Here is a 117,500-nt window from a genome sequence, read left to right as displayed (position 1 = left end):
GTGAGAACTTTAAACTTCTTCGCAACAGCTATCGTTCTAAAATTTCTTATTATCGTTAATCGCATTCTTTTTAATGCGTTTCTTTTCTAAAAAAAGAAAAAACGACAGTTTGAAAAACCCAAAGTATACTGCCTTTTTAATAAAAGATTAACTTTTATAAGGGGTCAAAACTTTTGATTTTGTACAAAAAAATCTCAAGTTGTAAATGTTCCAAAAACATAAATACCTATCTTTTATTTTTTTTTTTTTTTTTTTTTTTACATTTTTTGTATTCTTAAAATTTTAGTTTACAAATTTTTGGTTTCATCAATAAAAAAACCCCAAGACTTTTGAGTTTTTTATAAAATTACAAAATTTTCCCCGAAAGTTAGAAAAAAGTGTCAAACATTTGGTCTGACATACCATGAAAATCTGTCAGACTGAAACGAAATCTGTCAGACCATATGAAATTAAACAAAATCAAAGGAAAACTTGTGTTTTATTTCTAAGACACTTTTTGGTTTTAATTTTTACACCGTAAAGTTTTCACCACAGTTCGTACAGCGCATTTTCATCTCCTCCCTGTCATACACCAACCATTCATGGTCCTGCTTCCATTTTTAATTAAATTTTGTCTCAAGTCTATTCTTTTCATACTTTTATTGCTGTTCTGTGCGCTCCTTTGACGTAGTTTTTTTGTTTTTTTACCAGGTTATGAAAAAGATTTCAGAGGAAAATTACATTTATCACTGCCAGCTCGCAAAGCTCAATCGGTTAGAGCGCCCGACTTGTAATCCTGGCATTGTGGGTTCGATTCCCGGGCTGGCCAACTAAAATTACTAATCAGTCTTTCCGATAGACTTTAAATGGAGTTTCCGTGTATGAGTGCTTAAACACTTGGAACGCTTAAGAACAAGGAGAAGTTTCTGGCTGTATCTTGCACTATCCTCCAAAATCTAAAATCACTAATACTCTTCTCGAGGACTCGCCCATATTGGCACCCCGTTTAGAGTATACATAAACTCAAATACACTCACAATAAATTTATCAAAATCTTGCCCTGCTAAATTTATGTAATGGAACTATGCATTGTTAATATGAATGTTTACAATTTAATAGTTATAAAGTTTTACCTGGAGGCAGTGAATAGTTGGTTTGATTTGGAAATAACATCATTCCATGTATCTGGCTGTACTTATCAGTTCCACAATCTCCAGCATCAAAACCACACTCTATTACATTACATGCCTAAAATTATAAATCCTTAATTCAGTGAAAAATAAATAAATCAGTGAACAGACAACAATCTGTTACATTACATGCCTAAAATTATACATCTTTAAACAGACCAAACTCAATTACATTACATGCAATCCGTGAACAGAACAAACACAATTACTTTACATGTCTAAAATCTATAAATCAATGAATAGACCAAATTTAATTACATTACATGCCTAACTTTATTACTTTGAAAAATTACATGCCCATAATCAGATACTAGTATGCAATGCCAGTTATTGTATCCACTTAACTTAGCAAGTTTAAAGGTTTTAATTTCAAATGTGCAAATAATTTATTATAATAATAAGAAGAATACTAACAAAAACAGGCACAACAATAGTAAATGCATTTAAAAATATGTATTATTCTATAATAATGACCTGTCAAAATTATGAATTTTACATTATGACAAGGAAAATATGCATATTTTAACAAATCCCAACCCTTTCATTCAAGGAACTGTAAAGGCCATATGTTAATATTTCTTTCAAATTATTGGCCTCTTTGGCACAAACAGACTCCTGAGAAGGGCAATCAACCTCCCATAAGCTGTTTTACTCACATGAAAGAATCAAAAAGGTCTGGTGGGATTCAACCCACAATGGTGAGGTCCAAGTGATTAAAACACTGCAACACTCAGCCACAGAGTAAAAAAGGTTTTTATATAAATGACTGTCTTAAATGAAATAATAGGCCTACCGTATCACAATATCTGTCAGCTACCCAGTTATTGGCACAACCACTGTGACAGTAAGCTGTTAAAAATACAGAAAACTTATAATTCTGATCATTTAAACCCTTGTGTTGAAAACGTTTGACAAAAATATCAATTTATAACAGTCATAATCTGCAAACCTATATCAAGCTACTCATATTCTATTATTGCAAAAAGGCAGGTCTCTAATTTGCAAAAAATCTTTATCCAATTTCTAGACAATTATTCATAGATAAACTTACTTTATCTAATTTTTAGACAATTATTTAATGATTGACTTTACTTTATCTAATTTCTAGACAATTATTCAATGATAAACTTTACTTTATCTAATTTCTAGACAATTATTCAATAATAAACTTTACTTTATCTAATTTCAAGACAATTATTCAATAATTAACTTTACTTTATCTAATTTCTAGACAATTATTCAATAATTAACTTTACTTTAGCTAATTTCTAGACAATTATTCAATAATAAACTTTACTTTACCTAATTTCTAGACAATTATTCAATGATAAACTTTTCTTTTTACACTCTTTCATCATGTAACTAGTGCTAAGATTATCATTTTGAAACCATGTTCTGCTGTGTAAAACTGCAGAAAAATGTAACATTCCAGACCACATTCCAGGATCAAAACTTTCTCATCCATCAACCACTGGAAATCATAGAATATCAACTGAATTAAATGTTGAAAATCTTGTGACATAAGAAAATTTGAAGCTTACCTGAGGTATCAGACCCCCAACTTCCAGCCCAGCCACCCTGGCTCTGTAGAGCATTTTTACCTGCATTACACAATTTATACATTTTAGTCAAATATAGATGGAAATATAATACAAGAGGGCAATGACTGCCCTTATATTGCTCACCTGAGTGTGTCAAATTGAGTCTTGCTCACCTGAGTGAGTATTGGTTTTATATAGAAAACAAGAGGGCCCTGAAATCGCTCACCTGTATATAGGCCTCTGGGCCAAGGCCAATTTTAAACCAGGGGCTTTTATTTGAACAAACTTGGTAGACACCCATTAGAAGATATTTCATGATAAATATCTAAGCTCTAGCTCTTTGGGTTTTTATGTGAAGATTTTTTACTATACACATATAAGGAAAATCAATGACCCCCGGGGGAGGGAAATTTCAACCCAAAGGCCCTTATTTGAAAAAACTTGGTAGACACACATAAGAAGATGTTTTATGCTAAATATCTTAGCTCTAGCTCTTTGGGGTTTTTAAACGAAGATTTTTTAAAGTTTTTACTACATACATAAAGGGGAAAAAATTACCCCCTGGGGCAGGGCCAATTTTTACCCCAGGCTTTTTATTTTTTAACAAACTTGGTAAACACCCACTAGAGGATGTTTCATGCTTAATATCTAAGCTCTAGATATTTGGGTCTTTTAAAAGAGGATTTTTTAAGTTTTTACTATATACAAATAAGAAAATCAATCACCCCCTGGGGCGGGGCAAATTTTGACCCCAGTGCATTTATTTGAATAAACTTGGTAGACACTGACTAGATGATGTTTCATGCCAAATATTTAAGCTCTAGCTCTTTCAGTTTTCTAAAAGAAGATATTTTAAGTTTTTTCTTTTGGTTGCCATGGCAAACAGATTTCTGCTTGGAGTTAAATTCTTTGATGACTACCAAAGTAACATTCCTGTGAAGTTTCGATGAATTGGCTTAGCGTTTATGAGGAGATGTCATTTAAAGTAAAAGTTTACGGACGGGCAACAGACGCCAGAAGAAAAGTGATCACAAAAGCTCACCATGTCACTTTGTGACAGGTGAGCTAATAAGTGTTTGCAGGAGTATAAAAAATCTGAACTTCAGGCAAATCCCTGAAAACCTGTACCCATGCTCTTGTACAACATTTTATAACCCTAGTCACATGACTTAAAACTTTTGTTTTAAGCCCAAAATGCCAAATCTGAAAGCTCCCGGACATGTACAACGAAGTAGTCAGTATAGAAGAATTAAATTTGTGGTTTTTTTTGTGTTTTTTTTTAGGAGAAATTTTATCAAGATTTTATTTTCAGTCTATATTTAGCTTGTGTGACCTGCTTGTGCATTCAACCAGAACCAATAAGATAACTCTCATTGAGGGCCAGCTGTTAAGTTTGGTCAAAATTCAACTATGATTCTCTGTAATCATGCAAAGTTTAAAGGAAATTCTCTTCGTTCGTTTTAATTTTCTTTCTTTGCCTTTGTAGAAAATTGCTGAGCTCCCAAAAACGTTATTACTGTGTTTATATATATATGTGTTATAATAGCATAGCTAATAATCAAAGAAACTACTCCGTCTTGCAGAACAAACAATTTTTTACCATCACAGTCTCCAGCATCCCACTCACACTCAGATACGTTACACGCCTTGTCACAGTAGCCGTCCTTTATCCAACTTGATGGGCAGCCTTCATTACAATTAGGTACTGGCCAAGTCAGATAAACCTGTATAATTTCATTAAGCAATAACATGACATATGATTTGAAATAGTTGTAAGGTCATTTCAGGCTAAGTAAAAAAAAAAATTCTTGCCTCTGACAAAAGGTAAATAGATAATTTTCTAAAATCTTTTTCTATTGACAGGATAACGTATAATGACACATGTACACCTTGATCTAATCTCTCTTAAACAAATTAAAAAAACTTTCAAACATCAAAAACAGACAAAACTCTTGTGAACAGAGTGAAAGTAAAAATGTTTGACAAAACTGTTAAAAGTTATGGATCAAGTCTGTCAAAACTTATCAGCAATTTTACTTGTTGATCTTACAAAAGAAAATATTATTTTTATTATTCACTTTCACAACCATTTTCAAAATATACGAATATTATTATGTATACCACACCTTCTGTCCGGAGCTGTGGGTGTAGAAATCATCAGGCCACACCTCCTTACCAAACATGACATCATCATTCATGTATATAAATTTGTCAGACAGACCAGGTATACGATGTAGATTACTCTCTATAGCTGGTGAACCAAACGATGGCAGGTGACTTGCATTCATAAATATTTCCTGTAAACATTGCACACATTTCCTTGAAATTAAACAATTTTAATAATTTATGAGCTGCGTCATGACAAAACCAACGTAATGTAATCCGTACAGTCTGATCAGGATCCATGCTGTTCGCTTACCAACCCTATTACAAGTAGAGAAACTGATAGCGAACAGCATGGATCCAAATCAGACTGCGCAGATGCGCAGGCTGGTCTGGATCCATGCTGGTCGCAAACCCATTATGTTGGTTTTGTCGTGACGCGGCTCATATTATGTTTTGAATGTGTTATAAATCATACATGCACTGTAAAGATCATACGACAATTTTGTAGCCACAAGAGAAAAACCACCACTCTTCCCTAAGTTAACTGAATAACTCATTCCATAAGTTAAGTGGATAACTAAATATATTAAGTCTGGTGGACATTTAACCTACAGTGGTGAAGGCCAAGTGATTTGAAGAAAATGTCATTGAGTTCACAGAAAGCTTTTTAAGAGCATATTAAGACTTACATTACTGATGTCAGACCTCAATATAATACTTAAGCCAATCAACTTGCTTATGTCTTTGGCCATTTTTAAAGACTGAACAGAAGAGTTTGAAGATAGAAATCAATTATCAATTGTGCCCACTTTCTTTTCTTAATAACAATTAGTTATTTTAAGTGCTTTAAACACTCCTTAATCTCCCATTCATGAATGAGGTCACGAGAAAACCGGCAATAAATTAATTTACATACTTAAACCAAGTAAAATCATTTTAACCTCATGTGTCACAATGGAAACTCTTGGATTCTCTAGGTTAAGCCAATATGGAAGTTGACCATTTGTCACAATATAAATATGTCTGATCCAGGGGGCAAATCTCTCCAGTGACCGTAGAGAATATCTCAATTCTTCATTGTCCTCAAACCTACTGGCTGATATGTCCTCATCTCTAGACAACTGAAATAATGTGACAAATAGCTTGAATAATGTGACCGATAGCTTGAATAATGTGACAGATTACTGAAATAATGTGACAGATAGCTTGAATAATGTGACCAATAGCTTGAATAATGTGACAGATTACTAAAATAATGTGACAGATAGCTTGAATAATGTGACCGATAGCTTGAATAATGTGACAGATTACTGAAATAATGTGTCAGATAGCTTTAATAATGTGACCAATAGCTTGCATAATGTGACAAATAAGTGAAATAATGTTAAAGCTTGAATAATGTGACAAATCAGTGAAATAATGTTACACATAGCTTTAGTAATGTAAAATATATGTGGGATAATGTGACAGATATTTTAAATAATGTGACAGATTAGTGAAATAATGTGACAGATCAGTGAAATAATGTGACTGATCAGTGAAACACTATAACAGATAGCTTATATAATTTGACATATAGCTGAAATAATGTGACAAATCAGTGAAATAATGTGACAGATTAGTGAAATAATGTGAAAGATAAGTGAAATATGTGGCAGATAGCTTAAGTAATGAGACAGATTATTGAAATAATGTGACAGATAGTTGAATATTATGACAGATCAGTGAAATAATGTTGCACATAGCTTAAATAATGTCACAAACCGGTGAAATAATGTGACATAGCTTAAATAATGTCACAAACCGGTGAAATAATGTGAAAGACAGCATAAACTATCAAAATCATTGTGTGATCATATACATGTATAGCATTTTCATGTAAAAACATTAACAATAACAATTGTTTAAGCATGATAAATATTTGGATTAAGGCATAGGAAATAGACGTCAGACGTTCAACTGCTACGTGTAGCACTGCGTAAAACAAAATAAGTTACAGCTTATAGTTATCATTGCGGTGAAATTTTTTTTATTACTTTAGCGCAGTTATTGTCTTTGAATCAAGAAATATCTTCAAAGAACAAGATACACAATAAATTTTTAGGACATTTACGGAATCATAAAAAATAATATGTTGGCTACAAAAAAGGTCGACAAAGCTTTGTTCACAACGCCATGAGTGATCTTTTCTGAGTGATATGAGTTTTATCAACCAGACTTTCACTTATTAGCATAAAATATTACAACGGCTAGACAGAGTACATTTAAGATAAAACACAAAATATTGACAAAATAAAATATCACCATGTCAGCGGGACTAATACAGTAGGGGTTATTTTGCGTATTTTGACATCTGTTGGTAATTTACGTACAATGTATGCAATGTGTAAATAACTTCCTTTGTAAATTTCGCAATGTTTTACTTTAAAATATATTTTCCTAATTGTCATGAAAATAAGTATGGATCTTGAGGCATGCTACTTACATTATGCTTAATAATGTAATTTCAAGGAAATTTTTGTTTTCCCCCTAATTTTTTTATAAAGCAGAACAGGATTTCAACAACTTCAAGCGTCTTACGCACACATCCACTACACTTAACAATTGTCTCTCAATTATAAACTCTTGTTTAAAGTTTCTGTTATATAAAACAATGATGTCCATGTGATGTGATAGTTACTTCCTTGTTCTATATACATTGAAGCTATATTACATAAATTAAAATATGTAAAAATATTTTGCCATTGGCCTAAAAACCAAGCATTCTACAGTTTCATTAACCTTTCTATAGTTGTAAATCTCATCAAAAATTGTTCATAAATTAGGATTTTATAAGGAAAACCCCACGGTAACACTAAAGTTCGTATCAGAATTTAAACATGCCAATGAAGACTATTATCAGCTTGTGTATGCGCTATGTCACAGTTTTATAGTTGCTATCCGGAGCATAGCAGATATGATATTTTCTTGTGCAAACACAATTTAACTGTTTTAGCTTCACCATGCACTAAGCCTTAAGTAATCATCATATTAAAAAGATAAAATTTGTATGAAAACATCTGTTACAATGCGGAAATATACCGTTAAATTAGGACTGCTTCTTATAGTCATGTTTGTTGATTTAATATTGATGCCTGGATGTTCCTAAGGCGGAGTTTCTCATGCAAACAGAAATTGTACTTCCGGTTTCGTCACAATAAGGTTGCCCACTTTAATGCTTATAAAACTCATTTTGGTTGTCTGGACACCAAAATAAGATATGGAGTCGATATGAAACACAATTTATTTATGAAATGACGCTATTTCTGTATTTATGAAAATTATTAAATGTAGCTTTAAAGTGTTTATTCCAATTTATATACATATCAGCCACAACTTGTTACAATAAAGAGAAATACTTGGAAAACATCTTGACACTCAGGAAATAAAATCACTATCAAAAGATATCATGTAATTGTTGTTAAATTATCTTAAGTAAGTAAGCCCTGAAAAGGTTTCCTGTTGAAAGGACAATATGTCAAGTGTCGTTTAAATAGATGAAATTAGATTTGAGCCACGTCAAGACAAAACAAACATAATGGGTTTGTGACCAGCATGGATCCAGACCAGCCTGCGCATCCGCACAGTCTGATCAGGATCCATGCTGTTGGCTTACAAAACCTAGCAAGTAGAGAAACTGATAGCGAACAGCATGGATCCTGATCAGACTGCGCGCATGCGCAGGCTGGTCTGGATCCATGCTGCTCGCAAACCCATTATGTTGTTTTTGTCGTGACGCGGCTAATTTGTCAACTCATATTTTCTCCTTGAAATTTTCTTTCTTGGTATTTAAGAAATGATTCAGCGAGTGTTTTGTCAGAGGTTCAAGGTTACCGGAACTAGTTTATCAGCACAGTTTGTACTTACCCTTTAAGCTGTAAAAAAAAAAGAGTCATTTCTACCCATATCTTTAAACTGCGGAAAACCGTCATCATTATGGTGAATAATTTTATCATTTTAGTGCAGCAACAATTTTTTTTTTACATACAACTATGTGTGCACTGTTTAAACAAGAGCCCGGTTGATGCTCCCCGAATAGGTTTTGGACACAGAAAGTACACCTCTTGTAGTTTCAGAGTTATGTCCCTGGAAAAAGTTCAAAGTGCAATAATTCCAAAATTAGGCAAGGCAGAGTTACTGTTCTTTGCACTGCATTTCTAATCAATGTGATCTATCAACCTACAAAGTTTCTTGATGATATCTCTTATGATTTCCGAGCTATGTCCCGGACAATTTCAAAAAGTAAAAATAAACAAAGGGCAATAACTCCAGAATTAGGCCAGGCAGAGTTATGATTCTTGTGCACTGCACATCTACCCATTGAGATATATCTACCTAAAAAGATTTTTCTATTTTTAGTTTCTGTGACCTAGTTTTTGACTGGAGATGACCCATCTTCGAACTTGACCTAGAAATTATCAAAACAACCTTCCTGACAAATTTCCAGAATATCTGGATCAAAACTGCAGCAACTAGAGTGTTAACAAGCTTTTTCTATTTTTTGCTCCTGTGACATAGTTTTTGATCGGAGATGACCCATCTTCAAACTTGACCTAGAAATCACCAAAACAACCTTCCTGACAATTTTTCAGAATATTTGGATCAAAACTGCAGCCACTAGAGTGTTAAAAAGCTTTTTCTAATTTTAGCTCCCGTGACCTAGTTTTTGACCGGAGATAACACATCTTCGAAGTCGATCTGTATTTCATTGAGACAACATTCTGACAAAGTTTGACAATGATCCAATCAAAACTGTGACTGCTAAACTGTTAACAACCCAATTGTTGATAACGAACAACGCACGACGACAGATGACGGACACAGCCCCATCACTATAACTCACTTTGACCACTTCGTGGTCAGGTGAGCTAAAACTAGAAATGTGTCCATAGGACACGGATGCCCCCACACGCCACTGTTCTGTCAATCTTATGACTCTAGGTCAAATATTTTTTGTACTACATGTGCTACAAGTTGAAAACTAAAAATCAACAAAGGGCCATAATTCTGTTAAATTTAGTCGCAGCAAAAATTCCTTCCTTTACTACCATCTACACATTAAGGTTGTTCATCCCTGGAAGTTTAAGCAAAATCTGCCATCCGGTTTAAGAGGAGTTGCTTTCACAAAATTTCTACATAGTATATAATAAAAAAATCAACAAAGGGCCATAATTCGGTTAAATTTGGTTGCAGCAAAAATTCCTTCCTTTACTGCCATCTACACATTAAGGTTGTTCATCCCTGGAAGTTTAAGCAAAATCTGCCATCCGGTTTAAGAGGAGTTGCATTCACAAAATTTCTACATAGTATATAATAAAAAAAATCAACAAAGGGCCATAATTCGGTTAAATTTGGTTGCAGCAAAAATTCCTTCCTTTACTGCCATCTACACATTAAGGTTGTTCATCCCTGGAAGTTTAAGCAAAATCTGCCATCCGGTTTAAGAGGAGTTGCATTCACAAAATTTCTACATAGTATATAGTGAAAAAATCAACAATGGGCCATAATTCTGTTAAATTTGGTCACAGCAAAAATTCCTTCCTTTACTACCATCTACACATTAAGGTTGTTCATCCCTGTAAGTTTAAGCAAAATCTGCCATCCGGTTTAAGAGGAGTTGCTTTCACAAGATTTCGGGACGTACGGACATACCAACTTTTGACATTTATGAGGCAAATCAGCTCATAAACACCACCTGGACCAACGTCCATAAGCAAAATTAGCTCATAACAACAAAAAAATAGCTCTTAATTTGAATTTTATGAGTTTTTGTTCTTAATTTAAGTACGGAATGAAGCTCATAAATATCAAATGTTTGCTCGGACGGACTGACGGACGGACAAGTGCAACGCTATATGCTCCCACATTGTGGGGGCATAAAAATTGGTGACAACTTTGGAGATGTGGAGATATAATTATAATAAAATGTAGTTATAATCAAAATAAAATAAGTCAACCATCTTACATCCCGTAAATCCCAGACGAGGTTTGCTGCAGTAAGAGTTGGTTCTTTTCCATCTATGGTAAAGTTTGAACCCTGAAAACATTACACGAAGACAAGATAAAACCACATTTAAAACAGATTTTTAGTAATCTTAAAGGAGCTCCACTGAGGTTGAAAAGTCTAAAAACAATAAAATTTGAATTTCTTTCAAAGTTCATACTCAAAATTAAATTGTAAATCAATATTACTGGTATCTACATTTCTTAGCCTAATTGAGTATTAGCGTTGCAAGTCTTTTGATTGGTGGTAAATTTGCAAAATAAAAATGACAATTGTGAAGGAATGATCTGAAAATTTGCACACATTAGTTATTGGTTCAGACCTACAACAAATGGTATGCATATCTCGGGGAAAAAATCCCAGTTCCCTTGTGTGAGAAACCTCATTTGAGTCCTTTTAGAGAAACAAGCAATTATCATAGTATTGCAAACAATCCATAAGTCCCCTACCGGTTAGAACCCCAGCAACATTCTGATGGGCCATTGGCCATTCAATTTTACCAGTGAATGAATGACATGAATGAACTTAAATCTTTTGAGTTCTAAGTTTGTCTATATCACAGTAATGTGTTAAGTTTCCCTGCCTAGTAAGGAAATTATGTTTATACAACAGATAATCAAAAGGTCCAATTTTCTCAGGATGAATAAGAATAACTAATGTTTCAACTTTTCTCTATTTTAAGTAAATTTGTTGGAAAAAATCTTTAAAAGTGATCTCAGGAAACAGTTTTTATGAACAGACAGACAGACATACATACAGACAGACTGAAGGAGACTCTAAAGTTATTTTTTCAAACATCCCTGTTACCAAAATATAACATATTTTAATGCAAAATTCTTAAAGAGAAGATAACTCTTGAAATAAAGATGCTAGATTTATGAACATTGTCATATATGATGTGAGTTTTACTTTAAGTTTAAAGATACCATTTATAGTCACAAAGAAGATAAGTAAAAAAAATAACAATTTTCAAATATAGCATTAACTATAATGTATAGTAAGTAACAGTAAATATAATGTAGGTGTTAATAATGAATATTTATTTTGAATTTGAAGAAAATCCATGGAGAAAAAATTAGAAAGTTAAAGAATGAATAAGAAAAGTTCAAAGTTTAAGGAGGAGATAATTCTGGAAAAGTGGATTCTACATTTATAAACTTTGTCATATTATTACGATGTGGGATTTTAAAGTAAATCCTATAAGGAATGAAGAAGTTGGAGTAAAAAATACCAATTTCTCGAAAAAAAATCTAAGTTCAAGGGGGACATAATTCTGGAAATAGTCTTGCTAGAGTATTTAACCTTCTCAAAATGTTAATTGATAATAAGAAACATATATATGAAGTTTGAAGTAGATACATTAGGAAATAAAGAAGTTATTTAAAAAAGACAACATTTTTTTTTCATAAAAATTCTAAGTTCGAGGGAGGTAATACTGATACTTTTTGTGCTAGAGTTGTAAACCTTGTCACATATGATGTGGTTGATGACCAGAAACTTATATTTTAAGTTTGAAGTAAACACCTTAAGAAATAAAGAACTTATAGTGAAAAAGCTGAAAAATTTAAATCAGAAATCTTGAAATTCAGTCTATTTGTTGCCATAGCAACCAGAATTTTCAACATAGGAAGAAAAGAAAAAGATGTGCATAATCTCCAGACTGCCATCTACCCATATTTCAAGTTTCATAAAAATATTTTCAGTACTTTTTGAGTTATCACTGGATCCAGTTTAAGTATTAAATCTGCCATATTTTCAGACTATTTGTTGCCATAGCAACCAAAATTTTCAACAAAGGAAGAAAAAAATAAGTACTTTTTGCGTTATCGCGGGATCCAATTTTGTGGACAGACGGACTGACGGTCTGACAGACAGACGGACGGAGGGTTAACCTAAAGTCCCCTCTGGTTAAACCGGTAGGGGACTTAACATTTTTGTATCAAAAATGTTTTTTAAAAAAAACACCACACAATAGATTCTCTTATTATTATTCTCCAAAATAGATGAAAGTTTCTCTCAGACTAAACAATTCCAAAAAACCAATAATAAAAATAATACAATGTCTGAGGCATATTTTGCCTATAAAAAATTTCATAAAAATAATTTCACATCACATTAACATTATACACTTTATAATTTGATTGATTTGGCAAGTAGAAAATACCTCCAAGCCAAAATGCAGTGGTTAAATACTTACAGCTAAAATAGCATCAAAGTCTTCTTTTACTGGCACATAAAGAACAGCTATTCCCTTGTCAGAATTTACTTCAATCTGAAACAGTTTCATGAAAATAGACTTATATTTAAAAACAGCAGAAAAGTTTTATGAAAATTAACTGACATTTAGACACAGAAGAAACGCTTTGTTAAATATTCTTTTAAAAATTTTGTCTCTTGAAAATTGACAACTGTTTTGTGAAAATTAAAAGACTTCTATTAAATACAATAGAAAATGGTTCGAGAAATTGACTTATATTTAATATTAAATCGATAAAAAAATGTTTCATGAAATTGACTTATATTCAAATAGAGAAGAAAAGGTTTCTTTAAAACTGACTTAAAGTTATGCTCTGGGCAAAAATAAAATCTGTTCATTCCTGTGAGGAAACTATCCAGCATCAGTGACTCTACTCAGGACAATGTCTAGTCGTGCCTGAAATAATGCATGGAGGGGTACCTGAGGGCGGCCTCCACCATTAAAGCTGGAAAGTTGTCATATGACCTCTACTGTGTTGGTGTGACTCGATAAGCTCGATAAAAATATATTGGAAAGAGTCAAAACTCAACATGTATACACAAGATAATTATGGTTCTGAAGCAATAAACTTATCATCTGCATGGGTAAAAGTGAAAAAAGTAAAAAATCTTAAAAACTTTACATTTCTACTATCAGGTTTACATTTGAAGTAATGGTAATTATAAATACTTTGACTCATGTTATGTAAAGTTTTGGGGAATGTCTGTGCCCTATGTAAACTACAATGGACCTTTCTGTTTTTTGTATTGGAATATTTAGCTACACCTTTTCCATTTATTGCTAGGTCAACTGCTCACAAACAGTATTACAAGCATAACCACATGTTCTTTTGTGCAAACCAGGTCAACCAGTGACTATGTATTATCTCAGTGTAGCAATTGGATAAAAAGTTAGACAATTTACATAAAACTGTAAACACTTCATAAGCATATACATGTTTTTACTGAACACAACACTTCCTTATCAAAAATTTAAACAAGAGAGCCCAGATGGCCCTAGATTGCTCACCTGACCCATCAAACTCATCTAAGTAATTACTAAAACAAGCACCCTGACAAAGTTTGATGATGATCGAGGCAAAAATGTGACTACTAGAGTGTTAAGGAACAAATGTGGCTGGATGACAGATGATGGGCATTCAACGATCATAAAAGCTCACCCTGAGCTAGCTTAGATAAGCTAAAAAACCAGTGTAAACCTGTAAGGTTTCACAATTTATTAAAACAGGACGTTTATAAAATCTATTTTTTGAAGTGTTTACTTAAATATTAATTTTGAGAGATTCTCAGAATATATGACAGTCTTTCCCTCTTTGTTATTACATTTATCACTGTAACTTAATTTATTAACATTGAATTCATGGTGAATGTTTTTATTCATAAAAGTAGAAGAAAAAAGTTTATTGTTGAAAAAGCAGTGACACTTCTAAAGTGACTGTAGGAATTAAAATCTTTGTTTAAAATGATCATGAAAAGAAATTCAAACAATTTTTATCTACCTTTAGGGGTTGTATAGATCAACTAAGTCAACCGGTTTCAACAAGATATTCTACAAAATGGCTACAGGTGGAGAAATAGATACGGATATTCTTTCTGATGAAATATTTGATGTATTATGCTCAATGTGTAAAAATCGAGGTATAAACACAGAAGGTGAAAATTTCTGCATAGACTGCCATGATTATTTCTGTATAAATTGTGTTAAAGTTCACAATCAAGTGCCTGTATTAGCTAGTCACAAGGTGTTGGATAAATCTCAAGTTAAGTTAGGAACCAGTAAAGCTCTACCGAGGGCACCAGCAGAGAGATGTGACAGACACAGTCATAAACACATTGATATGTACTGTCAGAATCATGATAATGTTGGCTGTACTACATGTATGGCAATTGATCACAGGTAACTTTTAGCATAATGAAAGTATTTATCCCTGTAAAGCTTAAGGGCCCCATCCTATTTGTCCCTGAAAGTGAGCTTTTTTTAATTACCCAATTACTTCATTTTCAAGAGCAGAAAACTCGAAAGTGTGGTAACCCAAAAAGGATGATGTCTCCTAATTCTTTCTTTCCATTAATTTACATCATTAAAAAAATTGTTTTTAATCAAGAACATTTTAAAGAAAATCTCTGTATTAAGTTTTTCTTCCTTGCCTATGTAAAAATTCAGTATAGTAGGAAATGTCTTTAACTGATTAATTCAACCAGTTTACAACCAGACAAGCCATCTAACACTGATTATTTTCAAACTGATCAAGCATTTATAGCAACACAATATTAATCATTTGGCTAAATATCACCTAATATTATTTTCGGACTGTTTTGTATTGAAAATTAATCTTTTTTTCCTGTTAAGAGCAAATTAATAAATCACTGTAATAAATCAATCATTTTGCCAGGTGAGAGCTAATAAATTAATCAATCTGCAAGATAATCAGATTAATTTTCTTTCCTCTCCGATGCCTAAACAGACTTAATTCCTTTTTTTCCAGATCATGTAAGGATATATTCTATATACCAGAATTCATCCAAAACAAATTTTACCAAGTGGCCTCAAGAGAAATTCAAACAAAGCTGAAGTCATTAGCCAAGATCCTTGCTGTACAAGCTAACAAACTTCAACAGGATAAACAAAGTCTTCTTAAAAGAAAGGCTGAGTTACTGGATGATATCAGAAAATTCCGACAAGAAATTAATGACCAACTTGACAAGCTGGAGAAATGTTCTGTAGATGAGATAGAAAATAAATTCAAACTTCTTGAAGACAAGATTGAAGAAGGTCTCCAAAATCTGCAAGCACACAAATCAATGGTTACATCAGCTAATGATAAATTAGCATCTCCAAACCCAAATCAAGTTGAATTGTTTGTTCATGTAAAAATGGGGGAAGATGCTGAAAATGTTGCCAACAAATTTATAAAAGATACCAAAAAGAAGATTACAGTAAGTGACATAGAGTTTCAACCTGACAGAAAACTCCTTCAATGCCTGAAGCAAAACAAAACAATTGGCATGCTAACAGAGAAAACTATAGAGACAGCTGACAATTTACTTAAGATAACAGGAGGACAATCATACTTTATCAAAGTTAAATCTAATGAAAATACATGTTCTATCACCAATGCCTGCTATATGGAAAATGACACAATAATCCTAGCTGACTTCACCAACAACAAGCTTAAACGGTTAGATAGTCACAATTATACCATCTCAGATTGCTATAATCTACCTGGATATCCATGGCAAATATGTAAAATTAATGAAACAGAAGTAGCAGTAACATTATACACCAAACAGGAAATTCATTTTATTTCTGTAGACAGAAAAATGAGAACAACAGACAAGATTAAAACTGATTTTGACTGTCTTGGTCTTGCATATGCAAACAATGATTTATATATTTCAGATGACACATCGGTCTATATCTACACAATGACTGGTAGGAAACTTAAACAGTTTAGTACTGACCAGTCAGGACATGAACTGTTCTCTGACATAGTCAGTCTAGCTGTCAGTAAGGATGCTACACGGATTTATGTTGCTGATGGTGATAAAGGACTGATAGTACTGGACAACAATGGTCAGATTGTTACAACATTTAATGGTAAACAATTACAGGGGGCTATTTATTGTCATCTCACTGAAGCAGGAAGTGTGCTGGTATCTGGAAATAGTTTAAATAATGTATTACAGTTTACATCTGATGGTGAGCTGATAGGAGAAATCATCAAAGCTGACAGTGGAAAACAAGGAATAAACTCAGTTTGTTGTAATCAACAAATGTCTAAGATGTGTATAAGTAGAGAAGATGAAGACAATATTGAGGTGTATGATATCTGATCAGTTAAAGGGTATAAAGCTACTATATCTTATGAAATATTTCTATAAAATTCATCAACAGCAAAATTATATTGTTTCCACTTTCTTATGATCGATTCTTGACATAATATAAAATGTCTCTGTTATCTAAAACACATGAATATTGTATGAATATTCTTTAAAAATTCAAACAAATGTTTCGCAGCAGATATATAGCTTTATACACTTTAAGCAAATGAATACAAACAACCATAATTTATAATCATGGTATGAATCAAAGGTTATTGTAATATAAATGGTAAACAAAGTGTGACTGATGTTGAAATTGTTATTGAATTGGGACTGGTAATTGTCATAAAATATTAGAATGAAGCTACCACATTAAACAGGACAATCATGAAAAAATAGTAACATGGATATATACAATGTAAGTGTAAGTGAAGTGCAAAATATTTGTTATTTTGCTCAAACATTCTTTATATACAACTATGTACAAGTTACCAAGGTGATTTGAGAGTGTGACTTTATATTATAAAATGGACATACATTTATAAGTGAATAACATTTTTATATTGTATATATTATACATGAACATAATTCATAACATAAACATAAAGTGAATTACAGTTTTTTTCATATTTTCAAAGATACTTTGTTTATCCTATACAAGTTACCCAAGTACATTATAGGAATATGCTTTAGATGATGTAATGAAGCATTTTGATAGAATTCTATAATATGTATCCACATACATGTATTTCATTGTTCAAAGTTTTATATTATGCATCGTAAATATTATATATATGTACTAACAATATACTATTATGTACTTTACATGGAACCACATTTGTATAATGGCAAATCAATTTTCAACATGTATTTATTTTTATACACAATTTCTTGATTTTTAATGCTTTGTATGAAATTAATTAAATGGTATACATACTGCTTGTATGTAAATCATGTTGCAAGACAAAAATCTGTATAGTAGTAGATGTTTATCTTTTTTGCACAAAAAAATTTACTCAATAAACATATTGTCTGAAACAATCTTAATTACTTTGTTGTTGTTATACGGTTTAATTTATATGGGTACTTTCTAACTTTAATGATGGAGAAAGTATTAAGATAACGTTCTTAGCATTTTTTAACATGTGAAGGTACTTATTGTAAAACTCCGCTGACCATAAAGAATTAGGTAGATCCTGAACAGAACCCACCCTTCTGAAAGCTCACACATATACTCATCCACAATGAAAACTTTACACACTAAACATCTTAATTATATGAATATAGATAATCTTACATAAACCTACACTACACTGGCTGATAAGCCAAGCGACACATTCTTTAAATGGAGACATGAGCTAAAAACAAGGGGGCCATTGGCCCCAATGCGCTCACCTGAGTACTAAATGCAATTGATATACAAAAGTGAAGTTACCAGGTCTTAAATTCAATTTTGACCCTAGGGCTATAATTTGAACAATCTTGGTACAGTTCCACAACACAATGCTTCATATCTTACCTCTAGCCTTTGTCAATTTAAAGGTTAAGATTTTTTAAGTTTTTACTATATACATATAAGTAAAACCTATGACCCCCAGGACAGGGCCAATTTTGACCCTAAGGGCTATAATTTGAACAACTTTGGTAGAGGACCTATAGATAATATTATACACCAAATATCTAAGCTCTAAGTCTTGTACCTTCAAACAAGAAGAATTTTTAAGTTTTTACTATACACATATAAGGAAAACCTATGACCCCTGGGGCGGGGCCAATTTTTACCCAGGCGCTATAATTTGAACAACTTTGATACAGGACCTAAAGAATATATTATATACCAAATATCTAAGCTCTAAGCCTTGTACCTTTAATAAAGAAGAATTTTTAAGTTTAACTATATACATATAAGGAAAATCTATGACCCCCTGGGGCGGGCCAAATTTGACCCCAGGGCTATAATTTTAACAACTTTGGTAGAGGACCTATAGGTGATATCATATTCTAAATATCAAAGCGCTAGGCCTTGTACTTTCAGACAAGAAGATTTTTAATTTTGCATTTTTTAAACTCCTTTTCTGGCCCTGTGACCTATTTATGCAACAGACCGGAACCATTTGAACATCTTTGGCAGGGGACCACCCAAGGATCATTCCTGTAAAGTTTGGTTGCTGTGCTGTCATTGGTTTCTGAGGAGATGTCGTTTAAAGAAATTGTTGAGGACGCACAACACACGACGGACGGTGGAGGATCACAATAGCTCACCATGAGCATGTTGTGCTCAGGTGAGCTAAAAACCAGTGTAAATCTTTAAGGTTTCACAATTTATTGAAACAGGACGTTTATAGAATCTATTTTTTGAAGTGTTTACTTGAATATTAATTGTGAGAGACTCTCAGAATATAAGACAGTCTTTCCCTCTTTGTTATTACATTCATCACTGTAACTTAATTCATAAACATTGAATTCAAGGTGAATGTTATTCATAAAAGTAGAAGAAAAAACTTTATTGTTGAAAAAGCAGTACGACTGACCCTTCTAAAGTGACAGTAGGAATAAAAATCTTTGTTTAAAATGATCATGAAAAGAAATTGGGACAATTTTTATCTGCCTTTATACCCCGGTCTCATATTCACGGAATACGCCCACGGAAGAGCCACGGATTAATTCCGGCATCGTCCGTAGCTACTCGTACTGGTCAGTAGCTCTCCGTAATGTAACCGTAATGAATCGTAGAAGTCCTTGTATATCCGTAGCGATCCTTGACAACTTTTGAACATGCACAAAAATTTGCTACGGAAAAATCAACCGTAGCGTATCCCTACTAGTCCGTATTAATCCGTATTGATACGTACTAGTCCGTACGAAAACCGTAATAGTCCGTACTGATTCGTAGTCCACCTACTCGTCAAGGATTTCCACGGTTTGGTACGGAGAACTACGTATTTGTACGGTTACCCTACGTTTAAGCTACGGTTTTAATACGGAAGATTACGGCATTGTCACGGAAAGCCACGATCAAAATACGTTGTACTAGGGAGAGGCAAGGATTAGCACGGTCTTATACGGTTCATTGCGTTGCAACACGGAACGGTACGGAATGGTACGACCCACCACTGTTTAGTACGGATGAATAAAGTATCATGTACTTTTTCAAGGGTATAAATACTACCTTCTTGTTAAAAACAGACATATACATGTATATTTGCAGGAACATCTATAAATGATAATTGCCATTTACCGGCTGCAACTTTATATTGAAATGGCTCAGAATGCGGAGGCAGTGGTCGAGCTGTTTGATGACATGCTTAGAAGTAAATTTATATTAATATCGTACTACAATTCATTAGAAATAAAATAACATTTAATGTTACATAATTTTTTTTATGTTACAAACATTGGATCGTGAAAATGGAGTTTCATAAGCCTCGGACACTTTCCCTTGAGTGATAATAAGATTAATTAACAAGTTTTTTACATTTTTTTAAAACATAAACATCACAATAATAAATGTAATTGTAAGATGAACAGCAAATCTTAAAATTAAAAGAGAAGCAGTAGTGATCAACATTTTTCATTAATGATCACTAGTCCATATCTAATCAGGTAAGAGAAGACATACGAAATTGTGGAATAGAGATGGGCTTTTACGAAGAGTATGAGGCTCTCATGGCCGAACTTGTTGAGGATCCAACGTTCTTCAAGAAATTCACTTTAATTGGACCTGATGTGTCTCGGGGTTCGGACGCGTTTAGGCTGAATCCTCTCCGCCAAAATCATTGAACGCTGCAATTCGTTTTCTAGGTGTTCTTTTCTTTTGAAGCATTTTGAAAATGAGCAAGCAAGAGGTTGTGGACGGATGTATTAGGTCCGTATAGATCCGTGGCAATTCGTTCTTCTCCGTATCAATACGTTCTTCTCCGTATCAGTCCGTACTTATTCGTACTTACCCGTGCTTATAACGTAGCAGCCCGTCGTGTATCCGTAGTGCGTCCGTCCTGATTCGTGTCGCTCCGTATCAAACCGTGTCGGTCCGGATCAATCCGTGTCTCTCCGGGGGCTTTTAGTGGTAAATCCGTCGGACTCCGTACTCATACCGTTGTGTGTCCGTACTGGAACCGTAGCGGACTACGGAAATTCACATTTCCGTAGTAATCCGTGAACGATTAGACCGTAGCTCTTCCGTGGCATTATCCGTGAATATGTGACCGGGGCATTAGATGTTGTATAGATCAACTAAGTAAACCGGTTTCCACAAAATATTCTATGAAATGGCTACAGGTGGAGAAATAGATACTGATATTCTTTCTGATGAAATATTTGATGTACTTTGTTCAATGTGTAAAAATGGAGGTAAAAATTCCGAAGGTGAAAAATTCTGTGTAGACTGTCATGATTATTTCTGTATAAATTGTGTAAAAGTTCACAATCAAGTGCCTGTATTAGCTAGTCACAAGGTGTTGGATAAATCTCAAGTTAAGTCAGGAACCAGTAAAGGTCTGGCGAGGGCACCAGCAGAGAGATGTGACAGACATAGTCATAAACACATTGATATGTACTGTCAGAATCATGATAATGTTGGCTGTTCTACATGTATGGCAATTGATCACATGTAGGTAACTTTTAGCATAATGAAAGTATTTATCCCTGTAAAGCTTTAGACCCCCATCCTATTTGCCCCTGAAAGTGAGCTTTTTTAATTATCCATTACTTCATTTTCAAGAGCAGATAACTCGAAAGTGTGGTAACACAAAAAGGATGATGTCTCCTAATTCTTTCTTTCCATTAATTTACATCAGTTAAAATTGTTTTTAATCACAAACATTTTAAAGAAAATCACTGTATCAAGTTTTTCTTCCTTGCCTATGTAAAAATTCAGTATAGTAGGAAATGTCTTTAACTGATTAATTCAACCAGTTTACAACCAGACAAGCCATCTAACACTGATTATTTTCAAACTGATCAAGCATTTATAGCAACACAATATTAATCATTTGTCTAAATATCACCTAATATTATTTTCGGACTGTTTTGTATTGAAAATTAATCTCTTTTTTTCGCGTTAACAGCAAATTAATAAATTACTGTAATAAATTAATCATTTTGCCAGGTGAGGGCTAAAATATTAATCAACCTGCAAGATAATAAAACAGATTAATTTTTCTGTCCTCTTTAATGTCTAAACAGACTTAATTCCTTTTTCAGATCATGTAAGGATATATTCTATATACCAGAATTCATCCTAAACAAATCATACCAAGTGGCTTCAAGAGAAATTCAAACAAAGCTGAAGGCATTAACCAAGATCCTTGCTGTACAAGCTAACAAATTTCAACAGGATAAACAGAACCTTCTGAAAAGAAAGGCTGAGTTACTGGACGATATCAGACAATTACGACAAGAAATTAATGACCAACTTGACAAGCTGGAGGAAAGTTCTGTAGTTGAGATAGAAAATAAATTCAAACTTCTTGAAGACAAGATTGAAGAAGGTCTCAAACAGCTACAAGCACACAAAGCAAAGGTTACTTCAGCTAATGATAAATTAGCATCTCCAAACCCAAATCAAGCTGAATTGTTTGTTCATATAAAAATGGGGGAAGATGCTGAAAATGTTGCCAACAAATTTATAAAAGATACCAAAAAGAAGATTACAGTAAGTGGCATAGAGTTTCAACCTGACAGAAAACTCCTTCAACAGCTGAAAGAAAACAAAACGCTTGGCATGCTTACAGAGAAAACTATAAAGACTGACAACAACTTACTTCAGATTACAGGAGGACAATCATATTGTGTCAAAGATAAGTCTGATGAAAAAATATGTGACATCTACGGTGCCTGCTATATGGAAGATGGTAAAATAATCCTAGTTGACCACAACAACAAGAAGCTTAAACGATTAGATAGTCACAATTATACCATCACAGATTGCTATAGTCTTCCTGGTTATCCATATCAAATATGTAAAATTAATGAAACACAAGTAGCAGTAACATTAAGAACCAAACAGGAAATTCATTTCATTTCTGTAGACAGAAAAATGAAAACAACAAACAAGATTAAAACTGATTTTATTTGTTATAGTCTTGCATATGCAAACAATCATTTATATATTTCAGATGACATATCTGTCTATATCTACACAATGTCTGGCAGGAAACTTAAACAGTTTAGTACTGACCAGTCAGGACAGAAACTGTTCTCTGGCACAAACAGTCTAGCTGTCAGTAAGGATGCTACACAGATTTATGTTGCTGATAGTGATAAAGGACTGATAGTACTGGACAACAATGGTCAGATTGTTACAACATTTAATGGTAAACAATTACAGATAGCTACTTATTGTCATCTCACTGAAGCAGGTAGTGTGCTGGTATCTGGATATAACTCCAATAATGTTTTACAGTTTACATCTGAGGGTGAGCTGATAGTAGAAATCATCAAAGCTGACAGTGGAAAACAAGGAATAAACTCAGTTTGTTGTAATGAACAAATGTCTAAGATGTGTATAAGTAGAGAAGATGAAGACAATATTGAGGTGTATGATATCTGATCAGTTAAAGGGTATAAAGCTACTATATCTTATGAAATATTTCTATAGAATTCATCAACAGCAAAATTATATTGTTTCTACTTTCTTATGATCGATTCTTGACATAATATAAAAAGTCTCTGTTATCTAAAACACATGAATATTGTATGAATATTCTTTAAAAATTCAAACAAATGTTTCGCAGCAGATATATAGCTTTATACACTTTAAGCAAATGAATATTATAATCATGGTATGAATCAAAGGTTATTGTAATATAAATGGTAAACAAAGTGTGACTGATGTTGAAATTGTTATTGAATTGGGACTGGTAATTGTCATGAAATATTAGAATGAAGCTACCACATTAAACAGGACAATCATGAAAAAATAGTGACATGAACATATACAATGTAAGTGTAAATGAAGTGCAAAATATTTGTTATTTTGCTCAAACATTCTTGATATACAACTATGTACAGAGTTACCAAGGATGATTTGAGAGTATGACTTTATATTATAAAATGGACATACATTTATAAGTGAATAACATTTGTATATTGTATATATTATACATGAACATAATAACATTATAACATAAACATAAAGTGTATGACATTTTTTTATATTCTCAAAGATTCTTTGTTTATCCTATACAAGTTTACCCAAGTACATTATAGGAAATATGCTTTAGATGTTGTAATGAAAGCATTTTTGATAGAATTCTATAATATGTATCCACATACATGTATTTCATTGTTTCAAAGTTTTTATATTATGCATCGTAAATATTATATATATGTACTAACAATATACTAATATGTACTTTACATGGAACCACATTTGTATAATGGCAAATCAATTTTCAACATGTATTTATTTTTATACACAATTCTTGATTTTTAATGCTTTGTATGAAATTAATTAAATGGTATACATACTGCTTGTATGTAAATCATGTTGCAAGACAAAAATCTGTATAGTAGTAGATGTTTATCTTTTTTGCACAAAAAAAATTTACTCAATAAACATATTGTCTGAAACAATCTTAATTACTTTGTTGTTGTTATACGGTTTAATTTATATGGGTACTTTCTAACTTTAATGATAGAGAAAGTATTAAGATAACGTTCTCAACATTTTTTAACATGTGAAGGTACTTATTGTAAAACTCCGCTGACCATATGGAATTAGGTAAGATCCTGAACAGAACCCCCCTTTTGAAAGCTCACACATATACTCTTTCCAAAAATTTGAAAATTTTAAAACAACTAAACATTTTAAATTTTAAAAATGAAATTATAGATAATCTTTACTTTAAACCCTTACCACTACCGGGGCTGTTTAAAAGCCAAGCCAAAACATTTTTTTAAATGGGGATTTTGGAGCTAAAAAAACCGGGGAAAACCCTTTTAAATGGTTTCAAAATTTATTGTTTAAGGAATTTTTTAAAATAAATTTTTTTCAAAGGTGTTTTTTTTAAAATTTTAAATTTCTTTGAAAAGAATAAAAAGACGGTTTTTTGTTATTAAAATTTATCACTGTAATTTAAATTTTCATAAAACATTAAATTTCAAGGTGAATGTTTTTTCATAAAAAGTAAAATGGGGGAAAAATTTTATTGTTGAAAAACCCCGAAATCAAAGTCAACCCCCTTCTAAAAGTGACTGTAGGAATAAAAATCTTTGTTTAAAATGAAGTGAAAAGAAATTGATAAAGTTTAATCTATCTTTAGGCGTTGTATAGATCAACAAAGTAAACAGGTTTCAACAAGATATTCAATAAAATGGCTACAGGTGGAGAAATAAATATTGATATTCTTTCTGATGAAATATTTGATGTATTATGTTCCATGTGTAAAAATGGAGGTAAAAATTCCGAAGGTGAAGAATTTCTGTGTAGACTGTCACGATTATTTCTGTAAAAATTGTTAAGAAGTTCACAATCAAAGTTCCTCTGTGTAGTCCTGTCCCACAGAGTGTTGGATAATTCCTGTTTAAAGTCAGGAAACCCCAGTTAAAGCTTACTGACAGGCACACAGGATGAGATTGAACAAAACACGTCATTTAAAAACACATTTGGGGGAATTCTTGTACTGGTCAGAATCATGATAATGTTGGCTGTTCTACATGTATGGCAATTGATCACAGGTAACTTTTAGTATAACGATCATTTAACTTTAAAAAAAAAAACTATTAGAGGTGTACTTTGTCCCTTTAGCGCAGAGAGCCCCATCCTATTTGCCCCCGCATGAGTTTTTTTTTTTAAATATATTAATTCATTTTCAAGAGCAAATAACTCAAAAATGTGTTTACCCAGAAAGAAGGATAGTGTCTCCTTATTTTCATTCCATTTATTTATATGAGTAATTATGATAAGTTTAAGAAATTTCTATGCATTAGTAAAAATGTTTTAACCTTGCCTATGTAAAAATTCAGTATAGAAGGAAATGTCTTTAACTGACTAATGCAACCATTTTACAGCCAGACAAGCCAGAAATTACATTCAAATAAACCAAGCATTGATAGCTACACAATAAAATCTTTTGAAAAACTACTATTATTAGTTTCAGACTGTTCCAAATTGAAAGTTAATCATCACTTTTTCCCATGTAAGAGCAAATTAATTAATCAACTGTTAAAACTTAACACTTTACCTATTATTAGTTTCAAACTGTTCCAAATTGAAAGTTTATCATATTTTTTTCCTAGGTGAAACAAATTAATTAATCAGCGTAATAAATTCATGAGGGCTGATAAATTAATCAATTTGCAAGACAATCATATTAATTTTTTTCTCTTAGATGCCTAAACAGACTTCATTCCTTTTCTTCCAGATCATGTAAGAATACATTCTACATACCAGAATACATCCAAAACAAATCTTACCAAGTGGCTTCAAGAGAAATTCAAACAAAGCTGAAGGCATTAGCCAGGACCCTTGCTGTACAAGCTAACAAATTTCAACAGGATAAACAGAACCTTCTGAAAAGAAAGGCTGAGTTACTGGACGATATCAGAAAATTCCGACAAGAAATTAATGACCAACTTGACAAGCTGGAGAAAAGTTCTATAGTTGAGATAGAAAATAAATTGAAACTTCTTGAAGACAAGATTGCAGAAGGTCTCAAACAGCTACAAAAACACAAAGCAAAGGTTACTTCAGCTAATGATAGATTAGCATCTCCAAACCCAAATCAAGCTGAATTGTTTGTTCATGTGAAAATGGGAGAAGATGTTGAAAATGTTGCCAACAAAGTTTTAGAGGATACCAAAATGAAGAAAACAGTAAGTGACATAGTGTTCCATCCTGACAGAAATCTCCTTCAACAGCTGAAACAAAACAAAACAATTGGCATGGTTACAGAAAAAACTGCTGACAAGTTGCTTCAGATTACAGAAGGACAATCATACTGTGTCAAAGTTACGTCTGATGAAATAAATTGTGGTATCACAAGTGCCTGCTATATGGAAGATGGTAAAATAATCCTAGCTGACTTCAACAACAACAAGCTTAAACGGTTAGATAGTCACAATTATACCATCACAGATTGCTATAATCTACCTGGACAGCCATGGCAAATATGTAAAATTAATGAAACACAAGTAGCAGTAACATTGCCCTACAAACAAGAAGTTCACTTCATATCTGTAGATAGACAAATGAAAAAAACAAACAAGATTAAAACTGATATAAGCTGTTTTGGTCTTGCATATGCAAACAATGATTTATATATTTCAGAAAACACATCAGTCTATATCTACACAATGACTGGTAGGAAACTTAAACAGTTTAGTACTGACCAGTCAAGCTCTTCCACAAACAGTCTAGCTGTCAGTAAGGATGCTACAAGGGTTTATGTTGCTGATGGTAATAAAGGACTGATAGTACTGGACAACAATGGTCAGATTGTTACAACATATAATGGTAAGGGAGCTACTTGTTGTCATCTCACTAAAACAGGTAGTGTGCTGGTATCTGGAATAAGATCAAATAATGTTTCACAGTTTACATCTGATGGTGAGCTGATAGGAGAGGTCACAACAGAAGACAGTGGAAAACCAGGAATTCAATCAGTTTGTTGTTATCAGCAAATGTCTAAGATGTGTATAAGCAGATATGGTGAAGACAATATGAGGTGCACGAAAATTTGTCATTTTAAAGGGGAAAAGGGAAATTAAGGGGCTAAAAAGATAATATTTCTTAAAATTTCCCCAAACACAAAATTAAAAGGGTTTCCTTTTTTCATTGATGGCTTTTGACAAAGTTTTTTATAAAAAATGTTTTTGTTTTTTAAAACACGAATAAATTTTTGGACATAAATAGAACAAAATGTTCCGAAACAAAATATGATGCTACTATTTAAGTACGATTTTAACTTTTAAACAATGTTTAATTACTAAGGCCATTCATTTAAAAAGGGCAATATACTACCATAATTTTTTGGGATACAACTTTTTGGGGATGAATTCCCTTTTTTTCTTAAAATTTAAAACAAAATTTTGGGAAAGGGGGAAATATATGGGCTTTATAAAACAAAAAAGAAAATTTGAAAAAAAAAGAACATAATTTATAATCATGGTACCAATCAAGAGTTTCTGTAAAATAACAGTGTGCGACCAATGTCAATGATAAATTGTTATTAAGGGTGCTGCTAATTGTCATCAAATATTAGAATGAATCTACAACAAGACAAGAGGAAAACATGAAAGTAGTTTGACATGAACATACATGTACAAGTGAACTACGAATTGCTGTATACTCAAACATTCTTTACATATTATACAATGTATTCAACTATATACAAGTTACCAAGTTGATTTGAGAGTGTGACTTTAAATTATATATGATCATACATATATAAGTGAATAACATTTTTATATTGTATATATTGTACATGAACATAATTCATAACATAAACATAATGTGATTCTTTATATTTTCAAAGATACTTTGTTTATCCTATACAAGTTACCCAAGTAGATTCTAAAAGCATGCTTGAGATATTGTAATGAAGCATTTTTATATAATTCTATAATATGTATCCATACCAATTCATTGTTCAAAGTTTTATAGTGTGCATTGTAAATATTATATTCATATACTAACAATACACTTTTATCTACTTTACTTGGAACCACATTTGTATATTGCAAATCAATTTTCAACATATACTTATTTTCATACACAATCTCTTGATTTTTAATGCTTTGTATGACGTTAAAATGGTATCATGTTGCTTGTATGTAAATAATGTTGCTGTCAAAAAGAAAGTAATCTGTAAATTAGTAGATGTTTATCAAACAAGAAAATTAAAATGTTGCACAGAATATTACCAAATAAACAAATTGTCTGAAAAAATTACTCTGTTGTTTTGGGGTTTCAAAATATATGGCTACTTTTGAGTTTTACTAATGGAGAAATAACTTATATATCCTTCTCTGTATTTTTTCAAGTATGTGTAATGTACTTCAGTTAAACACCGCTGACCTTAAGGAATGAGGTAGATCGCGAGTAAAACCCCTCCTTCTGTAAGCCATATAGGTAATTTCCTTATATGAAAGAATCCAATGTCCCCAAAAAAGGTAGATACCGAGTAAATCCCACCATTCTGTAGGGCACATAGGTAATTTTCTAACATAAAAAAATCCAATGTCCCCAGAAAACTCTTATAAACAAGAGTCAATTGTTTTTGTTTCTGTTATTTTTGGTTGGATTTTACATATCACCAACAGAGTATATGTCATATAGCAACTTTCCAGCTTTACTGGCATACAAAGACCTCACTAGCTAGATAGCTTTCTCACATTTAGAATCCAAACCTATATCAAAAAGAGGGAAGTGGTTTGGGATTGGGGGTGGAGGTTTGGTTTTTACGCAGCACCAACACTTTAAAGGTTATATGGCGACTTTCCAGCTTAAGTGGTAGAGAAAGACCTCAAGAGAGCCTCTGACGTTGTATAAGCTACCTTGATAGCTTCCTCACAAGAAAGATTCCAATGTCCTAATCAGGATTCAAGCCCACAGCGGTGAGGGGCAAGTGGTTTGATGTCAAGGTGTGCATGATGAAAAACTATGTGTACTTATCTTATACTAGTATGTAAAATTTTGGCGTCATATAACAGGATTTAAGTTTGTTACATTCAAATAAAGTAGACACTTTAACAAGATATCAGAAGAAACCTTTTCAAGGAACTGGTATTTGGCTACAATGACTGAGATAGACATTTATCATGCAACTGCTATGGTAACTGCCCGATAACACTTGCCTGATAATTATTTTTGATATCACGTCAGTAGCCTGATATCAAAAATTAGCCCCGCCCATTTTAACGGACTTTTTTCAATTGCTTACATTCGAGCATTTTCATCAGCATGTGAATTCTACAATGTAATCTTATACCCTTACAAGTCTTGAATCAATATGCGAAATTTATTTATTTATTTATTATTTGGATTTCAATTACGAATAAATTAGATAGCGAATAGTTTTAGCACCAACTAAATGAAGTGACGTCATAATTTATATTGCAAATGACATCATCGATGTTCACTATACATGTAATCATAACAAACAGGCTGACGATTTTTTTTTGAGAACGTCTTGTAAATGTTTACTTTATTCTCGCCGGATTATTATTTAATAAGTGAACACATTGTTTCGTTTAAAAAATAAGACGCATGTTTGTGTAGCTTGTGTTTGATTGCCGATTTGACTTTTCTTTGATTGAAATTATCGTGAACTTTTGAATTTGACAATTCAAGACAAAAATTGCAGTAAAGTTTAGTTTATGTGATTCTAAGCGGATTTTTGGATCGATGTTTAAATTAAAGGTAAGAATGTTATCGTATTAGGCCTACATTCTGTTGTATCTTTTATCCGAGTCGAAAGAAAAAATGGCCGCCAATTACAAATTCTAAGTGTAAGGGGCGGATGAATTTGTTTTCAAGAATAATTTCTTTGAACAAAAATTCCCCTTTTTAACGAAATTCGCTATTTAAAAGTAGATTATTTTGTTATTTTGACAGTTATTATGTGTTACATGATAAATAGAAAAACATGCTACTGTCTTTTGATATCAATTTTATCAGGCTCGGCTGATATGGGCAGAAAGGGCTCGGCAAGCCTCGCCCTTTCTAGCCCATATCAGCCTCGCCTGATAAAATTGATATCAAAAGACAGTAGCATGTTATTCTCTATGAAGAGTGACAGCAGGCTAAAACATGGTGAGTGAATGTGTAATTCACTGTGTACATACTGTGATGAAAGCTGACCATAGGTTCATTTAGCAGCTTTTTATCTCAGATTTTCAGGAATAGTCTATATAAGTGTATGGGTAAGGTTAAAAGTAGTCACACCAAAACTGAAATCTCATATGATGACTCCAAAGCTTTGCTGATGAAGGCAGACCTCAAAAATTAGAATCCAAACTTCCTGGCAGGATTCAACTTAGAAAGCATGTGATTATAAGTCAGCAACCATTACCACTTGGTCCAATTTTCTAAAATACATACATGAACAATATTTGTGATCTTGCTTCTTTCAAATGATAAATCTGTGATGTTTCAAACAAACCTTATCAACTTTGTTTTGGTATTTCTCCGGCAGTTTTAACTTTAGTTCATCACTATTTAATGTATGTGGAAATCCCGTCATAAAAATCTGGTCTGTAAGTAACACGCCATTTTGTACTGTAGCATCAGGTGTCTGTAAAATATATCACATATTACATGCATGTTTGTATATATATCTGAATGTTTTCTGTTGCTTCACTAATGTTTATTAATGCTTAAATTTTTGAATTATCAATTTTAACAAATTTAAATGTTTTGAGACTATAATCCACCAAGGCGTAAGTATGTTTTGCTTTGCATTCTTTCTTGCTTTTGACTTTTCTCACCTTATAATAATAATACATGCATTATTAATTTTGGTATTTGAAATATTCCAAGACCTCTTTTCAACAAAAACTTTAAAGCCAGATATTTTTGTAATTATAAATAGTAATATTATCATGTTATAGTTATAAATCACATTATCATTGAAAAAATTTATCATGGTGACTACCTTGCTTTGACTGGTGCATTAAATATGGCATGAGCTGGTTAAATATTTGGCTTAACATTATTAATACATGTCACAACTAACAATTTGAAAACCTGTAAAGCAAGAATATCCTTTTTTTCAGCTTCAGTGACCTTGACCTATTATCATGAAATTTTAAATGATGGCGGAAGCTTATAGACAGTATACACAAAATATGTTTTCAAAGTTAGAAGCCAATTAATAAATGTGCAAAAGGAAACAGAACATAAGTTTGGCCAGGGAAAACATAGGACAAATAGTTAAAATATGTGCTTGAACAAATAGTTAAAATATGTGCTGTACAAACAAAAAGTTTTCTTATATACCAGAAGCATGCCAATCAAAAAATTTTATTATTAATTAAAATTACTGCAATATAAATAATAAAATATAGTTAAAACAAATATCAAGGGAGGTAATAAACATAAATTGCAATAACTTACAATGTAACAACGTATAGCAGTTGTGTTCTGTCCATCTATCATATAAGTCTTGTTTACTAACATTGAAGCTGTAATTAAAAATGGCATTAAAATAATAAATGTAAAGTTTGAATATGAATAGAAAAATAAATTTTGATATGAATAAGAATGTGGAAATTTTTGTTTGGTTTTATTTTGCACTAAACTGAAAAAGTCACATGGCGACTAAAAAGACGCATGGCGACTATTGCGTTTTACCCAGGGAGGCTGACCTTAGGTAGACCTCTATAATTTTTTTTAAGTAGATTGTACCCATAAAAAATGCACTTTACACTACAATAATTATTATCCCCACAATTTCTATGACACAGGAATTTTTGAAAGCGAAAAATTTGTGCCAATTTATGGGGTACTGGATTTAAAGAGCAGACACAAATTCCGTCATTTGCCCTTCAAGGATGACTGACCTCTGCACATTGCCTTGTTGAGTTGAACTTTTACCTTGAGCTGGCATGTTGGCAGCATAAATTATGGACATCAACTTGATGAGGTGAACATTTAAGCCAAGTTTGAAGAATATTCTTACAATGGGTTAACAAGAGGGCCATGATGGCCATGAAATCGCTCACCTGTATATTGGCCCCCTGGGCGGGGCCAATTTTAACCCAGGGGCTTTTATTTGAACACATTTAGTAGACACCCATTTCAAGTTGTTTCATGTTAAATATCTAAGCTCTAGCTCTAAGAAGATTTTTCAAGTTTTTACTTAACATATATAGGGAAAAACAATGACCCCTCCCCCCTCTGGGCAGAACCAATTTAGTCCACAGGGTTTTCATTTGAACAAACTTGGTAGACACACACTAGAAGATAATTCATGCTTAATATCTAAAACCCTAGCTCTTTGGGTTTTTTAACAGAAGATTTTTAAGTTTTTACTATATACATAAAAGGAAATCAATGATTCCCGGGGCGGGGCCAATTTTAACCCCAGGGCCCTTATTTGAACAAAAATGGTAGACACCTATTAGAAGATGTTTCATGCTAAATATCTTAGCTCTATCTTTAAAGGTTTTTTAAAAGAAGATTTTTTAAGTTTTTACTATATACATAAAGGGAAAAACAATGACCCACTGGGGCAGGGCCAATTTTGACCCCAGGGCGTTTATTTAAACAAACTTGGTAGACATCCACTAGAACATGTTTCATGGTTAATAGCTAAGCTCTAGCTATTTGGGTTTTTTAAAAAGAAGATTTTTTAAGTTTTTACTATATACAAATAAGGAAAATTAATGACCCCCCCCCCCCCCCCCCCCCCCCTATTTTGACCCCTTGCATTTATTTGAACAAACTTTGTAGACACTGACTAGATGATGTTTCATGCCAAATATTTAAGCTCTAGCTCTTACGGTTTTCTAAAAGAAGAAGTTTTTTCTTTCTGTTGCCATGGCAACCAGAGTTCTGCTTTGAACAATTTTTAAAGTTGACTACCAAAGGAACATTCCTGTGAAGTTTGGATGAAATTGGCTTATTGGTTTATGAGGAGATGTCGTTTAAAGTAAAATTTTATGGACTGACGACGATGGACGGACAGACGCAGGACAAAAAGCGATCACAAAAGCTCACCATGTCACTTTGTGACAGGTGAGCTAAAAAGCGGACACATGTCAAATATCTCAACATACCTTGCTCTTTGTCAGAGAATCCTATAACTGTGTAGTTCTTGTAATCCACTGGTGATGTCACAGTAAACATTTTAGTGGCAGAAGTGAATTCTGGGTAAGTTGTCTTCAGTAAGGCCAAGGTCATATTGCCTGACAACAAAGGGTCAAGGGCAATACTGTTGCTAGGTATACAGTTACTGAAGACACACTGAGCAACCCTGGAAAGGAAAAAAGTGTAAAATACCTCATTACCACCATTAACAAATGCTTTTTAATCAGTCATTTTCTCTTAAGCCTTAAAATGCCCTGAAATAGCAGACTTCATGAAAGTTTGAAAAGAGTCAGATAAATTTGGTCTGACAAACCCTTGACTTTTGACAGACCAACAAAAAATCTGTCAGACCGACATATTTACAGCAATTTGAATCTTTTTACAAATCAATGCCATTGTTACACTTCAAGCACACCATGTTTACTGTGTACTGTAAACTAGATTTTCAAGGAAGAGTAATCTCACTAGCAAACAAGGAATTTGTCAATATTAGTCTCCCTTGCCCCTGAAAAAACTGTCCCCCACAGTCGGACGGACTTAAGCTTAAAAATCGTTTGACTGCGTTTAGATATGTTGGTCATGTTAATTGGTCTAACAGTTTTCAGTAAGGTCTGAAATAGTAAATAGTCTGAGATCACAATGTGTATAGGGGTCAACCAAACATATTTCATGATGTTACAAAATGCTTTATTGTATAACTTTTAACTTCAAGCCATTAAGGTGAAGAATTATGGTAATTATAATGACATTCTCCAGTGCATTATAGACTGCCTCAGAATTAGAAAACACTTTGTTGTATTTGATTATGCAGCAAATTCAAAACAGACTGTTTCAATGATAACCCTGATTGATCACTTTAAATCTGTGACATTTTACTAGCCATTATACTAATGGTAGTTAAATCAAAATTTTGATGTCAAAACCCCTTACAATTGACAATGAACTATTTCAGATTCAAAGCAGCACATGTCCTTAGAATGAAAAGATACATGTAAAGCAGGATAAGTTGTATATATAATGTCCAATTTCCATTTTTTTACTCTAGCAGCAACAAACAAACCAATACAAACAATTATTTCACTGAAATCTTTTTTCTTACATATTTACAAAAATGTACATGCTAAAAAGCCTATTGGTAACAGATTAATATGTCCTGCACCAGAATTATTCATGCATATCTCTTACTTTGATAATAACAATAAAAACAGACCCTTGCTTCCATTATTGACCCAGATCCTGCATTTCTGTACAGTCTGGCTTTAAACAGTATTTTACATTTGTTTTCCCTTTGACTTCTTATGGACAGTTCAAAATTTAAAGCAAAGCAGACCATAGATATATATTTATCAAAGCACATATAATTATGTATAATTTAGTAAAATCATTAAGAAATTCTTGATATCAGATTCATAATATTAAATATAAAAGATTATCACATTATAAATGCTAGTTAAACTGAAGGGTGACATCATTTTAAATTAGTTATTACATAATAAGATTTAGTGGTTTACATTGACTTCTAATCACTTTTCCCTCACTGCTTTTAGTTTGAATCCAGGACTTTGGCTTCTTTTTTGTGAGGAAGCTATTGAGTTAGCTTGTTTAATATGAGTCTATATTTAAGGGAAACTTGTGTTGGATTATATATCAATAACAATAATAATACTCAATATCTTCATATGCGTTATGTCTAGGCTCTTCTTTAATTTGCAAAATAAAAACTGCTTCCTACAATGAATCTGTTACTTCAAGTTTACATGAACCTTTAAGCTATAAGAAGATACACAAGTATATCATTAATTAGTAATAGCCCTATTCCACATACAAGTAATCATAAAAATTTAAGCTACCATAAACCAGTTAAAGCTGGCATGAATTAAGGGAACTCCACTGATGTCCTAATCCTAATAACACAGATTTTGATCATCTGGGGCACTTAAAACATAATAAAATGAAAATACCCCCCAAAAAAATAAGTTGAATATTATATTTTCCTGCTATTCTTAGCCCTTTTATGGAAGTTGCTACAATTTTGGGTTATTTTTCACAATCAGAAAAATCATTCTGGAAAAAAGGAATGATCTGAACTTTTAAATACAAATTAATGGTGTAGACCTACAATAAATGAGACCTTATCTCGAGAAATATCTTCTAGTGCTGTTATGTCAAAAAACCTCAGTGGAGTACCTGGAATCCTTAATCTAGATTTGTCTCAATACCATGGTCATAACCTCACTATAAATAAATATTTTCAAAGTGCCTAAATATGCTAGCATTGCATGAAATGGAGAAATGGATAACTTACCCTTCCTTGTTGCTATGCAATCTATTTTATCAAAAGCCAACACAGCATGAAAACCCATATTACGAGTAAAGAACAAATTTCATGAGAAACATGTACTGATTATAAAAACCACAACTAAATGAAAGCATGTTACACCTGTGTTGATTGAAAAATAAACAACCTTAACCGCTACATAAAGGGCAAATTACATTTACTTTTATGCTTCAGTCATAAGATTAAGACAGTATGAAGTTCAATGTTAATACTTAAACAAAGGGGGATAATTCAGTCAAAATAAATGCAAAACTTCTTGGTCTTGGACAGTGACCTACAATTCCAGTCCAAAAGTAGTGAAGCAAACACCTTATGAAGTTGTCAAGATAGGATGTTATTTTTTACTTGCATACAATAATAATAGTTCATAATCTAGGTCCTGGACTGGCGAGTGACCGACAATTATAATCCTTAATGAATATTTGTAGTTTGAAGTAGATACCTTTAGTGCTTAATGGGATTGAAAGCTCAGAGAAGGTGCAAAATAAGATTGTTTTAATACCTTACATGTGCTACAAGAAATTATCAGATTGCAAAATGTACAAAAAAGAATGTGTTATAAAATATTTCAGTCTAGTGCACAGCATTATCACATAACAATATTTTCATAACACAACATCAGCCAGTGGATATTAATCTGATATAAAAAGATATCATTTCCACTCACTTAGATGTATTTAGCTGGTCTTGCATTTCCAGCTTGACACGTTGAAGGTTTCGTATCAGGTCTGGGTCGGTGCCGTTCACCCAGGTGTAAACTACATCAATAGGTACTGGTAAGCACAATCTAGAACAAATTTAAAAATCTCATTTACATATTATGTTTGATTACCTTTGTTTTAATACTTCTACAGCTTAAAATGAAATATTAATTGACTGAAACTCTTTTACACAAAAGAACAAAACAGAAATATAAAGTGGTATGTGTATTAGGAAAAAAATTTCAATTCAATTCTTAAGTAATTTTTTCTTTTTTTTTATTATGGTTATTTTGAATGATCTTTCAATACTCAGAAATCTGAAAGCATAGTTTCAGAAAACCTTTTTGTATTCATTTAACCGATTCACAGATTTTTACAGAATCTTTGAAGTTATGAAATACCTTTCTCTGTAAGATTTACCAGCAAGGTTGTCACTAAATGAATTGAAAACTGCTGCATACTTCTCCGTACTCCATTCCATAACACTCTGTAAATAAAATGTTAGGCATGGTAAATTACCAAATATGTTTGCAGTGCCATTTTACATTTTGACTCTGAATGTATTCACTTAACAAGGACAGGGGATGAGAGAGCAGGATCTTTCAAATAGAATGGTCTAGAGTCAGACCAATTTTACAAAAAAAGATGTCTCGTTTGACATTCATGATTAGGTTATCTACTAACCCGGATCTGGCATAGTACATGATACTACATCACCATTCAATAATCAAATTATAAGATTATGTTTTGTTAAATCAATAATAAAATTGCTGAAAACTAATCTTGGCTACATAACATTATTAGTTTTTAATTTTAAAAAGTAATAATTATATAGATTTGCAATGAAATTAGGAAATTTTCATTCCCGGTGTGACGTGTCAAGGTAAAAATTTACTGCTCATAAAGTCATATTTGAAAATAGGTCCGATTTTTATAAGCTTTTTTAATTTATGCATTGTTCAATGGGAAAATTGAAATTGAATTTACAGAGAAAATGTTATTGAATAGTATCATGTGAAAAGTTTATATAATATTTCACAATGTTATTAAATAACATTAAATAATTTACAAATATTTGATGTTTAATACACCCATTGACAGTTTAAACATACCATAAGTCAGACTTTTTACTTTCGGTTTTAATTAAATGTTGATTTTCATATTTAAAAGAGATGTATTAATGTTTAGTCTGATTGCATCTAGGAGATAATTCTATTTTCTATTGATCTTACTTTTTGGAGTCTGCAATCATTACTTTATTGAGACGTAATGGTATAAGGTTTTTTTCATATATATAAAAATTGTTTGAAAGCCATTTTATATCCTTGTAATAGATGTGTTTAAATATTAAAATAGTTTTGATAGAGCGTTTACTGGGGCGTATCACGTTGGGAGGCAGGATCTGACCCTCAAGCGTCTGTGAACGCTCCGAGGATAGGTTGAACACCACAAATTTATTTGCTTTGTTTACGTACAAAATACCTGCAAGAAAGATCTGGTTTACATGTACACTAAACATGTTATGCTAAAATCATAATATGGGGAAGTCAAAGACCAGGCCCGCGAAGCGGGTCCGGGCTTTGGCTTGCCCGGCTATAGACTACACGTGTACATTTAAAAGAAAATCAAATAAAAAACAATTGAAAAATATATAGAATTCTATACCTTTCAATGAAAATTTCAGTGTCAGTTCTAGTCGGGCGCCGCCATTTACAATGTAACTCAATGATAATAGGCGGGGTATTCCGATAACGGAACAAATCTCAACTTTTCGGATAAATGATTAATGATAATCGTCGAGTGTTCCAAGTGAAAACGGAAGCGGTGCATGTAATACCGAATGACACCTTTAAAACAGAAAGAATGAAAGGAATTTTTAACGACTTCCCCGTTCATAGGCATTGCCTCATTTCATATTATAAGAGCTTTCCGCGCCAATAGGTTACTAGGTAGCACCTAATTTCATATTATCCTGTTTTATCATTGGATTTATTTAGACTAAACCTTTGTTTTTTTTTCTCCCACATTAATACAGATATGTAGGATATCATATTCTTGTTTTTCTAGACGATTTTGAGAAATTATATTTTAACCTACCTCTCCAAAATGAAACGCCGACACAACGATAAGAACAGCACCTCCAAGAACAATCAACAGCCCATATTTGTGAGACAGAATATCATACACTTGCTTCTGCAGAACTTTCCGCCAGTTTGCATTGTCCATTTCTGATGCTTGGTCATCAATAGACACAAATAGAGAAAATTATTGTTTATTTGCAAACGTGTCTATGGGGGCTGACATCTTTACACTGAATCACGGGACTGCCACGTGAATAAATCTCCGTTCCTAGCCGTACCGTACCGTGCTAAATTGAATATTGGCGCGATTTACAAAAACATCAAACCAAAATTGTTTTTGTTTACGCACTATTAATTTACCTATCAAATTTACTGCCACTATTCCAAAGTTAACTATCAATGAATGAGTATTGATAATTCACTAATATTACGTTTGTAACGCTGCATTATATGTAACATATATGTTTAGTTACCAAAAGCTGCAAAGTTAGCAATACCCACAAATTACACTGAAATTTTTGCAAGTTATATCTATTAATATGATTAACTCATCAAAATTGAGCACTCAAATGAGTTACTTGTCACCTAAAGTAAGGAATCCATGATAAGTTACTTCAAATTCGTTTAATTACTAACAAGTAAACATTAATTACATGTAAATAATGTTTTCATACAGCAGATATCTATATTTACTTATTTAGTACCATGCATAAAGTGAGTATTAGCCAACTCAAGGACTAATATACACCACATTTGAGCTCTCCACATCGAGAAATGTTATCCAAAGCAGGCACCACTCATTCAGCCATGGTTTCTTACAGCAGGGTCTTTCAATTTGAAAGACCCTGCTTATAGTGAATTGTACTCAATCTATATTCTACAATGTGAGCTGTTCTCAATTCGTAATATTCACCAAAAAATAGTATTAACTATTTGATAATTGTTTACCAAAAGTAGATCTATCCTGTCAGTTTTCACTCAAAATGAACACTTTTAAGTAAGCAATATTCACGTAAACGGAACACAACTGTGTTAACTCACGATAAATGTTCAATATTCATCGAGTAATGTTCAGCACCAGAGGCACTATACTTACATACTAAATATTTTTCACTAAAAGTAAGTAATTCTCTTTGAATCATGTAGATTTGAAGCGGGTTCCTTCTCGCTTATTTATTGTTAGTTTTAAACAATATTTTATTTGTTATCTTTTCATTTACACAATGGATTACATGAAGATAAATTACGGATTGCCTAGAAAGCTGAAAACGCTTTTTAAAAAAATCTCTCCACATGGACTCTTTTCTGTCATTATTGTTCACTTTAAGTTAACACTCTGCAGGAAGTAATAACATGCAAGCGTAAACTACTCACTGGGTTATGTTTACGTTTACTGATTATCATTTTTAGAGAGTAATCATAAAAAGTAACCCATTATGTTATAAAAACTTGACATTGATCGCCCAGTTCAGAACACGGAGCTAAGGTTGCATTTACCATCCCGCATCTCCCATCTGCAAAATACTGATCCCAAAGGATGTCCTTAAACCATATATTCTCGTTTTAATTAAAAAAATATTATGTTTCATAAGAAGCCGCTCTACAGTGTGCTTCATCTCATCAAGTTTTGTTCTGAAACAGAAATGAAAGAAGAACTTTCAATGGGAGGGTGTTCCTACAAAAAAATCTCTAAATGTAAAATGATTTGGCTACATTGTTTTCCAAAAACAATTTTTTTATATAAAGAAATTGCATTTGTTAAGTGCATAAGTTCTTTTGTAGCTGCTTTCCTTTTCCTTCCAGTCAGTATATAACACAAAACTAAACATTATGACCTTGTTTTCTAACCAGGTAGGTATCTCAGTAAAAATTGTGTAATATTTTGTTATAATCTCAGAAAGTCTAAATGCATAGGCTCACATCTTTTTTTAGAAACAACAATATAATTTTTATAATTGTACCTTTAAAATATAAAAAGGTTAATTATACATGTATGTATTTTAGACATTATATATATTTTAGACACAGACGATGTGTTTCAGGGAGCTAATATCTTAGAGTGGAGTTAAATGTAACTTATTGAATCTCAAAGAAGTTTTAACAATAATAAATATGAAACACCTCACACTTTTTCTTGCTTGTTTTAAGTTTATTTATACCGGGTGTCGGCTATGCCATATGTCCCAAACTATCGGCCTCTGTTACGTCGCTGGCCGTAGAGCCGCTACGCAGGACTTCTCAAGAGTCTATCGCCATAGAGATCTTTTTCCCAGGGCCAAACTTCGTATTGGCACCTTTTCCGGGAGGCGGCAGCATATTTTTAGAGCCACAACCTGCGCTGCTAGTTAGGTCACACAAGCAAAAAAAGTGACATAACTAGGTCACCTGTCTTGTGTGACCTATGCACTCTGAGCGACGTGCATGCCGCGAAGGGATGTCGGAGTCACTTAAAAAATCTGAGTGCAACTCATATCGATATATTTGAAAACGTTCGCACTTTCATAAGGCGGTTTATGTTATTATTTATAAGTTTATTTTCAAGATCGATTCACGACTGTTTATTATTATATATGATGTAGAGGTGATTGTAGCACAATTAATTTCGAGTGAGCAGCTTCAGTTAACTATGGAAGGGGAGCGGTGGCCTAGTGGTTAAGGTGTCTGCCTCTCAACCCAGAGATCATGGGTTCGAGCTCTACTCGGGTCACGACCATGTTTCTTCATATGACACCAGTACTGATTGGTTCCAGGAAGCGGACTCGAAAGTGATTAATATAAGTTGCAAGAACTTGTTTCGCAATCGAGCTTAAATAAATATGTTTAAACCAACAATGGACTGTCAATTTATTACTGGGAAAGTTTTGTAAATCTTTCTGAACATGTTCTTGACAGGACTAATGAATAAGAGTTGTGGTATGTCGCCTAGCTATGTCTTAGTAATGCAATCATTATAGCCCATTTTACAAATGCATTCTTAGTAGAAATAATAATGTTTATTTCTTTCATGAAAGTGGGAAAACGCAAGATATTCCAACTTCAGCAGAGTTTATTTTGTTTAATTTGATGGTGCGATTACCGTGCACCAACAAGTTTGGTCATTTGGCGCCGAAACAGGAACGACGATTTTGTTTTACATCGGGTGTTACTAACTTAACACCAGGGGTCCAAACGGCCTCACCTGCTTGAGCAAAGAGATGCAAAGACTCCAGTAATTCGAACCCATTTAGTCGCCTTTTACGATTACACAAGGATAAACGGTAGCTGCAATTTTGATTCCTCCTCCACTCTGCCACAAGGGAGACAAGTTTCAGCAGAATATTTGAAAATTGATACTCGATTAGGATTTGAACGTCTTTCACAAGCATTTTCTTCTCAATACTATTACAGAGAACTTCAAATAATTCAAAGTATTGAAAAGAGTGTATGTAACACATTCTGAAATCACAGATTGTCCATCATTTCAAAAGATTGGAATTTGAAACCTTATCCAATTAACAATTGCTTTTAGCAATGGTTTGCTTTAGGCACGAATATAACTGGGTGAGTTTGCACGTCGACAATCTGTATAATCAAACTTTTTACAATTGGCTTCATATTTTTTGTAGATCGGTATCCTAATAATGAACCAGTAGGCAAGTCCTTAACACAAAATCTATATGGTACAAGTTGATAATAATATATATATATATATTTTTTAAAACTAAGGATGGAGCACAGCTAAGCAGCACAGAAGCTACATTTCAAGAATTACTTTAAAATCTACTTGATGAAAAGCCATTGTTCTATGAGAAATCAGGCACGAATAAGGCGCTTGTTCACAACCATGAACATTTTCCTTACACATGGGTATTCAAAGACAAAATTCAGACAAGTTTTCATTATAAAAATACTTTATTTATTATTTTTTTTATTCTTGCATTTAATTTTAACAAATGTAAATTGTATGAAGCAATAACTACATTATACTTAATAAAACTTGTGACCTCTTAACTAAATCATGAATACTACACTAGATCTACCCTAATGATGTAATGAAATAAAATACATTAAAAATATTATTGAAAAAATACATTATGTGACAAAAATGTCACAGCAGTTTGAACCTATAATTATTACTTTGATGTAAATGTTTAAACTGATTAATAAGAAATCACCTTCACAAATATACATGCATTATGGGTATAACATCTTCATAAACAATACATTTATGATTACTGAGATATTTTCTTTTCATGATCAGGAAAGAATCTTTCAAAAGTGTTGCAGATGATAATAAAACTATCTTATAGCCGTGTCATATTATGTATCGTCTTGGCAACTTTAAGATGTTTATTTTTCAAACTCATCATCTCTCCACTTAACCCAAGACAAAAGCTAACATATAATTCTAGAAGTAAAATATTCTATAAATTAATAAACCAAAATTTCATAAATATATAAAGGAAAAAAACAATAAAAATCACAAGGTTTTTGAACATAATTTCTTGAAAATTTAAAATCTTATCACACATTACCAGATGATTCTTCCATAAACTTGAATTCTTATAAAAAAGCAATTTTATAATGAACTTTGTTGATGCATGTTTGCTAATTTGTAAACATTGTGAGATGGAACATATATCAACCTTTGAACATTGTGAAATATACAATAGTGTTTAAAGGCATGCTATGTTAGCTAATTCTGAATCTGAGAACATTGAAGTCAACTTCAATTACAAATCAAACCAAAGATTTAATGTTGACAAGCATGGAATGGAATTAATCATGCAAAATTATGTTGAGAAATCGGAGGTAAAAAAGCAAAAGATGATGATGACAACAATAATGCAAAATGACATAGATCTACAGTTATACATTATCATAAGATAATGGCCTAAAGTAAACTTTCACAACCAAATGGCACAAATTTTTACACTGGATTATACAAACCTTTTTTCAAAACATATTGATTATTGTGACACTCTTTGTTCAATAAAAAATGAAAAACAGATTTTTCAGAAAATAAATTTTCAATCTACAAGTGAAAATATTCAATATTTAAGATTTGCTTGCATACAAAAATGCTATTATTTTCTTTTCTTAAAAAACTTTTCCTTCTTGGTGTCAGACAAAAGTACTTATTAGCATGATAAATATGAACTGTCATTTACTTAGTAAATGTAATTAAGTTATTCTGTATTGAAGTCAAAGTATTGCTACCTTTATTACACATTTAGCATTACTTATTTATGATCTAAAACATCTTATATAAATGTACTTAAATTCCAATATAATTTAGATATTACTAAACACATGTTTGTCCCTTCTTATGAAGAAAACCATTCATTTCTGAGGCATTATGTTCCATTTAATAACAGGGACAGTCTGTTACTGTTGATAAGTTTTATAAAATATTTCATTACATATATAGTGTAATACACTTTAACCTTTTCCCTTATATAAGCGTGTTTCGACGGCTTTTTGCCCCCCCCCCCCTTTTTTGAGGCCTCAAACTGTGAAAAAATGCCCTATTTAGGCCCCAAACACCGTTTGAGAAATGTTGTTAAAAAAGTGACCACTTTTTCGGCGCCGTCCCCCATCCAAATATTACATGAGGGGGTTGCCAGAAGGGGGATGTGCCCCCTTCTGTTTGGGGGGGGGTCTGAAGGGGGGCGGAGTCCCCCTCATCTCCAAGAAAATTTTGGACATGTGACAGGCTAAAAATGGCCTCAGGTCGATCTTAGGGTAACTAGTAACCGATGCTGAAAAGCCTTTTACTCTATCTCAATTCAGTGAGAAGTTGCAGCACTTTGAAATCAGTTTTGATGGAAAAAAACAATGCAAAATAGTGATTTTTGGCAATTTTGAGACGTCTACCCGTTGCCAAGGTTACAGGAAATTTACCATTGAGCATGCTGTTACAGAGGCTATGGTGTAGTCAACATTTGTGCCAAGTTTCATTAGTATTGAAGCATTTTTCACAGTTTCATAGCAGTTTGAACTTGTTACAGGACGCTTTTCAATGAAAACGGCCATTTTTCGCAATATGCTCATGGGGTGAAAGGTAAAACATGTAAGTGCATATATTAAATACATATCTTTCTATTGCATTTAACTATAAGACATTTAAACAAGTATTTACAATCTTTGTATTCATAGATATAATAACATAAAAAGATTACTAGTAAAACAATATTATCATTTTCCTAAATACATGTAAACAATTGCCTAATACATATTGTTTTATGGACCAAATCATATTCATTGAGAAAATTTTATCAAAACTATAACAAATAAAAAAAGTTATAATAAAATTATTCATTATTTTAAAGACATTTATAATGACTTTAAATAGGCATTTTACAAAACAAAACAAAATCAGGAAAAATAGTATAAAATATAATAACAAAATAACATAAAGAGGAAAGAAAGAATATTCATACTTTAAACTTAGTGTAAATTATACTTACTCTTGGGTTACAAGTAAAGTCAATAAATGTAAATATTTTACAGTTCTCTAAGGCATATTAATATTTTCTTTCCCCATTACATTATCATCTAGATTATACAACCACTACTGGAGGCCCACACCTTTCTTTATACATTAAATATTGTATGTACATGTATAGATCTTATTTACATATTTTTGGCATATATTTCCTCCCTTTCCCATTTAAAGATAAATAGAACTGTACAAGTATCAAATATATACTTTTTTCTTATCATGGATCAAGACAAAAGTCCTATGCCTCACATCCATTTTTTAATAATTTTTTCTATAAAAATTTACTACCCTGAACCCTCAAAATTTTGTCCGTTGTTGACATTCAGCAAAAACGTTTAAAATGTCTACATGTTTATATCTGATTAACCAAACCCTTCTGCAGTTTTTTAATGACCATGCATTCCCTTAAAAGTTATTTGATAAGTCTTTATTAAATTAAATGTACTACACATCCCACCAAGAGTGAATAGAAATAAGAAATAGAAACAAATACGTCATAACATTGATTATCACCTGACTACGGAATTCGAAACTTTGAATCCATTTAAATTAGTAAGCTGGACAATGTTAGATTTTTTTTACACCTTAACTCACTAACTTAAACCATGCAATTTCCTTTGTAGGAATACAGTGCATTCTACACTGATGACTGTCCATACATGTGACAAATGAAATGGGCCAAATCTGGATTTTCAGCTGGATTTTGAGGCTCAAAACTGGATTTTTTTATCGACTTGAATTTCTAAGCGTGTTTGGCACATTTGGTTCAAAGAATCTATATTACACTCAAAATCATTAAATGGTTATACTTTTTATGATTTTTTGTGGATCACTATTAATTTATTTCACCAAAAAATAAATGAATAGATAAATAAATAAGTGTAGTCATACAGGCTATTTCAAAACAGTCACATTTTCACATTTCAGTTTGAAGAATTATATCTGTCTTTTCAGTCATTCAAAAATTGTCTACAAGCTATTTGAAAACGTACAACAACTATTCATGAACATAAGACTCTGACAGTTAAATAACGTAACATAAGTAGAAGACTCAAAATGAATACAAGAATCGTTCCGTTAATTAAATCCACATTTTTGTCTCGATGATAGTGTAATTCCTAAACAAAACAAAAAAATTACCCACTCACTAAAAATAGGTTAATTAGACATCTCGAACAGGTTTTTGAATGATCCACTTTGAATGATTCTGCTCACCTTTTATCTTTATTAGCGCGGCACTAATCAAAGAAAATCAAAGGTTGAGCCGAATTCATACATGTAAATTTACAGGGTAGTTTTGATGACGTAGCGTGTAATACCTACTGCCAAATTACAAAAGAGGTCAATTGATTGACACACGACACGTGATAAGTTAAACATGTGAGAATAACTTTGGGTATAGGATTGTTTATTATGTCACCTTGCTGTCAATTAGTGACTCAACATTTAATCCGATATAATTTAGGATATGGACAGATAAAAATCAATGCCCGGAGGCACGGTTTACATTTTAGATACAGGTGCTGTGTTTGATTTTTTTTTTTTTTTTTGTTTTTTTTAAATATCGGGAATTCAAGCTGTAATATCGGGAATCGGGATCAGTGTTGAAATATCGGGATTTTTTTAAATCCCGCCGGGATGTCACATGTATGAATTGACTGTGTCACTGATGACCAACATAATGGGGACAATAATCCCCTGCAAACAGACTTGATAGGATGGCTAATCTTTAAAACAAAAGTAAAGAAAATAAAAAAAAAGTATTGTACATTATGGCAAATTTTTGCAAGAATTTCAACTTCTATTCTTTAAGCAAGCATGGCAATTTGAGGATTCAAAATGTTCATGATGATAATTCTAAACAAGCAATGTACCCCCAAATAATGATTTAGCAAATACACATACTTTAATGTCTGTACTGTTTCTAGCTTAAAATATTTAGCAAATTAAGTTCTGTAAATTTTCTGCAATGCTTCAATTGAAAATAATGCTTGAAATATGTACTTTTCTTATATGCATTTTTTTACTAAATTTTTGCTGATGACTTTCAGTGACCATGACATATTAAGTTTATGTGTCATTCCAGATCAAATTAAATTTAAAAAAAAATTAATAAAAATTTCAGTCTTGCAAACTTAATTTTAGAACATAAAGTTGAAATATTGAAAATCAGTGACAAAAATCTTTAAGTCTTATAAACATTAAATAAAATAAAATTAAGGATAAAAATCTTTTAAACAGCATTATTATTATCACAACTTTATCATCATTCATAATTATTATTCACTAATTCAATTTTAGAAATATATATTTATATCTATATAATATCAATATACATTGTATTTATAATATATGATTATTTACTTATTTTATAAAAATGGATGAAATTATCTTAATCAGTTTCCCTCACTTTGTATCTTCCTTTTATTTTTTTCAGTGCTTATCTTGTAAACAATACTGAAAATTAATTTCGGACACAAGTTTTTTTTTACATTTTTTTTTCTAAATAACTTCCGATCAAGGGAAATCTCAATATTATCAATTGTCGCTGTTTTGTTTTTCTTTGTTCAAGTCTTGATCAGGGAAAATCTCAGGCTTATCGCAAGTTATCTCAATATCTCAGCTGTTTTCTGCCAATATCTGCTTGGTTAAGAACAGGGGTAATCTCAAGGTTGGCAAGAATTTTTCTTGCCTAGTGGAGACATGGGTGTGGCCCTCCAGGCCTGTAAATGCGTCGGCTGTGGTGGTAGATCCTCAACTTTAACATGTACAAACACTAAAGCCTGTTCGTATTGGTCCCCAATCTTATCAAACAGCGGGAAATGTCTGTATCCTAGAAATGAAACAATAGATTGAATAGCTAATGCAAAAAAGAAATTATTTAAATGTTCAAAGCTAAAAGCTTCTCACAATGTTTGTTGGAGTGATTTATAACAGATATAATATGAATTCAACTATAACAAAATAAGAAAAGTAACGGCTATTTCAATTTTGTTTCATACAGTAATGATTCACCACCACAAACTAATCTGGGAACTTGTACCAAGAGAGTGTAAAAAGTCAATTTTTAGGATATTGCCAGTGATGCAGACATTACTTCAATTGTTTGGTTTTAATACTGATTTAAACCCATTTTTGGACATATCTGATTCTGCTGACTGGTACCTTGTACAACTTGTTTTTTGTTTTCTTTTGTTTTGGGTTTTACGTCACATCGACACAGTATAGGTCATATCACGACATTCCAGCTTTACTGGTGGAGAAAGACCTCAGGTGCCCCTCTGTGCATTATTTCAGGCACGAACGGGCATCTGAGTAGAACCACCGACGTTCCGTAAGCTAGCTGGATAGCTTCCTCACATGAAAGAATCCAAAGTGTCTGTCGGGATTCGAACCCACAGCGGTGAGGGGCAAGTGGTTTGAAGTCAACGACCTTAACCACTCGGCCACGGACGCCCCTTCCATGGGCTTGTACAACTTGTAACCAATGAAATCGTCCACATATCTATTATACATTATATGTCTAACCAGCGCAATTTTGCGACTTCAATTTCAAATAGTATCTCTCATTCCATATACAGGCTTGAAACCTAAATATAAGAGACTATAAAATTATAATAAAAGTTATAATATATATAGAGGATAATGAATGAATGTAAGTTCAAAACTGAATTTATTGAACGAGTTGAATTAAATCATATTATGAGAGCCTCAAACAAAATATTATTTTATTCAATAAATTCAGTAATAATGAACCTTCAAGAATATGATATTCTATTTATCACATACATAAAATTAAGACTGTATAAAGTGAAAAAGAATATATTTTCCATTGACGCACCCATAGTGTATCGCTAACATTTAGCACGTCTTCACACTATATTTGTATAAAGAAAATGACGTCACATCAAATAATATGTAAAACCATGCAATACTTTTTTATGGAGTCGCAAAAGCGACACTGGTACATGTATGTGATCGCTCATCTGACCCGTCAAACTCATCCGAGCAATTACCTAGACAAGCATCCTGACCAAGTTTCATGACAGGTGAGTCAAAAATGTGAGTGCTAGAGTGTTAAAGCTGCATGCCTCCAGATGAGTCAAAATATTTCAATAAAATCAAACTTGAGAAATATGTACTAAGATTTTAGGAAAAGTAAAATGATTCAAGATTCAAGTAATATTTTACATGTTATTTGTGGTTAGTGACAGATTTTTTGGTATTTACAAGTATATTTCTACTGCGTTACTAACGCAGTAAGGGCTATTTATGCATATTTTGAACACTTTTTGGTAATTTACGTTGGTTGTAAGTGCCATTGATAAAAAAAATGTGTAAATTGCTTCATTTTGGTTATTTCACAATATAATACATTCAAATACATTTTCAAAATTTTCATGAAAATAAGCATGAATCTGGAGGCGTGCTGCTTTAACAAAGATTTTCCATATTTGAACAGTGTGACCTAGTTTTTGACCCCAGGTGGCCCATATTCAAACTTTGATCTAGAAATCATCAAAACAAATTTTCAGACCAATTTCCAGGATATTTGGACCAAAACAGTAGCCACTAGAGTGTTATCAAGATTTTTTTTATTTTAAGCTCCTGTGACCTTGTTTTTCACCCGAGATGTCCCATGTTTGAACTCATCCGAGCAATTACTTAGACAAGCATCCTGACAAAATTTGATGATGATTGAGGCAAAAATGTGACCGCTAGACTGGTAATGTAAAAATGTGGACAGAAGACGGACATTCAACGATCCTAAAAGCTCATCCTGAGTTAGCTCAGGTGAGCTAAAACTATTAAGGAAAAAATTAGTTTTACCTTTCTTTAAAGTTTGAATAGGTAGGTCTATTAACAGTTGTTTCGTCTACTTCTTAATCATTTCTGTTATGTTCAATGTTCAGTTTCACATCTTAAGTTTCACATCTGAAATTGTACACATGCTTCAAATTATACAGCTGTACAACAAAGGACTAGAAAGTAGGTCACTTCATAAAATTATCTAGGTCAGCTGATATCAAAGTTCAATTTTTCATTTAACACTATGCACATATTTAAAATTTAAAAGCTATATATCACAGACAAAAAGGTGGGTTATCTGATATCAAATTTCAATTTTACATCTAAAACTGTGCACATGGTCTAAATTTTATAGATGTACATTAAAGGACAAATTATCTAAGTCTGCTGATATCAAAATTCAATATTAAATCTTGAATTGAGCATAGCTGTACATCAATGGGCAAGAAAGTAGGCCATTTAAACAAAATCTAGGTCAGCTGATATCAAAGTTCAATTTTACATCTAAAACTGTGCTGATGGTCTAAATTCTTTTGCTCATACTTCTATCAAATACAGTAGAAAAATGTTTCTCGAAATTGTCTTATATCTAAAACTAGAGGATGCTTTTGTAAAAAAGCGCATGTCTCCCCCACTGCTGAGAATAACTGTGAATGGAAACAGGAATGGAAATGGAGATAAGATAATGTAAATACCCGGTAGTCACTTCAATGAAGGCTGTCTATGGATGGTTTCTATTGTTAAGGTTGTATGAGAAGATGCTTCCTAAACTGTTTGTTTTTAACCAGGTATTCAATTTTGAAAATCCTGGTTATTCAATCAGCGTATGGCAGGCGGGCGTCAAACGAAATTGCACTTGATGGTCATATCATATATAGTTTCACAAATGAAATTAAATGAAATTGTGTCTGCTCCATAATTCTTCAAACCTTTAAAGGATTTTGATGATACTTGAAACAAACGTTCATATTGTCAGATTTTTTTACACTATTGAAAGACAACTCAAATTACAATGTATGTAAAATCATGATAACTGTAGTGTGTTGGGATGACTCCACTCGTTTTCACAATGAAAATATGTCTCCCCCCAGTTTGAGGGTTGTAGGTCAAAAGGAACTCTAGTTATCATCCGGAAATGAGAAATTGACCAACGGTCACTGTGACCTTGACCTTTGACCTACTGACCCCAAAAACAATAGGGATCATCTGCTCTATAAGACCAATCATCCTATGAAGTTTGAGGGCTGTAGGTCAAAAGGAACTCTAGTTATCATCCGGAAACGAGAAATTGACCAACGGTCACTGTGACCTTGACCTTTGAACTACTGACCCCAAAAACAATAGGGATCATCTGCTCAATAAGACCAATCATCCTATGAAGTTTGAGGTCTGTAGGTCTAAAGGAACTCTAGTTATCATCCGGAAACGAGAAATTGACCAACGGTCAGTGTGACCTTGACCTTTGACCTACTGACCCCAAAAACAATAGGGATCATCAGCTCTATAAGACCAATCATCCTATGAAGTTTGAGGGCTGTAGGTCAAAAGGAACTCTAGTTATCATCCGGAAACGAGAAATTGACCAACGGTCACTGTGACCTTGACCTTTGAACTACTGACCCCAAAAACAATAGGGATCATCTGCTCAATAAGACCATTCATCCTATGAAGTTTGAGAGCTGTAGGTTAAAAGGAACTCTAGTTATCGTCCGGAAACGAAGAATGGACGGACGGACTGACGGACGGACAGGGCAAAAACAATATGTCTCCCCCCGAGGTGGGGGAGACATAATTAAATATAATACAAAAATATTTCATGAAATTGACTTATATTTAAATATAATTGAAAATTTAGAAAAAAATAATTTACTTCTATTTGAATACAACAGAAACAGTTTTGTGAAATTGACTTATATTCAAATCAGTAGAAAAGGTTTCTTTGAAAATGACTTTAAGTTATGCTCTGGACAAAAATAAAGTATGTGCTTTCCTGGGAGAAAGCTATCCAGCATCAGTGGTTCTACTCAGGACACTGCCCGGTTTTACATGAAATAATGCATGGAGGGGTGCCCAAGATCTTTCTTCACCATTAAAGCTGGAAAGTTGCCATATGACCTCTACTGTGTTGGTGCGATTCAATAAGCTCAATAAAAAGTAGATTTGACAGACGTCCAAACTCAACATGTATGCACAAAAAATATGGTTCTAAAGCAATACACTTTTCCATTACTTGGGTTAAAGTGAAAAAAGTAAAAATCTTTAAAATTTAACATTTTTCTATTAGTTTACAAGCAAAGTAATGGTAATTTTGCATACTTTGGCTCATTTTAGCAGGAATGTTTGTCAACTAAAATTGCTTTATTTCTTCATTACTATATATTTACTAAACACAACACTTCCTGGTCCAAAATTTAAACAAGAGGGCCATGTTGGCACTGAGTCGCTCACCAGAAACATTATTTTTTCAAATCAACTTGCTGAAAGGCAAGTCCAGCTATTTCGGCAAGTTAAGCTCAATTTTAACTTGCCCCTCTAGTAATATACTTTCACATCACTAATTGTTTTGTGTTTTTTTTTCTCTTTATAATAAGCAATAGGGCCACTAAGATGACCCTAAATCACTCATCTAACCCATCATTTCGTTATTAACTATATAAATTGAAATATTTTGCCCTAATATTTTAGAAAGGTTTTGTTAAAAATATCTATGTTATAAGTGTGTACCTTAAGTGTGAGACTTATGTAGAAGAAATGCAGAAAATATGACCACTAGAGCAGGGTTAATTTTGATGAAATTTTTTTTTATAACTTTTGTGAATGAATTCACAAAATGTCAGATGCAAAATATGTAAGATGTAGACGTTGAAGTTTACAGTTTAGGACAACAAATTTTTAATACATTCTACATGGTAACATAACTGTACCTCAAAAAATAGCACAATTGGTCAAACAAGGTAAAAAAATATCAAAAGTATGCCAGCTTATATCAAAATTCAACTCAGCATCAGAAATTTCACCCTGTGCCCAAATTTAAAATCTGTACAGCAAAAAGCAAGAAAGTAGGTAAAATGATATCAAAAATATCATTAGTAGGTCAGCTGCCTTCAAGGTAGCGACCCAAATGTTGCGCGCGACACATTTTCTCAATATGGTGATCATTTCTGTGAAAAATCCAACTTCAAATAAAGAAGTTATGGGCCGGACACGATTTTGCTGCAAGGTCATGCTGTGACATTGACCTTCAAGGTAGCGACCCAATTGTTGCGCGCGACATGTCGTCTAAATATGGTGATCATTTCTGTGAAATAGTTGTCAAATTCGACTTCATTTAAAGAAGTTATGGGCCGGACACAAATTTGGGACGTACGTACGGACGGACAACCCAGCGACTATATGCTCCCCCGAAATTTTTCGGGGAGCATTAAAAAATTACAACAATTTTAACAAAATTCAATGAAAAAATTGAGCATACAAACACATCTTTGTTAGTAAAGTACAAGAAACAAATGTAATCTTTCTTAAGGCCTAATTTTATTCTCTGGGAAATTCTCTACACCGACCTTAGTAACAACCGACCCTAAGATGATGCAATATGGTGTCCAAATTCCAGAGCCAAAAGATATTTAAACATTATTTTTTTGTTACCTGTTAAAAGTTCCCCTTGTAAATAAATAAAATGTAGAAGAAATAGATTTTTTAAAAACTAAACTTTCCAAGTGCAATATGTCTTAAGTTTATTTCCATTTAAATAAAAAATGTGCAGTTGTTTACTGTTCATATAAAAAGACATCCCCTCAATTTCTTAAAAAAAGGTTGACTTAAGACTTTTAAAAGTTGAAAAATTGCATAACATGATTCGTTTCCTTCTTTATGAAATAATTGTCTTTTTAAAAAAAATTTTTTTTTAGAAATTACAAAAAAAGCATAAAAGGAGTCCCTCAAGCAAAAAATGCAGCAATGAAATTTTAGTAAAATTGTGCAAGATTTTTTAAAAACTTTAAATTTTTTTTTACCCAAATTGTATTAAATTTTAATGGGCAAAAAACATTTCATTATGTTTGTAGGAGCTTGATTTTGAATATTCCAAAGAATTGTATTTTATAAAAATTACGAAAATAACAGGTCTTTAATTAAAAAATTTCTTTCCATAGGGTAAAAGTTTTTTTTGCTAAATAGGGGTATTTTTGGATATTATCATTAATATTTGTGATTTGATAGAATTTCAAGTTCATGTGGTATTTTCTTTGGAACATACAAAATAGTAGTCAAAATCAATAGTTCTTTTACATTTTTGAAATAATAAAATACATATATAATATTATATTATAATTGTTATTTTTTAATGGTCATAAATGTAATATCGTGATTATTAATAGTAACGGATATACAATCATTTTTAATCCATTTGTGTAAGGCATGATCAACACCACACTTGTGCATTGTCCCTTAGCGAAGACCCCCTCTTTAAAGGTATCTGTTCACACTTAGTAACAATATGTCACTGGTTATATTACCATGTTGGGTATAATTGTTTTATTACACAATAATTGTAATATTTATTTTGATTTTTTTTTACATATTTTATGAATATTGTTTTCTTTTTCTTTCTTTTTTTTTGTGTTTAATGTCCTATTTTAATACTGAGTTTTTATGTTAACTACTTTTTTTTAATTAAAATTGTAAAATAAATTTTGAGAATTCAATTGTCATATTGACAGTCGATTATAAGTCAAAAATTAACTGGAAAAAGTCAGTAAATTATGGTTAATCTTTCAATATATTATATTGTTTATTCTTAAACCATGTACATGTACATTTGTATTTTTCTTTATCATTTTTTAAATTATCAATCAATTGAATAATTCATAAAATTTAATTTGTAACTTAGAATAATTCCTCAGCATCTTTACTAAACACGATAACAAGTAAAATAAAATGTTTCAAAGTTGATGGTGTCATATTAATACCATAAAAATATACTTTTTACTCAATTATTGTTCACATTTATTGTTTTTATCTCATATAAATAAAAAGAAACATGCTATTGTTGTTGGTGGTTTTTTTTTTTCGAATTGTATGTTTATGTATAATAATAATCAATTTTGAGAGTTGATCTGTGTTTATTAATTATTGTAACCAAACTAAGTGACAAACATTCATTTTGGGGAAAAACGATATCAAACATCTACTCCAAAACCGGGAAAGACCGGACAAAAAACGTGTGGTACTATTCGCCGGTCTCTAGTAAATCCCGGTCAATATAGACAGGGAGAGACCGGGAATTACCAATAGGAGACCGGCGAATAGTACATCCCTCTATAAATAGATTTTCAGACTGGGTTATCATACAGCTTACGGATACATGTACAACAATAACAAACCATAATAACCCACTGTGTACTACAAAATGATTAATAAAAAAACCCCGAAGAGCGCGATTAAATGACGGGAAAGATGATTTCATTTGAATATGTTTGCATTGCGAATTTCTCCAGTTGCTATTCATTGTTCGCTACATTTCATTTTTGATAATCAAAAACCCTCATACCAATCGGAATGATCAGCTTTTATGACCGACGAAAAGGCCCGAGAAGTTGCTGTCGCCCTTTCACAAAATCTGATTTCATTCCATAAGGGGCGTCGCGCTTCGGCGCGGACGACAACGAAATCTATGAAATTCTTACTTAATATGTCTTATTTGGATAAAAGAATGAATAAACTATGTATGGGCAGCTGAATTCCCTATTATATGCCAAGTAAAGTTGGTCTTTTCTATAAAAAAACAAGAACAAGAACACAAATGCCCCCAGCTCAGATTCTTGTCAGTAGCAATATTTCAAAAAATGTTTACCCATTCACTCAGTTATGGACAGAAAAATTGCCAAAAAATTTTTAAACACAAGTTATATAGCCTTGACAAAGTCATGGCTTTTAATTGTGAAAAATAATAAGTTGCCAAGTCATTGCTCTGACTTGTGAATTGAAAATATTCAACTACATGCAAGTTATCTTCCTACAAATATGAAATACATCTGTCATTAAATAAAGCTGTATGGGCAAAAGTGTAAAAAAATCTATTTTGAGCACTGGCGACCTTAACCAAACTGACCATAACTCTATCCAAAAGAAGAATACATATTAGTTATCTTCCTACCAATATGAAATACATCTGTCAATAAATAAAGGCTGTTATGGGCAAAAGTGTAAAAATCTATTTTTTAGCACTGGTGACCTTAACCAAACTGACCCCTAACTCAATCCAACAAGAGGGCCATCATGGCCCTAAGGTCGCTCACCTGTATATAGCCCCCCCCCACCCCCAATGTTGCAGGGCCAATTTAACCAAGGGCTTTTATTTGCACAAACTTGGTAGACACCCATAAGAAGATGTTTCATGCTAAACATCTAAGCTCTAGCTCATTGGGCTTTTTAAAAAGAAGATTTTTTTTAAGTTTTTACTATACACATATAGTTAAAAACAATGACACCCCTGGGGCCGGGCCAGTTTTGACCCCAGGGCTTTTATTTGAACAAACTTTGTAGACACTTACTAGAAGACGTTTCATGCTTAATATCTAAACTCTAGCTATTTGGTTTTTTTCAAAGAAGATTTTAAGTTTTTGCTATACACATATAAAGAAAATCAATGACCCCCGGGCGGGGCCAATTTTGACCCCAGGTCTTTTATTTGAACAAACTTTGTAGACACTCACTAAAAGATGTTTCATGCTTAATATCTTAACTCTAGCTATTTGGGTTTTTTCAAAGAAGATTTTTTAAATTTTTGCTATACACATATAAGGAAAATCAATGACCCCCAGGGCGGTGCCAATTTTGACCCCAGGGCTTTTATTTGAACAAACTTGGTAGACACCTATTAGAACATGTTTGATGCTAAATATCTTAGCCATAGCTCTTTGAGTTCTTTAAAAGAAGATTTTTTAAGTTTTTACTATATGCATATAGGGAAAATCAATGACCCCCCGGGGCGGGGCCAATTTTGATCCCAGGGCTTTTATTTGAAGAAACTTGGTAGACACTTATTAGAATATGTTTCATGCTAAATATCTTAGCTCTAACTCTTTTGGTTCTTTAAAAGAAGATTTTTTAAGTTTTTACTATATGCATATAGGGAAAATCAATGACCCCCTGGGGCGGTGCCAATTTTGACCCCAGGGCTTTTATTTGAACAAACTTGGTAGACACCTATTAGAACATGTTTGATGCTCAATATCTTAGCCATAGCTCTTTGAGTTCTTTAAAAGAAGATGTTTTAAGTATTTACTTTATGCATATAGGGAAAATCAATGACCCCCCGGGGCGGGGCCAATTTTGACCCCAGGGCTTTTATTTGAACAAACTTGGTAGACACCCATTAGAACATGTTTCATGCTATATATCTTAGCTCTAGCTCTTTTGGTTCTTTAAAAGAAGATTTTTTAAGTTTTTACTATATGCATATAGGGAAAATCAATGACCCCCCGGGTCAGTGCCAATTTTGACCCCAGGGCTTTTATTTGAACAAACTTGGTAGACACTCACTAGAAGATGTTTCATGCCAAATAGCTAAGCTCTAGCTCTTATGATTTTTAGAAGAAGATATTTTAAGTTTTTTCTTTCGGTTGCCATGGCAACCAGAGTTCTGCATGGAATTAAATTCTTTGAACAATTTTTAAAGGTGACCACCAAAGGAACATTCCTGTGAAGTTTGGATGAAATTGGCTTAGTGGTTTATGAGGAGATGTCATTTAAAGTAAAAGTTTACGGACGGACGGACGGACGCCGGACGGACACCGGACGAAAAGCGATCACAAAAGCTCACCCTGTCACTTTGTGACAGGTGAGCTAAAAAAAGAATACCATGTAAGTTATCTTCCTACCAAATATGAAATACATCTGTCAATAAATAAAGGCTGTATGGGCAAAAGTGTAAAAATCTATTTTGAGCACTGGTGACCTTGACCCAACTGACCCCTTACTCCATCCAAAGGAAGAATACCATGCAAGTTATCTTCCTACCAAACATGAAATACATCTGTCAATAAATAAAAGCTGTATGGGCAAAAGTGTAAAAATCTATTTTTAGCACTGGTGTGACCTTGACCCAACTGACCACTAACTCCATCAAAGTTTATGTTTCTATCAATTATAAATAACATCTGTCTTGAATAAGGTCAATACACCTGTAAAAATGTAAAAATCTATTTTTAACATTGGTGACCTTGACATTGGTAACATTGACCTTGACCCAAATGACCCCTTACTACACCCAAAGAAGAAGGACCTCCCTTGGCATGTTTGTATTAAACTAAGACATCAACTAAAAAATAAAGGCTGTATGAGCAAAAATGTTTATATTTATTTTTTAAACCAGTGACCTTGACTTTGACCCTAGAGACCGCTTACTCCACAAAAAATTAGAGGACCATCAAAGGTATCCACCTACTAAATATGAAAGATATCATTAAAGAAATTAAGCAATTAGGAGAAATTTAAGATAAATCGAAGTTGCCGGAATAGGTTAACTAGACAAGGCCCTATTTTCAAAGTGAAAAAAGGGAAATAACTGGGAAATATGGATGACACAGTTATATAACTTGGCAATATCATGTACTTTGTATTGATAAGTATGTGTGGAAATTATAAAGCCATTAGTATAGATACAACTTAAGATGTTTCCAACTTGCTGTTTTAGGTTAACCATTATTCATTTTCTAAGTGCTGAAAAGGGCAATAACTTGGTAAACATGAAAGCCAGAGTTATGTAACTTGCCCAGATCATGTACTTTGTATTGATTAGTAAGTGTGTAAACTTTGAAGCTATTGGTACAGGTAGAACTTAAGAAAAATCCAACTTGCCGTTCTAGGTTAACCTCGTACGGACAGACGGAGGATGGACGGACGGGCGGATGGTTCAATTACCTTATGCCCGGGGGCATAAAAAACAGCCGCCCGGGGGCATAAAAAACAGCCAGTTTTTTTTTAATGACACTATATACTCATACTATGACCACCTATAGTGTGAAGAATTTAAAACATAACATATCTACTTTGTGTGAAGTCAAAACACATTTATTTTATATTTATAAAGAGACTGTGTATCCATTGTCAATATTTTCTTATATTAAATTTGAGCATAGAATATCTTTAAACTATAATTTGAAGAAATGAAAGATGTATAAAGGTTTTCTATTTTTAGCTCTGTTGACCCGTAAAAGGGGCCAATTGAAATAGCATGAGCAAATTTAAGTGTGACTGTCACAAGGTAACTACAGACCAAATTTGAGGTAAATCTCCCCATCAATTTCAGAGAAGAAGACCATTGTTGACGCATGATGCATGACGACTGACGCAGGAGTATCCCCCTTTAATACTTATAGCTCACCCTGAACCTTCGGTTCTGGTGAGCTAAACAAACAGTACATATTGACAAATGTAAACCTTATGGTTTCACGATTTATCAAGATAAGATGTTTAACATTCAATATTTTAAAATGTTTATTTAATGTATATATAGTGAAAGATAAGAGAATTTTCATTACTACATTTATGACCGTGACTAAATCCTTAAAAATTAACTTTTCAAGGTGATTGTAATTCATAAAAGAAGAGGAGAAAAAAGATCTATTGTCAAAAAGCAGTATTAATTAAGAGACAGTTTAAAGTGATAGTAGGAATAAAAAAATCTTTGTTTAAAATCACTGTGATAAGAAAGGACAATTTTTATCTATCTTTAGGCGTTGTAAAGATCAACTAAGTAAACACTGGTTCAACAAAATGGCTACAGGTGGAGAAATAGATACGGATATTCTTTCTGATGAAATATATGATGTACTTTGTTCAATGTGTGAAAATCGAGGTAAAAAATCTGAAGGTGAAAAATTCTGTGTAGACTGTCATGATTATTTCTGTATAAATTGTGTAAAAGTTCACAGTCAAGTGCCTGTATTAGCTAGTCACAAGGTGTTGGATAAATCTCAAATTAAGTCAGGAATCAGTCAAGGTCTGTCAAGGGCACCAGCAGAGAGATGTGACAGACACAGTCATAAACACATTGATATGTACTGTCAGAATCATGATAATGTTGGCTGTACTACATGTATGACGATTGATCACAGGTAACTTTTAGCATAATCATCATTTAACTTTTTTTAATAACTATAAAAAGTGTTTATGTCCCTTTAGCACTAAGAGCCCTCATTCTATTTGCCCCTGAAAGTGAATTTTTTCATTATCTAATTTTTCCTTTACTCGAAAGTGTGGTAACCCAACAAGTACATGTAGGATGATGTCTCCTTATATATTTCCATTAATAATTATCAGTAATAATTGCTTTTCACCAAAAAAAGTTTAAAGAAATTGTCTGCATTGTTTTTTCCTCCTTGCCTTTATAGAAAATTCAGTACAGAAGGAATTGACAAAAAAAACCCCTGACTTATGCAACCAGTTGCCAGTAAATATTGATTACATTAAAACTGATAAAGCACTGATTGATACTCTAAATTGAAAATTAATCATTATTTCCTAGCTGAGAGGAAGCATAATTTAATATTTAAAGATCCTGTATGTTGCAATTGAGATTGTATACCACGCTTAAGTGAAATTATATAAACGACGGGTTATCCAAAAATTCGTGGACTTTTTAATATCTCTTGAACGTCAATGTGTATTGTAATGAAAATTTATCAGCATACATTGTAGAATATCATCAACAAATTTTGAAAGGAACAATTAATTGTGTCAATAAATAATGATTTTATATTGCTTTTAAATAAGCACATACATGGCACCCGGCGCATGGTAGAAAAGCGCAGTAAGTCATCGTATATTTCTTGCTAAAAAATGAAAAAATTAGCGTAGAAAACCCGCTAAATATCGCATGTTTCTTCTATGATGTCATTTAAGTAATTTTTTAAAATAATGGACGTCATTTCCGTTTATTTTTGTTGATATCGCTAGAAACACCAGACGCCTTTATTGTTTACACTTGACAAAAGTTATGATGCCCCATCTACTGAATTATTTAATGAATTAAATTGGATAAAATTTGATGAAAGAATAAGATACAAAAAAGCTGTCATTATGTATAAATCATTAAACAATGCTTCATTTCCAAAGAACATGAAAAACAAATTTCAATTTATTCACCAAAAACATGAACATAACCTCAGGTCAGCAAAAAATTCAGATTTATTTATACCTAAACCAAAAAAAGAAATTTTTAGAAAATCTCTGACTTTCTCAGGCCCCAAACTATGGAATAATATCCCTCTCTCCATACGTAAATCTGAAACGGTTGGAAAATTTCAAGCATCCTGTATCAGTTGGAATCTCTCTCAAGTACCTTGATCTTACATAGATTTAGTGTAAAGTAATGTATGTTCATGCATTGTACATGTATTTTGAATATGTATTGTGTTTTTAATTATTTATTGTTTCATAAAGTAATATATTATTATATTTTGTGTTTTCATGTGTATATGTATTTTGAAAACTTCACTGTATAACCATGATGTAAATTATGTATATTTTATGTATATTTATGTTTTTGAGGCCCACATGGAAGATTGCGAAACCAAATGTGTAGCCTCATTAAATAAAGACTTTACTTACTTACTTACTTACTTACTTACAACGGGAATATGACAGACACGCGGTAATTAGAAAATCGCACGATCATAAATTTTTGTTGTTATTTGGAAATGACACCTACAAAAACATTTGATAAAAATCAGCAGATGAACAGAGAAAAGAAAATTTCACAATCATTAGTGTTAAAGTGGCATAAAAAAATTTAGTGATGGACATTACTTTGAGAACTAGTAACCGTCATTGACTGCATAACATTGTACGTTATTTTTATGATGTTGACGTGAATAATTTTTTGGAGTGTTCTGCTGTCGTCGACATGTTTTTTTGTAAAATTAAATATTGTTGTAATGTATGGAGCTACTCACATGAATTTTTATGTGTTTATTTGTTATCAATTCTTCTAAGCAGTGTAATAATTTCAAATTAATTATATCTCAAATATATTTAAGCAGCAAAGAAAGTCCACAAATTTTTGGATAACCCCTCGTATGTATATAATTATGCTTATAAAACATCGAAGAATATGTTAAATATGTACTGCAAATATTTGTACATAATATATGTAATCATTCATTTCTTATTGAAAAATTTGACTTAGAGTTTATAGAAAATTAATATGTTATTACCTCCCTTTATTTACATATATTAAAATGTTAAATTCGGTAGTATCTTTATAAATAATGCTTTTTTGAACTTACAAAATTGATAAATCTAAATTTGAGCATCATATTTATGATATTAAACCATAAAAAAATACTTTGCAAGGTAAGGGCTGATAGATTTATGGCTCTGCAACCAGAAGGTTAACAAGATAATCAGAGTTCTTTGACTTTCCTCTCAGGTGACTATAATAGACTTAATCCCTTTTTTCCAGATCATGTAAGGATATATTCTATATACCAGAATTCATCCAAAACAAATCTTATCAAGTGGCTTCAAGAGAAATTCAAACAAAGCTGAAAGTATTAGCCAGGACCCTTGCTGTACAAGCTAACAAATTTCAACAGGATAAACAAAGCCTTCTGAAAAGAAAGGCTGAGTTACTGGATGATATCAGAAAATTCCGACAAGAAATTAATGATCAACTTGACAAGCTGGAGAAATGTTCTGTAGATGAGATAGAAAATAAATTCAAACTTCTTGAAGACAAGATAGAAGAAGGTCTCAAACAGTTACAAACACACAAAGCAAAGGTAACATCAGCTAATGATAAATTAGCATCTCCAAACCCAAATCAAGCTGAATTGTTTGTTCATGTGAAGATGGGAGAAGATGCTGAAAATGTTGCCAATAAACTTATAGAAGATACCAAAGTGAAGATTACAGTAAGTGACATAGAGTTTCAACCTGACAGAAATCTCCTTCAAAAGCTGAAACAAAACAAAACCATGCTAACAAAAACTGCTGGCAATTTACTTCAGATTACAGGGGAACAATCATACTGTGTCAAAGTTAAATCTGATGAACAAGCTTGTCATATCACCAGTGCCTGTTATATGGAAAATGGTACAATAATCCTAGTTGACAACACTAACATGAAGCTTAAACGATTAGAAAGTCACAATTATACCATCACAGATTGCTTTTATCTACCTGAAGATCCATGGGAAATATGTAAAATTAATGAAACACAAGTAGCAGTAACATTATGCAGCCAGCAGGAAGTTCATATCATTTCTGTAGGCAGACAAATAAAAACAACTAGGAAGATTAAAACTGATTTTATCTACGGTGGTCTCGCATATTCAAACAATCATTTATATATTTCAGGAAGAACATCAGTCTATATCTACACATTGTCCGGCTGGAAACTTAAACAGTTCAGTACTGACCAGTCAGGACATGACCTGTTTATTAACTCATACAGTCTAGCTGTCAGTAAGGATACTACAAGGATTTATGTTGCTGATGGTGATAAAGGACTGATAGTACTGGACAACAATGGTCAGATTGTAAGTAAACACTTACTGGGGGCTAGTTATTGTCATCTCACTGAAGCAGGTAGTGTGCTGGTATCTTACTACAAGAATGTTTTACAGTTTACATCTGATGGTGAACTGATGGGAGAGGTCAAAAAAGCTGACAGTTGGAAAAGCCGAATTCTGTCAGTTTGTTGTAATCCACAAATGTCTAAGATGTTTATAAGCAGAGCAGGAGAAGACAATATTGAAGTGTACGATATCTGATCAGTTAATAAGTAAATGAATAAATTATAATCATGGTATCATTCAAGGGTTATTGTAATATAAATGGTAAACAGAGTTTCATCAATGTCAATGATTTATAGGTTATTATACATTTTACTGTACAATACGGGAATATATTTGGACGAGTCCACAGCTTGAAATGTCATATTGAAGGAGCCAATTACCTTTCCATTATATATCTTTCTCTTCCTCACTCTGAAATAAAAACTTTTCAAGAATGAGTTGTGCGATTCAGATAGCAGAGTGTCAGTCAACCATCACATAAATATTCCAACATCTGATTTAATCTTGCTCACAGTGTTTTATGCTTTCTGTCCGAGGACAAAATCAGAAATTTCTTCATCTGTTAACATTTCGTCTTTTGGACAAAAACAAGACGCTTTCCCAGCTGTTGTTAACATATAATAACAAGCGTCTTTATGCAAGCATGGTTCCCAGTCTTAAATTTGATAGAGATTGAAATTGGAAACTAGGCCAGCATTGTTAAGTGCACATGTACCCAACCGTCCATAATGAAAATAATATTTGTTTTGGATCCAATACGGGATTATATTGGACAGTAACAAGGTACAAGTTGGTTAGATTTATTATATATAATAATTTTTTTTTATTGAAGGGTAATTGTTATTTAACATAAGATGAATCTTCAACAAAACAAAAGGAAGAACATGAAAAATAGTGTGACATGAATATATATGTGTAAGTACTATATGTGTAACTACAGAATTGCTGTATACTCAAACATACTTTATATATTATATACAACTATGAACAAGTTACCAAGATGTTTTTAGAGTGTGACAACATGGGTTGTCCCAATATTTTGTGACAAGATTGTTTAAAAGCTAAATACAAAAGGTAAGGATTTGATATTTCAATATGTTATAAACCCATAAAAAAGCAACATTTTCTTACTTTTTATAGTAAAATATCAACAAACAACAAAAATATGCAATAATTGTCGTGGCAACTATTTCAATCGCGGCGCACGTCAAAGACAGCGTTTAATCCACTTTAAATGTCTTTCTCAAATACTCTATGAGGTATTTAACGCATAAACGTTGCAGCTTCACCCATAAATCATCAACTATAGACTGATAGCATTTGGTTGTTTGTCTCTGTTGAATGTTTGAAAGGCATACATTAATTTCTTAATACAAGCGAACTCTGCTTTAGCTGTGGGGAATAGGCGACAGAGATCAGTCTTCTTATTCGTTTTTCCTTTATTTTCGCTTTCTGTAGTGCAGAACTCTGGTTCCATTAATGAATTTTGTATTAAACAAATGTTTGGGATATGTTGGTAAACTGTCTTATTACCCCTCACTTTTTTCGTAATGATAATTTCCCATAGGCCTCTGGGAGCTATTCTTACTGTTAATGCAAGTGTACTACGTGAATAAGAAATTTGTACTGTTACATAGGTAACAGTACTTTTAAACAGTATAAAATCTGGTCACTTGGTCTATTTTCTAAATAAAATTAAATGGCCGCCAATGTTTTCTCGATTCATTCTTTTTCTTCGAAGTTCACTAGGATAGGGCATCACCAGAGTGACACCCACAAAATTTAGTTCTTTTGCACCCTGGAGTGCTTTTCGCATATAAAATATCTTTTTGGTGAATTGTCAAAAAGTAAACATCCGTTTTCATCTGAAGAAATTACAATGTGAATAATTATGTGTTAAACTGGAACATGCAAACAATTAAAGCATGCAACAAAGGTTAATTTAACAATTTTAATCAGTAAAACATAACAAGTATGATAGACAGACATAGGATATCATCGTTATTTTGTAAATGCACTTTGTCAAAAAACATGCGAAGAGTATTTTGGATACAGAAGGATCAGATTTCGCAGATTATAACCGTATAAATGGTTTGGTGTTTGTTTTCTTACTAGTTATTACTAGGAGATATCATCACTTGCTTATACAGTTAAAGAATAAAAGAAAAATAACTTCTCAAGTAGGCCGACTGTATAGGTAAGGACAGTTTATTTATTGTTAAATGGACCTTTCCAGTGTTTACATTTTTATGTAAATTGGCTAACTTGTTATCCAATTGCTACACTGAAATAATACATATTGTCCATCAACATTGATCTGGCACTCTTGCATTTGATCCTATAGGCGGTAAATTCCATAAACGTTACGATGTACTAGTAAATCGATGTGAATGTAAATATCTAACTGCTTAAAGTTCGTAATTAAATATCCCTCTTAGCATAGTCAGTAAGGGGGTTTCACTTGAGGAATGTAGACATGAACTGGCAGGTTTGAATCTTAATTTAGCAATTGTATTTTTTATTTTTATATTTAATTTTGAAATTACCATTCTCTTAAAACTATTGCAAACTATTTGTTGTGTTCTATCTATGTAGTATTTTTAATAACTGTTTTTATAGCGTGTATGCGCTCAAGCAAATAACATTGCATAATGTCATAAAGAGAACCGTTGAAAGATAATGTAATGATATAAAAATATAATAATGTATAAAACACACTACTTAAAAGGTATTCTAAAACCAGGTATAGTGAGACAATTGCAAATTAATTCTTGCAACTTAATTTGAAGAAGAACAAGAACGTGTTTGTTAAACACAAATGCCCCCGGCTCCGATTCTTGTCAGTAGCAATATTTCAAAACATGTTACCCATTCACTCAGTTATGGACAGAAACATTGCCAAAAAATTGTAAACATAAGTTATATAGCTTGACAGAGTCCTGGCATTTTGTAATTGTGAAAAAGTCATTGCTATGACATTTGAAGTGATAAATATTCAACTTTATCAAATATATATAAATGTAAAAAATCTATACTTGGCACCCTTGACCTTGACCCACTGACACCTATAGAATATCATGCAAGTTATCTTCCTACCAAATATGAAATACACCTGTCAATAAATAAAGGCTGTATGGGCAAAAATGTTAAAATCTATTTTTAGCACTTGTGACCTTGACCCAACTGACCCTTAACTCCATCTAAAGTAAGAATAATATGCAAGTTATCTTCCTACCAAATATGAAATATATCTGTCAATAAATAAAGGCTGTATGGGCAAAAGTGTAAAAATCTATTTTTAGCACTTGGACCTTGGCCCAACTGAACCCTTACTCCATCCAAAGTAAGAATAACATGCAAGTTATCTTCCTACCAAATATGAAATATATCTGTCAATAAATAAAGGCTGTATGGGCAAAAGTGTAAAAATCTATTTTTAGCACTAGTGATCATTGACACACTGATCCCTAACTCAATCAAAAGGAAGAATACCATGCAAGTTATCTTCCTATCAAATATGAAATATATCTGTCAATAAATAAAGGCTGTATGAGCAAAAGTGTAAAAATCTATTTTAAGCACTGGTGACCTTGACCCAACTGACCACTAACTCCATCAAATTTTGTGTTTCTATCAATTAATAAAAATAAATGACATCTGTCTATAGAATGTGGTTAATACACCTATAAAAATGTAAAAATCTATTTTTAACATTGGTGACCTTGACATTTGTGACATTGACCTTGACCAAAATGACCCCTTACTATACCTAAAGAAGGAAGACCTCCCTTGGCATGTTTGTATTAAACATGAAAGACATCAACCAAAAAATAAAGGCTGTATGTGCAAAAATGTTTAAATTTATTTTCTAAACCAGTGACCTTGACATGACCCTAAAGACCACTTACTCCCCAAAAATTAGAGGACTATTAAAGGTATCCACCTACCAAATATGCAAGATATCATTAAATAAATTAAGCAATTAAGAGAAATTTACCATAAATCCAACTTGCCGGAATAGGTTAACTAGACAAGGCCCTATTTTCAAAGTGAAAAAAGGGAAATAACTGGGAAATATGGATGACACAGTTATATAACTTGGCAATATCATGTACTTTGTATTGATAAGTAAGTGTGGAAATTATGAAGCCATTAGTATAGATAGAACTTAAGATATTTCCAACTTGCCGTTTTAGGTTAACCATTATTCATTTTCTAAGTGCTGAAAAGGGCAATAACTTGGTAAATATGGAAGCCATAGTTATGTAACTTGACCAGATCATGTACTTTGTATTGATTAGTAAGTGTGTAAACTAAGAAGCCATTGGTACAGGTAGAACTTGAGAAAAATCCAACTTGCCGTTCTAGGTTAACCTCGTACGGACAGACGGACGGACGTACCAAAATTTGATGTTTATGAGGCAAATGAGCTCATATACACCACCTGGACCAACGTCCATATAGTCCAAGAAATTAGTGAAATAATTGTGCACCCTCTGTGAAAAGCATGAAACTTGGCCTGGTAGCACAAAATGGTATTTCAATTCATTTCAGCCTGGGATCCACTTTTTAAAAATCCAAGATGGCCGCCAAAATCCAAGATGGCCGCCGAAATGTACAATGTACATGAGACATGACAAAATGAAATTATTTACGGCATGAAAATGATATAAATTGACATTGTAGGTCAAAAATAGTAGTTTCTTGGAAAAATGCTTTAGTAACATTTAGTAGAAGATTCAATATGGCTCCCAAATCCAAGATGGCCGCCATTAAATAATGATTTTTGAACAACTTTCTATGATATGGATAATTTATATGATCAACACTGTTCATACACATAACACACTAATAAACTGGTCATCCTGCACAAAAAATGCACACATAGGTGTGCATTCACAAAGAAAAAACTTCCTTTTATGGATAAAACCATTGAAAGCACATTTTTTTAGCTTGATATTTCGAAGAATAAGGAGTGATATTATACACAAAAGACGTCAGTTTTCCAGTGTTTGCTAAGGTTTTGCATGCAAATTGGTTTTGTTAAAAATTACATAACGGAATAGGTATAAACCATATACACTTATATATGAGCATAATAGAAGGTCACAATTAAAGGCCAATAACTCTATAATGGATTTTGTCTATAATGGATTTTGTCAGAATTATGGCCCTTTTAAATATAGAGAATTCTTCATTATCTAGGTTCTGGTTTAGCTATCAAGCATTGAGAACAGTCGAACACTCAATGATGTCCTACTGATAGCTCTTGTTTATGTGCATGACTTTTACACCATGTTAACTGCTAATTTTAACGATGGTCCAAAGTTACCTTATTATCAAAACATAACACATAAGCGAGCTTCTTTATGCGGAAAACCACATATCGTAGAATCACCGAAACAGTCATATCCATTTATACAAGAATGACTCTAATATATGTTTTTGTGCATCCACATAGATCTGCAGAAGTTAATTCCTGAGCCCATAGGATGAGGGCTTTAAATGGGTCATCAAGCTTCTGTAGATGTTAATGCATGGAAAGGGTGAACTGATCCTCTATTGTATTGTATATTTAAGTGCACACAATTCCTTAGCTTATTCGAACCAAATGTTCAGTATGAATTATACTATTAAGTGCTGGAAGACGTATGAGTTTCTTCTCCTGTCAATTCTTTTTAATAAATGTAATTTGCAGCATCCTTGTAACCCTCTTACTGCAGCTGCGAATGCTTTTTTCATAATTAATTTGAGCAGCATATTTTGTGTCATAGATAACGGAATCAGGCTCTTATTATGGCATTTTTTGGCAAAGTCTTGTGAATAAATTAGAAAATCAGAATAATATATTGACCAAAAAAAATATCTTGGGTTTTTCGGTAATCAAACTAGGTGTTTGGTATTATTAACATTAGTCATTCATGACTTAATATGGGATCAAGTTTAGGCTTTACAGCTCTCTATATTTGATAATTGTGATATGAGATTCAATTTTTAAGATTGAACTACTAACAGTCAGACTTCTGCGAATTTCGGGGCTGCTTTCCAGAGGCAACGCTCTAAAATATTCTTGTTTGTTTCTTCCTTTTATATTTTATAGCAGTTAAAATGCCAGATAAAGCCTTTCATATGCATATGTCTTTCTTGATATTACAGATGTTTGCTTTTTAATCTCAGTTTTTTTTTGTATTTTTTGTATTTTTTCCAAAAACAGTTGAAAAGTTAAACAAATTAATTATAAATCTAAATACCGTTGTTGTTAACATAGATTGAATGATTTTTGTGTGTTTACCTCTTTTCACAACTGTCATAAAAGTACTGTACACAAGAACTAGTGAAATCATGCCATATTTAGCTTAATTCATGAGTTTTTTTTACTGTTAGTTGGAAATAATCATAGCTTAATTGTCATTTGTTCAGCTTTCTTTTTTGTTTTTATTTGCAGCTACTAGAATTACAATAACATAAAAACTTAATTGACATTAACTGGACCATCATTCAGTACTAGAACAATAGGTGTTTATTATGAATAATTGACCTAATTTCACTTGTTTATATTGATCAGTATTAGTTGATAGCACTTAAAAACAATACCTTGATTGAGTTAGTATAAAAACGAACTGATGTAAAAATGTTGAAATATCAATATTTCTAATATTTTCAGCAATTTACTTTGCCTAGTATCCAGACTTTTTTTAAGAACTGGTCACTTTTGACTTAGAACTTATTTATAGATAGTTCAAGTAGTTTTGGGTTACATTTTACTTTTTATTCTTATCAAAATACAAATTTCATGGTCTTGAATCCTATGAAGTTATTATTACGTAGTTTTTTTTTGGGAAAATTGCAAAGCTGTTGGTAAGAATAAACAAAAGGTTCTATACCATTTGCTTAACTTTCACAATGTCTCAAAAGGAAGCCAGCTACACATTAAATCATTGGAGTAAGGCTCAGCTTAGTACAATTGCAAGTTATTTGCCCTTTAAATTATCTAAAACTAGGAAAGAGATTCTTATTCAAGGGCAGGTTATGAAATTATGAGATGGTTTAACCCCAATTTTTTATATTAAGTATTCTTTTGTTTCTTTTATTGTTTTCTTAAACCACGTAAAATGCTTTAAAAAAATTAATCTGAGACAGTTTAATTATGAGCATGTTTAAATATGAAACGGATGTTTCAAAACAGTTTCATAATTATATTAGGTTATACAGACATATTTAACTTTGGCACACATGGTGATATCTTTAATAGATTATTTTCATGCTGATATGTTTAAAAAGCGTGTAATATAATGTATTTGTGCTATTTTATACTAATTTGAAAATGATTACAGCTGATAAACTAAAATAATCTGAATTTTTTATATGGTGGCCATCTTGGATTTTGGCAGCCATGTTGGATTTGCAAAACCTAGATCCAAGGCTTGAATATAAATAAATATGTAGTTATGTTATACAATAATTATAAGTTGCTGTTATTTCATACTGTTCTGTAACGACGACAACAGCTGAAAACTATAATATTCCGAAAATTTTAATATGGTGGCCATCTTGGATTTTGGCAGCCATTTTGGATTTATACAACCTAGATCCGAGGTTTGAATATATATAAATGTGTAATATATCAAAGTGGTGCTATTTCATACTGACCTGTGATAACTACAGCTGTTAAACTTTAATATTCTGAAAAATTTAATAAATGGCGGCCATCTTGGATTTTGGCGGTCATCTTGGATTTGCAAAACCTGAATTCGAGGCTTTAATATAAATTGATGTGTAATTTAATGAATTGATGCTATTTCATACAGTTCTAGTTATGACTACATCTGAATACTCTATTTTTCTGAAAATTTAATATATGGCGGCCATCTTGGATTTTGGCGGCCATATTGGATTTTTTAAAAGTGGATCCCAGGCTAAAATGAATTGAAATACAATTTCCTGCCACCATGCCAAGTTTCATGCTTTTCACAAGAGGTGCACAATTCACCCTATTTTATGCACGGATTTCTTGGACTAATAAGCAAAATAAGCTCATAAAAACAAAAAAAAACTCTTAATTTTAAATTTTATGAGTTTATGTTCTTTATTTAACTACGGAATGAAGCTCATAATAATCAAATGTTGGCTCGGACAGACGGACGGACAGACGGACGGACGGACGCCGGACGAAAAGCGATCACAAAAGCTCACCCTGTCACTTTGTGACAGGTGAGCTAATAAAAAAATTGCTGAAAACTAATCCTGGCTACATAACATTATTAGTTTTTACTTTAGAAAGTAACAATTATATAGATCTGCAATAAAATTAGGAAATTTTCGTTCCCGGTGTCAAGGTAAAAATTGACTGCTCATATTTGAAAATAGGTCCGAGTTTTATAAGCTTTTTTAAATTTATGCATTGTTCAATGGGAAAATAGAAATTGATTTTACAGAGAAAATGTTATTTAATTGTATCATGTAAAAAGTTTATATAATATTTCACAATGTTTATTTACAAATATTTGATGTTTAATACACCCATTGACAGTTTCTATAATTATGAACTACATAAATAATCCAGGTATATCGAGTGAAAACTAGAACTGTGTCCAAAGGACACGGATGCCCCCACTGACAACATAATGAACATATACATGGTATATAGTGCAAAATCAACAAAGGCCCATAATTCTGTTAAATTTGGTCGCAGCAAAAATTCCTTCCTTTAATTCCATCTACACATTAAGGTTGTTCATCCCTGGAAGTTTAAGCAAAATCTGCCATCCGCTTTAAGAGGAGTTGCGTTCACAAAATTTCTATATGGTATATAGTGAAAAAAATCAACAAAGAGCCATAATTCTGTTAAATTTGGTCGCAGCAAAAATTCCTTCCTTAACTACCATCTACACATTAAGGTTGTTCATGCCTGGAAGTTTAAGCAAAATCTGCCATCCGGTTTAAGAGGAGTTGCATTCACAAAATTTCTATATGGTATATAGTGAAAAAATCAACAAAGGGCCATAATTCTGTTAAATTTGGTTGCAGCAAAAATTCCTTCCTTTACTACTATCTACACATTAAGGTTGTTCATCCCTGGAAGTTTAAGCAAAATCTGCCATCCGCTTTAAGAGGAGTTGCGTTCACAAAATTTCTACGGTACATAGTATATAGTGAAACAAGGAACATCGCAATGCGATGCAACCAGGTTTTCAGCAAAATATTTCACAGAAGCTTTGTCATGAAGGGGCATTTGTTTTTAATTGAACTTTTAGGAGGAATTATGGCTTTTTTAATATTCTCAAACAAAAATGATTGAGAAATTTTATGTTGTCTATTCGCCTTTTTTTCCCAAATATTTTAGAAAGGTAAACAGTACTTTATTTTTGCTTAATTTTTGCATTTTTGCGTCTCTTGTCATTTTCTTTTGTCAACAATATTGGCGTGTGGTGTTTTGTGCGATATCAAGAAAAGTATGTTCACAATTTTAAAAAAATACTTGAACAATGTCTTGGAAAAAACATGGGAATTTAGTGAGCGCCAGGGCACTTGATGACAAAGCTTCTGTGAAAGTTTGGTCAAAATCCATTGAGAAATGTAGGAGAAGTTGCGCACTGTAGAAATTGTTCACTATATATTCTGTATAAGGAAAACATATACAAAGGGCCATAATTCGGTCAAATATTATCCAATCACAAAAACCCCGACAATATGTGCCAGGCACTTGATAACAAAGCTTCTAAGAAAAGTTTGGTCAAAATCCGTTGAGAAATGTAGGAGGAGTTGAGCACAGAAGAAATTGTTCTCTATATATTCTGTATAAGGAAAAAATATACAAAGGGCCATAATTCGGTCAAATATTATCCAATCACAAAACCCGACAATATGTGCCAGGCACTTGATAACAAAGCTTCTAAAAAAAGTTTGGTCAAAATCCATTGAGAAATGTAGGAGTTGCGCACAGAAGAAATTGTTCACTATATATTCTATATAAGGAAAAAAAACAAAGGGCCATAATTAGGTCAAATATATATCAATTGCAAAACCCTGGCAATATGTGACAGGGCACTTGATGACAAAGCTTCTGAGAAAGTTTTGGTCAAAATCCGTTGAGAAATGTAGGAGGAGTTGCGCACAGAAGAAATTGTTCACTATATATTTTATATAAGGAAAAAAAAACAAAGGGCCATAAATAGGTCAAATATTATCTAATCGCAAAACCCCGACAATATGCGCCAGGGCACTTGATGACAAAGCTTCTGTGAAAGTTTGGTCAAAATCCGTTGAGAAATGTAGGAGGAGTTGCGCACAGAAGAAATTGTTTACGCCCGCCCGCCCGCCTGTCGACATACCTCAATCTAATAACCAGTTTTTTCCTTCGGAAAACCTGATTAAAAATACTTGAATGATGTCTTGGAAGAAACATGGGAATTTAGTGAGCGCCAGGGCACTTGATGACAAAGCTTCTGTGAAAGTTTGGTCAAAATCCATTGAGAAATGTAGGAGAAGTTGCGCACTGTAGAAATTGTTCACTATATATTCTGTATAAGGAAAAAATATACAAAGGGCCATAATTAGGTCAAATATTATCCAATCACAAAACCCCGACAATATGTGCCAGGCACTTGATAACAAAGCTTCTAAGAAAGTTTGGTCAAAATCCGTTGAGAAATGTAGGACGAGTTGAGCACAGAAGAAATTGTTCTCTATATATTCTGTATAAGGAAAAAATATACAAAGGGCCATAATTCGGTCAAATATTATCCAATCACAAAACCCGACAATATGTGCCAGGCACTTGATAACAAAGCTTCTAAGAAAGTTTGGTCAAAATCCGTTGAGAAATGTAGGAGTTGCGCACAGAAGAAAATTGTTCACTATATATTCTTATATAAGGAAAAAAAAAAAAGGGCCATAATTAGGTCAAATATATACCAATTGCAAAACCCTGGCAATATGTGACAGGGCACTTGATGACAAAGCTTCTGAGAAAGTTTGGTCAAAATCCGTTGAGAAATGTAGGAGGAGTTGCGCACAGAGGAAATTGTTCACTATATATTTTATATAAGGAAAAAAAACAAAGGGCCATAATTAGGTCAAATATTATCTAATCGCAAAACCCCGACAATATGCGCCAGGGCACTTGATGACAAAGCTTCTGTGAAAGTTTGGTCAAAATCCGTTGAGAAATGTAGGAGGAGTTGCGCACAGAAGAAATTGTTTACGCCAGCCCGCCCGCCCGCCCGTCCGCCTATCCGCCCGCCGACATACCTCAATCTAATAACCAGTTTTTTCCTTTGGAAAACCTGGTTAAAAATATAAACAACTATCAAATGACATTATTTACCATTTTAGAAGTATCTCATTTTGGAATAGGGAAAGTGGGAGTTTTGTGTTTGGATGAGAAGTATACATATCTTTGACATTTTACCCTTGATGCTTCTAAATTTACTAACTAACTTGCCTTGGTTTGAATGTTGAAACTGACTTATGCACTTCCTGGTTACCCTTTTTGCTTTTGACTCCTAACCTGCTGGTGCTACTAGTATTATAAGAGCCCAGGCTCTTTCTTTTGTCAACAATATTGGCGTGTGGTGTTTTGTGCGATATCAAGAAAAGTATGTTCACAATTTTAAAAAAATACTTGAACGATGTCTTGGAAAAAACATGGGAATTTAGTGAGCGCCAGGGCACTTGATGACAAAGCTTCTGTGAAAGTTTGGTCAAAATCCATTGAGAAATGTAGGAGAAGTTGCGCACTGTAGAAATTGTTCACTATATATTCTGTATAAGGAAAAAATATACAAAGGGCCATAATTCGGTCAAATATTATCCAATCACAAAACCCCGACAATATGTGCCAGGCACTTGATAACAAAGCTTCTAAGAAAGTTTGGTCAAAATCCGTTGAGAAATGTAGGACGAGTTGAGCACAGAAGAAATTGTTCTCTATATATTCTGTATAAGGAAAAAATATACAAAGGGCCATAATTCGGTCAAATATTATCCAATCACAAAACCCGACAATATGTGCCAGGCACTTGATAACAAAGCTTCTAAGAAAGTTTGGTTCAAAATCCGTTGAGAAATGTAGGAGTTGCGCACAGAAGAAATTGTTCACTATATATTCTATATAAGGAAAAAAAACAAAGGGCCATAATTAGGTCAAATATATATCAATTGCAAAACCCTGGCAATATGTGACAGGGCACTTGATGACAAAGCTTCTGAGAAAGTTTGGTCAAAATCCGTTGAGAAATGTAGGAGGAGTTGCGCACAGAAGAAATTGTTCACTATATATTTTATATAAGGAAAAAAAACAAAGGGCCATAAATAGGTCAAATATTATCTAATCGCAAAACCCCGACAATATGCGCCAGGGCACTTGATGACAAAGCTTCTGTGAAAGTTTGGTCAAAATCCGTTGAGAAAATGTAGGAGGAGTTGCGCACAGAAGAAATTGTTTACGCCCGCCCGCCCGCCGCCCGCCCGTCGACATACCTCAATCTAATAACCAGTTTTTTCCTTCGGAAAACCTGGTTAAAAATACTTGAATGATGTCTTGGAAGAAACATGGGAATTTAGTGAGCGCCAGGCACTTGATGACAAAGCTTTCTGTGAAAGTTTGGTCAAAATCCATTGAGAAATGTAGGAGAAGTTGCGCACTGTAGAAATTGTTCACTATATATTCTGTATAAGGAAAAAATATACAAAGGGCCATAATTCGGTCAAATATTATCCAATCACAAAACCCCGACAATATGTGCCAGGCACTTGATAACAAAGCTTCTAAGAAAGTTTGGTCAAAATCCGTTGAGAAATGTAGGACGAGTTGAGCACAGAAGAAATTGTTCTCTATATATTCTGTATAAGGAAAAAATATACAAAGGGCCATAATTCGGTCAAATATTATCCAATCACAAAACCCGACAATATGTGCCAGGCACTTGATAACAAAGCTTCTAAGAAAGTTTGGTCAAAATCCGTTGAGAAATGTAGGAGTTGCGCACAGAAGAAATTGTTTCACTATATATTCTATATAAGGAAAAAAAACAAAGGGCCATAATTAGGTCAAATATATATCAATTGCAAAACCCTGGCAATATGTGACAGGGCACTTGATGACAAAGCTTCTGAGAAAGTTTGGTCAAAATCCGTTGAGAAATGTAGGAGGAGTTGCGCACAGAAGAAATTGTTCACTATATATTTTATATAAGGAAAAAAAACAAAGGGCCATAAATAGGTCAAATATTATCTAATCGCAAAACCCCGACAATATGCGCCAGGGCACTTGATGACAAAGCTTCTGTGAAAGTTTGGTCAAAATCCGTTGAGAAATGTAGGAGGAGTTGCGCACAGAAGAAATTGTTTACGCCCGCCCGCCCGCCCGCCCGTCGACATACCTCAATCTAATAACCAGTTTTTTCCTTCGGAAAACCTGGTTAAAAATACTTGAATGATGTCTTGGAAGAAACATGGGAATTTAGTGAGCGCCAGGGCACTTGATGACAAAGCTTCTGTGAAAGTTTGGTCAAAATCCATTGAGAAATGTAGGAGAAGTTGCGCACTGTAGAAATTGTTCACTATATATTCTGTATAAGGAAAAAATATACAAAGGGCCATAATTCGGTCAAATATTATCCAATCACAAAACCCCGACAATATGTGCCAGGCACTTGATAACAAAGCTTCTAAGAAAGTTTGGTCAAAATCCGTTGAGAAATGTAGGAGGAGTTGAGCACAGAAGAAATTGTTCTCTATATATTCTGTATAAGGAAAAAATATACAAAGGGCCATAATTCGGTCAAATATTATCCAATCACAAAACCCGACAATATGTGCCAGGCACTTGATAACAAAGCTTCTAAGAAAGTTTGGTCAAAATCCGTTGAGAAATGTAGGAGTTGCGCACAGAAGAAATTGTTCACTATATATTCTATATAAGGAAAAAAAACAAAGGGCCATAATTAGGTCAAATATATACCAATTGCAAAACCCTGGCAATATGTGACAGGGCACTTGATGACAAAGCTTCTGAGAAAGTTTGGTCAAAATCCGTTGAGAAATGTAGGAGGAGTTGCGCACAGAGGAAATTGTTCACTATATATTTTATATAAGGAAAAAAAACAAAGGGCCATAAATAGGTCAAATATTATCTAATCGCAAAACCCCGACAATATGCGCCAGGGCACTTGATGACAAAGCTTCTGTGAAAGTTTGGTCAAAATCCGTTGAGAAATGTAGGAGGAGTTGCGCACAGAAGAAATTGTTTACGCCCGCCCGCCCGTCCGCCCATCCGCCCGCCGACATACCTCAATCTAATAACCAGTTTTTTCCTTCGGAAAACCTGGTTAAAAATCAACAAAGGGCCATAATTCTGTAAAATTTGGTCGCAGCAAAAATTCCTTCCTTTACTACCATCTACACATGAAGGTTGTTCATCCCTGGAAGTTTAAGCAAAATCTGCCATCCGGTTTAAGGGGAGTTGCGTTCACAAGATTTCGGGACATACAGACAGACGGACGGATGTACGGACAAACGGACAAGTGCAACGCTATATGCTCCCACTTTGTGGGGGCATAAAAACACAAGTTGTTTCCTTTATCTTCAAGTAAAATCTATATCTCTAATGCTAAAACAATGCAAATTTGGCAGTTTTTAAACCGCTAGTTTGGGGTGATTTAATGTCAGATTTCAAAATATATTGCACCAATGAAAAGCTTGTGATCTTAGCTTCGTTTCAGGAAAAATGGTGATTTCGTCGAACTACCGGTTCTGCTAACTTAATTTATGAAAAGGTGCGAAAGCGGTTTTGTCGATCTTATGTTATATTAAAGGCAAAGAAGACATGGTTTATATATATATATAAAGTGTTTTTATCATCAATATTTTGATAAAATAAAATTATGACACAAATGTCATTATAAATGAATATTATATATTGTACAAGTACATGTATGTCTACTGTATATATTATACTTACTTTGATGATTTGTTCGTTAATAAATAGATGAATAAAGTATTTAAAAAAGATGTGTTGCTTAATATTTGTACCCTGATTTTGTACGTAATAACTTATTACGTACAAAATAAAGGTACAAATTTTTCTTTTTTTGGATTTTTTGGATTAATATTTTTATATGTTTTGGTTTCTCTTGTTTTTGTGTATATATTTAGATTATAAAATACATATTTAATTCTTTCTCTTACAGGTTTTATATTTCTTCGTATATGTCGATTTTATTCCGATCAATAACATTGTTCCTTCTTTTTCAGCTTTTACCATTTGTGAATATAGTTTGACATATTAATAAAATATGTTTTCGTATTTTGCAGGCTTTGCTTAATGAGTACATATTTGTGTACATTTTAAATCATTATTTTTTTTTCCAGGTTTTACTATCTTATATATGTATACATCTGTATATATTTTTATGATGTGATCTTTTGTATTGCCTTATGCTTTTATGTAAATATTACTATGATACTAAAGAAAATAATAAATAATAGGTTTAAATTTTCAATATCTTGTCTTTAATTGCATGAAAATGTGTGACAAACCACACATTAAGACCCACGATAATTGACGTGACTATTACTGGTCGGAGAGAGATCTCCGACGCATAGATAACCCCAACTCTTGATAATTATAGAATATAATTTTTATAACTTTGTTTTTCAACAAAAAAGCATATGGTCACCTAGTAGTAAAGGAACAGGACAGAATGTGATGATTTTTTGTAAGTTGGTAAACTTTTTAATATTTTTCAATTAACTGAAACTTTTCGTTGGCAAAAACTGCTTCAAAACGTTCTTTTTACTAAATTACAATGAGGTAGTTAGAAATGTATTGACCACAGGCCACTGACTTGAGAAATATTTTTGAAAACTTGTTTTTACAGGGTTCTCACTAGGACTTTAAAACATGGAGTCCATGGACTCCCAACCCTGAAAAAGTTGGAGTCCAAAAGCGCGTCGCAATTAATATGTTTACAGATTAGTTATTTAATGCTCACAATAGCATTGCTGATATTTTGAATCTTCAAGAGACTTTCAAAGTTTATTATTCACAACAAACTCTGAACTACATAGTAAAATTATTGTTTTGTTATTAATATTTATTTTGAAATTATTTCATTATAATGCATCAACACATGGAAATCGTTTTTTATTTTTCACTTTCATACCAAATCAAATTTTATTCTGGTAAAATAAGTCCACTCTAAAGACAAAAAGTTTATATTTGTAAAAAAACGTAAATGTATATAGGCAGCGTTTAGCGGAATGAATAGGAAAATCGTGTACAGCTTCACACAGTGTGTAAGAGATTCATCCGATCGACAGTTATTTTAGCAAATATCTTCAAAAGCACAGGCAATCGGTACGTGGCTTGGATAGTATACATGTACATGACCACGCCCACTTATTTTTTTATAAATATTTTTTTTTCACTAATAAAATATTTTTTTTATTCAAAATGTTTTTAAAATATCTTTTTTTCAATAAATCAACAAAGAAAATTTGTTTTTAAAAAATTTCATCCATATATACTATTAATTTGTTTTTAAAAAATTTCATCCATATATACTATAAATATAGTATATTTATAGTATATATGGATGAAATTTTTTAAAAACAAATTTTCTTTGTTGATTTATTGAAAATAAATGTTTTTAAAATATATAGTATATTTATAGTATATATGGATGAAATTTTTTAAAAACAAATTTTCTTTGTTGATTTATTGAAAATAAAATATTTTAAAAACATTTTGAATAAAAAAATATTTTATTAGTGAAAAAAAAAAAATTTATAAAAAAATAAGTGGGCGTGGTCATGTACATGTATACTATCCAAGCCACGCACCGATTGCCTGTGTTCAAAAGGGGGCAAATTGAAGATCGATATTTAAAGATTTCATGTTGATTGAATAATAAAGGAACAATTCATTCACATGTTTGGCTTGGAAACTGAGAATTTTTGCGAAATTTTAGGGTTTCTGGCGAAGTGAAATTGCCGATGTTCGGGATCAATTTTCTGATAAAATCTAAATATCAAAGAAAAGCGTATGTGTATTTTGGTTTGTTGCCCTGGAATTTTGGCACAATATCTCAAATTCGTAATACTCTTATAGATCGTTTTTGCAGGAATGAAACGACAGCAAAATTTTGCCTAGAAAATGCCGAAAATATTCGACAATAATTCAAAATTACACTCATTTGTAATTTGAGAAAACAGTCTTTAAACTTGCGGCGTAAATAGTCAATATTTTTATCCTTTTGTCGGTAAAATTTGCTAATTTCCAATTAACTGTTGATCAAATATATCTCGTGTTTTATCTGGTAATTACACCTACAACGCGTGTACATACATTAGTCTGATCTCTATTGCGTGATAATGATCGAAAGCGTTATCGCTGATTGGCTAATCGCTTCACGGGTCGATGTGCATAGGACCGCCTACCTATAGACTGACACGCGCTGACGAATTTGTGTATTAGTGGTTGTAAACAATCGGCAATGTTTATGCGTCCCCAGGCAAAATTAAGCGTACGTGGAATCCTTGCTCTGGAATATTTGCGTCCAGCTGTAATAAACATGCGTACCGGGATGCCGAAATAAGCGTCCCCGAGAACCCTGTTTTATATCAACAAAAAATAGATAAACATATAAGATGTAAAAATAAATTAATGATGCTGATTTTCCTGTAATTTTTTTACTTAAAAATTTAAGTGACCACTTTACTGTTGAGGTGTAAAAAGACCATGTTTTGTATACCCCATTCAGGACCTTAAAGAAGTACCAATTCTCATTTTCATACGTAATTTTTGTAGTGTAATGTGAAGTCTTCGAACTGAACTTTATTGACCTTTTCGAAAACCTAGCTAAACACTGTTTTCCGGTATGTTGCGGATTTAGCTCTGCGGAATTACACCAAATGAAGTACATAACACAGTTACATGATATTTCTAATTTTCTATCATTATTTTACCGATTAAGGTGAAAAAAATTGATGTGTTTGAAAATTATCAATATTCCTTTAATATCTATTGCAAATTTTTGTAAAAAATAAATTGTTATTAATATATCAATAAAATTTAAACTGGCGTAGTGGAATCTTCCATAATAAATAAGGTTATTTTCTGCATAAACTTGTGTATTTACTTTATTTTTTGTATGGAATTATTCATACAATGATATTCAATTATTTTCTTATAAAGAAATAACTGTTTTATTTCAATTTAATTTTAAAAAAAGAAAGAAAACATAAGAGTTCGCTATTACACTCCATTAGGTGAATTTCCCAGAGCTATGTACAGAAAGTACCGGTAAACGGCGTTTAGCTAGGTTTTCGAATCCATGAATTTAGGTGGTTCAATATTTAAAATATATCAAAATATATAGGAAGATAATTAAGATATTACAAAAAGTATGTGATTTAGTGTCGGAGTTATCTCTCCAACCAGTACTGGCATGCGAGCAGTTCCCGTACAGAAGCAGTACCCGTATTTTTCATTTAAACGCTTGATTTTTACATGCATTCTTCAAAAATTCATTTCAAATCAAGCAGATACATAAACGAGACAAAATCTAAGTGTCAGTTCGGCAGTACTTATAAAAAGTCTCATTTTAAATCACTTTCACCTGTGCGTTGTCAAAACGTGACCTTGTTTTATCTGGGGGATTCCGTCCTTGCGCGCATATGCAAACATACTTACACGTGAGGCATGTTTAAGGGGTTTCCACTAATACCACCTGTTTACAGATAAGAAGGCAATGTGATGAAAACTTGTTTAATTATCAGAATTTTGACCAATATTACTATATAAAATAATTTTATGGCTTTGATGCTTAAAATATCATGTATACAAGCATGCCATCGCATGTGAATGCGTTGAGGGGTAACGGTACCGGGTAATAGATACACTCGTTTAGTCTACTTTCTATTTCCTGAATTACATCTATTTATCTCTTAGAAAATGGTCTGTTCAACAATTATAAATGAAAAATAGGTCCGATATAATAAAATTGTATAATTATAATGGGTTAAATTTTATGTACGGGAACTACTTCTCTTCATACAAAATAATGGATAATTTCTGTACCCCATATGAGGCCTCATAACTAAGGGTTATTCTATGTTTAGAACATGATGGAATTTCCATGATTTGTGTGACGAGCCGAATATTGATATGTAACGGCAATTCAAATTTTGGTGAGTGAGCGTAAAAAAAAAATAATGTTTAAGCAATATAGTAAATCTATAATGGTATAACAAACTTACATAGATGTTCAAGTTCTTTGGATACTTTGACACACAGATGTAATCAGATAGATTAATCTGAGCAGTTTATTGCTTGTCCATTCAACAGGAAACCAGGATGTGGACTGAGGGAATACTGGGACGTCCCATCTCACCAAGGTCAAACACCACTATATTTCGGTTAGGTCAGTGACCACCACACTCCTCCCCGTCCTATTTGAAAAGGCTGGCTGCCAGATAAGACCTTTTTAGTATCTAATCCAGAACTCAATACGAGCCTATTGAATGATTTCCTGGATCCTTACCAGTACTGGTACTGTACCCTGCTCTAGTACAAGTACCAAATAGGTGATTATCATAAACCAATCACCTGAGCAGCTCAGCTATGACTTGATCAGCTGAGCAGCCCCACTAGGACTTACTCAATTACCTGAGCAGCCGACTATGCAGAATTCTACGACTCACTCAATCACCTAAGCAGCCCACGATGCAGAATTCTACGACTCACTCATTAACCTGAGCAGCCCACTGGAATTTATTAGAATGAATTGTCACAAGTAGCACCCTGAGAAGAATTAACCAACATTAGTCTCTAACAATCACCAACAAACATAAAACCTCCTTCAGGTCTAATTGATTCACTGAAGACTTATCTCTTACTACTGTCAAAACACTCTAACCCACTCATGCACTGGTTCACACTCAGATGCAAGGATATGCAACTTATATCTAGAGACTACCGCAACACCTATCACATCTACCAGCTTAACAGCATGAGCATCCTGAGGATTATACCCCAATCCTCAATATAAGACCTTATCTGGACAATAAACGATCCAAACTCAGATTTATATTCAATTACCAACAAGAAGTAACCTTCACCCACAAGCTGTGAAACCACATTAAATAACCACACTGAATCATAAATCTCCAGTCTTATATTCTTATACCTCCCAAAAAGACAACACATTTCCTTTGATAACTGTTATAACTCTGACATTATTTCAAGAGCTCAACCTAACAGATAACATCATGACAATTACTACTTCAGTTCTGCAAGATGCTCATTCTATTTCTGCCATAAGAAACCCCCAACCACGCAATCCAATATTGTACTAACATTTGTAATGATCACTATTAATAGATGCCTGCATCCAAATAGATCCCATACAAACTGTCATATAAATTGCTTGTCGGCCTAACAAGCAACCTACCAAATGACATTATAGGTCATCTAGCTTAGTAGAGACGGGAACTGCGTGCTTGGTGACCCCCTACATAGCAGTGAACTTAACTGACCAGATGCAACTTGCTTGTCTATATGGGAGCTAACCCTCTCTTAATGGTGACTATATTGTTACCAAACATCTCAGTTCTGGGACTCAGATTTCTGAAAATAACACCAGAATGGACTCTAGGGCCTTTTGAAACATAATCACCAATAAGCACGCAACTCATTATTACTAAGATGATTCCTAGATAATGAGCTTACACTCCTTGGATTCGTTCCCAAGGTTCCTAATTACCAAGACTGATTGTTACACACTCAATGACAGATGCGATTTTAACCTGAAACCCGTAGATTTTGGTTCCTTCCCTGGCAGGCTTCCCAAGACCCTTAGTGACCCAAGTGATCTTTTACTTGCCAATAGCACCACATCTACATCGTCAATAAAGGATCCCCCAATTCATGGGCCATCATATACTAATTGACACCTACCGCAAGGCAATTTACCCCAAATCGATTTCCCACATGGTAGTACCAGACATTACATCATATTACCATGATTACGATTTGTTCTGGGCCCCAAATCGATTTCCCACATGGTACTAGACATTACATCATTTTACCATGATTACGATTTGATCTGTGCTGCAGCAACTTACACCGGGATAGATCCTTCAACCATCCCGCCAAATTACCTTGTGGCTCCCAAAACCAATAAACCACCTTATATGAGTGATCAGTCTATGGTATGCAATCAGCTAAACTACCAGATAAATTAAATTACCCCATGGTAGTTCTTCTCTGATTAACCACCAGATAAATTTAATTACCCCAATGGCGGTTCCTATCTGCAGCTACCCTCACCCCCACCAGAACTAACTGGTAAGAGGCAGGCTTTTATTCCCCAAGACTTATTCCAACTACAAGGAATTTCCCTCAAGTTGATTTCCTACATGGCACCCTGGATCCAAACACCATGTTTACAACCTGATTTTCCCCAGATCGATATCCTACATTTTATTCTATCCAATTCCCTTCCCCCCTTTGAGATTAGAAGAACCACATATTAGAATAAACATGATATCGACCCAACCTTGTAGCCTTAAAACACCTAAAAGCATTTTATATAAACTTTTAGGGCTACCTTTGACCTTAGCCTAATCAACTGTGAAAGCCTTCTCAAACTTATCTTCAAGTTCCTCAATAGCCTCTATCACAGTTTCCCAAGTCACAGAAGAGTTATCTTCATCAGAATGAACTTCATAACTATCAGTACTGACTGAAGAAACCCTCTTTCCTTCACACCTTTCACTGCGTTTGCTCCTACCAAAAATGGCCTCATGGCTCTGTTGGTACTTACGGACCAATAATTTGGCTTGTTCGACCGTGGATGGATCATGCATGTAAACATGGAACCCAGCTTGTTGGTCTAATAAACCATGGCAAAAACCTACTTATAACCTGACTTGTTATAAATTGGGCACATACCCCCTGAAAGGCTTTATCGGCTAAGGCACGTAACCTGTCTGCAAAATCATCAAGAGATTCGCCCGGGTTTTGAAAAGCTTGATAAAATTGCCCTTGAGCTGCCTCTGGTGAGATTTGGTCACCAAACCGAGCCTCCAGTTTATCGTATAAAGAAGCATACGATTGCACTTCACCACTATTATGTAAAATTACATAATAATCTAAAGCTTTGCCCTCTAACGTCAAGCACAACGCACACAGTTTATCCTCATTTGACCACTGGCACATCTCAGCATATCTGGAAAACTTAAAAATGAAAGCTTCCCAACTGCAATTGCCATCAAATGTTAAATTCGTGGGCATTTTATCTAACGATAGTCTTGACCTGGCTGTTACAGGATAAACTGGTTCCCATCCCCCATGAGATAATGGCTCAAACTCATTATCCCCCAATGAGGTGGTCCCCTGTTCTTTCCATAGAGACCCCTCAGACCCAAAATCAGCAGGAATAGCCTGGGGAACCCTAGGTGTGGTAAACATATGCCCATTATACCCCATGCTATCCCCACCCATCACAGGTCTACCTTCTCTAAGCCCAAATACTGAAGTGCTTTTCACCCCAGCTGACCCTCTGGCCACATCAGGCTTTACTGCCCCAGGCTTTGGTTCCAAAAAGTCAAAAAATGACTGATCCAAGGACCTAAATGACTTATCCAAGGACCCTTCCCCTTTAGAAGCTACAGTATGATACTCTAAAGCCTCCTGTTTCCTAGGGAATTCTTCCAAAACCTCATTTGGTGAAAAATCTATCATAATATCTAATTCCTCACCCGTAAACTTTTTACAACATTTTGCAGACAATATGTCGCCTGTGATATCACCGCCAGCCCCCCTTATAGATAGGAGAATAGCAGCAACCTTCTTACTAACCCCCAGAATTTTAACCAACTCGTCCTCAGAAGCAAAATTAATCGCAACCTTAGATTTATTGGTGTGGGGGCCTTTTGTGTCTGACCTATCCATCGCCATTGCCATATTAATAATTACTTATTACAATATTTTTATTACAAATAATTAAAAATATCAGGCAATTACAGGTCATGCAAAGTACCACTTACCTTTACTGTAAACCAATTTCCGAAATAAAAATTATTTTATTCCACACACCTGCACAATACTACAATATTGTGCCTTACAGTAACTATAATAAGCAATATTAAAAAAAAATATCGCTCTTTGAATTATGCAATATAAAAAATATCACACCTCTTTCTGCCTGAAAATAAGCAAAATTATGAAAATATCACTCTTAAAAATTCCTCTGCAATTCTTTTTCAAAAATTGCTAGGTTTTGGAACAACAACCCAGCAAACACCCGACGTTGACCCAACGTTGGATCAACGTTGAATTTTGGTCGCGACGTCGGTGACCTTCATACAACGTCAAATCGACGTTGAATCCCCGACGTCTAACAGACGTTTCATTTTGACGTCGACTCGACGTCGGGTTTTGGTCGGTAATCTGACAATAGGTGAATTTAATTTATGAAACCAATATATATATAAATGAAAGCATAAACAGCGACAATTTTAAGTTTAAGTTTAGAAAGGGAACATTATATATTTATTTTCTCCATCAAAACAACAGTATCACGTGGGTGGCTAACGTACGATATTCGATAGGTGGCGCTCTGTAAACGGATAGTCGCAGATCAGTATAAAATATATTTGCTCTATTTTCGTTTAAATAATATCTTATCTCCTCGAATTAGTCTAAGAAGTGTTTATATAATTTACAATGAAGCTGTTATCATTTTTGAGGGCTTCATTTTATTGTGGTAAATAATTTAGTAAATTCGAATTTGCGACTTATCGGATTTGAAATTCAATTGTATTGGCGGACAAAAAAACGACGGGTTGACAGACAAAGTTGTATATTCCAAACAAAAGAAAAAGGTAGGCAAACATTATATATTGTTTTTCAATGCTAATTTACCGCATGTTTGCATGGTATCGATGGTTATTTGATCATTGGAATGTTTGACTGGTAAAACTTAATGTAACGTGATTTCGCGAGATAAATATTTTTGTTTCCACGTAAGAACACTTTATCATTTGCTATAGAACAGTCTGTATAATCGGATCATTTTTCTCACACTATATCGCCATGCTAAATAAATGCACAATCAATGGTAGGAAATATCCTAGCAATTGAAATCAATAAAAAGTTAAATGCAGTACGTAAGACTCTTATTAATATTATTCAAATGCTGGAAATAAAATTTCCTCATTTCTTATCAACATGAATTTCCCTTATATGAGGGGCCAGTCATTTACACATGTATCAGATGCAGTTTGATTTTGATATCTGTGTAGTTGTTAAACTACTCGTTGTTAATTGAAGTACTTTACCCATACTGTTAGCATACCATGTGTTTCTTATATTAATTATGATAATGACTCATGGCATTTGATACATGTAAATGATACGACTTTGGTAAGATATATCTGAAAGCACATTGTATTTGACTAGCTATCTTTTTACTAATGTAATCAAACAACATATTATCAATCAGAAAACACATTATCATAGTTATAAATCAATAAAAGTAATAGTTTGTTAATTAGCCTGCTTATCAACAAGTTGTATGTATGCTCGTATCATAAAACGTTTTTACACTAAGCCAGTCTGTCCTATATACACTTAGCAGACCAGATCATGCTGGGCAAGATGATATCTATAAAAATGACAGTAACATGTGAATTTCTTTGATGTTGTTTGAGCATTTGTACAAATTTTTAAGTACATTGAATATAAAAAATAACAATATAAATTTTTGCGGGAGTAGAATTAATTTCATTTTGGTATTTGTTATATCAGTTTTTCATGCGCTTATGAGTTAACTAAGATTAATAGTAATTGGATTTTGCCTATTGTATTAGACAAACATCCTTCCACCACATGGTTAAATTCTAAAACGATTATATTTCGTCTTTCAGATTGTGAAAATTATGATAATTCAACATGACTGTCAAAAGTTCAGGAGGAAGATGAAAATATTTAGAGGAAAAGAAAAATGAAAACCTACCAAGATTTTGTGACAGGTATATTTCAAAATATTATAGAAAATACAGTGATCTTATTACCCTTGATTTTATAATGAAATTCACGAAGCCATTTTTATCAAAATTAATAGATATATACAGTAGGCACACGAAACTACATGGTTTAAACTAAATTAAAAATAATAAGTACCTTTTTAAGTAGTTTGTTAGAATTTCGTTTAATTATAATATGTATAAGTGATTTATTTCTTGCACTTGTAACTGATTATTTTATATTTTTTTTTATTTCAGAAAGTGTGATGAGATCTCAGGTTGGAGACGGTAATGATACGCTTAAAGTATGCCCCAGATCGACATAGTGTAGGAGCACGAAAGAAGCTAGAATGCTAATGAAGATACATGAACATTGCTATTTATAGTTATAACAAAATATTCAGAATATTGTTCCATTTAACATTCAGATCTAGATTCAGTTATAAAATACAAAGACAAATATACAATCAGTGAGTTGGATAGATGATTGAAAAACTCAGAGTGATCAGTTCAGTGGTGATATAAGAAAAGACACATGCATGGATGTTTGCTATATAAAATGTCAGTGTTAATATTCAAGAAGGATTACGTTTATCTTATTTCTAAAACATGCTTAATTAATACATGAAGCGTTATTAAAGTACATACCGTCAAGTTTAATAGTTACAAAAAAATATTATGTAAATCTTGCATTTGTTATAGTACCACATTTCTTGTTTTGTACTTGTGATTCCGAGTATACAATAAATTGCTAAAATTATAAGAATGCTTATTTATTAACCCCATTAAAGAGCTTCAAAATGAAAAAAAAAATCATATTCCAAAAGTTTTGAATGAGGTTAAATCATGGTCAGAAAATTTGGTCAGATAAGGTTGGCATATGGTCAGATAATGGTCAGAAAAGGTTGGATTATGGTCAGAAAAAGGTTGGATTATGTCCAAATAATGGTCAGAAAAGGTTGGATTATGGTCAGATAATGGTCAGAAAAGGTTGGATTATGGTCAGAAAAGGTTGGATAAAGGTCATTTTATGACGTTGTATAGACGTCGGTTTCTGACGTCTAAAAAACTTTCAAATCCAACCTTCTGCCAACGTTTACCCAACGTCAGGGTCTAACGTCAGTACAACGTTGGTACAACGTCTTTTGTTTGCTGGGAATAGAAGAAAAAAAATATGATACCGGTATCAAATATCCTAATTAGAAACCACAATGGTACAAAAACCTAAGTGGGTCCGAAGACTGGTAGCGTCTTAAAAATACAGGCCGCAGCTAGAATTGAATCACCACTGCCACCATTATAGTAAATCTATAATGGTATAACAAACTTACATAGATGTTCAAGTTCTTTGGATACTTTGACACACGGATGTAATCAGATAGATTAATCTGAGCAGTTTATTGCTTGTCCATTCAACAGGAAACCAGGATGTGGACTGAGGGAATACTGGGACGTCCCATCTCACCAAGGTCAAACACCACTATATTTCGGTTAGGTCAGTGACCACCACAGCAACTACGATTTTTGTACGGGAACTGCTCGCATGCCAGTACACAATATATTTTTGCACTTTATAAATTAAGTTCGCGAAACCACTACCTGTTTTATTATATAAGATCAGTTCGCCAAACCAGTAGTTCGACGAAACCACTCTCACCCTGTTTCAGTATATATATTTCAACACATTGTTTGACATTGAATGTATTTAAATCTACTTTCAAACCTACCAAAAGTCAGACTAATTTACATATGTTTTATACAGTGATATACGCAATCAGTTTTCTTTACTCGCAAACTGCTTGTCTACATTGTAGTTCGGAAACTGTCAACCTGTGTATTTGGTGCATTTTCAAAATTATATCCTGTTTAATCTAAATCATTGGACTTATTTAGACTAAACTTTTAGTTTTTTTCCCACATTGATACAAATACATAGGATATGATATTCTTGTTGTTCTAGACAATTTTGAGAAATTATTTTTTAGCCAACCTCTCCAAAATGAAACGCCGACACAACGATAAGGACAGCACCTCCAAGAACAATCAACAGCCCATATTTGTGAGACAGAATATCATACACTTGCTTCTGCACAACTTTCCGCCAGTTTGCATTCTCCATTTCTGATGCTTGGTCATCAATAGACACAAATACAGAAAATTATTGTTTATTTGCAAACGTGTCTATGGGGGCTGACATCTTTACACTGAATCACGGGACTGCCACGTGAATAAATGTCCGTTTCTTCCCGTACCGTACCGTGCTAAATTGAATATTGGCGCGATTTACAAAAAAGTCACGATGTTTTTGTTTACACACCATTACCTGTCAACTGTCAACCATTGATAATTCCTACACTGAGATTTATGCTAGTTAAAACTATTAACAAAATAACTGTTAACTCACGATAAATGTGCAATATTCATTCAGTCCAGAGGCATTATTGTATACGAGGGGTGTTCGGGAAGTTTAAGGACTTTTGCTGTATTCTTTCCTTAATGGTGCGTTTTTATCCATATTTCACAAAATGTAATTTAAATATGTGCTCAATATGTAGTATAACGCTTATTAACAAGAATAGACAAATACCGCTCGAAATTTGTTTCTATAGGAACCGCATAACGCATACCCGGAGCACTCCGATTTTATCGTATTTAAGATTATGGTACCGATATATTTAATTGATAATAATTTTCTTAAATGTCAATGGATAACGTCACGAAAAAGCAAGAGCGTTAAATATAACGTCAACGTCATTTCCTGAAAATTCTACTCGTAAATCATTACAATTGTTTGAATAACAACGGTTTTAACATCACTGGTGCTTACACAAATCAAGAGAAAAATGACGTCAATAGGCGACGTTGAAGTCAGGGCAATCATCAAGTTTTGTATAGGAATAGAAAAGACACCAACGGAGACGTATAAAATGATTCAAGCATCTAGAACAACAAAGAAATGCTGTGGATCGCTAGTATTCAGACGGCATGACATGTTCCCAACGGAAGAGAGTCAATAGAGGATGCCCGTACCTCGCGTCGATGGATTTGCGAGTTTTTCCGGAGATCAAAGCACAGCTGAGTGGTCGACGCTTTGATTCCGGGTTGGAATTACAAATTGAAACCTAGAGAATAGTTTCGTCATTCGACAACATCTGGTACGAGGACATGCACGACAAATGGGTCAAGAGGCATAGAAAATGTATCGCTGTGAATGAGATTACGTCGAAAAGTGAGTCGATATGACGATCGGGGAAATCTGACGTTAACATATTTAGCTAGCATGCTCCGGGTATGCTTCGGTGTATGTTTTGTTTTATTTGTAATTTATTTATTGTTTAATGTATTTCATTGTAATTTTTACAGCTGGCTGTAAACGAATTAAATATTTTATGGTGTTTTTCTTGTTTTTCAATTCCAATTATTTATCAAACTACAGCAAAAGTCCTTAAACTCCCCGAACACTCCTCCTACTTACAAAATATTGTTCACTAAAATTAAGCAATTTTCTTTGAATTATGTAGACTTAAAGCGGGTTACTTCTCTCTTATTTATTGTTAGTTTTAAACAATATTTTATTTGTTATCTTTTCACTAACACACTAGATTACACGAAGACAAATTACGGATTACCTAGGAAGCTGAAAACGCTTTATAAAAAAGTATCTTCACACTGCAGGAGTAAATGAAATCCAAGCGTAAACTACTGACTGGGTTATGTTTAATGATTATCATTTTTAGAAAGTAATCATCAAAAGTAGTCCATTAGGACATTGATCGCCCAGTTCAGAACACGGAGCTGAGACTGCATTTGCCACCCCGCATCTCCCATCTGCAAAATAATGATCCCAAAGGATGTCCTAAACCATATATTCTCGTTTTAATTAAAAAAAGAAATATATTATATTTCATAAGTAGGCGCTCTACAGTGTGCTTCATCTCACCAAGTTTTGTTCTGAAACAGAAATGAAAGAACTTCAATGGGAGGGTGTAGGAGTATTAAAAAAATCTCTAAATGTAAAATGATTTGGCTACATTGTTTTCCAAAAACATTTTTTATATAAAGAAATTGCATTTGTCAAGTGCATAAGTTCTTTTGTAGCTGCTTTCCTTTTCCTTCCAGACAGTATACAACACAAACTAAACATATATATAATGACCTTGTTTTCTAACCAGGTAGGTATCTCAGTAAAATTGTGTAATATTTTGTTATAATCTCAAAAAGTCTAAATGCATAGGTTCACATCTTTTTTAAGAGACAACAATATAATTTTTTATAATTGTACCTTTAAAATATAAAAAGGTTAATTATACATGTATGTATTTTAGACATTATATATATTTTAGACACAGACGACGTGTTTCAGGGAGCTAATATCTGAGAGTGGAGTTAAATGTAACTTATTGAATCTCAAAGAAGTTTTAACAATAATAAATATGAAACAGCTCACACTTTTTCTTGCTTGTTTTAAGTTTATTTATACCGGGTGTCGGTTATGCCATATGTCCCAGACTATCGGCATCTGTTACGTCGCTGGCCGTAGAGCCGCTACGCAGGACTTCTCAAGCAGTCTATCGTCATAGAGATCTTTTTCCCAGGGCCAAACTTCGTATTGGTACCTTTTCCGGGAGGCGTCAGCATCTTTTTAGAGCCACAACCTGCGCTGCTAGTTAGGTCGCACAAGCAAAAAAAAGGTGACATAACTAGGTCACCCGTCTTGTGTGACCTATGCACTCTGAGCGACGTAAAGGGATGTCGGAGTCACTTAAAAAATCTGTGTGCAACTCATATCGATATATTTGAAAACATTCGCACTTTCATAAGGCGGTTTATGTCATATTTTTCTTATTAATGTTATAAATAATATTATTTATAAGTTTATTTACAAGATCGATTAACGACTGTTTATATGATGTAGAGGTGATTGTAGCACACTCAATTTCTAGTGAGCGGCTTCAGTCAACTATAGACCGTCAGTCTATTACACCTAGCTGGGAAAGTATTGTAAATCTTTCTGAACGTGTTTACGACAGGACTAATTAATTAATTAATTAATTAATTAAGGTACTAGTTAATAAAATATGTTTTTTTTAAAAACTAATGATAAAACACTTCTAAGCAGCACAGAAGCTACATTTCAAGAATTTCTTTAAAATCTACTTGATGATAAGCCAATGTTCTATCAGAAATCATGCACGAAAAAGGCGCTTGTTCACAATCATGAACATTTTCTTTACACATGGGTATTCAAAGACAAAATTCAGACAAGTTTTCATTATAAAAATACTTTATTTATTGTTTTTTATTCATGCATTAAATTGTAACAAATGTAAATTGTATGAAGCAATAACTACATTATTAAATATTCGTAATAAAACTTGTGACCTCCAAACTAAATCATGAATACTACACTAGATCTACCCTAATGATGTAATGAAATAAAATACATTAAAAAATATTATTGAAAAAATACATTATGTGACAAAAATGTCACAGCAGTTTGAATCTATAATTATTACTTTGATGTAAATGTTTAAACTGATTTATAAAACATCACCTTCAACAAATATACATGCATTATGGGTATAACATCTTGATAAACAATACATTTATAATGACTGAGATATTTTCTTTTAATGATCAGGAAAAAATCTTTCAAAAGTGTTGCAGATGATAATAAAATATTCTTTTAACCGTGTCATATTATGTATCGTCTTGGCAACTTTAAGATGTTTATTTTTTAAACTCATCTCTCCACTTAACCCAAGACAACAGCTAACATATAATTCTAGAAGTAAAATATTCTATAAAATTAATAAACCAAAAATTCGTAAATACATAAAGGAAAAACAATAAAAAATCACAAGGGTTTTAAACATCATTTCCTGAAAATTTAAAATCTATCTGATCACATATTACCAGATGTTTTCCTCCATAAACTTGAATTCGTATAAATAAGCAATTATTATAATGAACTTTGTTGATGCATGTTTGCTAATTTATTAACATGGTGAGATGGAACATATATCAACCTTTGAACATTGTGAAATATACAATTGTGTTTAAAGGCATGCTATGTTAGCTAATTCTGAATCTGAGAACATTGAAGTCAACTTCAATTACAAATCAAACCAAAGATTTAATGTTGACAAGCATGGAATGGAATTAATCATGCAAAATTATGTTGAGAAATCGGAGGTAAAAAAGCAAAAGATGATGATGACAACAATAAAGCAAAATAACATACAGTTTTATATTATTATAAGATAATAACCTCAAATAAACTTTCACAACCAAATGGCACAAATTTTACACTGGATTATACAAACCTTTTTTCAAAACATATTGATTATTGTGACACTCTTTGTTCAATAAAAAAATGAAAAACAGATTTTTCAGAAAATAAATTTTCAATCTACAAGTGAAAATATTCAATATTTAATATTTGCTTGCATAGTTAAATTGTCTTTAAAACAGAACATCAAGTGTAATTTGTTACAAAAGAAATGCACAGTATTTAACAGGCATACAATAAAGTGTATATATAAAGATATATAGTCGGCATGTACTTGAAAGAACAAATTGTTCCAAAATACTTATATGAATATGAGAAATATGTTTGTATATTTCCTAAATTGTGGATGACATGTGCAAGAAATCAGTGCTAAATGTTTTAAAATTCTACTTAAAATATCAGCATAATATTTTGTTTGAGAACATTTGATTCTGTTTACAAAAAATATTCATGTGTGTGAAAGACACTTTATGTCCCAAAAATGCTATTATTTTCTTTTCTTAAAAAACTTTTCCTTCTTGGTGTCAGACAAAAGTACTTATTAGCATGATAAATATGAACTGTCATTTACTTAGTAAATTTAATTAAGTGTACTGTATTGAAGTCAAAGTATTGCTACCTTTATTACACATTTAGCGCTACTTATTTCTGATCTTAAGCATCTTATATACTTAAATTCCACTATAATTTAGACATTACTAAACACATGTTTGTCCCTTCTTATGAAAACCATTCATTTCTGAGGCATAATGTGCCTTTTAATAACAGGGACATTCTGTTACTGTTGATAAGATTTATAAAATATTTCATGAGTTTTATAAAATATTTCATAACATATATGTTTAATACACTTTAAACGTGTAAGTACATATATTAAATACATATCTTTCTATTGCATTTAACTATAAGTCATTTTAACGAGTATTTACAATCTTTGTATTTATAGATATAATAACCTAAAAAGATTAAAACAATATTATCATTTTCCTAAATACATGTAAACAATTGTCTAATACATATTCTTTTATGGAGCAAATCATATTCATTGAGAAAATTTTATCAAAACTATAACAAATAACAAAATGTTATAATAAAAAATATTCCTTGTTTTATAGACAAACTAACAGGCATTTTACAAAACAAAACAAAAAACAGAAAAAATAGTATAAATAGTATATATATAAATTTACTACCCTGAACCCTCAGAATTTTGTCCGTTGTTGACATTCAGGAAAAACGTTAAAACTGTCCAAATGTTTATGTCTGAATTCCCTGAAAAGTTATTTAATAAGTCTTTATTGAAATAAATGTACTACACATCCCTCCAAGAGTGACTTGTTAATCCAATAGTTCTGAGAGAGAATACGGCCTAAGAAATAGAAACAAATATGTCATAACATTGATAATCACATGACTACGGAAGTACAGTATCGATACTTGGAATTGATTTAAATTAGTAAGCTGGACAATGTTAAATTTTTTTACAGCTAATGTCACCAACTTAAACCATGCACACTCCTTTGTAGGAATACAGTATATTCTGCACTGATGACATGCATCACCAATGACCAACATAGTGGGGACAATTATCCTCTGCAAACAGCCCTTAACTGGTACAATGGTTTCACAAGGTATAATTGGATGGTTTACCATTAAAACAAGAGTAAAGAAAAACGTCAAATAAAGAATTGTACATTATGGCAAATTTTTTGCAAGAATTTCAACTTCTATTCTTTAAGCAAGCATGGCAATTTAGGATTCAAAATGTTCATGATGATAATTCTACACAAGCAATGTACCCCCAAAAATGATTAAGCAAATACACGATACTTTAATGCTTGTACTGTTTCTAGCCTGAAAATATTTAGTAAATTAAATTCTGTAAATTTTCTGAAATTCTTCAATTGAAAATATGCTATAAAATATGTATTCTTCTTATGCACAATATGCAACGTTTACAAAATTTTTGAAGATGACTTTCAGTGACCATGATATACCAAGTTTATTTGTCATTCCAGATCAAATCAAAAAATAAATTTAATAGAAATCTCAAGTCTTGTAAACTAAATTTTAGAACATAAATTTGAAATATTGAAAATCTGTGACAAAAATCTTTCTTATAGAAAAGGAAATTGAGGATAAATATCTTTTAAACTGCATTATTAATATCACAACTTTTTCATCATTAACTAATTCTATTTTAGAAATATATATATATATACCTATATCGTAATATCAATATATTTATAATATATGATTATATAATTACTTCATTAAAAATGAATAAAATCATCTTTTAAGATCAGTTTCCCTCATTTGGATCTTTCTTTTATTTTTTTTCAGTTCTTTTCTTGTAAACAATACTGAAAATTAACTTCAGACACAAGTTTTTTTTCACTCAAATATTTTTTTTCTAAATAACTTCAGATCTTAAGATTATCAAGTGTGTTTCAAAAATTTTAACTGTTTTTTATTTCTTTTCCAAGTCTTGATCAGGGAAAATCTCAAGCTTATCACAAGTCATCTCAATATCTCAGCTGTTTTTTGCCAATATCTGCTTTGTTAAGAACAGGGGTAATCTCAAGGTTGGCAAGAATTTTCTTGCCTAGTGGAGACATGGGTGTGGACCTCGAGTCTGCTGTGGTGCTAAATCCTCGACTTTAACATGTACAAACACTAAGGCCTGTTCGTATTGGTCCCCATTCTTATCAAACAGCGGAAAATGTCTGTATCCTAGAAATGAAAACAATAGATTGAATAGCTAATGCAAAAATCATTAAAATGTTCAAAGCTAAAAACTTCTAACAATGTTTGTTGGAGTGCTTTATAACATATTTGATATAAATTAAACAAAAACTACAAAAAAGTTAAGAAAAACAACTGCCATTTCAAATTTGTTTCGTTATGATCCGCCACCAGAAACACATATGGGAACTTATGCCAAGAGAGTGTAAAAAATCATTTTTTTTAATATTGCAAGTGATACTGAAATGAATTGTTTGGTTTTAAAAATTATTTAAACCCATTTTTGGTCATATCTCAGCGGTCGACCCACTAATCAAGCTTTCCTGGATAACTAACCAGTAATTATAAATTTCTCTGCACATGACAAATGACCATTACATACAATGTCCTGTCCCAAGTTAATGACGTAAGATGTGTATTGAAACCTGACTTTTAACTATTACTTGTCCAGACATTCATAATTGTGTACCTTCTACAATGCTGTTGACTGGTAAAACATAGTAACAGTAACCTTTAAAATTGTCCACCAGACTTCAATATAAATTAATAGTCTTTTATTCCATATAGACTTGAAACCTAAGTATAAACGAGATCAAAACAATATAATAAAACTTCATACATAAAGCAGTAATGTGTTTAAAATACAAATGAACATAGCATTTTGATATGTTGTATTAACTTTATATCAAGACTTACATAAAAAGTTTCAGAGACAAAAATGAGCCTTTGACAAGCTTTATAACTTTTCCAACACACATTTAAGCTATTTGTATATGTTATGGCGGTGACTTTAAGTTTGTTTTCATCAATAGGTATCATATAAAGACAGCACTACCTTCTGATTATCCATTTTTCATCAAACATTTGTAACATTAAGATAAACAATCATATAAGTTACCATAACATTGAAAATAATTGTTAATATTGTTGCCGTTGGCATTTAAGTCACACATACACTATAAATATCATATGGTGACACCCTAGCATTACTGATGGAGAAAAACCGCAGGTATTCCTCCTCCATGCACTATTTCAGGCACATGCAAACATCTAAGTAGACCATCAACGTTTCATCAGCTAGATTGACAGCTGCCTGACATGACAGATTCAAATGTCCCTTATGAGATTTGAACCAACAGAATTACAGCCGAATGATTGGAAGTCAATAACCTTGAGTACTTGCCATTGTCACCCATAGAAGTGATGGCATATGATAATTATTATATTACAATTTTTATCATTCCTTCATAATCTTTTATAGATGTCAACAGGCATTGCTAAATGCCCTATAGCCAAGTTCTGGGCAAAGCAGTTTCATTAAAAAAAGACTTACATGTATTTTTCTATATAAGCCTAATTTAGCTAAGCTTATGTAACTCATGTAGAGACCAACTAGGAAATACTTCATAAGCTCTTTGCATTTAAGTTTTATAAAAGAAGACTTAAAAATATTTTCCTAAACAAGACCATGTAAACCAAGTAACACCTTGGCATAATATTGGGAAGCCCATCAACAAATCATAAGTAACAGTACTGCTCAATTATTTTAACTTCTTTCAATTGGTAAAAAATACAGAGTGGACATGAAGTTTTGAAATTCATAAAAAAGACTAAGTGTTACTGTAACATGAGGAAGGTCAAGCCTACATATCATCTCAATACCGTTAATATTTCTGCCAAGAAGTTAAAATATCCTACCACTTGTTCAAAAGATACGGAAAGACTAGAGCAGTTGCATCACAATATAAACCGCATATGAAAAATAAGAGTAAACTTTCATTAGCTAAATCGTTTATCCCTCACAATGATAAATCTTACCATCTGGACAAAACCATCGGAATATGTACTGACTACATAGCGGAAAATGCATACCATGATCTGATGCCATTGTTCTGCAACCTTTGACAAAGTGATCTCAATATAACCAAATGTAGCAGTGAGGGTTTTAACAACTAATTATATAACATACCTCATTGTAGACATTTGAGTATTGGCACAAGGTCACTTTCGCCATCGTCAAGGAATCTGTCATGCAGAATGTACATCCTCTCATCACCAGGTTGAAAGTTCAAGGCATCTGAAATCAAGAGGAAAAATTATGTATGAAGAGATAATGTTGAAATAATTTTCCTTCCATACAAAGCTCCCCTTAGTTTCTTCATGATAAAGAAAATCCAAATATAGCATGTTGTTACCGAAACATCACAATTTATAAAGCAAATGACAAGCTGGTCTGTTTACAGTTGTTTCGTCTACTAATGAATCATTTCCTTTATGTTAAATGCTCAGTTTCACATCTGAAATTGTACACATGCTTCAAATTATACAGCTGTACATCAAAGGTCAAGAAAGTAGGTCATTTCGTCAAACTATCTAGGTCAGCTGATATCAAAGTTCAATTTTACATCTACAAATATGCACATTTTCTAAATTAAAAAGCTGTACATGGCAGGACAGAAAAAGTAGGTCACTTTGTCAAATAATGCAGGTCATCTGATATCAAATTCAATTTTACATCTAAAACTATGCACAGGGTCCAAATTTAATAGCTGTGAATGAAAGAACAAGAAAGTAGGTCACTTCGTCAAATTATCTTGGTCAGCTGATTTCAAAATTCCAATTTAACATCTTTTATTGAGCATATGGTCCAAATTTCATAGCTGTTCACCAAAGGTCAAGAAACTAGGTCATTTCAACAAAATGTAGGTCAGCTAATACCAAAGTTCAATTACACATCTAAAACTGTGCAGATGGTCCAAATTCTTTTGCTACAGAAAATAATAAGGGAATTTCATAATTTGATGCGAAAATTGAAAGACTTCTATTAACTACACTAGAAAAATGTTTCGCGAAATTGTCATATATCTATAATTAAATATAATAGAAAAATATTTCGTGAAATTGACTTATATTTAAATACAATAGCAAAATTTTCAAGAATACTAATTTACTATTAGAATACAACAGAAACAGTTTTATGAAATTTACTTATATTCAAATACAGTAGAAAAGGTTTCTTTGAAAATGACGTCAAGTTATGCAAAAATAAAGTCAAAACTCAACATGTATACACAAGAAAATATGGTTCTAAAGCAATTAACTTTTCCTCTGCATGGGTAAAGGTAAAAAAAAAATCTGTAAAACTTAACATTTTTTTACAGGTTTACGTAATTTTGCATACTTTGAATCACTTTAGGTTAAGTTATGAGGAATGTTTGTGCCCTATGACAACTAAAATTACTTTATGTCTTCATAACTATATATCTACTAAACACAACTCTTCCTGGTCCAAAATTTAAAAAAAAAACGGTACATATTGACAAATGTAAAACTTTGTGGTTTCCTAATTCATCAAGACAAGATAACAATTTTGAAGTGTTTATTTAAATGTATATAGCGTGAGAGATAAGATAATGTTATAACAGTACAATTATGACCGTTGCAAAATCCTTAAAAGTTAACTATTCAAGGTGATTGTAATTCATAAAAGAAGAGGAGAAAAAGATACATTGTTAAAAAAGTAGTTTTAAAGTAATGATAGGAATAAAAAATGTTTCTTTAAAATCACTATGATAAGAAATTCAGACAATTTTATCTATCTTTAGAAATTGTATAGATTAATTTAGTAAACAGGTTTCAACTAGATATTATACAAAATGGCTACAGGTGGAAAAATAAATACGGATATTCTTTCTGATGAATTATTTGATGTATTATGTTCCATGTGTAAAAAAAATAAAGGTAAAAACACTGAAGGTAAAAAATTCTGTGTGGACTGTCATGATTATTTCTGTACAAATTGTGTAAAAGTTCACAATCAAGTGCCTGTATTAGCTAGTCACAAGGTGTTGGATAAATCTCAAGTTAAGTCTGGAACCAGTAAAGGTCTCGCCACGGCACCAGGAGAGAGATGTGACAGACACAGTCATAAACACATTGATATGTACTGTCAGAATCATGATAATGTTGGCTGTTCTACATGTATGACGATTGATCACAGGTAACGTTTAGCATTATGATCATTTAACTTTCTTTAAAAAAAACTAAAAGAAGTGTGCGCTCATAGCTCCCATCTTATTAGCCCCCTATGTGAGTTTTTTTAAATAATCTATTAATACAGTTTCAAGAGCAGGTAACTCAAAAATATGGTTAACGAAAAAGAAAGATGGTGACCCCTTATTTTTTCCATTAATATCAGTAATAATTTTCTTAAATCATGAAAAGTTTAAGAAAATTCTATGCATTTGTAAAAATGTTCTTACCTTGCCTATGTAAAAATTCAGTATATAAGGAAATGTCTTTTACAGACTATTAATGCCACCAGTTTACAGCCAGACCAGCCAGTAAAAATTGATTACATTCAAACTAACCAAGCACTGATAGCTACATAATAATAATCTTTTGTAAAATATATCAACTATTATTAGTTTCGGACTGTTCCAAATTGAAAGTTAATCATTACGTTTTCCTAGGTAAAACAAATTAATAAATCATTGTAATAAATTCATCATTTTGCCAGGTGAGGGCTGATAAATTAATCAATCTGCAAGATAATCAGATTAATTTTTCTTTCCTCTCTCATACATAAACAGACTTAATTCTTTTTTTCTAGATCATGTAAGGATATATTCTACATACCAGAATTTATCCAAAACAAATCTTACCAAGTGGCTTCAAGAGAAATTCAAACAAAGCTGAAGGTATTAGCCAGGACCCTTGCTGTACAAGCTAACAAATTTCAACAGGATAAACAGACCCTTCTGAAAAGAAAGGCTGAGTTACTGGATGATATCAGAAAATTCCGACAAGAAATTAATGACCAACTTGACAAGCTGGAGAAAAGTTCTGTAGTTGAGATAGAAAATAAATTTAAACATCTTCAAGACAAGATTGAAGAAGGTCTCAAACAGCTTCAAACACACAAATCAACGGTTACATCAGCTAATGATAAATTAACATCTCCAAACCAAAATCAAGCTGAATTGTTTGTTCATGTGAAGATGGGGGAGATGCTGAAAGTTTTGCCAACAAATTTATAGAAGATACCATAACGAGGATAACAGTACGTGACATAGAATTTAAACCTGACAGAAATCTCCTTCGACAGCTGAAACAAAACAAAACTATTGGCATACTAACTGAGAAAACTGCAAAAACTGAGAGCAAGTTTCTTCAGATTAAAGGAGGACAATCATTCTGTGTCAAAGTAAAGAAGGAATATAGATGTAGTATTTTCAGTGCCTGCTATATGAAAAATGGTACAATTATCCTTGCTGATCACAACAACTATAAGCTAAAACGGTTAGATAGTCACAATTATACAATTACCAACTGCTATAATCTACTTGAAAAGCCATGGGAAATATGTAAAGTTAATGAAACTCAAGTAGCAGTAACATTAGCCTACAAACAGGAAGTTCATTTCATTTCTGTACAAAGACAAATGAAAACTACAAACATGATTAAAACTGATTTTAACTGTCGTGGTCTTGCATATGCAAACAATCATTTATATATTTCAGATATCACATCAGTCTATATCTACACAATGTCTGGCAGGAAACTTAAACAGTTTAGTACTGACCATTCAGGACAGAAACTGTTTCGTCACATAAACAGTTTAGCTGTCAGTAAGTATGCTACAAGGATTTATGTTGCTGATGATCTTGAAGGACTGATAGTACTAGACAATACTGGTCAGATTGTTACAACATTTAAAGGTAAACAATTAAAGAGGGCTTCTTGTTGTCATCACACTGAAACAGGCTGTGTGCTGGTATCTGGATATAACTCCAAAAATGTTTTACAGTTAACATCTGATGGTGAGCTGATAGGAGAAGTCATAAAAAATGACAGCAAGAAACAAGAAATTCAGTCACTTTGTTGTAATCAACAAATGTCTAAGATGTGTATAAGCAGAGAACGTGAGGACAATATTGAGGTGTACGATATTTGATCAGTTAAAGGGTATAAAGCTATTATATCTTATGTAATATTTCTATAAAATTCATCAACAGCAAAATAACATTGTTTCCACTTTCTTGTGGTCATTCTTGACAAAGTTGTGATATAAAATGTCTCTGTTATTTAACACACATGAATATTGTATGTAAACCGAATAAAATGGTCCACAATAAAATAAAATGCTGGTATTTTAAGGGCAGTTTTAACCGTTTAACAATGAGTTATTGTATGAGTCATTTGCTTTTAAGGCAATATACTACAATATTGATATCATACAAGCATTATGGATCTATTACTTTTTTAAATTTCAAACAGTAATTTTTGCAGTAGATATATAGCTTTATACTTTTTAAGTAAATGAATAATAACAACCAAGGTTTATTGTAATATAAATGGTAAACAGAGTGTGACCAATGTCAATGATAAAATTGTTTTTGAAGGGAGCTGGTAACTGTGATTAAATATAAAAATGAAACTACAACATAACAAGAGGAAAAAAAACGAAAAATAGTGTGACATGAACATACATGTATAAGTGAACTACAAAATTGTTGTCTACTCAAACATTATTTATACATTATATACAACTATGTACAAATTACCAAGGTGATTTGAGAGTATGACTTTATATTATAAAATGAACATACATATATAAGTGAATAACATTTTATATTGTATAAATTATACGAGTACATGAACATAATAACATAAACATAAAGTGTATGACATTTTTGTTATATTCTCAAAGATTCTTTGGGTTACCCAAGTACATGTACATTATAGGATTATGCTTTAGATATTGTTTTGAAGCATTTTTATATAATTATATAATATGTATCAACATATTTCATTGTTCAAAGTATAAAGAAGTATAAAAAATAAATTAAGAAGTTAAGAATATTTTATGACTTTTTAAAACTTTGCAAGAAAAGAGAATTATTTTGGTTAAGAAGTAGAGAATATTTTATGACTTTTTCTAAAACTTTGTAAGTGTAAACAAGAGATAGATAAGTTATTTTAGGTATGTAAAATGGTGTCATTTTAACACACATTATAATTTATCTGTTAACTATTTTTCTGTTATTAAATAATAAGATTTCCGCTAAAACTATATTGCATTATTTTAAAATACTGATCAACAGGTTCATACATTCTTCAATTACTTTAATGTGAAAGACAAGTCAGTAATTGTCCGCAGATTTATTATGTTATGTAAAATGTTTGCCTCAAACCACATTTTTCTATACTTTAAAAAATACCTTGGTGTAAATACAAATTAAGACACAAAGTAAAAGTGAAAAAAATGTAATAGAGTAGAAATTAAAGACTATTTATCAAGGTATTTGACAGATACCAGATACCAGTATATAAGCTTGGACAGTACTCTGGCTAACTTGACTGGGATAAAATAAATCTACCAGAGATCTTATAATGTCAACTTACTATTTCAGGTATTTTATTTTCTGTTTGTTTAAATTTGTTATATTTCTACTTGTCTTACTTAGTTGCACGCAGACTTTAGTTGAGTTCATTTAACGCCACCTTTCCTTGTTGATCTGTTTTATCATATTTTGTAATCTAATTAAAAAGTTAACTTTTACAATTTTTTTTACATATTAGAGTTTAATATGTTACAAGTTTAGTAATTTTACAACATTAAGATTTGTAGTACTTTTACAGATTAAAGATGAACATTAAGATTTACAGAAAAATGTATTCTTGTAATATGTTTAAGAAATAATTTACTTTTAATGATCTTTATGTAAATACTTTCCAAATTAAAATTGTCAAATAAGGTGTTCCTTATAATTTTATTTTTCAATTAGTTAGTAATATTGTTGTTTAAGAAAAAAAGGAAAAACACGATATCATGTAAAACATTTCGGTACTTTTCATGTGCCTTGCAAGTACTATATATGTAATTAATACCACTCCCCACTTTAAATAATTTGTTAGAATAATAATGGAGAAATATTACTTCACTTGTTAGATAGTATAAATCTATTGTGTTATCAAAATTGTTTTTATGATGTTGAAATATCTAAATGAAATGTATGAGTAAAATTATGAAATCCTTTATAATAGAGATAATTTCAGATACATATACATATACATTACTTGTATGAATTCTTTATGAATGATGTTTAATGTTTTGTATTGTATTTGAAACATACTAAATTGACTGAGACAAAATAAATCAACAAGAGATCTAATATTGTCAACTTATCATTACAAACACAAGAAACTCAAAATAAATTTTACACCAATTGTATATTACATAAAATAATCTGATATCTTAACAGAGTAAAGCAAGAACCAGTTGAACCGGATGATGCTCCCTCACAGGATAGTATAAAAAATGAACAAAGGGCAAAAACTCCAAAATTAGGCAAAGTAGAGTTATGGTTTTTTTGCACTGCACTTCTATTAAATGAGATCTATCTATATAAAAAGTTGCGTGATGATATCTCTTTTAGTTTCAGAGTAATGTCCCGGGTAAAATTCAAAGTGTAAAATGAACAAAGGGCAATAACTCCAAAATAAGACACGATTGTGTTAAGGTTCTTCAGCACTGCAGTTCTATCCAATGAGATATATCCACCTACAAAGTTTCATGTTGATATCTCTAATAGTTTAAGAGTTATGTCCCGGACAAAAGTAAAAAAGTAAAAATAAACAAATGGCAATAATTCAAAATAAGGCAAGGCAGAGTTATGGTTCTTTAGCACTGCATTTCTACCCAATGAGACCTATCTACCTACAAAGTTCCATGTTGATATCTCGTATAATTTTAGAGTAATGTCCCTGACAATGTTCAAAGTGTAAAAATAAACAAAAGGCAATAATTCAAAAATTAAGCAAGGTAGAGTTACGGTTCTTATGCACTGCACACTTACTCAATCAGATCTATCTACCTACAAAGTTTCATGTTAAAACCTCTTGTTGTTTTAAAGTTATATCTCGGACAATGTTCAAAGTGTAAAAATAAACAAAGGGCAATAACTCCAAAATAAGGCAAGACAAAGTAATGGTTCTTTAATATTGCACTTTTACTCTATGAGGTCTATCTACCTACAAAGTTTCATGTTGATTTCTCTTATACTTTTAGAGTTATGTCCCGGACAAAGTTCAAAGTGTAAAAATAAACAAAGGGCAATAATTTAAAAATTAGGCAAGACAGAGTTAGGGTTCTTGTGCACTGCACACCTTTTCAGTGAGATCTATCTACCTATAAAGTTCCATGTATGTTGATACCTCTTATACGTTAAGAGTTATGTCCCGGACAAAGTTCAAAGTATAAAAAAATACACAAAGGGCAATAATTAAAAAAATAGGGAAGGCAGAGTTACGGTTCTTGTGCACTGCAAACCTTCTCAATGAGATCTATCTACCTACAAAGTTTCATATTGATACCTCTTATAGTTTAAGAGTTATGTCCCGTCAAGTTTCAAAGTGTAAAAATAAACAAAGGGCAATAATTCAAAAATTAGGCAAGACAGAGTAAGGGTTCTTGTGGACTGCAAACCTACTTAATGAGATCTATCTACCTACAAAGTTTTATGTTGATAGCTCTTGTTATTTCAAAGTAATGTCCCGGACAAAATTCTAATTGAAAAAATAAACAAAGGGCAATAACTCCAAAATTAGGCAAGACAGAGTTACGGTTCTTGTGCACTGCAAACCTACTTTATGAGATATATCTACCTACAAAATTTCATGTTGATACCTCTTCTAGTTTCAGAGTTATGTCCCGGACGAAGTTCAAAGTGTCAAAATAAACAAAGGGCAATAACTCCAAAATAAGGCAAGACAAAGTTATGGCTCTTTAACAATGCACTTTTACTTTATGAGATCTATCTACCTACAAAGTTTTATGTTGATATCTCTTATACTTGTAGAGTTATGTCCCGGACAAAGTTCAAAGTGTAAAAATAAACAAATGACAATAATTAAAAAATTAGGCAAGTCAGAGTAAGGGTTCTTGTGCACTGCACACCTACTCAATGAGATCTATCTACCTACAAAGTTTCATGTTGATACCTCTTGTTGTTTCAAAGTTATGTCCCGGACAAGAAAAGCGGACGGACAGACCTACAAAGCAGTGACTATATGCTCACCCTTCGGGAGCATAAAAGTGTTATATTGTGCATCGTAAATATTACATATATGTACTAACAATATACTTATAGCTGGTATTGTCCGACAATATTGACCTGGCACTTTATTAACTTTCGTAAAGGTCATTTGAACAAACACTGACCAGTATATATCAAATATATCTATATATTTGCTAACTTCACTCGTCAGTGAGATGTGGTGTTTTGGTATAGATGTCGGACTACAGATCTGAAGGTCTATGGTTCGGTCCTTAACCTACACCCCGTTATGATTTTTTTAATTTACTCGCAAGAATTTATTTGAAATAGTTATACTACACCTAGTGTTAGAAAACCTTTTAAGTGGTGTTTTATACACAATTATATATTTTTTTATTTTATAACAGTATACTATTTTTTATAACTGTAACTTTCAACGGTTCTTTTTGTGGCATTATGAAATCGTTTATGCGTTAGCGCATACGCGCTATAAAGGCAATTATTATAAATACTACACTGTTGTTACACACAAATAAAAGATTTGCAATAGTTTTGAGAGAATGGCAATTTTAAATTTTAAATATAAAAAATAAGGTGCTGTAATAGGATTCGAACCTACCAAAATTCGTCTACATTCTTCAAGTGAAGTGAAACCCCTTTACCAACTGCGCTAAGATGGATTTTTAAGTTACACAATTTTATCAATTCGATATTTACATTTATATTGATTTATAGGTAGATCGTAACGTTTACGAAATATACCGACTACAGGGTCAAATGCAAGAGTGCCAGGTCAATGTTGTTGTACAATATACATGGAACCACATTCGTATAATGGCAAATCAATTTTCAACTCCCGGTATATTGTGTTAATTTTTATTCACAATTTCTTGATTTCTGATGCTTTCTATGACATTAAAATGGTATCATGCTGCTTGTATGTAAATCATGTTGCAGTCACAAGAAAAAAATCTGTAAAAATGTAGATGTTTATTAAACGAGATAATTAGAATGTTGCACAAAAAAATTACCAAAAACTATTTGTCTGAAAAAATCTTAATTACTCTGTTGCTGTTGGGTGTTGATGGAGAAAGAACTAAAATATCCTTCTGTTGTATTTGTTTTCAAGCAGGAGTAGATACTGAAGTAAAACACAGCTGACCTTAAAGAATGAGGTGGATCCTGAGTAAACCCACCCTTCTGTAAGCTATGGAAGCCCTGGAGGGACATTTTAAATTAATATTTAAAACTTAAAACTTATTATTTAAAATTTAATTTTTAATATTTAAAATTTAATCTTTAACATTTAATACTTAAATCTTATCATTAAAAATGGACGCGGGAAACCATTCCGCTGACAGATTGACGCCACGAGAATGTGAGTAGCGAAGGAAGTAAAGTAAGTTGGACTTTATATACAAGAACAATTGTTTTGAATCACACTAGGACACGCACACGCGCTTAATTTCATGGCAAGGACTGGCTTGGGCGGGTTTATTTATTTATCTTTTTTTGCAAAAGACAACCCGTCCCAGATTGTAGGGGTTAAAGGTCAGACTTGGACTGAGGAGAATATAAAATGACTTGGTACAATTGTTAACCGCCAAGACAATGTTTGTCGCACGTAAGACTCATGCTCAAAGGTCAATGTCACATTTAGCGGTCTTTTTTATATAACTTTATTGGCTAGTCCATTTTTGATGCGGTTCACAGTGTCTGCTATAAAATAAGCATTACAATCAAGCAGACTGGACATACTGCCCTAGGGGATTTAGGTACTGTGAATCTTTAATGAAAAGCCTTGATTTTAAGGCTAGTGTTTTAGGGTTAACATCATCCTACTGCCTGGTATGATCATTGATTTCCATGGAAATTTACATTACTAGTCTTATAGGTTGTAGTAGTGTGCTTTTAAATGCCTGCAGTTTGCAAAAACTTACCACAGGTTTGGTAAACAAAACTTTAGATGTAGATAAAGGGGCACTCCCTACATCTAGCAGATTATATTCTCGAAACATAAAGTCTGTGCTCAATGAAAGTAAAATGGTAAATAAATACAATGTCAAAGAAGAATCTATGCTGAAAGAAACCTCATTTTACCACAATTTATAAATTTAGAGGCGTTATGAAATAAATTGCATCAACCTATTTATTGTACAGCAACAACTCTACATAGATTATTGACTGGTTTACAGTACTGCAACATACATGTATTTTAACAGCTGATTTTATCGATAATGGCTGGGAATGTATAAATGAAACGTTTAGTTTAAGTTAAAATATTTTCAAAGATTCTATTATTTATGTTTTGGGTGTTATTTAGTTTGACATCAGTTAAAGGGTATGTCCCTCTAGGCCAAATTGTATGAAAGTGGTTGTTAATAAAAGCTCTAATATATTTTAGGCAACTGCTGTGAAGAAAGGCAGAGGACAAAGCAGTGCATATAAAATGAAAATGGAATGGCAGAACTACCGAGATGGAAAGCACAGAGTTGATACTGAAGCAAAAGGTGGATAAGCACGAATGATGTATAACACATTTGGTAGTCTGGCAGAAGAAAAAATAAGAAATAAAGCGCTTAGTTACTATTTCCCGGACGGAGAAAGTAACATGGGTAGTGTGGAGGACTATGACTTTTCATTGGCTTTAGCATCAGGAAAAGTGATTGACAGCTATACTGATGTAGACCAAAAAACATGCAGTTTCACAGAGTATTTAAGAGCTAACAGTTTGTGTGCGTCACAGTGCCATATATACCTGAGATAAAAAAAGAAGGAGAACAAAAGTTTCATGATAAATGGAGCACCTGTAGAAGAGGGCGACAGAACTATTAACATAAAGTACAGCAAAATTAAGCACTCATTATATTCTGAAGAACAATCTGAGGTAATTGCCGATCAATATTGCAATGCTTTAACGCGTCTGGGATTCCAGAAAAAGATTATTCATGAATATGAGTCGTTTGAAGATGGGTATGTGGTTTCTAGAATAGAAGTACAGAACATAATCTTCCTAGAAAGAGATGGAAACGTTTATAATTGTCCAGAAGGTTCATCGCAGCAACATTTTGTATTGAATGGGCCAAATCAAATATTATGATAGTAATTGTTTGGTTCTTGGTAAATCACAATTGTTCATAATAATAATTACATGTACATTCATTTAAAAATGGTTGATAAACGGAAATTTATTTTGTAGTAGTATCAATCGTTGTTCTGTTTACATGTGACATTTTATGCAACTGACATATATGCTGTAGCCCTGTGATGATTATAAACATACAAACTAATTGACAATTATAGATTATGATGTGATTTTGATTATTATAATGTTTGCTTCTTAAACACTTTTATCAATGTAAAATGTTAGTTTTTTGTACCTGCCAAATGCTCAAAGCACATTTGTGGCATATGTTTGTTTTTAGTGAAAGATCTTGTTCTATTTAGTTGAAAAATAATTTTGTTTAGTTTGCCTAGTGGAGCTTCAGTTCTAACCCACATGGCAAAACTTTGTTTTTATGTTTTTAGCTTTACCTGAAAAAATAAATCGTGTTATGAATACCCTTTTATTTTTATGTTGTAAGCTGTATGCTGTATGTAGTTACCCCAGATTGTTATCAATTGGAAGTTGAACCTGAAGCGATTATTCATTGATGAGTATAGATACCTTTGATTTTGTACTTTGATGAGTCACTGTAATTAAAGAGTAAAAGTTGTTACACTGGCTTTGCTGCCCTATTTTTTAAAGGGAATGTAATTATACTTTTTAACAATTAACTATAGCCTATCTATACGCCATCAGTAAGGGAAATAATATTATCATTTACACTTTTCTTGCTGCCATTTGCCTTAAAGTAGCAGTGCGTAACTGAATGGTTTGCCTGCTGACTGCACTGTACAATCAGTGAAAATGCTTAATGCTCACGGAAAAATAAGGGACATTTTCTATTTTATGGAAGCAGTTAATTTGCGTAACTTTGCCAACAGTAGCATACGGGATGATACCAAAGATGTCAAAGTACTGAACTACTATTTCTATCACGAAACCTGTGACTAGATATCAATTTCTTGTAACCAACTGTTTTTTAAAAATGTCGAAAATGATGGGGTTTCTTGTCATTGTTAATATCAGCCATTTTAGCTCACAAGAGTTAGATTTTTTTACAATACACGCAAAAAAAAAATTCGATGGTTTAAAAGCTTGTCACAGACTTAGTGGATCAAACAGTAGTATACAAAAGTTTGTCTGCCAGTTTATTTTAAAACAATATTTTAGATGCATAACTATTTGCATTGGAAACTGTTCAGAGATAAATAGAGCTATGTGTTTAATTCACTAAAGAAAAAATCTGTTATATCTTGATTCCTTTTTAGCTCAGCTCTAAGGTGAGCTACTGTCATCGTCTGTCGGTGTGTTTCTCAACATTTCCCTCGTGATCACAATACAGGTCACATTTTGTATCACATCTTCATCAAAATTGTTCAGAATGTTTATCTAATTGATTTTCTAAGTCAATTTTCTATCTGGATTATCTGGGGTCATAAGCTAGGTCACTAGTTCAAATCAAAGAAAAACATAGAGAACACTTTAGATGCTGTATTCTCAACTCGAACAACTTAAAAGTTTATGAGAATATTTGTCTGGATAATTTTTAGGTCGAGTTTGAATCTGGGTCATATGGGGTAAAAATAGGTCAAATCAAAGAAATACATTTTGAACAGTACATGTCTTTTTTCAGTTGGAACAACTTGTAACTTTATCATAGGTCAAATATGTAGGTCAAAGTGGAAACTTGGTCTTTTGGGGTTAAAAAGTCCTAAAATTTGACCCCTTCTGTGGAACATTAATTTTGGCAAATTTTTTGTACTGCCTACAAAGAGCTCATAAGGTTTATCTTCTAATTTCCTACATACGGTTTACTCAGATTTCTAGTAATGTTTACTCTATGTCAGATTTGTCATGCAATCATCAATGTAGAATCAGAAAGTTTCAAGAGCGGTCTGTGTTTAAGTTCTTTTACTACTTTTTTCCGTTTGATTTATGACCTGTTCTAACAATAAGTAACGCGAACTCAAGATCAGCCTAGAAATTTTAACTAGCAGTTAAACATAAAAAAACAAATACTTCGGAAAACCATGAACATCAATGTTTATTAATTAAAAAGTATATATCTTATTGTCTAATGTTCAATCATCTGGATTTGTTTCATATTCAATATCCTACAAATCAACATTAACACCATAATCAGTAGAACCTGATAGTACTAATACATTAAACAACATTTTATTTCTGGTCTTCCAGTACATGTGTCTACATGTTTCTGTGGTCGCACATTGTGTAAATTCCAGTGAATACAATGCGATAAAGTCCCGCTTGAAGAACATCCGTTACATAAAATCGCAAGCTTTCTGCGTGAATAGGGTTTGACGTATCAATTCGTCCACGAGCTCTCAAATCCTCAACGTATTCATCCACCTTTGTACCATAAGCCGTCTCTGCTAACCTGCAAATCTTTTTCTACTGTACTTGTACGATTTCTTGTGGAGTATACATGACACGGTAACGCCCTTAATTAATACAACGAAGTATCCTCTTTAACTGACGAAGACCAAGACTTATGTTGTGGCGACAAAAGAGAAGTAAAACAATTTCTGCGTACTTGAAGTCAGCATGAAAGTACTTCGTAATCACTTCTAAACCGGTGCTTCCGTTTCCAGATGGCAATAGGGATGGCACAACTATTGATACAGGAGACACTTTCAATAAAATGAGAAAGGCAAACATCAATATATTAACGGGATCTCCATGTTTACGACCTTAAAAGAAATAGGAATAAAGGAAATATAGCGTTATAAAAACAAAGGGCTGGGGATGTAAACATGTAATATTGTTATCCACCACCAACAACTAATCATTATCGTGAGACAAACCTAACCCCCTGACTAGCAGGTATATTTCTGTCAGTTTAAACGCTTCAACCAGAACACAATGTATAGACCGCTGCTTTTTGACACCTAATAAATTTTAATTTTGAAAAAGCCCACCTATCTCCTTTTCTTTGAAAAATTAACATTTTTGTTTTAAAATTTAGCATGGGAAAATATAACCCCAAGAGATTTATTATAAAAAAAATTTTTATTTTTTTTAAAAAAAAGGCAATTACTGTAACAGGCTACATGGGAATTTACCAGTTTTTTTTTTTTTGTAAAACCTTTTGCAAGAGACCTTTTGAATCAAATTATAACCCACTAAACGTTTATGCCCATTATATTACATGTTTATTTAAAATTTTTACCGTATATTGGACAGTTTAAACTTTGGGGTCATGAAATGCGATTTTTTCAAATGTAAGTTATTTGTGACTTATGGTTGGCCAGGGAGGTTTTTTATATTCCGCCTCTTCCCCAAAAATGAAAGACCAAAAAAGCAATGCAGTCAGTTTTTATTCAGAAATAAAAGTACGGTCATTTCCTAAAATATGGGATATTTTATAGGTTTGGCCGGGGTTTCAGCTTACGAAACATGCGGAAATAGGTTAAAACCGATCCGATTGGTCAAAAGTTGATTGCATGATTAATTAACCCCGATGACCTGCATAATTAACTGAACTTCATAAAATAGACCCGCGCACTCACAAAGCGCGCATTCTGGGTGATACTTTCTTAGATCACGTTAAGTCAAGTTTGCCAATTCAGCGTCAGGGCGGCTTTGATACTTTTGTTTGACTTATTCATTTTAAGCTACGTACTTTTCTATTCGCAAGTTATAATTAATAAACGGAGAGCTATTTTTGTTGATATACATTTATTTGTAATCGCGGAATAAGGGACTATTTAACCGAGAAATAAAAACTGTTTTTAAAAGTTTGATTTGTATTAGTATTCTATCAGAACTTGTGCTGCTTTAATTAAATTCCACTAGACACAACGCGAAGTACTCAATTGTCGTGCTATATACAAATACCGCGTCTTATGTATTCTGTTCTTAACTTTTTAAGTATTAAGAATTAATCTTTAAATATTAAGAATTAATTTTCAAATATTAAGAATTAAATAATAAGTTTTAAGTTTTAAATATTAATTTCAAATGTCCCTCCAGGGCTTCCATAGTAAGCTACATAGGTAATTTCATCACATAAAAGAATCCAATGTCCCTGACAGCCTGACAGGATAAAAACTCTTATGAACAAGAGCCAATTGTTTTTGTTTGTGTTATTTTTGGTTGGATTTTACATATAACGAACACAGTATTGGTCATATAGCGACTTTCCAGCTTAACTGGCATACAAAGACCTTACTGGCTAGATAGCTTTCTTACATATAGAATCCAAGAACGCTTGCGTGACCCAAACCTATATCAGTCAGAGGGATGTGGTTTGGGATTGGGTGGGGTGTGTCATTATTACGTCGCACCAACACAGTAAACGTTATATGGTGACTTTCCAGCTTTAGTGGTAGAGGAAGACCTCAGAAGAGCCTATGATGTTCTGTAAGCTACCTGGATAGCTTCCTCATTTGAAAGATTCCAATGTCCTTAGCAGGATTCAAGCCCTCAGCGATGAGGGGTAAGTGGATTGATGTCAAGGAGTGCATGATGTCAAAACTATGTGTATTTATCTTCTATTTTAAATTGTGACGTCATATAACAGGATACAATATTGCACTATTAAGTGTTGGGAATTGAGTACCGCTCCAGCCGGTGCTAGGGGGGCGTGAGGGATGTTGCACGTCTGCAATTCTCTTGTAATTTTGTTGTGATTTGTGCTTCCGAGGGATCACTTTCTTTCCAGATTTTTATACTTCACAACAGCAGGTGTCAAGTTCTGTGTGGCAGCTGTAAAAAGTTGCCCCGTACTTTACTTCAGTGTTGTTATATTTTTCTGGTCCTTCGGGATGATTGATGCCAGCACTATTAAGTGTTGAGAATTGAGTATCACTCAAGCCAGTGCTTGGGGGGGGGGGGGGCGTGAGTGACGATGCACGTATTCATTATCTCTCATGTACAGACTCAATCAAACTGAGTCTGCAATTCTTCTTTAATTTTGTTCAAAAAATTTGTAACACAGATATGTAAGGAGATAATGGAGGTCAACCTCGTACAGACTGACGGACATGCAGACAGACGGGTCATTAACTATATGCCCGGGGGCACAAAAAACTTGAGCTTTCAAAAGGAAGTCTCCAAATAAGTTATATGCTATTCTTGTCAGAATATTTTGAAAAAGAAAAGACGACAAAACAGTGTTTCACCTGTGCTTTTTGGGGAACGGACAAAAGCCCTCACGTTCAAAGTGACAAGACGGACAAAAGCCCTCCCGTGAAAATCACAAGGCGGTCAAAAGACCTCCATAAAATTAACAAAAAGCACAAAAGCTCTCCCGTAACAGAATAAATATGTATGTTAAATACTTTCTTTATTTTCAAATGCACTCAACATATTAAAATTGTAACATATATATTTGTTGTTGATTTCAATTAGCCTAAGTTTGTGTATGAGCTAAAACCAACATATCTTTCTGAAATGTTTAACGAGTTAATTTATTTCACGAAAGTCTTTAAAAACAAAGTCACTTTCAAATTGTTACAATGCCCATTATAATTGTCTTGGACATGTGCTGAAGCTCAAACAAGCACGCTTATGCCAATGGAAAACTACAATATACACTATTACAATTTTAATATAATGAGTCAAACGAATAGAAAAAAAGTATTCTAAATACATATATACATTTGCCACGGGGGGGGGGCGGCTTTTGTCCGCCCTGTTATTTTCACGGGAGGGCTTTTGTCCGCCCAGTCATTTTCAGGGGAGGGCTTTTGTCCGCCTTGTCATTTTCACGAGAGGACTTTTTGTCTGCCTTGTTACTTTTGCAGCCGTAACTTGCATAGAACAGGTCTCATCCTAGTTTTCCAGTCCCCTGTAACATTTTTGATATTCTTTTTAAACAACTCTTTACACTTTCTGGCGATTTTTGACGCGCAGGCATGTCTACGTCCCCGCGAGGGGTTTAATATCAACGGAAGATAGATAGATAGACAGGCAGATAAATATATAGATATATATATAGATGATTAGCCTTGCTCTATCAGAAATTAGGAACATTTTCTTTACATATGTATTCAAAGACAAAATTCAGACAAGTTTTCATTATAAAAATACTTTATTTATTGTTTTTTATTCTTGCATTTAAATTTAACAAATGTAAATTTTATGAAGCAATAACTACATTATACGTAATAAAACGTGTGACCTCTAAACTAAATCATGAATACTACACTAGATCTACCCTAATGATGTAATGAAATAAAATACATTAAAAAATGTTATTGAAAAAATACATTATGTGACAAAAATGTCACAGCAGTTTGAACCTATAAATATTACTGTGATGTAAATGTTTAAACTGATTTATATAAGACATCACCTTCAACAAATCATGCATTATTGGCATAACATCTTGATAAACAATACATTTATAATGACTGAGATATTTTCTTTTCATGATCAGGAAAAAATATTTCAGAAGAGTTGCAGATGATAATAAAACTATCTTATAACCGTGTCGTATTACGTATCGTCTTGGCAACTTTAAGATGTTTATTTTTTTAACTCATCTCTTCCAAAAGCTAACATATAATTCTAGAAGTAAAATATTCTATAAATTAATAAACCAAAATTTC

General features: G+C 32.6%; 4 protein-coding genes and 1 long non-coding RNA gene across 7 annotated transcripts in view; 3 read left to right on the top strand and 2 right to left on the bottom strand.

The window, feature by feature from the left end:
* The window catches only part of LOC132758855 (N-acetylglucosamine-1-phosphotransferase subunits alpha/beta-like), a 53,990-nt gene extending 14,946 nt beyond the window's left edge, over positions 1-39,044 (bottom strand). Inside the window, exons 1-16 of the mRNA XM_060750557.1 lie at positions 38,827-39,044; positions 37,131-37,216; positions 36,696-36,815; positions 35,996-36,016; positions 33,660-33,856; positions 31,996-32,063; positions 31,043-31,174; positions 13,057-13,131; positions 10,821-10,892; positions 5,758-5,937; positions 4,837-5,007; positions 4,311-4,434; positions 2,711-2,770; positions 1,963-2,018; positions 1,108-1,227; positions 1-86 (exon numbers count right to left, since the gene is read on the bottom strand). The exon at positions 1-86 is cut by the window's left edge and continues 79 nt beyond it. Of these exons, the coding sequence (XP_060606540.1) occupies positions 1-86; positions 1,108-1,227; positions 1,963-2,018; positions 2,711-2,770; positions 4,311-4,434; positions 4,837-5,007; positions 5,758-5,937; positions 10,821-10,892; positions 13,057-13,131; positions 31,043-31,174; positions 31,996-32,063; positions 33,660-33,856; positions 35,996-36,016; positions 36,696-36,815; positions 37,131-37,216; positions 38,827-38,955 (1,697 nt within the window). The 5' untranslated portion in view covers positions 38,956-39,044. The remainder of the gene's footprint in view (positions 87-1,107; positions 1,228-1,962; positions 2,019-2,710; positions 2,771-4,310; positions 4,435-4,836; positions 5,008-5,757; positions 5,938-10,820; positions 10,893-13,056; positions 13,132-31,042; positions 31,175-31,995; positions 32,064-33,659; positions 33,857-35,995; positions 36,017-36,695; positions 36,816-37,130; positions 37,217-38,826) is intronic.
* On the top strand, positions 14,432-23,868 carry LOC132758853 (uncharacterized). Of its 3 annotated transcripts, none has more exons than XM_060750555.1 (2): positions 14,432-15,012; positions 22,140-23,868. In XM_060750555.1, the coding sequence occupies exons 1-2, from the start codon at positions 14,672-14,674 to the stop codon at positions 23,485-23,487; spliced, it is 1,689 nt and encodes a 562-aa protein (XP_060606538.1). In that variant the 5' UTR covers positions 14,432-14,671; the 3' UTR covers positions 23,488-23,868. The 3 variants fall into 3 exon arrangements, with proteins under 3 accessions (XP_060606538.1, XP_060606536.1, XP_060606537.1); XM_060750553.1 differs by lacking the exon at positions 22,140-23,868 and adding an exon at positions 15,602-17,984 and having other exon boundaries at positions 14,457-15,012; XM_060750554.1 differs by lacking the exon at positions 14,432-15,012 and adding an exon at positions 21,157-21,546 and having other exon boundaries at positions 22,140-23,863.
* Positions 39,045-47,703: 8,659 nt separating the features above from the next.
* LOC132758852 (uncharacterized) lies at positions 47,704-90,928 on the bottom strand. The gene is made up of 3 exons (XR_009629635.1): positions 90,712-90,928; positions 50,125-50,229; positions 47,704-48,127 (listed from the first exon to the last, which is right to left on the bottom strand). It is a non-coding gene; the product is annotated as an uncharacterized LOC132758852 (long non-coding RNA).
* LOC132758850 (uncharacterized) lies at positions 59,878-64,011 on the top strand. Its single transcript, XM_060750551.1, has 2 exons — positions 59,878-60,221; positions 62,570-64,011. Exons 1-2 carry the CDS (start codon positions 59,881-59,883, stop codon positions 63,879-63,881), a joined length of 1,653 nt encoding a protein of 550 aa, XP_060606534.1. The 5' UTR covers positions 59,878-59,880; the 3' UTR covers positions 63,882-64,011.
* Positions 90,929-101,220: 10,292 nt separating the features above from the next.
* Positions 101,221-102,797, top strand: LOC132758851 (transcription intermediary factor 1-alpha-like). Its single transcript, XM_060750552.1, has 2 exons — positions 101,221-101,758; positions 102,371-102,797. Exons 1-2 carry the CDS (start codon positions 101,415-101,417, stop codon positions 102,795-102,797), a joined length of 771 nt encoding a protein of 256 aa, XP_060606535.1. The 5' UTR covers positions 101,221-101,414.
* The last annotated feature ends 14,703 nt before the right edge of the window (positions 102,798-117,500 follow it).

The sequence above is a fragment of the Ruditapes philippinarum genome, unplaced genomic scaffold (assembly GCF_026571515.1).
Source record: "Ruditapes philippinarum isolate M1 unplaced genomic scaffold, ASM2657151v2 ctg1440_1_1_1_1, whole genome shotgun sequence".
Classification (NCBI taxonomy): domain Eukaryota; kingdom Metazoa; phylum Mollusca; class Bivalvia; order Venerida; family Veneridae; genus Ruditapes; species Ruditapes philippinarum.
The sequence above is the reverse complement of the archived record's forward strand: the minus strand, read 5'-3'. Positions and strand labels throughout refer to the sequence as shown.

Excerpts from the sequence above, each read along its gene's own strand:
- LOC132758853 (XM_060750555.1), top strand. The coding sequence starts at position 14,672 with ATGGCTACAGGTGGAGAAATAGATACGGATATTCTTTCTGATGAAATA. Across the intron at positions 15,013-22,139 it reads TGTATGGCAATTGATCACAG|ATCATGTAAGGATATATTCT; the intron begins GTAACTTTTAGC and ends TTCCTTTTTCAG.
- LOC132758850 (XM_060750551.1), top strand. The coding sequence starts at position 59,881 with ATGGCTACAGGTGGAGAAATAGATACGGATATTCTTTCTGATGAAATA. Across the intron at positions 60,222-62,569 it reads TGTATGACGATTGATCACAG|ATCATGTAAGGATATATTCT; the intron begins GTAACTTTTAGC and ends CCTTTTTTCCAG.
- LOC132758851 (XM_060750552.1), top strand. The coding sequence starts at position 101,415 with ATGGCTACAGGTGGAAAAATAAATACGGATATTCTTTCTGATGAATTA. Across the intron at positions 101,759-102,370 it reads TGTATGACGATTGATCACAG|ATCATGTAAGGATATATTCT; the intron begins GTAACGTTTAGC and ends CTTTTTTTCTAG.